This window comes from Lygodium microphyllum, chromosome 13 (assembly GCF_053477565.2).
Source record: "Lygodium microphyllum isolate KBCC chromosome 13, Lygodium_microphyllum_v1.1.10, whole genome shotgun sequence".
NCBI classification, from domain to species: Eukaryota; Viridiplantae; Streptophyta; class Polypodiopsida; order Schizaeales; family Lygodiaceae; genus Lygodium; species Lygodium microphyllum.
Genome location: NC_141147.1, coordinates 122,540,483 through 122,684,661, shown reverse-complemented (window position 1 = coordinate 122,684,661; position 144,179 = coordinate 122,540,483). Strand labels below are relative to the sequence as shown.

Sequence of the window (144,179 nt, the reverse complement as noted above, 5' to 3'; positions counted from 1 at the left end):
ATCCTTGCAGTTCTAGATGCAGTCTGAATGCAACATAGACATGTTTTTGTGGTATGGCCTTTTTGCCCTTGTTGGCTAGATTGGCCCATTGAGGTTCTAGGGTACTGTTTGTATTTGTTTCAGGTATGGGCTTTTGGTTGCTGCTTTGCAAGTGAGAATCTATGCTTGTGCAGAGCCCTTAATATACTAGGATCTAATTTGGAGGACCGTTTGTAGCCAAGTTTTGAACTATTTTCTCTAGATTTTAGCTTAGTGATAGATTTATAATGTGCTTTTGGCTCTATATGATCTCTAGGTATGTATTTTCTTGCTCTTGCTTGTTGGTCCAATTCCTAGAATCGACTCTCCAATTGTGGGTTCGACTTTCAGAGTCGAACGATCCGACTAGACTAGGTCTGATTCCAAAAAGTGGTCCAATTGGTAGTTGGGTGTCCGAGTCCTATGATTAGTTCGACTATAGAGTGGTGCAATTGTGTGTGCATTCAATTGGACAAATGGGGTGTCCGATTGGATGGTTGCGTATTCGATTGGACTTTCGTACGTTCAATTCTGGGGATCGGACGTTTGATTTTGACAAATGTTTGATTTTGGAGCACCCGGGGTTCGATTTTGAGCATTCGATTTTTAAGTGGTCCGATTTTGAAAATTGGAGTGGGTATATCCAATCGGACAAGACTACTGGTCCGATTCTGTGGTCCTAGCATCATGATTGGAAGGGTCAAGTGTCCGATCACACGAGTTGTGTGTCTGAGTATGGGTTGTCTGATTTTCAAAATTGGTCAGGGTGTCCGATCGGACCCGGTAGGTTTGTTCGAGTGGTCTGACTCTAGGAGTCAGATAGGTCGCTTAATCCAAATTTGGGAATCATACACTATGGGGGGCATCCGATTTCACCGGCATCACTTCTTTGCCCAAAAAATCTAAGATAGATGTCACTAGTGGCTACCAAAACTTCGAGGAATTAATGAGGGGTGCGGGCCAAGGGCATTCCATACCTGAATCTCTCTGAAATTCTCGATACGCTTCGATCGATCTGATGTAGGCTTGGACCTGTAAGCTCTCCTTCTCTCAAAGCTCTCCTTAACCTTTCAAATGCAAAATAAGGTCTTCCTTGCCACTCCTGGCCTCTTATTGCCTTGCCTAAGTCAGCACTTACCTTAGTTTGGTTCCTCTTACCAGCATTTAACCCAGAATTTAATTTTTTTGCCCCGTGTTTTAGCCTGTTATACAACATTAGAAACCCTATTGTCTGACCACACTGTTTTGCTCCTATCCTACCTAAATGTAAATAGAAATCATAAAGAAAACACCTACACTACTCCAACCTTCTTTTCCAAATCCAAAAACCAAAAACCTACTTGCTAAGGGGATCGAATACCTCTTCAAAGTCCCTCACTTCCTATCTATCTACCTCAAGCACGGGTTTGGGGAAAACCCTACTTCAATGCTTGATTCGAAGTGCATAAGTGCTCAAGGCTTGAGTCCATTGGTCATGGTAACACAACAAAAAATTAGAGGCGATCAACTATCGAGACCCACGGACCACTTATGGCTTCAAGCATTCCAAGTCGAGCACTAATGGCTACCTCTCACATAGCCGACATGCTATCCATCCCTACAAGTGTAGTAAGCTTACCTCCATGCATGATTGAGTTGTCTCCTCTCCTGAGCACTCCGGTAGCTCCATGATCCAAGTGCAAGCTTCAAGCAAGCTCCATCCTCAAGCTCCACGCTCCAAGATCCATCGCTGCAAGCAAGAGAAGAGAAGAAAAGAAGAGAGGAGAAGATGGAGAGCTTCTCCACCACGGTCCCTCATCCTCACACACACACTCCCTCACACTCTCACACTTCCTCTCTCAAGCACAAGCTCAAGCAAGCAAGAAGAAGAAGAAGAAGAAGAAGAAGAAGAAGAAGAAGAAGAAGAGAGGTACTTTTGGCCACACAGAAGAATGAGCTTCTCATTCACTTTTCAACTTTATATACAAAACCCTAAATCCCTTTTGGGGGGTCATCCCCTTATCCCCTTTTTTACATGGCCGGCCCTTTTTCCCATTGTCCTCCTATCTTCCTAGCTTAGGCATTTTTTCCCATTGTCCTCCTATCTTCTTAGCTTCCTTCCTATTGCCCATCCACCTTTACAATTTGCACGAGTGAGAGCCCGACACTCTTAAAATAAATCATGATGTGCCTTGTGCTCTTTTATAAAAATATTGGCTTGCGCTTTTTCTTGTGTGCCATTCTCCTTGATTTAGGACTTTTCTACACTTCTTGTGTTTCCAAATTCTTCTTAGTGCACCTTTGTCCTCCTTTTTACTTTTGCCTTGGCCTTGTCTTCTGCTTTAGATTTTTCGAATTTTCTACCTTGTTCGTTTGAGGGTTAACAATAGTACATGAGATAGATGCCAATTGGATGGCAGTCTACATAGTGTTCAATGATGGTATAGATAACATAATGTAAGAATGGGAGAGATCTTGCTTGTTTAATTGGGAACAAAGTCTTCAAATACAAAGATCACAATATATGCACAAGAATTTCCAAGACAAGCACAAGTGTTTGTGCCGCATGTAAAGATGTGGGTGCAAAGGTGATACAACTACATAATACCGATTTGTTCGGCCATGGTGGGCCTTAGGCAAGGTTGTGGACTAGAATATTCATTCAATGAACTGTTGGCTTCGTTAGTGGCATCTTAGATATTTAGGTTGGAGACAAAACTTTTCCAAAGTAAGCCTAATCTATAAGAGTAGATAGTGTGATATGTGCTCTAATTATTTTCTCACACTCCATATACATTTTTGTTGGTTTTGTGCTAGTGGTAGAGGACATTACTCATATGCCTTGCAGATTTGCTGAATGCAAGCTAGCTAGTTATTGGTGAGGGATTCGATATCAACTTATAGGATGCATGTGTTAATGAGCACAAAATGGTATGCATTCATTGGAGGAAAGTTCCATGGTGTAGAACCCAATGTAGAGAAGCTTCTAAGTCAACTATAACAAGGGATTAGTCCCACACAAATAGTGGTAGCAAGGATAGTGGAGGAGGTGATAGGTGGAACTGAAATTCATCAAAAACTTGATTTTAGTAACAAGAATGCAACTGCAGCAAGGAAATAAAAGATTGATGGAAAAATGGGATTAAAGAAAGAAATTGCTTCTCACATAGGTATGAGTATGTAACTTAAAATCAACCTAGAAGAAAGGGTACAAGACAATTAAAGTTTAAGGGTCCTTCACCATCAAACCAAGTAAGAATAGTATCTAGAATTTCTTTAGAGGAAATGCTAGTGGAGGCGGACTTGCACGACACCATTTGGGCCATAAGAAGGAAGGATTCTGGCTCATAACTATATTCAATGTTAAGGTTAGTTGGGGGCTTGACAGGGAAAATGTAGGAAACTAATCAAAAACATGATGCATGGACTATTGACACCTTCTTTTTGGGGTATCATGGAGTGGTCTCATGAGGAGAAGCTAGCAATCAACATGGAATGTGGCTCTAGTTCATGTGGTTATGTAATGATAGTGTGGACCACACATGGAACATATGTTTTTTCATTCGACACGTGCCACCTAGAGTTCCACAAGTATGGCTAGTGGCGTAAGGCACAAATTTGACCACAAAAGACATCCACATTGAAGGGAGCTCTCTAGCTCAACCCTCAAGACCTACGGACCGCTTATTGGTCAAGCATTTCAAGCCAACCGACCATGGCTACCTCTCACATAGCCGACGTGCTATCCCACCCATGGGGTGCAGTGAGCTTACCTTGATGCTTGATCGAGTATCCTCCTCTCTCTTGCACGTCGGTAGCTCCATGATCCTTGAGGCAAACTCAAGCAACCTCAATCCCTCTTCGTCAAGCTCCATCCTCCATAGCCGCGCGAGACAAGAGAAGAGAAGAGAAGAGAAGAAGATGAAGAGAGGAGATGGGGAGCTTCTTCTCCTCGATCCCTCACTCTCATACTCACTCCCTCACTCTCTTACACTCCCTCGGTCCCTCACTCAAGCACAAGCAAAAAGACAAGAGAAGAGAAGAAAAAGAAGAAGCTTTTTGCCACATGCCAAGAATAAGCTCTCATTCACTTTTTGAACTTTATATACAAAACTGTAAATTCCATTTGGGTGGTCATCCCCTTATCCCCCTTTTCTTATATGGTGGCCTAGGCCCTTTTTCCCATTGTCCTCCTCTCTTCCTAGCTTAGTCCTACCACTCGTTCATGGTTACAAATTGCACAAGAGGGAGCTTGGTGCTCTTTTACAAAGCTTTTGGCCGTGCCTTTAAATTTAAAGGTGTGTCTTCTTGCAGATTCCATGGTTGTGTCTAGTACTCTTGGTGGTTGTTCCCATGCTTTTCGATTTCTTCCGAGCCCACTCTCTTGTAGGGCATATTTTCCTTTTTTTTGCATTGCGCTTTTCCTCTTGATGCCTCATTTTCCGCTTCTTTTGCTTTGCAGTAAACATTACCCCTCTCCTAGTTGAGTGCCAGCCCCATGGCACTGCTGGGTGGTAAGTCGAACAGTGTTGTTGGAGTAGCCAGGTGGCGTTTTGAGTTTGTATACGAGCCCTCTTGAAAGGTGTGTTGGAGGGATTTATGGTTCTGAAAGGTTCTTGAGTTGGATATGAGCCCTGGCGTTGGAGGGATTTATGGTTCTAAAAGACCCTTTTTGATTTGTAAACGAGCCTTGGTGGAAGGTGTGTTGGAGACATTTATGCCTTTGAAATTGAAGATAAAGTTGGACGAAACCCTGCGTGGAGAGAGGCAGATGTGTGGATCCATATTTGAAATTGAAGATAAACTTGGACAGATTCGTCATTTGGATCTCTGTGGCTGCCTTCTCTTGCACTATTTCAAATGAGCTTCTTTATTCACTTTTTGATTAGGATTGTTGCGTCTGCCCCTTGCTTTGTTGTGCCTGCATGGTGACATGTTGCATAAGATGGGGAGTGCATTACATGGATGATGGAGCCTCGGAGCTGGTGGTCGAGGCCTTTGTTTGTACCTGGAAAGAAAAGAATATGTACTACCTGGGGGTGTTTCTACCTTACCGTGGAGAGTGCCTGGTGCCCGTGCTTGTGGAACTGGGAGATGGATCACCTTGGGCAAGCCCTTGGTGGTGTCCTAGACTTGAGGACCAAGTTTGTGCATAAGGGAGGCGCAGTGCAGGGGGCTTAGGGTGATTGGTCAAACCATAGGCAAGAATTGCCTTGCTAGGTATGTCCTGCCCTTGATGTGCCCTAAGCATGTGTCGTGGGGGATGTGGCTAGGTATGGAAACCCTAGGTGCAGTGATTGTGGCGCTCAAGGTGCTTTTGGGGGGTTCAGTGTTTTCACTTTTTTTTTTAGTAGATGATTATAGCCGGCATTTGAATGCAAGGGGTGCTCTTAGGCTCTACCCTAATCTTCCTCGAACAATTCACGAGGTGGTCTTAGGGACTTAGTAAAAAAAGGAACAGCTCTGCAAGTATTACTTAATGCTAGCCTTTGCATTAAGAGGTGTGGTTGACAAGAAAGAATGATTACATCTCGTAAAGTGGCTATTGCTCATGTCTTCAAGGATCCTCATACAAAACGAGGGAAGCAGGGTTGCCCTCATCATGATCCTAGCCATAGTGCAGCTATCTATTCCTATGTTAATGTCAAAAAACCTAATGGTCCTAAGGTAATTACAAGTAGTTATGAAGGCTAGGTTTGGGCAGGAAGAGAAATCTTCGAGGAAGTGGTTGATGGATGGGCACAAGTCCTGTGCTCTAAAGGTCATGCATTCCTCGGGAGTTGCTGCATTAACATTGTAGATCTTCAGAAAGTTGTACCTACCATGCACCCCCTATCGTAATCCACTTCATGTTTGCATGGGTAGGGCATGTAGATAGGATCATTCTGCTCTTCTTATAGCGTGCCGCAGAAGGCCATCCATGCATCAAATTGGTGTTCCAAATCCTCCTCTGCCACTTTGGCTGTGCCTCGTAACCTCGGGTGGTTTTGGAAAGCTGATAGACATTATCCTGCCAGTGTAATTACAATGCTTTGCTCCTCCACCCATCGGTTCACTAGAGTATTTCCCAAATGAATGATCCTTTCCACTACCTCTAGGGATAAGACTCGGTCCAAGGCTCATGGGTAGAGGAAGGAGAACTTGAAGGGTCAGGATTTGAGCTCCCGTTGTTGCCAGATAGTTAGCTCATGTGGCCAATTGATGGGATGGTGATCCTCACGTAGTGGCATGGGATCGTTAGGAAGCTGCTGTGGCCGTGCTCGCACTCTTTGCTGGGCTAGCCTCACAAGTTCCTCTCTTCTTCTTATAGCAATAACATGCTCGGGAACCTGAGCACCTTCTAGCTCTTCTAGGGATAGATTAGGCAAGGGCGGACTGGGCTCTCTGATTTGTGGTTTTTCTTCAAATGCTTGCTTGAAGTCCGACCATTCCTCGATGTCTCGTTCCATATAGTGGGTTGGATTGGGGGTGGATGGGGTTGCTCTTGTTCCTCAAATCCAAGTTCCCTGAGCTCATCGGTGGAGAGGCCGGCTTGTCGCAAATAGCTGCATTGCTGCTCCTTGGTTATGCTTGTGCCGGTTGGGAGTGTGCGCTCTTTCAGGCAATACCTTAAAGCTCTGGTTGGGTCACCTTCAACTTGTGTGACATGAAGCACAATGCTAAAAAAGGCTTGCCTCTGCATGTTGGAGCAAGCTTCAACGGCCTCAGCTCTGGATTCTGCGATTACCCTCTCACACTCCGCCACTGCCAGGCACTTTAACAACCCTCGCATTCTTTCAAAGTTGCACCTCTCCCACTGCTGTGCCTTCTCTTTCAGATCTTTCTTGCCCCTTTCCATCTCCTGAGACAACATCATTACCACCTACTGTTGCTGCTCATCCCACACTTTCAACATTTGGGTCTTCTCTTTATCCTGGCAATTTAGCTGCTCTTCAGCTATTCTTCTACCTTGATCAGCCAGGAAGAACCACTGGTGGGCCTTTGTGAGTCTTTTTGATAGATCTTCAGTAGTTTGCATGTGGCTTTCTTGCTCCACCAAGTGCAGTCTTCTTTTGGTCATGGCCATGGCCATTAGTCCCTCCACTTCCTACTGGGTGTTTCACAGGTTGTCCTGCAGATTCCTGGTCACTTTTTCTATGGCCTCTTCCTTCTCCTTTGACACAACTCCTCATATCTCTTTGTCTAGCCTTCCTTGTTCCTCCATTACCGACCACAACTGGATACCAAGGCATCCTCCCATTCTTGGCATCATTCTTCTGATGCATGGTCTCCTTCTTGTTGGCTCTCCCGTAGTTCTATATACATAGTTTGCACCCGTGCCATTCATTGTTGGAGCTCAGCGTATTGTTGAATGAGCAACTTGTGGCCGCTTTGCTTTGCCACTAGGTCTTGGGCTTCATCCTCTAGCCTTTGCCTTAAGTGATCTTCATTCTCTTGTGCCTCCTTTTCTTTCGCACCGAGTTGCTCTTTTAGGTTTTGAATTTCTTTCTGATACTCCGCGGCTTGCCATGTTATCTCTAGCCTTAGAGATATGGCAACTTCTCTTTTGGCCTCTAGTTCTACAGTCGCAACCTTCTTCTCTTCCTTAGCCTTCTCTAGCTGGGCTAGGAGTTCAACTACATAGACATCATAGTCCGCAGCCATGAGCATTCTTAGCGGTGCTGTGATGGTGGATGCTTCCAACCTTTGCCGCTTTGGGTCTTGCCTTGACTCGGCATTTGCTGCAGCTGGCCTTTTGGCTCCTACCCCTGGTGCTATCTCTTGTACTTTCGTGACCAGGAACTGCATCATGGACATGAGCTGAGTGGTGTCCATGGCATGTGCTGGCTCTTGTGTTGTGTGAAGGTGGTGGTTTGAGGTGTGAGAGTCAAAGGGAGGGGATGCAATGGTGCTTTGCCCCTTTCCTACAACAACCGGGGTTGCTTTAGTGCTACCGCTTGGTTCGCCTTCATGCCGTGGGCTCAAGATGGCCATTTCTCTGGGGCCGCGGGTCTCCTCTACAGACATGTGCATTGCATCTGCCATGTCTTCATCCTCCTTTCACCTTAGCTCCTCCGCCTCTTCTCCCACTCTCCTTCTCCTCTCCTCCTCAGCTCTTTGTGATTCTTCTCTCACTTTCTTCATTTCTTCCTCCTCTTTTCGCCTTCGTTCTTCTTCCGCCACTTTGGATTGTTTTTGAGCTCTTTTCAGCTCCGCCCGTTTTTCCTTCGTCATTTCCTCTCTCCTTTGTTGATGGGCTTCGTGGCCTTCTTTTTCTCTTGCATTTTGTTCTCCTTTTGGGTAGTATGCATGTCCTGCCCTCCCTGGTCATCTCCCTGATGATTCTCTCGCTGGATTGCTCTACATCAGGGCGCGACGACTGCTGGGGTGTCTCTCTTACCTCCTCTTCAAATTCTTCTACCTCCTTTATGGCCTCTTGGATGATAGCCATTGAGATTCTGTCAAATTTGATTGTGGAGGCCTTGGAGGCAGGCTTCTTATGCACTAATTTGGCCATTGAGGCTGGGGACTCCACTCTGGCCTAGTGCTACGCTTGTGGTTAGGGTGGCAGCCAAGGTCTTGATGGTTTTTAAGACACCCATTCCAATCCACCTCTTCAGGGGACCTTGCGGCTATGCTCTCCAATAGTGGCATGCCAATCTTGTTCATCAATGCATTGTACCTCTGTCCTGAGAAGAGGGCATGAGCCATCTTTGCTTGCATCCTCACTTCTAGGTTTGGGATGTTTGCTAGACTTATCCCGTCCATCGTGTGCACATCATTCTTATTCATACCTAGCATTGCATACACGTCTCTTCGATGGCATTTTTCCTTTTTGGGGGCGAAACCTAGGGCCTTCTCCACCATTACAACACTTAGAGGCACCTCCACTTGGGGTTCTTCTCCTCCTGTTGTGACTATTATTGTGCCACAGTTTCTTGCATCATTAAAGCTTCTCAAGAACTTTGCGCACATGTTGTAGTCAACTGCTTGTCCTACTTTCTCCACGTACTTCTGGAGGGCGCATTTGTCAACCAACTGCTTTATAGCTGGCTCTTCCAAGATGGCTTCATCCAAATTCAGCATGTGCTTGAAGGTGAATTGACTAAAGCCCCTTGTTTCTACGCTTAGGCTATATCTCGTTTGTTCTTCCTCCGTCTCAAATGGCTTTTTGGTGAGCAGGAAATTGATTTTTCTTCCATGAAGAAAATTAACAAGTTGAATTAAAGACACAAGATTTTTGAACAATAGCCTATTCATTCCCACTCTTTCTTGCTTTTAACTTTGATTGAGTCTTTTTGTTTCCTTTTTTCCTATGTTTACTTAATCACCTAATCACCTTATCCCCCTCGGGAAATGATGAGACTCCTTCCTAGGATTGGACATGGGAGAGGGAAGGGCATTTAAGTGTTGTATGGTGCTATCTACTTTGGCATAAGCCAATTGTAGAAATCAAGGTTGTATTCCAAGTGGGCATGACAATCGAGATTACGAGGGCTAACACATACTTAGGCAATGTAAGTTAGGACATCAATTAGAAAATCACCCAAGTTAATGTGGCTAGCCACATGTAGTTCCTCTTCTGTAAGGATGCGATCAATGTAAGGGTGGGCCAAGACCTGGTCATCTAGTTGTTTGTTTCGAGTGATGGCCAAGACCCTGAAAGAGGTTGGTGCTATGTAAGTTGGGTCATATTCGGTTGTTTTAATTGCACGTCGCTGCTCAACAGTAGTCATTGCTTGGCAACCCTGTTTCTCCCATTAGAGACGTAGGTTACACCATTTTTGAAGGAATGATGAGTCAGATTCAACGAGACAAGTGAGTTCCTCAAGCTCGGAGGGTGACACAGGCCTTTAGGGCTTGCGGTATGGTGTTATTAGCCATCTGACGAGCGCTTGTTCTTTTGAGATTTCACCATGATTGATCAACTCCTTTGCAACCTTGGGGAATTTTATAGTTATGAACTCATATTCTTCCCAAATGCACGATAAAGAACGAATATCAAAGGCAAATGGGTTTATCAAGCAAGTTGAGGTCAAGTCTTTTATAGCTCCTAACGAATGCGGTGAAAGTGTTGTCCAAGAGCTTGATGCAAGTCACCAATTCATTTCTCGTATTCTTAGCAAGGTCCTTAGTGACCGTTTTTAGGAATGAACGTTGCTCATAGGAAGGTCTAAGACCTACTGGTGGTTGTGGTGGAATTGGGCTAGATAGTGATGGTTCTAGTGGCAACAGACTTGATAGTGGTGTGTCTAAGGTAGCTCCGTAGTTTGATTCGTGTGTCCAATGCTGCTTTGGGGTACTGAGGGTGGATCCAATGGCATAGATGGTGCATTGCCCTCTTCTTGCGTAGCCACTGGGATGCCAAGCTCTTTAGACTTAGATGATCCTGGGGTATCAAGCTGTTGTTTGGGTCAATAGATTGGTTGGGGTTTTTTGACTGCAATCATCACGGGTTCTGTAGGCTTTGTAGCCTGGGTTTTCTTGTTGTTCCCTGCCTTAGTAGGAGTGTGGCTTCCTGGAGATGGGGTGGCAAACGATGATCATGATTGGGCTATGTCTCTAGGATTTCCTTTCTTGGGCACCCATATCTAGGTGTTGTCTTCATAGTATCCTTGGGCTTGCAACAAATCTTTGGGGATCCATCGCAGCTTGATTGTGCACCGATGTTGATAGCGTCGTGGTGATTTCTTAGGTCTTGAATGATAGCTGTTAGCTTTGAGGGGCTGGGTTTGCTAGAGTCACTTTTGGTGCTTTGGTGCCCATTTAAGTGTGAGATCTGTGACTTTGGGGATGGCCTTTGTTGGTGGTGGTTTTGTAGTCTAGGTGGGTTGTGATGAGTCACGACCCCCCTCCCTAGGCTTGGTCCTAGGTAGCTCTATCGGTGGCATAGCAAGCTTGAGTGGAGCCTCGCTGCCCTTGCTAAAAGATGTCTCGATTCGAATGCAGCCAATGACAAGGTGAATATGGTGCAGATCATAATCTACGTTGCAGTGTGCTTGCTTCTTGAAAGTGCATCCTAACAACGATTCTTGACCTACATCGTTCGTGTTTGGCAATACATAGAAGATGACTGATAGGCTCTCAGAGTTGATAGAGACTGTGATTTTGCACTTCCCTAGGAGTGCATATGGCTTGGGCTAAGTTTAGCATTGGTGGGCTATAACTCAGGTTGACCAATGAGGGTCCTACTCTCCTGGCACCCGCCACCACTACTACCACCATATCCACACCTAGATCTACGACCCAGGTGGATGCCAGCAACCTAATGGCCTAGGTCCAATACTTTGTGAATAAGGAAATGGGCCAAGGAGAAGGAGAAGGGACCCCTTTGGCAAGAACCAAAAGGCCGATAGTAGAGTAGATGCCAAGAGTCTAGACGATACCCAAAGAAACAAAAGGCGGTAACCTCTACAACCTCCATCCCTGCATCATAGATGCCACCTATGGAATATGATGAATATGTCAAGGAGCTTATCTCTCAGCTAGAGAATGCCAAGGAAGAGAAAAAGATAGCAATGGTAGAGCTAGAAGTAGAAAAAGAGGCCATGGTTGCAATTGAGTTGGAGAAAACCTCCCAAATAGCCATAGCCCAAAGGGAGACCAGCGAGCTCAAAGAATAACTACGGGCTAAAGAAGAAGAAGAAGCCGAATGGTAGGCAAGATTGGACGAAGAAACTGAAGTCATAGTGCACATGTGAGAATACGCAATGAAGAGATCGTAGGGATTTATGAGGACTTACAAGCGGAGATGGAGAAGATTAGTAAAGCCACAGAGGAACTAGAGGCGCTAAGGGAGGAAAGAGCATGTGGATACAAAAAAGAAGTGGAGAAATTGACACAACACGTAGCCTCGACACAAGAAAAGTAGCAGAGATTGAAAAGGGAAACGTCAGATCAAGAACAGATGCTAACAGTGCTAGCTCAGAGGTAGGGGAAAATCTTCAAGGAGATGACGAAGAGAGCAGATGAGTGGGTAGCTCATAATGAAAGAAGAGTCAAAGCCTTAGTGCGCCATTTGGCTCAAGTTGAAAAAGATAAAGTAATAGCTAAAAGTCGAGCAGAGGCCGCTCAAGTGGGCTTCGAAACCTAGCAATGTGCCTTTCTTAATACACTACTCGATGTCACCCAGATAGAGGAAAGGGAGGCCGTTGAAACCATCAAGAAAAAGTTGTAAATTGCATGCAGGGCCTTGAGAGTAGGTCTACAGATGCCACCGCAACCTATGGGAGGCAGCTAGAAGAGCAACAAATGTTTCTATTATTGGCAGGCCTGACCCCACAGGAAATAGATGCAGTAGGACTCGTGGAAGGGGTCCAACAAGAAACCCAACAAGGAGCCAAAAGATAAAAAACAAGCAGACACATGTGAAGAAAGAAGGGCCGCACTTAAGGAAAAAAGAAAACAAATGGTGGAGGAAACAAGGAGAAGATTGAATGCTAGACCTATACAAGTGCCACCCGCACCTATTCCACCGAGCCAGGATAGTTTCCTAGCGAGCTTTCACACCGATTTGGTAATCTAGGGACAATAAGAAACTTCTAGAAACCCCTTTGATTTGAATTTCCAATGCCCCGCCATTTTGCACAGGGTCCTGCCAATCAAGGTGGTCGAAGAAGTGATCAACATTGGAAGCAAGCTCGAGATAAAATGGCTGGTTGAGAGAGAACAGAACCTCACCCTCAAGGGCATAGAGGATGTAGAATTTTGGCTAAACAAGGTTTTTGAGGTCTCGAGGTCAGTGCCAAGCTATGAGTACTGACCTACATGGAGAAGGCATCTTTGTGACGTAAATATGGACACTTGGGTAGCTTTCTGCAATACTATCCCATTTGAACACAACAACCTAACATTCATGCTATACCCTCGAAGAATGGGAGTGGATTTTGACCTCAATGTCCACAGTCGGTATGACTTCCCCGTAATCTACAATGTGAATTGTATTAAGCCTGAAGAGGCCCTTATCTTCATCCCAAAAAAATTTGTGTGACTCTATAGTCTGTTTTGTACATGAATTCTCCTCGTGCCCCGACCCTGCATTCATTACTACCTATAATTACCTTAGGCTACTTAGAATACTACTTAAGAAAAATCCCACTCCACAAAAATGCAACCTTCCACCCCTCTACTTTGATTCCAACACCATAGACAGCTGTGCCATGGCTCCAACTAATGATGCACGCTGCTCTTCTCCCTTCATTTTGTTTATTCCTTCTAGAAGATATGAATGATAACTGCTTTATACGCATTGCAATCATCCATTTCTCTCTACCACAAATTTGCAAGTTTGACTAAACCTCAAAGGGAACTTGCATAGTTAGCAATTCCTAAATAAGTCTCTTAGGCCCCCTTCTCCACCCCACTCGAACGACAAAGCTTAGCTCTTGTCCTGCCTACGTAATCAAAAAGAAAAAGAAAAAAGAAAAGGCAAAGAAGAAGAAGAAGAAGAATAATAATATTATTATTAAGAGGAAAAGAAAAGAAAATGAACAAGAAAGAAAGAGAGAAAGAAAGAAGAAGAAGAAGAAGAAGAAGAAGAATAATAATATTAAGAGGAAAAGAAAAGAAACTGAACAAGAAAGAAAGAAAGAAAGAAAGAAGAAAGCAAAGAAGAAAAGAGAAGGAATCACAACGAATTGCAGTTTACCCCACATAGGCCACAATCATGTACCTAGGGGTTCCCAAGTTAGGTGCGTCTAGTGGCTTTGGTCAATCGGCTCTGTCTCTAATCCCCTAGCCTCATTTTGATTCTCCACTTCACGCTTAGGGCACATCAAGGGTAGGACATACCTAGGGAGGTAACACTCATCTATGGTTAGACTTGTCACCCTAAGCTACACGCATCACACCTCCCTTATGCATAAAATGGGTCCTCAAGTGGGGGACAACACTCAGGCTTCGACCCAACTCCCAGTTCCACTAGTATGAGCACAATGCACCACACGGCAAAGCAAACACATCACCACGTAGTGCACCTTCTTTTCTTTTCAAGTACAAACAAAGGCTCTAACCCCTCAACATCGAAGGCCCCACCATCCATGCAATGTGCTCCCGGCCTCCACCACCTTAACCGGTTGATCAATTTCTTCCCAAGACCAATTCTCCTGAGACCCCATCATCATTGACTCTCACATGACTGCCCTTTCAAATCACCGAACCTTCATAAACTTGAAACTGCAAGTATCCTAAAACTAGCACCCATCTAGGAGGGGGATCATCTTATACGACATGTCACCATGCAGACGAAACAAAGTGGAGGCAACAGACCGAGGCAACCCCAGTCAAAAAATGAATGAAGAAGCTCATTTGGAATAGCGCAAGGAGGAGAAGGCCAAAGGGCCTAGGCGGCCATGTAAAAAAGGGGATAAAGGGATGACCGCCCAAAAGAGATTTAGGGTTTTGTATATAAAGTTGAAAAGTGAATGAAGAGCTTATTCTTTGGTGTGTGGCAAAAGTGGACTCATCTTCTTCTCTCCTTCTCTTCTCTTTGCTTGTTTGTGAGTGCTTGAGGGAGGGAGTGTAAGTGAGTGAGGGAGTGAGTGTTTGAGGGTGAGGGATCTTGGAGGTGAAGCTCTCTATCATCTCCTCTCTTCTTCTTCTCTTCTCTTGTCTCGCATGTGGCTCTAGAGGATGAAGTTTGGAGGAGGATGCTTGAGCTTGCATCATGAATGGAGCTACTAGAGTGCTTAAGGCAGGAGGCAACTTGTTAAGGCATCAAGGTAAGCTCACTATACCCCGGTAGGATCGAATGCACATCATCTAGGTGAGAGATAGCCATAGGTGCTCGCTTGAAACGCTTGAAGGAATAAGCGGTCCGTGGGTCTTGGTGGTTGAGCGTGAGCTCCCATTACAATGGTAGACTACTAATAACATCGCTAGAGAGTGGCATGATTGCTATGGAGATAGTTAGAGGTAATCTCTATACTCATAATACTCTATGAAAAATAAACTTTCTGTTGGGGGTAAAGGCACCTCCGCCTAGCCGCCCGTGTATTACTACACTGACAGTCACCACCACTACACACTGCAGGTGGTGGGCGCCTGTCACCGTCACTTTATTCTTTATTATTTTAGTGACAATTTGAATAAAGGAATGCCCGGTCACACATTGTGACTCTTGGAATTCCCATTTCTTGTCTCTCTTTCTTGCTCTTGCTCTCCCACCATAGCTCTCGAGTGCAAGCTTCGATCCTTCTCACCTTTCAAATGGTATTAGAGCATGGCTTCCGGACTCTTGAGCCTGGCTCGTGGCATTCTTAGCTTCCCATCGACTCCCCACTCGTATATTGGGTCTCCTTCCCGGCAGCCATAGCTCATTCTCTTGAGCTCCCGTCACTCCCCGGCTTCCCCAGCTTCTTCCCGGCCTATTGAGACACCATCAGGGCATTGACATTGAGGTATTGCTTCATTATTTTAGAGATTTATCTCAGTTCACAGGTCTAGGTAAATAGGGTTTTCATAGGTTGTGGGCAGCCATAGCTCACACCTCTTGGAGCTTCCTTCACCTGGATCTTGCTTCTAGCCTATCAAGGCTTGCTAAGGCTTGGTGTAGGCCTTCTTTGGCCCCTATTTGTGTCCCCTTTGGGCCCCATTGTTGACACATACGACAACAGACCCCCCTCAGCCAACTTACGTTTTGTTTGCGCCTGTTTCAAAATCTGGCCCAAAAATCACTCTTTTTGTCATATCTTGGGCGTTCGGAACCCGATTCAGGCAAGGTAAGAGTCTAAGTTGGGATTTTGGCACGCTCTGGACGTAATGGTAATGTCAAATTTACCAAATTCTAAATACATAATATTTTACAACAAATCTCAGGTCTGAGACAGCATGTATTTGTATGCCTATGGCTTATGTGATGCTTCTACTGATCTCTATTGACACTGGATCACTTGTGGATGTTATGCCTCTTATGTGAGATGCATTTGGAGCTGATTTAACTCAGCCATTGACTGTTTTAAACAATCCCAGATCTGTCCAAAACAGGGCAGCCACCTGTTACTTCAATTTTATGCTTACAGGTCTTGGCATTTGATGCCTGATTATGCCCGGTTGGTGCCTATACATACGGGAATGTATGCCTATGGTTTGTCTATGGATTTGAGCTTGGATTGAGCACTGATTTGCTCAGTTTAAAGAGGTTATATGCTGCTGGAAACTTCAGGGCTGAAGCTATTTATGCTACAGTTAGGTTATGCCTAATGGTCACGGGGTGCTCCCGGCTACTCGATATGATGTCATGATGTATTTGGACTATGCCACATGTCTTATTTATGCTTTAGAATGCTTTTGAGCTGAGATTAGAGCTCGATTTGGGTTTGACTGTCACTTCTTTGCAGTTGACATTTCATCTATGATATGGTTTATGCCTAGGCTACCCAGTACAGGTTATGATCTCTTGGTGAATGCTTTATGCTTTGCCTGTGGATGGCAGTTGTTTGAGCTCATCTTGACATTCATTTGAGTATTCCCTTGAGCAGTTGGACATTGACTTGAATTTTTCCGTTACGACTTGGCTTTTTCCATTACAATCTTGGATGTTATTGAGGCATTGTCTTGGTTACCTGTCTTTGGTACTTTGACTTGGTTTGCTTGAGTTGTTGAGCTCATTTATCCGCCTTTTGAGCCAGTGGGAGCATCTTGTATGCTTGACCGACATTGAGTAGGAGGTTTATGCTATTTGAGCATTTTGCAGATACTTGAGACTTTGGGATCTCTTACACTTACATGTTGCATGGTTCATGCACTGATATCTTGGAATTGCTTTTGACTTGAGCTTGGGCTTTCACTCTAGTGAGCATAAACCTACTGGTGTTAGGTCTTGCCAGTGTTATGTATACTTTGCCCTATTGTCCAGAGGGTATGCCTACTCCACTGACGGATGCTTTGGTGACATGTTTGGGTGTTTGCTCAGGGTCTTGATGATTGTTTGGTGCTGATTTATGTCCGTTTATGGCTGGTCATGTCTTAGCTGTCATTTCTTGACTTGGTGCAATGATTTGGTTAGCAATTGCTTCTCATAGTACCCTGCTGTCATTTATTACAGCAAGCATATAACTCCGGACTAACATGGATTTTTCATGCTAAAATATTATGAAATGATGTACTTTCACTAGTACTTGGTGGGCAGCAGCTTTGGTTACACTTTACTTGTCATTTTCTCTCGATTTTGGTGATTTTTTGGTCATTTTCTGTGGTAAACAACAAGTAGTTTTGAATTATCTGCAGTCTTCTAGCCTGCATTATGGCGAGTTCGTCCACTGATCATACTATTTTCAACATCACTAAGCTTGATGGTACAAATTACTCTTATTGGAAGAGCCAAATTTGGTAGGTATTGGTGCAGAAATCGCAGATCAAACCATTGAGGTTCAGCGGCGGGCAGCCACTTGCAACTATGCCAGATGAGGAATGGTTTGAGCTTGATGAGTTATGCAAGTCCACTATTGTATTATCTCTCACAGAATAGGTTCATTACAATGTATTTGAGGAAGAACAGAGTGCATGGCAGTTGTGGGATAAAATTAAGAATCTCTATGACAAGAAAAGTCCAGCGAGTCAGATGTATTGGATGAAGCAGCTTATGGATCTACGCATGAAGGAGAATGTGCCCATTCACTTGAGCCAGTTCCATGCTATACTCAAGAACTTGACTTCACAGAGGACATCACTTTTGCAGAGGATGTCACTCCTCTTTTCTTGCTTGGTACTCTTAGTGAGTCATGGGATGTATTTCGCACTGCATTATGTGCCTCTGCTGCTACCTTGAAATTATCTGATGTTGAGAGTGCTCTTTTGCAGGAAGAGGCTAACCGTAAGAATTTGGATGCCTCTCGTGTGTTGGATGCTATGACAGTTAAAGGCAGGAATGATGGATATGGAAAGCATGGCAGTGGCAGTGGCAGTGGCCGTGGACGGGATTCTTAGAAATCTCGATCCAAGTCTCGTGGGGAGTCACGTAGCAAATCCTGTGGCAGGAATGCAGATGTTACTTGTCACCATTATGGGAAAAAGGGCCATATTAGGCCACAATGCCATGAACTACGCAATGAAAGGCGCAAAGATAAGGGAAAAGACAAAGTGCATGATAAGTCTTTTGATTGTAGCATAGTGCCTGCAAAGTTCAGTGTTAAAATTGAAGAGATCAATGTTATGTAGCTTGAGGATGTTGATGATGATTATATCCTTGCAACTTTTTCTAGTGCTTCACAGATGACAGAGATACACTCTATGTATGCACAGTGTTGGCTCTTGGACTCAGGTGCGTCCTTTCATGTGATACCTTGCCGAGAGTGGTTTCATTCATACCGTATTGTTTTGGGTTCTGTGCGCTTGGGTGATGACAGCTCTGTTGATATTGTGGGCATTGGTGATGTTAGGCTGCAGTTTCCTTCTGGCAACAGTTTTGTTATGCAGGATGTGCGTCATGTACCTGCTTTGACACGCAGTCTCATATTAGCTGGACAACTTGATGATACAGATTATCATGTATCTTTTGGAGACTGTGCATGGAAGATCACTCGTGGCAGACTTGTGATTGCGAGAGGTGCCAAGGCTGGCAGCCTCTATCCCTTGATTGTATCCACTTCTTCCCTTGATCATGTTTTGTTTGTGGGTTCTATCTCACATGTATCTCTTTGGCATGCCCGTTTGGGCCATATGTCTTTGAAGGGAATGAAAATGCTTTCTAGTTTGCAGTACTTACCGCCCCTTGGTTATGCATGTTCTGATTCATGTGAGCATTGTCTTTATGGCAGGCAGGCTAGGTCTACGCATAAGAAGTCTGGTAGGCCACGCATGAGTGAGCCCTTGGCATTGGTACATTCAGATGTCTGTGGACTCATGCCTTGTCAGTCTATGGGTGGTGCCAAGTATTTTATTACTTTCATAGATGATTTTTCACGAAAAGTTTGGGCTTATCCCATTAAGCTGAAATCCGATGTCTTGGCTGTGTTTCAGAGATGGCTTCCATTGGTTGAGAACCAGTCTGGGTATAGGCTAAAATGCCTAAGGATAGATAATGGGGGTGAGTATGTCTCACGTGCTTTTGAGCAGTTATGTGATGAGAGGGGTATTCAGTGTCAATTGACTGCCCCCTACACCCCCCCCAGAATGGTTTGGCTAAGCGGATGAATAGAACCATCCAAAAGCGTGTATGCAGTATGCTTAGCCATGCAAGCCTACCACAGAGCTTTTGGGTTGAGGCAGTTAGTACAGTTGTGCATGTCATAAACAGATCACCCTCTAGTGGTTTGGATTTCCAGGTTGCAGAGGAGGTATGGACTGGAAAACCTCAGTCTTATGCGCATCTCCCTGTCTTTGGATGTGAGGCATTATGCCATGTGCCCAAGGACAAGAGACGTAAGTTGGATCCTAAGAGTGTCAAATGCATTTTCCTTGGTTATGGGGATGCAGGTAAGATGGGTTATCGTCTCTGGCATCTGCAGGCACGGAAAGTCATCCGCAGTCATGATGTAGTTTTCCATGAAGACAAGATGCATCGACAGCCTGAGAGAGTTGTTGAGATCTGTAGAGTCATATTTCAGGAGGACCCGAGAGCTCCCACACAGCCAGTTGGACAGCCTATAGCTGCAGGAGATGCTCATGGTCAGGGTGTTGGACAGGCAGCTGGGCAGGCAGTAGAGCCTGTCGTGAGACGGTCTACTAGAGACAGACGTCCACCTGATAGATTTCAATCCTCGATGCATTATGTCTTGGTTACAGATGCAGGAGAGCCTTTCACTTATGATGAGGCTATGCGCAGAGGTGACAATCACTCCTAGGAGAGGGCTATGCAATCTGAGATAGACTCCTTGCATAAGAATGAGACTTGGGATTTGGTTTCCTTGCCTAAGGGCAAGAAGGCTTTGCCATGTAAGTGGGTGTACAAGCATAAAAGTACCCTTGGACACCCCAAGTCGGCATACAAGGCTAGATTGGTAGCAAAGGGTTTTAAGCAGGAGCATGGTGTGGACTTTGATGAGGTCTTTTCTCCTATGGTTAAGATGACCACCCTGCGCTTAGTCTTGGCTTTGGTTGCTCAGCTTGACTTGGATTTATACCAGATGGATGTCAAGACAGCTTTCTTACATGGGGACTTGCATGATGAGATTTATATGGAGCAGCCTAAGGGCTTTACAAAACCTGGCAGGGAGCACCTAGTGTGCAGATTGAAGAAAAGTCTTTATGGCTTGAAATAGGCACCTAGGGAGTGGTATCATAAGTTTGATGCCTTTACGCAGTCACAGAGCTACAGCAAGAGTGCTATGGATCCGTGTCTTTACATGAAGAAAACCTGTGATGGTTCTTTATTGATTTTGGTACTCTATGTGGATGATATATTGATAGTAGGGAAAGCTCATGATGAGCTAGATGCTCTTAAGGCTCAGCTCAAAAAGAGCTTTCAGATGAAAGATCTGGGACAGGCCTCTCACATACTTGGTATGTGCATTAGACGCGACATGCATCAGGGACTCCTCTACTTATCATAGAGGGAGTACATTCATAAAGTCCTTGAGCGCTTCCGCATGCAGGACGTAAAGCCTATTGGCTATCCATTGCCTTCTTATGTGAAGGTATCACAGGCTGATTGTCCGCAGACAGATAAGTAGAGGGCCGAGATGGCCAAGATTCCCTATGCATCCATAATGGGCAGTCTTATGTATGCCATGATCGCTACTCGTCCAGATATTGCCTTTACAGTTGGTGTTGTGGCACGCTATATGGCTACACTTGGCAAGAAGCATTAGGATGCCATGAAGGGTATCATGAGGTACTTGAAGGGCACTGCAGATATGTGCATATGCTATGGCAGCGAGGATACATGAGTCATGGGGTACACTAACTCTGATTATGCAGGACGACATGCAGATAGTAGGAAGTCCACTTTCGGCTATGTATTCACCTATGCAAGAGGTGCTGTTTCTTGGATGTCCAGGGTGTAGAAATGCACGACACTTTCTACTATAGAGGCCGAGTATGTTGCAGCCACTGAGGCTTGCAAGGAGGCCATTTGGTTGGGTCATTTGGTTGCTGACCTTGGTATTGATGCTATCCCTACACTGCATTCGGATTCTATGAGTGCTATTCGGTGAGCCAAGAATCCCCGATCTTCCATGCGAAGACGAAACACATTGAGGTGAGGTATCACTTCATACGTGGGGTCGTTGAGGACAAGTCTATTGACCTTGTCAAGATCTCGACTGATTGGAATCCTGTAGATCTCGACTGATCGGAATCCTATAGATTTGCTCACGAAAAGCCTCTCAACAGAGCGCTTTGCCTTCCTCAGGAGGTTGATGGGCGTGGGATGAGATGATGTCTTTCCTCATCCTATTGTACATGTGTACATGTTGTACTGTCTTTTTTCTTTTTCTTTTCACTCCTCACTCGGGCAGATTTACCTTTAAGTGGGAGGTTGTTGGGGTAAAGGCGCCTCTGCCTAGCCGCCCGTGTATTACTACACCGACAGTCACCTCCACTGCACACTGCAGGTGGTGGGCGCCCGTCACCGTCACTTTATTCTTTATTCTTTTAGTGACAATTTGAATAAAGGAAGGCCCGGTCACACATTGTGACTGTTGGAGTTCCCATTTCTTGTCTCTCTCTTTCTTGCTCTTGCTCTCCTGCCATAGCTCTCGAGTGCAAGCTTCGATCCTTCTCACCTTTCACTTTCGCTCAAGCCACTTTGAATAATACTTTCACTCAAAGTCTCATATGTTATAAATCTAGACATGGTCCTCTTAAAGGGTGAACCCTACATATATGCCAATGATAATAGAGATGGCATAAAGCTAGACCCTTGGATGCTGTTTGTCTCAAAGGGTGAACCCTACATATATGCCGACGATGATAGAGATGGTGCATATCTTTGTCTTGAAAATTCAAAATGAACACATGCTCAACTTGTGTGATGATATTGTCATCCAAGGTTCATCTAGGGAATGCTTTTTAGTAGTTTATGGAGACTTTCTAGTTGCAAGCTAAAGTGTATAATGTATTTATTCATGTCAAGGCTATTCTTGATATTGCCTAAGTGCGCATGTGGCTTGGGCTACAATCCTACAATAGGAAGTAATGGAGAAAGTACAGCACCTCACCTTGGATATGGATTAAGCTTAGAGTTCTTCTACTTGCCTTTGTCATTTTTTCTACTCTTTCCTCCTAGAGAATTTGTTAGTGTAACTGCCACTCAACGTTATCAACTTCACCTATTGTCATTGTTAGGATACCATATGCTTTGTGCCCTGTCACAAATACTTTGCCATTTATTCCTTACTTGGCAGGAGCTTTAGTTCCTCTTTGTGCTTCCCATGTATTTGTTACTACAATGATGGCAAAAATGGTGGAAAATCATGCAACTACTCCTATGGGTGGGATATCTCCATTGCCTACTTCTCTTGCAACTTGTTTTCTTATTCTTATATTTGCACCTCCATCTACTACTTTGTTGGTGGAAACCTTTATTCAAGTGTTGAATGATTTGGGTCTTTCTCTTTCATTTATTTTTGATGGATCCTAAAGGGAAGCACCACTCAAGTTACAAAATATAAAAATCATTATTATCTTCAATGTCCTCTTTGCTATCTACTCCTTAAGAGATTATACAGTGCATTGAGTAAAATCTAAGAAAAAATAAAGTGCATAACTAAACGAGAGAAGAAATACTATTTATTTATTGACAAATAGAGTGATATAATGATGGCTCTTTCTGCCCATGGGGTTCCACATTGAGGCTTAGTTATAGTGATCTAAATAGATTCTATGTGAAGAGCTTAAAGTTTGTTGGATGAAATTTGAGTAGGTGAATGGATAATCATGGATTTGAGAGGATCTCTCTTTTTATAGCTTACGGAGTTGGTAGGTTGGAGTGATTGACATGCCATATTATTAATCTCCTTCATTACTTGGTCAAGAATATTCTCTTTGCAGTCAACACAAAGTGCTGCTCCCTGAATCTCTATGAGGGAGATCAATGGCCTCTAGACCCCCCAACCAAGGGTCATATCTATAACCCCTAGGATCCAAAATAGTGTTCTCTTATAACTCCTACAATCTACAACTCAATACAATGTACCTTGAATTGGTACCAACTTAATTACTCCATCTAACCCATAGGCTAGAACCACATATGTCAACTTGTTACCATCTAATCACATAGACCTTACCTAACAAGCTAAGATCTAACCAATGTCAAGGATCACATATGCTTCTCCTCATGACAAGGGCCTTCTGATTTTGTACACCATGGATCATTGATGGGACATTATATCTAGAACCCCCTCCACGCCCCCCCTCTCCCTTCCCCCCAGATGTCCAACCACATGTGAACTATACCCTTGGCCAAATGCTTCAATTTAAAATGTAAACTATAGTATTAATAATCTCAACCCAAATCTACTTAGGTAATTCCTTGCCCTTAAGCATGCATCTCTCCATTTCCACATAGTTTGATTTTGACAATCAACAACACCATTCTATTGAGGTTTGTGAAACATTATTTGACTCTTGATCCCTTTGATATTGCAAAATTCTTCAATCTCTACCTTGAACTCAACACCAACATTTATTTTAAATTTCTTCACACTTTACCCTAATAAGTTGTAGCCATTCTTTTCCCTGTTCATTCTCAACATGTTGTAGCCATCCGTTAAACTTGCCAAAAGCCTATGGCTTGTCACTAATGTTTCCCTTTTAAGGAAAAGTTTCACTTTTTAGGCTAAAAATAAGTTTCATCCAAAAAATTTGGCTACAAATAATCTCTTTTTTGAGCCCCAAGATCATAATGATCACTAATCTTTCAAAACATTGGTAAAAGTTTTGGATTTCGTGGCCTAAAACTACTCTTTCATTGAAAAGAAAGTATGCTTCTAGGTTTAACCCACAACTCCTCAAGTAGTATTGCATGAAATTCCTCAAACATCAATGCTCGAGGTCTCACATTAGTTTTAAGAGCTATTATAAATCCATCAAACTTTGATGATAAAATTTTAAAGGCATTATCAAGGTAGCTCCTTGTTAGTCTTTTGTATCCCATTTTCAACCATTTAGCCATGTAGATCTTGATTTGGAATATGAATGCTTCTTCTTTCTCTCCACAATAAAATTCTTTTCTACTACATGTTTCTCCAATTTAGGGATCCTTGTTGGGTTTTCCATTTTGTATGGATTCAGTACATTCCAAGCCTTTGATCCCTTAGCTGTATTTGGTCAAAACATTGTTAAAAGTGCTTATATCATGTAGAGAAACCATTATGGTTGAATTTGGAAAGGCTAAGGATAGGCTATGGTTATAGATCAATCCCTAGTATCATCTCTAGAATCTCATAAGAATTAAGAACAACTATAATTTTGAACTTTGATAGAGTGTGGTTTACAACATTTAACTTGCCTTTACTACAATCCCTAATATAATCTTCAAAATCTCATAAGAATAAATAATAGTTGTCATTTTGAATTTCTATAGAGTGTCATTTGCACCATTTAACTTGCCTTTAGTGGAATCCATAAAATCATATCTAGAATTTCACTAGAATTAAGAATAGTAGTATTTGAACTTTCATGAAGTGTAGTTTGAACCATTTAACTTGCCTTTATTGAAGGTTGGTGGACAAATCCTCAATGTTGGATTCATTGATACACTAGTTCATGTTGCATCAAACCACTTCCAAATATAAAAATGTGTCTTTTTTGCTATTGAAGCCTGTTGGGCTTTAATACCATGTAAATTTGCATAATAAAAATCAATGAAGAATTGATCTTTCTCTATTTTGTAAAGATTCCAAAGTGAAGCTTAGATGGTGCTCTAGAAAGATTGTATGTGAAGAGCGTAAAGCTTGTTGGATGAAATCTAACTGGATAAATGGATGATACAAAAGTTCCTTGTGAATAAAACCAACTTATGTTGTGTAGTATACTGCAAAGGAGACTATAAGAGCTCTCACATGCAGAATTAACAGATGTGAAAATTTCTACAAAAAATAGCCAATTGCACAATATTGGTAGTAGTACAAACAAGGTCAAAATGAGCCCAAATAAAAAAACCTAATGATGGCACTAAGACTCGTCCATAGTATATGTCAACCTATAAACGCTCATCAAATCTCATCCCAATATGAGGAAATCAAGCAAAGGGTGTTGGCAACTCTACCCAAGAGGTTGAAGACTACCATACCAACTATTGGATTTAGGATTACGAGAATGCAAGTATACAACTTGAACAAGAAAAAGCTTGGGAGCATACAACATGAAGTGTGTTGTGAGAGATCTCAATAGGGAATATTTACAAGACTAAGTATACCCCAAAGTGAATAGGCATGTATACAAGGCCAAAGGAAGAAAGCCTCTTAAAGAGAGAAAGTGCCTCAATAGTCCTAACTATGTTTAAACACATCACTACCAAAATATAGTTATAATTACTAATCTAAGCTTTCTATCCATGATCTAAGCATCCTTCTTAATAATGGATATCTAAACTATAAGCTTAGCTTATTACTGCTCAAGATCAAATTGTTGAGCTTAGGTAGCTTAGGTGTGCAAAAGTACAAAATTCACATGCTTGCATCCCGGTAAGGAATTTTGGAGACTCAAGAGAATCAACACATTTTTTTCATGATATCATAGATTAGGTGGCTTGGGTTGACATTTGTGATAAGTTGATCCATGCAATTATAACTTGTGTTTTAGGTAGGGTCCATCTCAACATGTAGTAACTTGATGGTTTGGTGAAAACCTTAAGTACACAAGTAGTAGTCTAGCAAAATCAACCGATGAAGTGGAACGCCATGTTGGAATCTATGTGCCTTAAATTATGATCCTTTCCTTTTGATAAGGATTAAATGGTAGAACAAGTAATGTCTTACCTTCTCTTTTTCCTCTTCCAATAAGGTTTCCTACTCCATGTCCTTTTTCTAGTATAGGTCTAGATTGCCATAGTCATTGGATGGCTCTTATGAGATATAATGTGCCTCCCTAAACAAATATTGATAGCATGTATTTTAGTAGCCTATCGATAAGTAATCAAGATTACTACCATGTGAAACTCCTTATGATAACTGAACATTTGTAACCTTGAACTACTTGAGTCTACCTCACAAGGAAAGCTCCACCTCAGCCCCACAAGGACGACCTCAAAATGAAGAACCTCTAATGTTCGAGTTTTTATTAAAGCCTCTTGGGAAACTAAGACCACCCTCTCGTTGGAAAGACCCATCTAGCCACTCGTTTTCCTGAAAGAGTTTATTTAGTTCTCTAATTAACCTAATACAACTTTGTTAGACAGAAATCAGATTCATTAATTAATCCTTTTAAGTAACATTATTTCATATAAATTAGACAGAAATATGAATGCCATTTCAAAAAGTCTCTTGAAAATAGTTGCAAATAGAGTATCAACATTTTGTCCCTTACATCGAGACCTATATTCAAAAGTGCTTGGATACCCGTGTCCAATTGCCATGGGTACAATAATCCACCAATTTGCCCTTAGCTAGCATTGAGGTCTCATGTGAGAACTTATCCTAGGCTTGTAGGGTTTCTACTTCATCCCAATCCGCTCTCAAGCACACGATGGGAATTACAATCAGAACCCCACTGGTTTCCACATGCCTCAAGAGTATAGTCGACCTCAAGTCCTCTCATCATTAATGTTGGTCCTAGCATTGAAGATGGAACTGATTTCTAGTGAGGGAATCCTAGCAAGAGACTCAGTGTTCAACACTTAAGAAGTTTTTCAAGATTCAATAAAAAAACAAAGCAAACAACCTATCTCATCTAGAAAATCATCCTTTTCCAAATCGAGCAACATAACTTCTTAGTGCCTTAAACAAGTCTCTTTATGCATTAACATTCTCTTTTTCCTAATAAGTATGAATATCTTGAGCCTTTCCTATATCATAAGGCTTTGGTGCAATACTTTATCATGCATAAGCACTCCTTTATTATATTTAAAAGTACTTTTGAATACAAAGGGAGCACTTAGGCTTGAGTTGGAGCAACAAGGATATTGTCTGTGTACACTTCTCATCCAGCTTCAATATTCTTTCACTTAGAGACCATCCTTCTCTTGCAAATTCTCCTAAGGTGCTCTTTGTTATTCCTTCTTTCTTGGGTCCTTGGCAATCACTAAGCATATGTTTGGCCTTGAAGTTGTGACTTAGTAAGGTAGAGGAACTAAAGATATTTGATGGGTGGTAAAGGTAGGCTAGAGAGAGGGGTGATACAAGATTAGAATGGAGAGTAGGATAGTGACGAATAAGGAGAATAAGGTGGTGATGAAGATAGAGAATGCAATATTAGGAGCATATGCAGATTGGATTCTTGAAATCTTGTCCCTTTCTTCTCACCCTCTCGCTATCTATCTCTTACTCTCTCTCCTTTATATTTTCGTACTCTTTCTCACTATCCCACCATCTCTCTCTAACTACCTCTATGCTCACTATCTCCATCTCTATCTCCTTTCTCACTAGCTCTCCCTCTCTTCTTATTATTTTTTCTCTCTCTATATCTCTCCCTCTAACTCCCTTTCGTCTTACCATCGCTCTCACTCAATTTCTTTCTCTCTATCTCCCCTACTTCTTACTCTCTATATTTCTCACTATATCTGTCTCTATCTCCCTCATCGTCTCCTTCTCTCACTCACTCACTCACTCACTCACACACTCTCTCTTTCTCTCTCGCTGCGTTCTTAATGTAACCATGTCTGTATGTTTTAAGCTTTGGAGACTATGGCTTATATAGCCTTTGCCTCTTCTCCCCCCCCCCTCTCGTTCAGCGGCCTTTGCTCCCTCCGAGTCCACGTCCATGGTTTGGTTCGTCGGATCGATTGGGGATTGGCATCCCGCCTTTGTGGGCTGATCGACGTACCTTCCGTTGCCTGCAAGCTTTGCTGAATTTGTCTGTAGAGCCGCGTTGGACTTGTGGTGATCAACGTTCGCAACGCAGCCAGTCGTGGTGACGTTTGATGACGCGGAGCGAGATCGCAACAAAGATGACGTAACTGACGATTTGATTTTTGGTGAGCTTTTAAAAACAACTCATTTCTAAGGCATGTTACTCTCACTCCAACCAATCACGAGTTAACTCGCATTTTATTTTTGGAGGAGAAAATTGCTGACCTCTTGGATGTGCTCCCTATTGCAAGAACCATTGTTGGTTTTTTTTGTAATAGAAGTTGCAATGATGAGGAAAAATGACAAGGAAACATGTAATTGGTGCTTTTGGTCAAAAATGTGTTCTCATTCTTTGTCGCTTTTCTATCCATTGTGATCTTTCTAGTGGGAAGTGGATGATAGCTACCTCAACCTTCATTCTTCATAAGCACACAATTTTATCACATGATGAGCTCCAATAGCACTATGGGTAGGTTGTTGCTACTATACCAAATTTTTAGCTTTGCCATCATGGAAACCTCATAAAATTTTGGTTCTGCACTTGGAGCAATAAATCCAACAAGCACCTTCTCAATGCCTAGCCATCACTCCTCTTTCTCTAAATTGTACATTAGACAATTCTATGCAATGAAAAGCCTTCTCTCAATTTTGAGCTAATTGTATCCACTATATATTGGCCAAACACACACTTGCTCATATATCTTTGGATTTGGAAGACCACTAATGGGGGGGTACAACATTCATTGGCATGTTGTGTGGCGCTTCGTTCTCTTATCTAACATGTCATATTATCTCAATGTATCTTGATATTTAGAGGCTTGATGTCCAATACTTATGTTTAATACTCTGATGTATTATCTAATGAATTCTTTGATGTATAGTCTGACATTATTTCGTATGGTATTTTCTAACTATTTGATCTCTTTCCCTATTTTGTGTGTTCAATGAGAATCTATTTTGGTTTTCTCTATGTTCCTACTAGTGGCAAGTAGTTTAGTCTGAACTTCATTGTGATACATTGAACTCCTAGAACTTAAAAGCAAGAGTGCATCTCCAAAGAAATGCACTAGGACTCTCAAGTTCAAGAAGTTGAAAACATGAAAGCCTTTAAGTTGGTCAACTAGCACTAACATAATGTAAACAAGGGGTTTCAAAATGTTAGTCTTTGACTTGGAGGCCCAAGTAGGCATCCAATGGCTTTAGGTATTCTAGCCCTTCCCATTAATGCCTTGAGTTCCAAAGCCAAGGAAGAACTAGATATCCCTTCAACTAAGGTTCAAGGTGCTCCTCAAACTATGTAAAGGGTGTATATGTTGCAACTGAGGTGTTTCCCTTTGGATTGTGTCATCTAGACAATTACTTGCACATTTATGTGCTAGCTCAAGGTATTCATGAGGAATACCTTGAGCCAACAAAACGTGCAAGTGGGAAATTCTCTCTTCAACTCGAAATTCTAAGCCTCCAAACTAAACAACATGATATGATGTCCACAAGATGTGAAAATGAAAATGCCTCCAACTTTTGATGATCAAGCAAGGACTTTGAATATCTATGTCTATTCCAAATATTCACCTCACAATACCTTAAGCTACCAAAGGTTGAGCTCTCAAACCAATGGTCAACTTCAATCAAGTCCTTTGGTAAAGGTTCCCTAATTTAGACAAGGTGTAGTTACAAGTTTTAAGTAGTATGCAAGTTTTCAAGCAAAGATATAAAGTTGACACAAGAAAACTTGAGATATTTGATGCCAAAATACCTCAAGTCAATGCTTTTTTTCCCTTTCTGGAGATCCCCTATCAAAACAAGCAAGGCACAAAGCCATTGAGTTGTCAATGACTAGTCAAGGTATTGTAGGAGTTAATTATAGTGACTAAGTGCTCTTTGGATGGATTCGACATGTCAAATTTTGATCAACTTGAGGTATTCAAGTTTAGTTGATTGAACACATTTTGGACCTTTTGCAAGTTGAGGAGATGCATGCACAAATGCCCTTAAAATAGTCTATTGTGTGACTAAGAGGAACCATATCCTGTGCCTAGAATGCTCCAAACAAATGAGAAATATGTAAAAAACACAAAATCAAGGTATTCATGACAAAATAAATTAAGAATGGTTGCCTTTGAGCTTTTGAAGGTCTTTTTTGATAAAAATTAATGGATAGCAAGGTTCTTATGCCTAAGAAAGATTATTTGCCATGTTGAATGCCAAGTTGTATAGTGGAGATCTCTAAGAGGAAGACAAGTATCATCAAGAAGAGGAGGGTTGTGGCCTAAAGCAAGTTCAACAATGAGCATCTTAAGCTTTTGATCAATCAATTTGGAGCTCTAGATTATGTAAAAGACAAGAGCAATAATTACAAAACGCCCTAAAAAACAATGAACAAGAGATAAGGTATTAAATGGACAACTTGGGTCTAGTTTGGAGACTCATATGATGAGAAGCATATCAAATGAATATTCAAGAAAAAGCCTTACATGCCCAAGGTGAGAGATGCTCTTAATGATACTACTTTATTTTGGTAGTTTGCTGAGTATTTATGTAGCTGCCCTTTTTTTTTATAAGTGTTTAGCTACTCCAAATGTTACAATACACAAAATCCTTAGACAAGCACTTAGAAATGCATGCATAAATGACTCGATGTTTCTAGATTTTGTGCATGATCCCTAATGTAAGGCAGATCATCTTGACAAAATGTACTCTATATATTTTTAAAGGTTGGCTTATGGAATGATTGAACTTTAGAAGATTTTGTGTGAAAGACCCAATTTGTTTTAAGTAAAAGGATGGAGGGTAAAGCAAGGGTCTCCTTGTGTATGTTGAAAGAAAGGTATGTGACTTCTCACCTATTTTTGCCTTTTTTTTACTACCAATTGTGTGGCAAAATGTGGAGAGCTGCTCCTGTTAGCCCTCTAGACATGCTATCATGTGCTTGGTGGCAATACGGTTCGTCGCATTGCTTCTCGGATCAAATTACATGTTCGCTTCTTGCAACTTGGCTGGTTAAATCTCACGACTATGAGCATGGGTGCGGGTATTCGATCCCAGCTTCCGTGAAAAATCCGGCTCTCCGCATTCTCAGTACATTCGCAAAAAACGCAAGAGGTTGCAGAGAGTTACCTCGCCTTATTGTTAACAACCAGGCTGAGATTGAGTACCAATTTCTTTGGAATGCAACCCGTAAAACATGCAAACTGGCAATCTCATGTTACATGTTCTCCTTTATGGGAGACACCAATTATGACAAGACCTCCTTCATAGTGATCTGTGCCATGAAATGTGCCTCCATCCTGCCCAGAGCCACCGACAGAATCTATGCATTTGGCCCACTCCTCTTCATTACAGTGCTCTACATGCACATGCATTCCTAGCTCATCCAGCTCTTTCAGAAATAATTTCAGCAGTCGGACCTCCCTTACAGGCACAGCAAACAACCCCCGTCCTTGTGATCTCAAAAGGCGCCGATGTATCACCTCCTACGCACAAAACATGGTGCTTTCCCTGTCACAATCATATCCATAGCATCATTCATAAAGCTAACCGTCCATGTCAACATGGCATTCAAAAGACTTACTGCCAAAGCTCGAAGACTAGTCTGGTTGTAAATAAGATCACTTCCAATAATCCAATCAAATTTCTCATCATTCTCCAGCTTAGGAAGGTACCTGGACTCCTGTTAACCACCAAAAACAAGCTTAAAAATAAAGAAATCTGATACATGTGCAGCAACACCAACCAAAACATGAAACTATCCACCTTAGAAAACTGGCAACAACTCACGACATCAACAAACCACATCATTGGACAGCTGAAGTAAAATTTGGCAAATGCTGTGTAGTATCAATGGCCACCAACCTCCTCAATTTTGTGCAGTTCATTGCTTGAAGATCCAGACATATCTTCAAGCCAATCTAGAAACCGTACACGAACAAGGCAACGCTGTACATTGAATATGTCTTCTGATACATTTTTTCCATAGTTGTATTCAAAGCAGTAGTTGCATGCTACTTGAGCTGCATGCATTGGATTGTCTTGTGATGCTTTTGCAGCAGGAGTGGAGAAGTTTGAAAGGTCACTATTTGCACACAGAAGAAGAGCATTGTCACAAAGGTTTGCTAAGATATCTGGCACATGATCTGACAAAACAACCTCTGCAGCACCAAGCTTAACCATGAGAAGACCACAAAGACCACAACCACTGCCAAGTTCTAGCACACGTTTTCCTGTAAAATCTTTCTGCATTTCCACGAGTCTCCAGGAAAGTAGCAAAGCAGTGCCCCATACCTTCCAGCCAAGTCCTCCTTTAGTATAGTCCATCTCCTTGACCTAACAGACAGCCACTTTCAGTATTAATATAACAAGTCCAATAAAACAAAAATTGCAGTACAGTTTAATACTAACAACATACTTACACGAATCAAGTAGCTGTTGTGAAATTTTCAGTCAACGGCATCATGTGACCCTGTCAGTGCACTTGACAGGAAGAAAACACCCATCTTTATTCTGATCATGAGGGTTTTGAGAGCCATCTATGAAAGGAAAGATGAATGGCAACAAGTGGAATGCAAAATCACATGAATAGCAATGTTGGCATGATGCGTAGGGCACAAAGTGGCATGTGTGGTAATGTGTTTGCTAACCTCGGTGTGTTTGGGACACATCGTATGAATGCTGGTTATACAAATGCTTTATATAGTGTTGATCATGAGGGAAATGAAGTCAATGTACCATTTTTGGCAACAGTCGCCTAGAACCTAGTTGAGGTTCTGTGCGGTTCAGAGGGACAAACGCCTAGAACCTTGTTGAGGTTTCGGGTCAAGTGAAGTTAGAGATAAAGTATGTGCTACTTGGTAAAATTTCCGAATTGTTCCACCTATGAATAGATGCAAACGGATGGAGAAGGATGACCTCGCAAACCATCCTCAATGATGCACTTCACCTTCAGGTATATCAGATAGAGCTGGCTTTGGATCAGGTTCATTCAAGCTCAGCAAAGAATAGAGGGTCCAAAGTATTCCCTGATGCTCAAGGGGAAGGTTGCATCTCCACTCCCCTGGTTATGGATAGCTCAATTATAGGGTGGATCTCGAATGTACTTGGTTTGCATCAAGGGTACAATATGTTGGCAATATTTCTACCATTAGGATCACTATCCAATGTACTAACCACAAGTTCGTATGCAAGTATGTATGGTTTACACCTAGGCTTTGAAATTATACATTTGTAAGGCTACTAATATGTATGAAATGCATGGAATGTACATTTGGATATCATATACATTTGCAAGGTATATACGGGATGGATGCTATGCAATGTATAGTTGCAAGTGATACAAGAGAAGTACATTTCCATAAGTTACATGTGGTTTGCAATTGATATTTGCTTGACATGAGTATCATGTGCTACATCATTGCCATGATGCATTGTTTATGCATTATTTTGCTGTGGGGTAAGAATAATGCCGGGTTTTGGCATGTGGATGCATCCTTTATTTTTCAAACAGTGGTTACGATTCATGTTTGTGGATCAGAGCTGATTTAGGAGGCTGGAATTTCAGGCATGCACAAGACATGAGTGCCGATAGGTGCACATGTTTGACTATGATACCAGCATGCATTTCTAGTGGCCGCCGATGCCTTTGTGCCACTATAGTGCAACTAGGACGATTGCAAGGATTTCAAAGGGGAGGTCCATCATGGGGGCATGTATTTCTAATGCTTAGCTTTGGTACCATTAAGTGATGCACATGTAAGGTACACATGTGAAGTGCAATTTAGTCAAGTCACAATGATAATTTAAAATCTTTGGCATGGATAACAATGGTAAGAGTTGTTATAAGTCATGTTGGACAGTTACATGTGAGTCGCTAGTGTTAATTTGAGCCTATGATATGAAATGGACCTTTAAAATATCCTATGATGACATTAGGATTGGGCATTTATTAATTAGTTAATGCTAATCTAAGGTCACTTAATATTTGGAACAACTTGAGATTCCTAAGGGTTAGAGTATTAAATGTGCCCATAGTAGCAAGGAGTTTCGGAAACAAAAAGGTAGGAAATGAGTTTCAAACAAGTTTCCTATAGAATTAATTTTTAGGAAACGTTTGAAAAACGTTTCTTATCTATACAGTAAAAAATATGGGTTATAGAATCTATATACATGAAATACTCAAAGATATAATCCTACCTATCCATTATCTACATGACCAATGATCAAATTATACACTGAGCATGAAAACAATGTCAAATCTTTAAAAAAATAGGCGTTATTGACCATTTTTAAATTGCATTTCAATTTTGTTATCAACATGATATTTGAAAGGAAACATTAAATGCCATTTTAAAGCAAGAATAAAAGTAGCAAACATGAATAGAATCATAGAAGTAACCAAATATCAAAGAAGTCCCTAGCCTCATGAACCTTGTCAAATATTCAATACATAAATGGATTATGGAAACTACTAAAAGTCAATCATCCTAAGTCATATAGAATGTATCATGAGTCATGAATGATGTTGAAAGTCCTCCTCCTGATCACTCTCGTTCCTAGAGTTGGAGCTCTCGAGTAGATCCTCATCAATAGCTATAGTGGTACTTGTGCTAGCCGCATTACAAGTATGAGTTGGTATATCTTGTAATTGGAAGAGGCATTTGAAGCATCTCCTTAGTTCATAGAGTGCAAACAATCACATTTGAAGTATGAGTTGGTGTATCTTGTAATTGGAAGAGGCATTTGAAGCATCTCCTTAGTTCATAGAGTGCAAACAATCACAAATTGACTGGAAGGGCAAGATTCATGAATCCCAAGGTTTCAAGTAGAAGGCATGTTTGCAAGAGCAAAAACACGACTTTTAGGCTCTTTCACAAGGGGAAACTGTGCTTTCATGATAGGTTATACTTATTTTAGCCAAAACATCACTTTCGAACCACTGACCTTTTTTTGATGCATAAGAAATGCCTCAAAAAGGTAAGAAACGTTTCTTGCCCGTTTCTGTATGCAACTATGGCACCAGCCAATTAACTCTTAAAACTTTGATCTGAAAATTGATTAATTAATGCTGGAACTTGCTTTCAGAAGGCGCCACTTGGCAAACTTAACCATCTAAGCTGAGAGAAGGTTGTTTCGAGCTAGCTGAGGGCCATTCCAACCATTTGGAGCATTGTGGAGGTTGAGAGAGACTAGAGAGAGATCGTAAACAACAGAGACCAGCTGAGATGAGCCATTTTGAGACACCGGGAGGTCCATTAGCAGCTGGTGACTGCGTCAGTGAAGGGGAGTGAGAGTGCCCAGGTGGTGTGTGCAAAGGAAATGAGGTGTCTTCAGCAGTAGAGAGTGCAGAGAGAGTGGAGACTCGAGTTGGGTGTGTACCAGTGTGGTGCACACAAAGAATAAAAGAATATATTTATACATAGGATATAGTACACTCACACCCACAAGGGTGCAATCACATGTATAAGTAAATTTATGCATGGGAGTAGCAAAGGGCCTTTACACCACAAAGGGGCTTTACACCCAACAAACTCCCACTTAAAGGTCACTTGCGAACCTTTAACCAAATCCCACTAGCCGTATACAATGCTCATGTGGAGTCTTTGCAAGGCTTTTAGTAAGAACATCTGCAAGGTTATCTTGTGTTTTGATCTTAGTCAATGTGACTAGACCATCATCCAGAACCTGTCTCATAAAGTGATACCACACATCAATATGTTTGGTACGTGCATGAAACATGGCATTCTTAGCCAAGCATACAACCCCAAAACCTTGACCAAACGACCAAGCCAAACAGCTTCTTTCGAAGCTTCAGTGGTGGCTAAAATATATTCAGCCTCAGTGGTAGAAAGTAATACTATCTTTTGTAACCTAGAGCACCAAAAAATGGCCCTACCAATCAAGGTAAATATGTGTTACAACTCTATAGAAACAAAATTTGTATCCTTTTTCATTAATTTGTCTATATAATGATTTATTAAATTTGTTTCCTTTGCACTAATTATATATAAAGAAAAGTGCATTGGAGCTGGCCACTGATGAGTGGTCACAGGTTATGGTGGACCCACGCGGTGGGTTAGAGAAAAGATAGTTCACACTTTCACTTATATGGCCCGATTGGGCGCCTATGACTAGAACTCACGCATATCAAGGTTAGACTCGCACACAGAAAAGATTGATGCCTTGAAGTGTGGGCTAGATCTGCCAGAACAGACAATTACAACTTACAATCAACAAGATGGCATGATCATGAAATGCTTGTACAATGTGCATGTGTGGGTTGAAAGCTTGAAATGCATATTTCTTTGCATAGGAAAGTCACATGAAGATTCTGATACTGATTTTGCGATGTATACGGAAAAAGCTTTCATATGACATCCATATTAGGGGGGTCCCTAAATTTTAGGAGGTCCCTAAATTTTAAAAGCCTCGAATTAGCCTAAAAATGCTAGTCCTAAAAAATAGGGATGACATTCTAAAAATAGTAAATTCTGTACCCTGATTGTGCTTACTAAATTTGGTTGTTTCTATTCTTGACAGTATTCAGCCCAAAAAGAAAGGCCATAGAGAAGAGACAAATATCAAGACACTTGTCACACAAGTTTCCAAGTGTCCCACCACTTATCACATCTCATGACATGTGGCTGGACACTTGTCTTGTGCTACTCCACTTTCCCCTTTTGTACTAGCTCTTCCCTCTCCTATAAATAAGAGCTCGTTTTTCTTCATTCAGCATCATTTTTCTTTATACTTGTCACGACTATACAAAATTTGAAATTGACGAATAAACTTTAGAAGAAGATCAGGATTTCAGGAACCATCATACATACTGAACTTGATCTTCTTTTCAAGTTGAGATAGTGACTTAGTCTTCTTCTTCTTCTTATGCCTTTGTCCATGCCCGGATCTTGAGGTTGAAGATGATGAAGTGCTTGATGGGGATGAAGATGGAGACAAGGGTGAAGAATGTCGATGCCTTTGACGATGATGAGGTCTTCCACGAGAAGGGTGTGACTCTTCGTCACTAGAAGAGGGTCCATCAGAGTAGGCGCCAGATGACTTTGAAGAAGAGGATGAGCTTCGGCGCGATCTCTTTCTTTGTCTTGAAGTAGAATGAGACTGCCTCTTAGAAGTAGTTGGACTTCTTGATCAGCTCCTTTCATTGGTATGGCTTTATCTCCTTGAAGCAGATGGGCTTCTTTCCTTGAATTCTTTGGGATTCTCAACTTTTTCTAGTTTGAGAAGTTGCTCACGAATTTGCTAATTCTCCTCTCTAAGACTTTGAATGGCTTGAAGGATAGCACTTGACTAATCCATTGAGATTCTAAGAAAAATATGCTCAAGCACTCAATGCAAGGGCTGAAAACAAACAAACTTATAATTGTAAGCAGTACCAGTGTTGGGGTGAGGACCGAGCCAAAGCTCTGATACCACTGTAAACGCCCCGAACAACGTAGTATGCTTAACAATTATGATATTTGCTTGTTTTCGAGATTTAATATAAAAGAGAATGAACACTTAAAGCTGAAAATGAAAATTACTCACAAAATTACAGCCATGAAAAAGTAATGGAGACAAGATTGAGGGTTGAAAAAGGGCAACCCCCCAAAAACCCCCCTTTCCCCCCCCCCCCCGGCCGAAGAAATGTATTTCTCCTCAACCCAAGTCCCTAGGGAAAGAGCTCAGTTACAATCAACCTGAGAGTGAGGAGAATTTGTATCCCTGAGAGGGAAGAGCTCAGTTACAATCAACCCAAGTCCCTTAGGGAAGAGCTCAGTTACAATCCCTATTTTTTAGGACTAGCATTTTTAGGCTAACTGTTACAATTCTATAGAAATACAATTTGTATCCTTTTTCATTAATTTGTCTATATAATGATTTATTAAATTTGTTTCCTTTGCACTAATTATATATAAAGAAAAGTGCATTGGAGCTGGCCACTGATGAGTGGTCACAGGTTATGGTAGACCCACGCGGTGGGTTAGAGAAAAGATAGTTCACACTTCCACCTATATGGCCCGATTGGGCGCCTATGACCAGAACTCACGCATATCAGGGTTAGACTCGCACACAGAAAGGATTGATGCCTTGAAGTGTGGGCTAGATCCGCCAGAACAGACAGTTACAACTTACAATTAACAAGATAGCATGATCATGAAATGCTTGTACAATGTGCATGTGTGGGCTGAAAGCTTGAAATGCATATTTCTTTGCATAGGAAAGTCACATGAAGATTCTAATACCGTTTGCGATGTACACGGAAAAAGCTTTCATATGACACCTATATTGGAGAGGTCCCTAAATTTTAGGAGCCTCGAATTAGCCTAAAAATGCTAGTCCTAAAAAATAGGGATGACATTCTAAAAATAGTAAATTCTGTACCCTGACTGTGCTTACTAAATTTGGTTGTTTCTATTCTTGACAGTATTCAGCCCAAAAAGAAAGGCCATAGAGAAGAGACAAGTGTCAAGACACTTGTCACACAAGTTTCCAAGTGTCCCACCACTTGTCACATCTCATGACATGTGGCTGGACACTTGTCTTGTGCTACTCCACTTTCCCCTTTTGTACTAGCTCTTCCCTCTCCTATAAATAAGAGCTCGTTTTTCTTCATTCAGCATCATTTTTCTTTGCTGTAAACTGATGTACAGCACCCACAGATAGCCAAAAGCTGGCCCATCCATCCCCATCGTCATCCCCCACTTCTCCATTATCAAATTCCTCCATATTCCCTCTTCTATCACTGTTGTTTTACAGGACAGCAAGCTTGTAAATTCATTACAACACCTCCTTCTCGAGCTCTTTCTTCCATTTTAGCAACAAGAAGCAAGCCCTATCCATATACTGCTGATCAACTATGAAGAAAGGCTGATTTTCCCTCTTTCTTCTCTCATACTGTAAAGAAATCAGTTCTTATCATTGCATAATAGATAGTGCATGTGTGTTTGTACATCTTTGCATGATCTTGTGAGAGTGAGAATTACTTCTCCTCACTCTCAGGTTGATTGTAACTGAGCTCTTCCCTAGCGAACTTGGGTTGAGCAAAAATACATTCCTTCACGGGGGGGGGGGGGGGTGGTTTGCCCATCTTCAATCCTCAATCTTGTCTCCATTACTTTTTCATGGCTGTAATTTTGTGAGTAATTTTCATTTTCAGCTTTAAGTGTTCATTCTCTTTTATATTAAATCTAAAAAACAAGCGAATATCATAATTGTTAAGCATACTACGTTGTTCGAGGGCGTTTACAATATGTACCCGCTAGTAGTCTTGCAAGTATCCAAGTCACCTGCCATATCTGCATCACAATATCCCAACAGATCTAACGTACCCTTTCCATAGTAAATACATTTTCTTTGTGTGCATTTAGGGTATCGGAAGATGCATTTCATTGCCTCCCAATGTGCTTTGCCAAGATTTGACATAAACGTGCTCACAACTCTCAGTGCATGAGTAATATCAGGTCTAGTGGCAACCATAGCATACATGAGTGACCTACAAGCTGAAGCATAAGGAACACCCTTAATAGACCTAGTTGCCTTATCATCTTTTATGCAATTAGCTTTGCTAAGCTTAAGGTATGGTGGTAAAGGAATACCAAGTGGCTTACCATCTGCCATAGAAAAACAATCAAGTACTTTGTTGATGTACTTTTCTTGTGAGAGAAATAAGAGTTGCTACTCTCTATCTCTCATCACACGCATGCCCAAAATGTGTTCAGTTACACCCAAGTCCTTCATGATAAATATTGAATTTAGTTGTCTTTTTAGTGCATTAACCTAGCTTTTATGCTTAACGGCAATAAGCATATCATCCACATAAAGCATAAGGATTATAAGGCTTCCATCATCAGCCTTCTTTATATATTAGCAGTGATTGGCATTGCTTCTTTTAAACCCATGTGAAAGCATGAAGGCATCATATTTTTTATACCACTATCTAGGAGCCTCTTTTAAACCATATAAGCTTCTCTTAAGCCTACACACCAAATGCTCCTTCTCGGGCATAACAAAGCCCTCTAGCTCTCTCATGTATGGCTCTTCTTCTAAATCACTATGCAAGAATGCAATTCTAACATCCATTTAATTAAGCTCAAGATCCATAGATGCTACAATAGCAAACAATACCCGAAGAGTGGTCATTTTGACAACAGGTGAAAAGACTTATTGAAATTCAATCCCCTCTTTCTGTGTATAACCCTTAGCCACAAGCCTAGCTTTGTATTTGGGTTTGCTATCCACACATTTAATCTTATAGACCCATTTGTTAGAAATAGCTTTCCTATCTTTAGGCAATGGAACCAAATCTCAAGTATCAGTCTAATACAAAGATTTCATTTCTTCCTGTATAGCTAGCTCCTACTTTTTCTTTAACTCACATGATAATGCCTCTTTATATGTGAGAGGTTCACTCTCATCTATGATTAAAATTCAGTCCAAAGAGGGATCAAACCTCTGTATAGGTCTCCTAACACATGTGGACCTTCTCACCCAATGATCTGTGTTATCAAACAATGGATCCACATCCAAAGAAATGTCAATGACCTCATTATTTGGCTGTTCAACTGCATTTTCAAGCTGCTATTCATTTTCAACATACAAACTTTGTTGCCCAAGCTGATTTTCAGCATCCCTTTGCTGCCCATTTTCATATGACTCAATAATGATACGCCGATTATCAAAAGAAGTATCAAGTGGACCTGTATTTTCATTGGCTCATGGTAGTTGAAGTGGCTAATCATGCTGAAATTTCACTTTCTTTTTGTCTAAATCACTAGATGTGGCATTTTTCAACAGCTTTGACTCATTCATAGTTGCCTCTGTACGACATACAACACCATCCATACGGTACGATCTATATGGTACGAATTCGTACGTTAAAACGAGCCTATTTGGGCCACTTGGCCTACGCGTCCTCAATCCTATATTTTGTGTTTCCTGCGCTCCCGTTCCTCGTGTATCCTACACAATTGCACTTTTTGGGGAGGTGGGAAGCCTTGGATACCCCATCCCACCCTCTTTTCCAGCCATGCACTTCCCCCCCCCCCCCCCCTGGCAACCCTCTTTGGATTCCTTCCCACTTGCAGCCCTCTCTTTGACCGTTGACCCCTCTCTCTTTGATTGTTTGAACTATAACCCTTCTCTCATCTACAAAAGGTACTCCTCTCCTCCATGTTTCCACACCAATTCAGCAAGCACTTACTATTCTCTAATTCTCGACTTCCTCTCTTGGATCTTGATTCTTGAATGGACTTGTGATTTGTCATTCTTGAATCTCACCTCCCATCCCCTCTTTTCCGCACCCTATCAAAGCATTTGCTATTCTCAAATCTCATCTCCCATCCCCCCCATCCCGCACCCTATCAAAGCATGTCATTCCTATCTCCCATCCCCTCTCTCTCTCTGTTGCTCTTTCAACTTTGCCCCAATCATCGGGCCTCTTGAGTCTCCCTCCCTTTCAACTTTCAAGACTCAAGTTTCAAGAGTTGAAACTCAAGCGTCTCTCTCTCTCTCTCTCTCTGTTGCTCTTTCAACTTTGCCCCAATCATCGGGCCTCTTGAGTCTCCCTCCCTTTCAACTTTCAAGACTCAAGTTTCAAGAGTTGAAACTCAAGCGTCTCTCTCTCTCTCTCTCTCTCTCTCTCTCTCTCTCTCTCTGTGTGTGGCCTCTTTATCCGTCATCGGCACCATGACTCGTGAGAAGCACGAGGGACACAAAGAAGTCCAACTCCCACCATTGGACATGCAAGTATTGCGGGAAGCGCTATACAAGTGGTGCAACTCGGCTTCTCCAACATCTTTCCAAGACAAGGGGGCAAGTTGCTCCATGCAAGGAAATCCCTCAAAACATCACGGAGGAGATTCTCGCAAAGATGAGAGGGAGATCCACAAAAGGAGGAGGAAGTGGCTTATCGGCACCAACTCCTATGCCTACTAACGAGGAAGCATCAAACGTGGGTGTATCTTCAACCAATGCAGAAGAGGCCTCTACCATTGGTGGTGGGGGTTCAACGTCCGCATCCGGCTCCGATAAAAAACAAAAAGTGGAGGCTCATGCAGTGCCGATAAAAACAATCCTCTCTCTCTCAAGCTCCCGATCATGTGTGTGGATCGGTTGCTTTTCTTAGAGAAAGGCAACGACTTGCAGACATTAAAATTGCATGCACGATGATTGAGTGCAATTTTGCATTCAATGTCCTAAAGCAAGAGCAATGGAGAAAGAAGATGGTAAAAGCCATTGCCAATGTGGATCCATGTGAAGGATGGACCGGTGTTACATACAATGATATGAGGACGAAAAAGATTGATGAAGAGAAGGAGAGGATTGATAGAGCCCTCGATCCTATTCCGGCCGCATGGATAAAATATGGTTGCTCCATTCTGACCGATGGATGGAGTGATCATAAGAAACGGGGCATCATCAACATACTCGTCTCATGTCCACTCGACACTTACTTTTTGCGGACCATAGACACCAGCAAGAGGGGGAGGAAATCGATGGGGGCGCATTCATCTACCGCCACATTCGACAAGCTATCATTGAGGTATACATTGCAATTTGCCTTGTAAATTTATTTCACTTCCTTTCATTATGATAATATCATGATTGAATGTTGATTTATGCATAACTATCTATCTCCCTATTCTAATAATTAATTTCTCTCTAGTATCTATGATCTATCTCAATTCTCTCTTTCCACCCAGGCCGCAAGGTCCCCGACCCTCGAGTCCCATCTCTCTTCATTTTTGAATCTTAAAAGTTGAAAGTTAAAACTTGAAACTTAAAAGGCTCAAGTTTCAACTCTCTCTAGACTCAAGTTTAAACATTTAAAATGTTATGGTTAAGTGTTTAAACACTTAACCATAACATTTAAAATTTATTGTTTTAACTTTTAGACTTTGAAATTTGAAGTTTATACTTTACAATTTAGACTTTAGCATTTACAATGATCAATCTTATGTGCATCACTGCATTGTGTAGGTGAATGTTGATACATTCAAGTTAAAGAGCGACACTCTTCCAAGTATACATAAGGAGGTGGACGAGAAGGAGATGATTTTTGCAAAGCTCTATAAAGAGCTTATAGCAACAGATACTCATTTAAAATGTTATGGTTAAGTGTTTAAACACTTAACCATAACATTTAAAATTTATTGTTTTAACTTTTAGACTTTGAAATTTGAAGTTTATACTTTACAATTTAGACTTTAGCATTTACAATGATCAATCTTATGTGCATCACTGCATTGTGTAGGTGAATGTTGATACATTCAAGTTAAAGAGCGACACTCTTCCAAGTATACATAAGGAGGTGGATGAGAAGGAGATGATTTTTGCAAAGCTCTATAAAGAGCTTATAGCAACAAATACTCGTGACACTTATACTCAATGTGCTCGTGGGCAAGGAGTTCAAGTACGTGGTAGCGGGGGTATGGTCATTCAATGCCCTCCATCATCGAGGAGAGGTGGTTCAAGTGGCTTACAGACATATGTAAGGCGGGCTCTAGTACCTCATATCCTGTGCCTCGTGATGACATCCCACCCTTCCCTACATAGCCGCTATCTAGGGAGCCATCATTTGATGATGATGGTAATCTCATCAGTGAGTATAAGTATGAGTGTGTCTCATCATCGAATGCCGAGGAGTCATCTTCAAACTCTCTTGATGAGCACTCAGATGGTTCTGATGATGATGATGATGATAGTGATGCCTCATCATAGATTCATAAGTTTCTTTTTTTTTGTATTAGTTATATCATATACTAGACCGTAGTTGTAACGCGTGTTTTGCGTAGCCCATGTGACCGCGATGGTCACCTTCATATTCATCTTATTCTGTAATGAAATGGCCATTTCTACTTTAAATATATATTCTATGATCTATAATTTAATGATTTATGGTTTTTGTTATTTAAAAAATCATCTTAATTTTTTTTCGTACTAAAATCATACCATACCTTATAAAATCATAAGATACCATTTAGTACAGTATTTGATCGTACCGTACCGTATCGTACCTTTTATACCTGATAACTATGGACTCATTAAATACCACATCTCGGTTGCCTACTACCTTTTTCATGCTTGGAACCCAAACTCTACAATCCATTTCAACTTCATCTCCATAACCCATGAAGATGTCTCTGTGGGATTTCATGTCAAGTTTGGTTCTCTTATCAACAAGTACATGTATATAGCATTCGCTGCCAAAGGCCCTTAAGAGATCATATGAAGCAAGTTTGGCAACACAATCCTCTTCAAGGATGCCACTCTTGAGTGCAAGATGTGGAGATCGATTACAAATATACACTGCAGTTTTAGGTACCTCTCAATAGTTGCGAAAGATTAGCTATGGACAACATCCACCAAATCTTCTCATATAAAGTGTGATTAATTGGCTCAGCCACACCATTAGATGATGGATTATAAGGGGATGTAAACTCCCGTTTAATCCCATTTACATCACAAAACTTATTGAATTGTTTAGATACATACTCCTCCGCATTGTCTATTATTATGCATTTTAAATTTAAACCCTTTTGAGTACTAACAAATGCATAAAACCTTTTAAAGGTGTCCAATACCTCGCTTTTCTGCTTAAGCAAGTAAACCCATAGCTTTCTAGAACGGTCATCAATAAAAGACACAAAATAACAGAAACCACTATGAGTTTTTATCGACATGGTATATACATCAAAATAAACTAAATCCAAAGTACATGCCTTCGTAGAGGTTCCATGAGAATATGAACTCTTTACATGTTTTCCCAATACACATTCATCACAAAAATCAAGCTTTGAGTTTTTTACATCAACTCTTCCAAGTGACAAAAGTGCATATAAACCCTTTTGGCTCATGTGTCTAAGACACTTGTGCCATAACTCCATGTGTGAGTGCACTTCTGCAACTACAACAAACTTTTCAGAAAGTGCCTTGCAGTGAAGATAATAAAGAGTTCTCTTTTTACTGCCTCTAGTGACTAGCATGGATCCTTTCTGTATCTTTCACATTCCACCACCAAAGGTAGTGATGTAACCCCCGTTGTCTAACTACCCAACAAAAAGCAAGCTCTTCTTAATGCCAAGTACATACCTAAGATCATGAAGAATCAATTATTGACCATTTTCAAAAGCCAAGTGTATGGTGCCTACTCCTTCAATATCACATGCATGGTTATTCCCTAGATAAACTTTTCCAAAGTTACCTATTGCGTAAGAAGAAAAACACTCCAAAGATGGAGTTACATGAAATGAAGTACCACTGTCAACAATTCACAATTATAACAAGCCATCATGAGTAGACAACAAGGCATCTATCACATCCCTTTTAGTGATATACATGTCTTCCATTGACATAGCATATGGACTTGAAGATACAGCCAAAAAATTAACATCTTTATTTTCTTCTATCTCCTCAATAGCAACATTAGATACCCACATTTACAATCCTTCTAATTCTTTTTGCCTTTTGCAATAGCCTACTTCTTGCGTTCTTGCTCCTTTTTATAATACCTGCAATAACGCTTTTTATGTCCTTTGCGACCACGCTTATAGCAAGTGACATCTTGTCATTTTTCCTTGCTTTTGCTGCGATTTTTGTTCTTTTCTGCAGCATTTGACCTCTTTTTAGTTCGTCCTCTTACATTGTAGGCTGATCCACTGTTTTCCCTACTTGCCTTGCATCTAATCTCCTCATTGAGAATAGAACCACGCACACCATCAATGTCAAGTCGAGGTTGTTGCTCAATGACACAACCAATGCTTCCCATGAATCTAGTAAAGTCATGAGCAAGAAGATACCTTCAGCATAAGATCAAAAGCCAATAAGTCTGCATCCTATAACTGACTCAAAAGACCGACAAATGCATTTAAGTGCTCTGGGGCCGGCTTAGACTTATCAAGCTTCAAGTTGACCAACTTTCGCATGGGATGGACCTATTTGACATGAGTTGTATTCTCATACATAGCCTTGAGTTTCTCCCAAACTGCATATGCAGTGGTGAGTCCCTTGATATCAACCAAGATATCATCTGCGAGACTGCCATTTTAACGTAACTGATAGCTTTTTTATTCATTTTAGCCCAATTCTCATGTGACAAAGCAACAGATTTATGTTCTGCCAAAGCATCATCACAATCCTTCAAAAAAAATATACCCTACATACAATCTTTCCAAAGATCAAAGCCATTGCCATCAAATTTGTGAATCTCAAAAAGATTCTTTGTGTCAGATGTAAATGCATTGCCAACCACTTACAACAATAAAATACTGAATAGTTTCAACCAATAGCAAGGTTGCTGAATATAACAGCAAGTATTCAAACTTGTACTTCCAAAACTGCCCGAGAAGCAGATATTATGCTGCAATCTCAGTCCCAAGGGCTGATTACAGCATATACATAAACCAAACCTCATAGGTATGCATAAAAGACAGCTCCCACTTCAATAATACATCACCATAATGCCCAAATGCAATAACCAAAGTGTTGTATGTACCACTGTTTCACTGCACAATGAGCATTTAGCAATACATGTACCAACAGAAGCTGCCCTTTTACAACATTTAATACATCGGAAGTCCAAATTTCTCCCACTCAGTAATGAATCTGCTGTAATTTCATTGTCAAAGCACAAATCAACACCAAATGCATCACCGATGCGAAAAGCCCCAAAATTTTTGCAATAAATCTACCCCAATTGCATTAATACATCATCATGAGTATCAAAATACGGGCAAATGTTACACAAATTTCACAATTTTTGCAAAACCCCCAAATTACAAGGTCCAAATGTGCACAAACTTCAATGAAATTGGACAGCTGAGCAAAAGCCCCAAAATTTCCAAGGCAAATACGCATGTTTGCAATTTATGGAGCAAATGTCTCTGTTTTGCATGAACAGCATCAAATTTGGGAAAAGCCCTAAATTTCGGGGCACAAATCTTCACAAAATCTGAGCACTGTGCTTACGCATGCAACTTACGCGTGCGAACCCCTGTCAGTAAGCAAGGTATCTCCTTCTCAGAAAAGTTTAAAAAAAACCGACGAGAAATGCATGAAATGTGTCGAAAATGCGATATCGTCTGCACACAAAAGTGACAACCTGCCTGTCTCTTCGCACGCGCAAAGATTGACCCGTACAGTCCTCGGGAAGCACGCACACTCTTGCTGCAACTCTGATACCAATTTGAACTAACTAACGATTCTGACTGGTCACACGGACTGTCACTTGCCTTTCGCCAACTAAAAACACTGTCTTTTGCACACAAAAGTGCCAACCTGCCGGTCTCTTCACATGCACAAAGATTGACCTATACAATCCTCCGGAAGCACGCACACTCTTGCCGCAACTTTGATACCACTTTGAAGGGGAGCAAGAGTGCCCAAGTGGTGTGGGCAAAGGAAATGAGGTGTGCTCATCAGTAGTAGAGAGTGCCGAGGGAGTGGAGACTCAAGTTGGGTGTATATCAATGTGATGCACACAAAGAATAAAAGAATGTATTTATACTTAGGGTACGGTACACTCACACCCACAAGGGTGCGGTCACATATACAAGTAAATTTATACACAAGAGTAGCAAAGGGCCTTTACACCACAATCAGAAGGCCATCCAGCTATAGGCGATTGTTGGCCTAGCCTTTGGAGTTACTCACAATAAGTTCCTAGAGGTGTGAAACAGCTAGCGACAGCATTTTCACTCTCAAAGATTATTCTATAGCTGATTCTGGCACTTTCCTATGACAGAAATTTGACATTTCTCTCTTCTCGGCTTTCTCTCTCTCCTCTACAAGAAATTCCTAAGAAAATTTCAACCATTTTCAAGGCTTGGTGGAGAGTAGCTATGTTTTTTACACTTTATATCCTAATTTACAGAAAAAACTAGGGCTCATCAACCACCTTGGGTCCTATGCCCACCATCTCATTACACAAATCAGCTGCCATCTTCATCAATCTTCCTCTCTTTAACTCAACTTTCAAGCCACTATCTTCTTCAATCACCCTACATTCTCTCTCCCTCTCCCTCTCTCTTTCCCTCGCCTTCTCTTCCTCCTATCCCTATTCGTCTCCCTCTCCCTATCCCTTTCTCACCTTCTCTTCCTCTCGTCTTCCTATCCCTCTCCCTCTTCCCCTCTCTCCCTTTCCCTCCCTCTCTCTCACTTTCAAGTTTCATTCATACATATTACATGCTCTCCCTCTCCCTCTCCCTTTGCCAAATCCCTCTTCCTCTCCCTCTCATCCTTTCTTCTCATTCTCCTCCACGATGCCTAGGTCTCTTCATGATCTATCTTTAAGTTGCACATTTTATATGTATGTAGGCTGACTTTATATATAATTTATATGTATTTTTTAAATGAACATACAAAAAAAACATTCTATTCTTAAGATTTTTGTATATGTTCCATATCCTACATATTCGCATAATGAACATATCATACTAAATGTATGAAACCACCATGTGAGTAATCTCAATGTACTTCATTCAATTGCAATAGAACTTAAAGAAATACTACAAGGGATACCAGTTTTGGGGGCCCGTCAAGCTTTCCTTATCCAAGATTCAATCAATAGCAATCTTGTACTTCTTATAATTAGTGATTAATCATATCATTTACCACCCTATCCAAGAAGGACGGCTGGTTAAACCCTAAGCTTGTCATTAGAGCATGCCGTGTTCTACCTCTAGTTACAAATAACCCCTCTACTTTGTTGTATCTCCCCTCTAGAAATTTTTGCATGGGATTAGACACTACCTATTGTGAGGTAAGACCTTCCCATTTCGTTTTTTTATGCTTTGTGTTACAAGTTCTATCATCCATTAGTTATGTGAAACTTTCATGTATGACCTCTATACGTAATGACACTCTAGTGAGTATTTAGGAGTGAACACATTCTACACTACTAAGCATTTAATAACTGTCAAAAGTTTTGGTGAATACCTAGGCCTACATATCGAGGCCCTAGTCCTTAAACCTTCATATCACCTATCACATCACTTTAGCACTTCAATTTACTTTCTACTTGCAAGAGCTCTCTCTCTCTCTCTCCTATTGTATGTAGATAACATTGTATTGATAGCTGACTCTCCAGAGGGTTTACAGAGACACTTGGACGCATTACACTCCTATACTTTGGACAGTGGGCTTTCAGTGAACCTTGGTAAAACCAAGGTGATGGTATTTAATACTACACCACAATGGGTCATGAGATCGGCGCCTAAATTCACATATGGATCTGAGGAACTGGACTATGTGGATTCTTATGCATACCTGGGAGTCTTATTCACAGGGCCCACCTTTTCAATGCGAGAGGCAACAGACACTAGACTGACTCGCGGATACATAGCACTTGGTGGTTTGAAGAGGATGTGCTCACAGGTGCAATTCCAATAACCCCGCACCAAGCTATAGTTCTTTGATACACTGGCCACATCCACACTACTTTATGGAGTACGGATATGGAGGCCCAATCTTGACCACCGTACAGATGGGGGCGCACTTATGACCGATGGAGGTCGATGGAGAAACCCCTAGTGTCCATGATATCCACGATGATCAAATGTAAGGCCTCAGTGCCACATGAAATCATCAGAGCCAAGCTAGCAGCTACACCGATTGTGGTAGAAGCCCTCACCCGATCGATCGCATACATACATAGCCTATGGGACTTACCCAGACATAGATATGCATGGTTGGCCCTTGGGTCCTCCAGGCAACTTGCCAGAGAGGGTGATACTTCATGTTGGTATGCATAGATGTCGGCCTGTCTGGTTTGAGCTGCATGGACAAGTTACCCCTATCCGGTACTCCCTTGGTGCACTATCTCTTGATCTGAGCAGGTTAGAGATTCGCAAGATCATGAGGATGGATCTTACCCACTTGGATATCAAGCGCACATGGTTGATGCCAGCGCAAGAGCTAGGGACAAAGATGGCTTTCTACCGCGAGCATTTCCTTCACACTACTGACGATGGATTTATTGTTCGCCCGAGATACATGGACACCCATCTTTCCCATGGGATCAGATGTACTATTGGCCAGTTGCGCACCTCCTCACATCAGCTAGAGATTGAGACTGGCAGATATAGATCTATCCCACCAAAGGAGCACATATGCCAGATATGCCAATTAGAGCCAGAGACAGAGGAGCATTATATATGCCGATGCCCACCGTATTAGGAGGTCCGTGATCGTTTCCACTGTCTCTTTAGAGACGGATTTGGACCACTATCCAGAGTCGTGGATTTTACCGATCAGCGATGCCTTGGCCTCTTTCTTCTTGAGATACGACGGCTTCATGACATGCGCCTCAGAAGTACAGCTGCTCCAGGACATCGAAGCCCTTCGCAGAGGCAACTCACGGACTTTTTTGCAAAGGAGACTCAGAAGACTTCAATACAATTACAGCCATAGTCCACACGAGAGCCTCTCCCACCACCATAGTCCACACACAGACAAGGAGTATTGATTGATCGAGCCATTCAGCTTAACCGATCCAGATGTCCTAGGCCTCAACACAGACACCGACAACACCTTCATAGGCGGATACAGGGGATTATTGCTCGGGCTAGAGCTAGGCCCTCCATACCCACATGAGATTGTACCATTTGGAGCTCATTGTTACTAGATAGAGCTCTATGTTTACACATAGCCATAGTTAGTTTCCTTTCTTATTTTGCTTTCTACTACATATTTTGCCCAAACAGTTATCCCATCATACATATGATTGTAACTCATGGTCTCATAGGTCATTTTGGCCTTTTGTAGACGTTAATATATCATTTCATCTCTCTCTCTCTCTCTCTCTCTCTCTCTCTCTCTCTCTCTCTCTCTCTCTCTTTTCGTGAAGATAATTGAATTAAGTAGTAAATATTTACATCAGACCATCAGGTGAGCATTCTCTCTGTGTATCTCTTACTTTCTGTTACATCAGATCACCGGGTCATCCGAGAAACTCTCTCTCTCTCTCTCTCTCTCTCTCTCTCTCTCTCTCTCTCTCTCTCTCTCTCTCTCTCTCTCTCTCTCTCTCTCTCTCTCTTTTTCGTAAAAGGTAATTGTATTAATTACGAAAAAAATACAAGATTACTTGATTACAAGATACATGATGACACAAAGCCATCATGTGAAGAGGTTCTCTCTTTCTTTCTCTCTCTCTTTTTTCTGATTACAAGAGACACGAGGGCCCTAGGCCAACGCGTGGGGAATCCCCGTAGTAATGTACTAAAAAGGTTACACCAATCATGGCAACGACCCAGAGGCAATTGCCATATGCCACGGATGCAAATCCTCCCGAGGGAGCAAGTCGGAGTGTCGGATGAGATCTAGCTGCCAATGCAAGAGCCCTTTAAGCCTGGCAATATGTCGCGGTACATTAGAGGCCGAATCAAAGAGAAAAGCATTGCGCGTGGTCCAAATGTGCCAGCATCCCCAATATTTGAAAAAGTGAAATAAGATCTTCACATGCAACTGTGGCGGTGTGGGATACTTCGGGCGCACAAAAACCCAGTCGAAAGGAGTTAGCGAGGACCCCACCACCGCGCGCCAAATGTGCGACAAGAGTGACTAGATATTCTTGGCGAGCGGGCAAGAGAGAAAACGATGTCGGGCCGATTCCGCCGGTGTGGTACAGAAGAAACAATTGCCATTCGAGATGCGACGCTTGGCAAGGGCCGAGGCCAGAGGAAGACCACCAATCATCACCCGCCAAAGAAAGACCTTGCATTTGAAAGGTGTCTTATTTAGACAGCCCTCCATCAGCATTTTCTGCCACCATGACAGCGATTTCCGCAGTCCCCAAACAGTATTAGCTTTCTCACCCAGCCATTGGTGATCTTGAATGAGAAGATGATACACCTGATTAGTAGAGACCTTTTCCAGACTTAGCCGGCCTGCAAGGTCCCAGTCCTGCCAAAAGGCGATCCATAGCCAGGGCAGGAAAGGGTTGCCTACCCTGAAGCTCTGACGAAAGCTGTTCCCATAAATCACGGTATCCACGCGGGATCTTGAAGAGTCGCCTAGCAGTCCGAAACGATACGAGGACATTGCGAGTGGCAAGGGTAGCATCCGCAACCGACGTCACACCTAAACGGACCATGCGATTAAATCTTGGTCTGAGCTGATGTTTATCTTCCCATGAAAGGAGTCTCGATATTGCCAACAATTCCAGCTGAAAGGAGTTAGTCTGCAAGCGGTCCCCTACTGGGTGCCAACGGGCCTTTGGGAGCACCACTTTCCAAGAGCCGACCAAGTGCAGTAACAAAGAGGAAGAGGGACTGGAAAAACGAGAGTCAGCATTAAGGACATGCCACCAGGAGGCCCGAAGCCGTGTGTTACCATGGCGGAGCCCGCTGTCCTCAAGAAAATAACGGGCTATGATGGTCCACGGGTGATGATCCACACACATGGCACGAAAAAGGGACCAACGGAGAGCTAACATATGAGTGTGTGCATCCAAAATAGCTCCACCACCCATGCGCTTGAGGGTACATGCATGTGACCATGAAATCCACGAAATGCCTGCCTGCAGTGAATCCTTCTTCCATAGCATGAAATGGATGGGATGAGTGAGAGCCTTCAAAGTACTAGGCGTCCATGGCAACAAAGGCAGGAAATACGTTAGCATTGGTAGCATGATTGTCTGGGCCACTTTGAGGCGGACATGGAATGGCCACGCTTGCGACTTCCAATACATAAACTTCGCCGCCAGTTTTTGTGAAATCCACTCCAGCAGGTCTTTTGGCCGTACATCCACCCCCAATGGGTATCCAAGCTGCCTGACAATGGAACCACGGGAAACCACCTGGCCTTGCCAGCCTAAGGACTGTAAATCAAGCTCCGTACAACTGAGAATGGCTGACTTAAAGGCATTGATGCGAAGCCCAGAGGCCTGACCAAAGAGTGTCCAAACATCTAATGCCCTTCGAATGTTGTCCCTGTCCGCCTGCAAAATCATAAAGGTGTCATCAGCCAAAGATTGGCTAACGAAGTGCTGACCCAACGGAAGAGACAGCCCGGTCAGCTGAGCAGAGGCTGCCATGGAGGATAACATTGAAAGGACCGGGTGAGTCGCCAGGGCAAAGAAGAGAGGGCTCAAAGGACAACCCTGTCTGAACGAGTGTGCAAGGACAAATGGCTCTGTAACCCCACCATTAAGCATAACTCTGGAGGAAGCCGCAGCACTAATGGTGTAGATCAATCGGGACATCCGGGTACCAAAGCCCATAGCAGACATGAGATCTGCAATGAAAGACCAGTCCACATAATCAAACGCATTTTCCAAGTCCAATTGAATCAATACCACTTCCTGACCGGAGTGCCACGCATAGTCAATAGCCATTTGCACATTTAAGATATTATGCAGAATGTTGCGGCCCTTAATGAAACCATATTGGAGAGGATGCACAATAGCTGGAAGGTGCTTGTGAAGCCGATTCGCCAGCACTTTGGAGTAGATTTTATACATGGAGCCCATCAAAGAGATTGGTCGCCAGTGTTGCAGCTTTGACGGCGAAGGGACCTTTGGAATTAGTTTGATAAGGCCTTCTTTCCATGAGGAGGACATGACCCCTGTTTCCCAAACCTGCTGAAACATGACCACCAATGGCTTCACCAAGTGCGTGGCCGAGGTCTGAAAGAATTCATTAGTGAGACCATCCCAGCCAGGACTTTTATCCTTCGGCAGGTGCAACAAAACATCCATAACCTCTTCCTCGCAAATATCCGCCTCCAAAGTGGCTTGCATATCAACTGGAACCTGCTGGCGGACCAGATGATAGAAGACCGAGCGGGCATGCGTAACCTGGCTAGAAGGCGAGGAAGAAGAACCAAGAAGTTCCATAAAATAGTTTCTGCACATAGTGACAATGGTCTGCGGATCAGTGACCATGCGACCTTCCGAATCCTGGAGTCTGGTCATATTTTCGCGAGCCGGAGATGCATGCAAGGCGCGAAAGAACTTATGAGACTGGCAGGCACTATCTTGCAATGTGTCAGTCAAGTTGTGCAGCTTGGCCTGTTGATAAGATTTCAACTGAAACACTTGAATAAGATGGGCCAAGCGCCTCTCCAGTGACAGCAGAAAATCATCATCTGGGGAATCCAGAAGCAAGGAACGGACCAAAGCCAGTAAGTCTTCTGCTGCATGTCGACGTCGGCGGCAAAGCGAGGCATGATGGATCCCATACTGTCGAGCAACCCGCTGCACATTAGAGAGCAGCCGTGCAAATGAAGGCAAGCCCTCAGAGGCGAAGTCCAATAAGAACCTCTCAATCAACTGCTACATATAGCCCTGGAAAATTGAATGCTTTAAATAAGAGGAGTTGAAACGTAAAGGGAGCCTATCCAGCAATTGCACAAAAGGTGCAATAGATTGTGCCCGCATCTCAAGCTGGAGGGGGAAATGGTCCGACAACGCATATTGCTACAAGACCTTCATTTCCAGCATCTCGGGAAGAAAATCATCCCCCTGCATGATATACATTCTGTCCAGTCGCGACCAGGTAGTTGCATATTGTGCGGAATGAAAAGTAAACCCTGAAAAAGAAGGGTGAAGCCACGACCAAAGATCTTGCTTGAGTACGTGCAAAGCAAAGGAACTCCACACCCGGCTTTCCGGCGTATCCATTACCGAATGCCCTGAAGTGGACTGAGAAGAGTCAACACACATATTGAAATCTCCCATCAAAAACCCCCTTCGGCCGAGTGACATGGAGCCCTGCAAAGTGGACCAAAGATCCCGTCGGGATGCGGGATCATTCGGAGCATAGAGGCCCAACAGCCATAAAATCTCTCCTTTAAATAAGACTTCGATCACCAGAAAGCGGCCCTGCACATCATTTTGAACAAGGACAGGCTGATATTTCTCATGGACAATCATCAGCACACCCGAATAGTGCGTAGCAAGGGTCCCTGCATAAAACAGACAGAATCCATGACAATCCATCACTTTTCCTGCTTCACCGTGACTTTTGTGCTCAACTGCACACAATGCGTCTCACTGGTTCTCATGCAAGACGGTCCACATGGCATGTTGCTTATGGCGAGAGCAAATGCCTCGCATATTCCACGTGGCTATCTTCATGTATCCTCAAAGAAGGAAGTCAGGAACGAGGCGCCTGCTGCCTCGATTTCACCTTTTCCGCGAGAGCATCCAGGACACCCTCATCCAGAAAATCAGCCAATACTGCAAAAGAATTCTGGCGACCTGCTTTAGAGGTAGAAGGGAAATCCACTGCCTTGGGAGAGGAGCGGAGATAACGCCGATCCCAAGGTGTAATAACATTACCTTTGGCATCAAACGCCAGCTTGGCAGGTGGGCCTTTGGGGCCGTCAGTATAGGCTCTCCTTGGAGACTGATTACGGGGGGCAGACGGGGCCGTAGGACGCACAGCCTGCTGTGAAGTGGATATTTCTTTCCGGCGCGTATACGTGCGCACGGAATCCTGGGAAGCAGTAGGCCCAGGATCCGCCAGGCGTGCATCCAACTTTTTACCTTTTTTGGGACGTGCCTCAATCCAGTCAGTGCGACGGGAATCCACACTCAGGACCTGTTGTTTGCCTTTATCCATGACATGAGGAGACTGAAGGGCTTCCTGGGGCGTGGCATCAAGCACCATATCATCCTTGGGCAGCACAACCTGCGCATCCTCCGAAGACGATTGCCTTTCAGGGCATTCGGCCATGAAATGCCCCAATTTACCACATGAAAAGCAGTGTCCCGCAAAGTTGCCCCATTTTAAGCAAAAATACAAAGGATGCATGGCCGAACAATTGAGGCGAAGCCACGCGGGCCTTTTCCTGGCAATGTCCCATAGCATGCATAAGCGGTTGCGGTTCATCGCCCTGAGGCTTGGGGGAACCAGCACTGTTCCCACAACCGCCATCGCATCCTTCAACATGGGCCAATAGACCGCCGGACAATTTTCCACCTCCACCCACACCGGGCATTCGCGTTGAAGCACACGTTGGAAGTCGGCCATGGGGCGCCATGGCACAACATGGACCAAGCGGCGATCAAAGAATAGTGGCAACTTGGACAGGAGCTCAGCTCCATGCGTTTCCGATTTCAGCAGCACCTCATAAAAGCCGCGAGGTCCAAGGAAGATCTCCTCAACAGACTCCCCTTGCAATAGATGGTGCAACCACTGGCGAATATGCGAAAGCACTGGGATCCTGCCAGTGAAGAAAAGTATAACTGCACGGTCATAAAACACCGAGAAGGATCGCAAGACTGATTTGGGGTCCACCGTGGCTTCCAGCACATCATCCGTTCCCGCAACAGAAAAAGATTCAGTATTATGCTGGACATAATCGCCGAGCAGAGTATTGGCGAAGTCCAACAAATGCTCCCAGTCAATTTCCTGCGAATCCACAGGATCAGAGGCCACTTGCGCATAGGAGCGTTCCGGAGGACTCATTAGCTCATCAGAAGTATGCTTGGAGCGTTTGCCGGCAGGCGGCAGTTCAGAACTCGGCGGCAACTCCTCCGGTGGCACCATATCTTCCCGCTCCTCTGCATCGGAATCAGGGCCAAGGGCTGCCACCGTCCGGTCAAGAAAATCCATATCCAGGCCAGTCATACTGCTGTCTTCACACTCGTCCTGGCAGAGGGCGAGCTAGGTTAGGTGAGGTTGATCCTGCGCAGGGTCGGATTGCAGGTCCCCAGCTTCACGCAGGATCCAGTCAAGCCTGCGCTGCCCTGGGGGAAGGGGCCAGGCGGCACGCAGGGCAGGACGGCGAAGAAATCACAGGGCAGGGCGGCGCAGCACGCAGGCAGGTCAAAGACGTCACGCAGGGGGTGAGGAAGGGCGACAGGGCAGGGAGCGACGAAGGGCGCGCAGGGGGTAGCGACAGGCGACAGGTCAGGGCGGCGCGCAAGGCGGCGCCAAGGGCGACCAACGCAGGCACACGTGCGCTCGCTCTCGCACTCTCTCAGGTGACTCTCTCTCTCTCTCTCCCTCCCTCCCTCCCTCCCTCCCTCCCTCCCTCCCTCTCCCTCTCCCTCCCTCCCTCCCTCCCTCCCTCCCTCCCTCCCTCTCTCTCTCTCTCTGTGTGTGTGTGTGTGTGTGTGTGTGTGTGTGTGTTTACATTCTGTTACATTAGACCATCAAGTCCTCAAAGAAAGTAACAAAAGACGATTAGGACTATGACACAAAGAGGAAATCACATTGCTGGTGCAAAGTGAATAATGGCCAGCCAATGGGCAGAAATGTCAGGAAGAACCACGTCAGGTGATATCATAGAAGAAATCTGCCATAGCACTAAACCTCGAATACAAGCCACATGACCATGGATGCCCAAGACCGAATAAAAAGGAAAAGCATTCCAAGTACGCCAAATATGCCACAAGGCAGTCCATCTAAGGAACTGAAACAGGCAGGAATAATCAGAATGCAAAGAAGGCACGGAGGGCAGCTTTCCCATAATCCATGACCGGGCTATTATCCGGAGCTGAGTTGCCCAAAGCCAGACACGAGAAATAAAACACCAGATCTGTCACGCTTCTAGACAATCTCCAGTTGGAAGACCACCAATCAGCAATCTCCACAAGAAGACTTTTCCCTGATAGGGAACCTTAGACTTCCAAAGCTGAAGGAATCTTTCCTGCCACTTCTTTTTTCTGTCCCTAATATGCCATAATCTATTCACCTTTGTAGTGACCCATCTCTTGGCCTCCACCATCTGATGGTATATCTGGTTAGCAGACCTCTTCTCAAAATTATCTAGAATCACAAACTTCCAGTCACGCCATGGATACAATGGCTGTAACACTGGTAAAGGAGAGAACCTCTGAAGTGTGACCTCTATGGATGACCAGATATCACAATATCCACAGGGTACCCGAAAGTGTTGACGAATATGCCGAAAAGAGTAAAGACGGGACTGCCCAGGAATACCACCATCAAAAATTGTCTGCAACCCAAAACGAGCCATCCGATTAAACTTGAGTCTATGCATATCTTTGTCCAGCCAATCCAACAACCTAGAGGAGGCCAAGACCTCTCCTTACAGTGAATTCGCCTCCTTGCAAATCTCAAGACGGTGCCAAACTGAAAAACGTAAGATCTCCTGCCAGGATGCAATCAAATGAGAAAGGAGAAAAGACTGGGTGGTCTTAATTGGTCTCGAGGAGTTAAGCACATGCCATCAGAAGGCACAAATAACCGTATTACCATAAGAGATACCAATCTTTTCAATGAAAAATTTTGCAATGTCCAACCAAGGATGACTCTGTACACATAATGCCTGCAAAAGGGCCAACCTCAAGGCTTTCATATGCAAATTAACATCCAACACGGCTGCTCCCCCCATTTGTTTAGGCGTAGTCACATGCTGCCATGAAATCCAAACCTGACCCAACCGATTCCCCTTCTTTTTCCACAACATAAACCTGATAGACTGAACAAGTTCCAAAAGGGACTTCTTAGTCGAGGGAAGGAGTGGCAAAAAGAATGATATCATACTGATCATAATACTTTGAGCAACTTTCAGTCTGACATATAAAGGCCAGCCTTGAGATTTCCAGTACATGAACCTGTCATGAATTCGAGAGGCCATCCAATCTAGTAAGGCTCGGGGTGCTACCTCCACCCCAATAGGATATCCCAAGTGTCTAGTTATATTTCCCTTTGGGATCACAATTCCATGCCAACCCAAGGCCTACAGATCAGTCTCCGTACAGGAGAGAAGTGTAGATTTTTGCGTATTAATATGAAGACCAGATGCCAAAGAAAAAAGATTCCATGCCACCATTGCCCAATTAACATTAGTGTAATCAGCCTTAAGGAACATAAAAGAATCATCTGCCAAAGATTGACCCACAAGTTGAGTACCACTGGGAAGAGTCAAGCCAACTATCTCGCCTTGATCAGCCAACTTGTCCAACAATGAGAGCATTGGGTGAGTGACCAAAGCAAACAGCAAAGGGTTGAGAGGGCAGCCTTGCCTAAGAGATCAAGATAAGGCAATTTCTTCCCTGATCCCTCCATTAAGAGCAATACGAGCTACAGCTCCCTGAACAATAGTGTCAACAAGAGAAACCATGCGAGGGCCAAATCCCATTGTAGACAATAATTGCCGCAAAAAGGGCCAACTAACATGATCAAATGCCTTCTCAATATCGAGCTGAAGCATTGCTACTTTCTATCCTGAAGCTTTAGCATAGTCAATTCCCAGTCGTACATTCAAGATGTTATGCATGATATTCCAACCTTTAATGAAACCATATTAATGTGGATGAAGCAGGTGCGGCAAAACTTTCTGCAATCTGTTCGCAATGATTTTGGAGAATATTTTATATAATGAACCCATAACGGAAATAGGTCTCCATTGTTTCAAAGAGGTAGGGGAGGGAACCTTGGGCAACAACCGAATGACAGCAATCTTCCAATCGAAAGGCATGGTACCAAAGTTCCACACTTGCTGGCACAGGTGAGTCAATGGGTCTTTAAGCTACTGCACATTAGCTGAAAACAACTCATTAGAAAGCCCATCCTAGCCAAGGCTTTTCCTTCAGGGTAGATGGGATAGCACTTCTTCCACTTCATCTTGTGAAATATCTGCCTCCATTAAGTCCACCCATTCTAGTTTGACCTAGTTGCTTACCAACTCGCAAATATAGCAACGAGCAAAGAGGACCCCATGAGAAGAATTCTCTTGCGGACCCAACAAGGACTGATAAAAGTCAACACACATACGAATGATGGAGGCTAGATCCGTCACCATAACACCCTGTTCATCCATTAGGCGCACAATATTCTCCCTAGCATATTTCTGGTGCAGGCGTGAACCCTGCCTTTCAACCATTCAATGCATGTAATCAATTCATCATTAGAATCCCCTGATTGACTTAAAGACAAGGAGTGTGCCAATAAAGATTGGGCATTCTGCAATTCAGCTCGTAAAGAGGAAGCCTACTGAATACCATACTGACAGGATAATTGTCGCGCATTGTCCCTAAAAATAGCCCATGCATCCCTCTCTCCAAATAGGACCTTCAAGCTAAAGGAAGCAATCAATTGCTGAACATATTCTAAAAACTGATTCTGCTTACAGAAAAGATTGATTAAAACGAAGTGGCAACCGAGTAAGAAGAGCCTTGAATACATGAACAAGTCTATGGGTCATTTCCAAGACCAAAGGGTAGTGATCTGATAAGACATGCCGTCGTTCCACCCACATGTCAATAACTGCATGAAGAAAGGAATCACTATGACAAATATATATCCTATCCAGTCTGGCCCAAGTGTTAGGATGTTGCAAAGATCGATAGGCATAACCAGATTGTGATGGATACATCCAGGACCACATGTCCTGCTTTAAAGATCCAGCTGCAAGGGCATCCCAAGCCTGTCGCTCTTCAGGACCATCCATAACTGAGTGCAAAGAAGTAGCCTGATCCCTAGATAGGCATACATTAAAGTCTCCCATGACAGAACCTTGGCGAGCCATGGAAAGGCAGTGCACATCATCCCAAAGTTGACGACGCTCCCTTACCGTGGAAGGAGCATACACACCTACCAACCACAAAACCTCTCCCTCATAAAGTATCTTCAAAATTACAAATCGATCTCGAGGGTCTTGAGAAACCAACGATGGCTGCAGGCAGGATTTGACTGCCAACATAACTCCAAATTTATATGGAGCTCGACTGCTGCAAAAAACAACATAATCCTTATAAACATAAGAGGATCAAGCCAAAGCATGTTGTTTATGCTCCACCGCACAAAATACATCCCATTTTCCAGCAAACACAACTTTCCACAACCGATACTGCTTACCACGCGAAGAGATACCTTTCACATTCCACAAAGCAATTCTCATAATCAATCGGAAACGAGAAAACTATTGAACCTTTACATCTATAGCTTTGGCTGCCTGGAATCTTTCCATCTTGCTTCGGATTACATCTACGAGGTCCGCCCTTTGCAAACCAGCAATCGAAGCACAAGAAGAAAAATGTTATTGCTATGAACGAAAAACATCCCTAGGAGGCACAAGCCTCCCTTGCATATCAAAGCGCAAAGCAGAATTGGCATTCCTTTTATCATCCCTAGTCGAAGCATATAAAGATTCAGGGTTCATATAAAACTCTCTCTCTCTCTCTCTCTCTCTCTCTCTCTCTCTCTCTCTCTCTCTCTCCAAAATGGAGTTCCACAAGATCGCAAAAAAGTACAAGTTATTGCAAGATGCAAGATGGCTGTAGTCCATCGTGAACAAAAGATAAAAAGTCATGTCAAAGAAACAAAGAAGATTGACGTATGCCAAGGGACTGAATCTTCTCTAACCAAGATATCAACATGTTGTCGAAGGTCAAGCTGCTACTAGAGAAGACCCTTAACTTTCGCAACATGACGTTGAATGTTGAAGGCGGCATAAAAAATGAACACATTGTTAGGTGGCATTAAAAATGAACCCAGTCAAGCAGACGCATCCTAGTGTCCACCATCGCATGCCAAATGTTATAAAGAATGGCACAAATCTTCCAAGCAAAAGGGCAAGAACAAAAGAAACAATTCTCATTAGATATGCCTCTGCAGTGAAGGTCCGACACAAGAGGAAGGCCCACCAACATTCTCCAAATGAATACCTTGCATTTGAATGGCATCTTATTGATCCATCCCTCCATTTTTATCAATTTTCACAAAGCTTTAGATTTGCGCAATCCCCAAAGAGAATTGGCTTTGGTGGTGAGCCATGCGTTGTCTCTGATCATGAGATGATAGATCCAATTCACCAAAGAGGACTGAAGGGTCAAACACCCTGCAAGTTCCGAGTCCTGCCAAGGGTAATCAAAATCCAGAATAAGAAAGGACTGTCGATCCTACAAGAGATTAGACACTCTACCCCAGAGATCACTTTAGCCACACTGTACCCAAAAGACTCTTTTAATGGTACGAAAGGACATTGGGGTGCCTCGAGAGCAAGAGAGTGGCATCAGCCACCACAAAGGTCAAAATCCAAGGCCTACCATGCAATTAAATTCAGGTCTCCCCTTTGTTTGGCCTTCCCACGAAAGAATCGAAGAGACCGCCAAAATTTCCATCAACAATGAATTAACTGTCTATCTGTCCTCTGTTGGATACCCATAATATCCAAAATGTACCTACTTGTAGTAAATCCTTTCGAGCATAAAACAAAAATGGCGAGCGAAATCCTTCAAGGCAACATTGCTCTAAGGTAGCAATGGCAAGAAATAGATGAGCATACGAAGCATATGTTAGAATATCAAGCTCCCGTTACTCTTCAATCAGTCTATCTTTATGTGTGTGACCGACATTAGCTGGATACAATTGTACACGTGTGTGACATTCAATAAGTCGGTGTAGTCAGTGACTTAACCACAGTTAGTCTTGGTTAGTCATACCTATGTGTGTAAGTATCTTTCAATGAGTATGATGGAAGAATAATAAAAGAAAAACAACAATGAACTGAGGCTCATCTTCTGCTCCACTCTGTCTCTTTCTCTCTCTTCCAACAACATAATAGTCTTGGCTACTTTGAGACACACATGGAATGGCCAAGCTTGAGATTCAAATTAGAAACATCAGCTTTTAGAATCATGAAAGTATCATCAGCCTGTATCTAGCCAACAAACTATCGCTGCAAAGGTAGAGAGAGACTAGCTAACTTCCCTATATCCACAAGACGCAATAGCATAAAAATAATAGGATGAGTAGCAAGTCCAAAGAAAAGTGAGATGAGAGAACAACCTTGTTTGATCAATCGCACAAGGGAAAAAGACTCAGTGACTCCACCATTTAGCATGACACGAGATGTGGCATCCATACTTATGGTGTAGATCAACCTTGACATGTGAGGTCCAAAACCCATAACTTCCATGAGATCTACAACAAAATACCATTCCAAGGAGTCAAAGGCCTTTTCCAAGTCCACTGCACCAAAACAACCTGCTCTTGCATGTATTGTACATATTGTATGGCTATCTATACATTGAGGATATTATGAAGAATACTTTTTCTCTTAATAAATCCATATTGGTGAGGATGAACAAGATCAAACAAGTGTTTATGGAGATGATTTGCCAACACCTTCGAAGATCTTATACATAGAACCCACCAATGAAATGGGTAAGTTTGGGTAGGGAGGAGACTTTGGGAATCAGCTTGATCAGCACTTCTTTCCACAATAAAGGCATGTTGCCCAATGCCCAAATTTGTTGGCACATGGTAGCCAAAGGTTTTGCCCAAAGGAATGTGTAGGTGCAAAAGAATTCATTGTTAATGTCATCCTAGTTGGGGCTTTTATCATTTGGAAGGTGAAGTAAGACATCCATAACTTAGGCCTCATGGATATCAACTTCCAAGAAATCTTGCACGTCATGGGGAACCTGATTTCTGACCAAAACATAAAAGACTGCTGCTGTCCAAATATGCAATCTAAATAGGAGCAAATTGTCACAGTCTTAGCATGTCTAGCCTAAATACTGTTGAGAAACCCTTCACCCACAATTTCATGTTCTGCATTTTGCATTTTGCATTTAGGGTTTCACAATGGACAACCCCAAAAAGGGGCTAGACGCCCACAGTGCGGCACCACCCTAGACAACTAATGCCCTCCCTCCGGGCTCCACCCTAGACAATCTCTTCTCTATTTATAGGCTATCTCTATCACTCATTCTACACGGTTGATTCATTCACTCCGTCACCTCTTCTCTCCATCCTCTCCACTACCCTCACACCCCTTTAGGAGGACATTGCAGTTCGTGGTTCGTGGCTGTCTTCATCATCTTCCTTGTGCTACGGCACCCTTGTTTCCTTGGATCACATTCACTCCATGATTTGGATCTTCATCATTCCATTCATCAAAGTTTCTTCTCTCTTCTCTTCTCTTCTCAGTATTTACCAAGTTCACTCCGTGTTCCTCCTTGCAAACCCTACTGTCTCACTGGTACGTCATCTTTTGTTTGTGGGGAGGAACACCGAGTGAACTCGGTAAACACTGAGAAGAGAGCAGAAGAGAGAAGAAACTCTGATGAATGGAATAATGAATATCCGAATCATGGAGTGAATGTGATACAAGGGAACAAGGGTGTCGTAGCACAAGGAAGATGATAAAGACAACCACGAACCACGAACCGCAATGTTCTTCTGAAGGGGTGTGAGGGTAGTGGAGAGGTTGGAGAGAAGAGGTGACGCACTAAATGAATCAACGTTGAAAAATGAGTGACAGAGGCAGCCTATAAATAGGCAAGAGACTATCTAGGGTGGCGCCCAAAGGAAGAATGCTGGCTGTCTAGGTGGCACCCCACTGTGGGCGCTCAACCCCTTTTTGGGGCTGTCCACTGTGAAACCCTAAACGCAAAACTACAGGTGAAGGGGTTCTCAACACCCCCTCTCACGCCCAAAAAGGTGAAGAAGAGAAGAGTGAGGTGGAGATGCAATGCTACATGCTGAAGAATGCGCATGCAACAGGTGCCACTTGGACAATGTCCCACCTGGGAAAATTGTTCACTTGCCCAAGCACCCTAGTATAAAGATGATGAAAACATACAATGCATAGGAGGAATGTCGGACTTTGTGTGGTGCCAAGAACCATAAGAATATGCCCATACTCGATCTCAAGAGTTGGCTCCATGCTGACCAAGTGACCAAGGCCAAAAGAAGAGAAGAAAGAAGATGTAGAGTAGAATAAGGGTAAGAATGGCATGGAATATGTTGTCGGAGGCCTACGTCCCCAACTGCGGGATGAGACGGCCGCACAAGGTTTTCACTATGATCCACATATGGCTTGGGATATGGTACCCTTGTTCCCTTGTATCACATTCACTCCATGATTCAGATCTTCATCATTCCATTCATCAAAGTTTCTTCTCTTTTCTCTTCTCTTCTCTTCTCAGTGTTTTCCAAGTTTACTTCGTGTTTCTCCCCGCAAATCCCATTTTGAGAGAGAAAGGGAATCCAACCACTCATGGCTCACAGACTGCGAGGCATTTAATGACAAAGGAAGTGCCGCTGGTCGTACTGAAGAAGGTATCTGGGGCTCGCGAGAAGAAGCCAAAAAGCACCCAAAAGTGGCCTCTCGAACTTGGTGGAAAAGGGTGGGAAAGAAGGAGGTTCAAGATGAGCCAAGGGTGGGGAATAGTCATGGGCTCTTAGGAGAGTGGACTGTGGAGGAGATGTGGGCCGTGAGAGCCACTACACCCAAAAATAGGTGGCAGAAGATTGTTGTTGGCATTGCAACGATCTCCAAGAGGTCATAGCGTCAATCGACCCTCCATGTGCTCGAAAGGACTTAGTGTGCATCGGATGCATCTTATTGCCTTGAGCACAGTACTCTGATAGCCGATGCAAAATGATCTCTGTGGCCCAAAAAGGGGAGGTTGCAAAGCAAATGTATCGACAAGCAAAGTGAACAGCATGAGAAAGAATCTCTTCTGGACCCAACAAAGATTTATAAAAGTCAACGCACATTTGAATTATGGAAGCAAGATCAGTCACCATAACACCTTGCTCATCCAACAAACACAATATATTTTCCTGAGCATATTTCTAGCATAAACAAGCAAAAATTTAATGAGATTAACAGTTATTATCATGTAAAGCTTCCACTCTGGCCAGCAATTTGTATTTAGCATATTCCTCTTCTTGAAGAGGTTGAACTCTACATTTCAACCATTCAATGCCTGTGAGCAAGTCATCAGTGGTATCCCCTCACTAATACAAAGACAAAAAGAGAGCCAACAAAGATTGCGCATGCTGCAATTCAGCTCATAAAGAGGAAGCATACTGAATATCATACTGTAGGGACAATGCTCGTGCATTATCCGTAAAACAGCCCATGCTTCCATCCCTCCAGATACGATCCTCGAGCTAAAAGAAGCAATCAATTACTGAATACATTCCAAAAACTGATTTTGTAGCGGAAAAGATTGGTTGAAATGAAAAGGCAAACAATCAAGGAGAGCCTTAAAGACATGAGGTCTATGGGTCAAATCCAAAACCAAAGGATAGTGATCTGACAAAACATGTTGTCATTCCACCCACATATCAATGACTACGAGAAGAAAAGAATCACTCTGACAAATGTAGATCCTATCAAGTCTGGCCCAGGTGTTTGGATGCTGAAGAGAATGATAAGTATATCCAAACTGTGAAGGATGCATCCACGACCACATGTTTTGTTTCAAAGACATAGCTACCAAAGCATCCCAAGACTATCGCTCAAGACCAACAATGGTTGAGTGTGGTGAAGTCACTTGATCCGCAGATCCAGATGCATTAAAATCATCCATAATAAAGCCTTGACGAGCCATGGCAAGGCAGTGTAAGTCATCCCAAAGCTAACGACATTCCCGAGCAATATATCCAAACTGTGAAGGATGCATCCACGACCACATGTTTTGTTTCAAAGACATAGCTACCAGAGCATCCCAAGCCTATTGCTCAAGACTAACAATGGTTGAGTGTGGTGAAGTCACTTGATCCGCAGATCCAGATGCATTAAAATCATCCATAATAAAGCCTTAACGAGCCATGGCAAGGCAGTGTAAGTCATCCCAAAGCTAACGACGTTCCCGAGCAGTAGAAGAAGCATACACACCCACCAGCCACAAAACCTCTCCCTTATATAGGATTTTCAGCATCAGAAATCTGTCGCAAGGGTCCTAAGAAACCAAGGACGGTTGCAAGGAAGATCTAACGACCAACATAGCTCCAAATTTATGTGGAACCCGATCACTAAAAAATTTTGTATAATCCTTATATACATAAGAAGATCTTGCCAAAGCATGTTGTTTGTGCTCCACAGCACAAAAAACACAACTTTCCAGCTAACACAACTTTCCACAACTGATACTGCTTACTACCCGAAGAAATACCTTTCACATTCCACAAAGCAAGTCTCATGATAAATCACAAAAAAGAAAACTATCGAATCACCACTTTCCCTTTTCCTTTAACATCAATAGCTTTAGCTGCCTAGAATCTCCCCATCTCACTACGGATCACATCTACAAGATCTCCCTCTACAAACTAGCAATAGAAGCACGAGAAAAAACTATTGTGGCTGAGAATGGAAAACATCTCGAGGAGGCACAAGCCTCCCATGCACATCAAAGCACAAAGCAGAATCAGAAGCTCTTTTATCATCCGCACCAACCGCAAAAACACGTGAAGATTGAGGTTTCATATAAAACCCCTTACCTCTGCGTTGAAAAGACTGAGTAATAGGGTGTGGAGGTGGGTGAGCAGGAGTCAAACAAGATTCCTGTCTAGCAATGCGTCTAACCACAGTGACCCAAGAATCATCCTGAGGAGGCAAATTCCGACCAACCAAACGCGATGCATGCTCAATACCAGCTTAGGAAACATCCTTCTTTCCATCATCATGTCCATGCAGGACAAGAGGCACAAGATCAACTTCTGGCTACGGAACCATCTATTGGGGATGATGCTCTTACGTACCCACGTTAGGATTCAAATAACCCTACAATACCTTGGGGCTTCTATCACATTCTGAAATAAAAAGGCCCAATTGGCCACATCTAAAATAGTGTCCACCCAATGTGCCCCATTCCTCACCAAGGGTTCTCAAAACCAAAGGAAGAAGTTGCCAAAGATGTGCAGGAAAATCAACCACCTCCACCCAAATTGGGCATGCCTGCATAAGTACCTCCTGAAACTTAGCCATAGGCCTCCATGGGACCATATATACTAGCTGACCATCCATGAACAAAGGAATACATTGCATAATGTAAGCACGCACTTCCATGGAACGAAAAAGAATCTCAAAAAACCCCCTCAATCCATCATAAATCTCTTCAACGAGAGAGGCATGCACTTGCCCTGAAGCATCATCTTGGCATGCCTCAACACTGACAAGCATGGACTGCAACCAAGCACGAATCCTACTAATCAAAGGATATCGACCGACATCTTACAACATTTACCCATCTCATCCCCATCCACCAATTCCCCAAAATCCTCAGCCAACGAGTCACTATCCGATTCCACCAAATCTTTATCATCCCCCTTCCCTATATGCTAGTCAAGAAAGGCCACATCAATACCATTTGACACCTGCAGATTCGCCATAACAGAAATCTCTCTCTCTCTCTCTCTCTCTCTCTCTCTCTCTCTCTCTCTCTCTCTCTCTCTCTCTCTCTCTCTCTCTTTTTTTTCGTAAAAGGTAATTGTATTAATTACGAAAAAAATACAAGATTACTTGATTACAAGATACATGACGACAATGCAAGTCATCATGGGAAGAGGTGCTAAGTACTACAAGTTACAATTTCATGGCAAGGATGCGGAGGAAATTGCCATATGCCAAGGACGGAAATCCTCCGTAGAGAGCAAATCAGAACGATGGAGAAGAGCTAACTGCCAATACAAGAGGCCCTTAAGCCTCACAATATGCCGCTGAACATTATGGGCGGAGTCAAACAGAAAAGCATTCCGAATGGTCCAGTTATGCCAACAGCCCCAGTATCGAAGAAAGTGATACATGAGCTTCATATGTGGCTGTGCGGGAGTAGGGTATTTGGGCTGGCCCAAAACCCAATCAAAGGGGCGCAGTGTGATACCAACCACCCCTCACCAAACGGCCGACAAAAATAACCAGACTTTCTTAGCGACGGGGCAGGAAATAAATCGGTGGCGGGCGGATTCCATAGTAGTGGTGCAAAAGAAACAGGTGCCATTGGAGATTCGTCGCTTGGAAAGAGCCGAAGCAAGCGGAAGACCCCCAATTATCACTCTCCAAAGAAAGACTTTGTATTTAAAGGGTGTCTTGTTGACCCAGCCCTCCATCACAGTGACCCTCCACCACGAGCGGGATTTACGCAATCCCTATAAAGCATTCGCTTTAGTAACTAGCCATTGATTATCTTTAATCAGAAGATGATACACTTGATTAGCAGAAGCTTTGCTCAAAGGCAGCCGGCCTTGTAGGTCCCAATCCTGCCAGGAATGATCCAAAGCAAGAGCAAGAAAGGGTTGTCTGCTCTGGAGCACCGTCATGAGTTGTTCCCATAAAGGCCTATATCCACGAGGGATCCGGAAAATCCTCCTAGCAGTACGAAACGAGATAAGCACATTGCGACTGGCAAGGGTGGCATCCGCAACTGAAGACAGGCCCAAACGTGTCATCCGGTTGAATTGTGGTCTAAGCTCATGTTTACCTTCCCACGAAAGTAAACGCGAGACTGCCAGTAATTCCAATTGAAAAGAGTTAGTAGCCAGGCGATCCTCCGTTGGGTGCCACTGAGCCTTTCGAAGGACGTGTTTCCAGGAACACACCAAATGAGTAAGCAGCGATGAAGAAGAACTGGAAAACCGCGAATCCGCATTAAGAACGTGCCACCAAGAACTCCGGAGTCGGGTATTGCCATGCCGAAGCCCATGACCCTCAAGGAAAGAACGGGCGATAGCGACCCACGGATGATGATCATCCGAGCACATGGCGCGGAAAAGGGACCAACGGAGTGCCTGCATGTGAGTTTGGGCATCTAAAATAGCTCCGCCACCCATGCTTTTGGGGGTGCACGCATGCGACCATGAGATCCAGGAAATACCTGCATGCAATGAGTCCTTCTTCCAGAGCATGAAGCGAATAGACTGAGTGAGAGCATTCAGAGTCGTAGGAGTCCAAGGCAACAATGGCAAGAAATATGTGATCATTGGCAACATAATTATATAGGCTACTTTGAGGCGAACATGAAAAGGCCGGGCCTGAGACTTCCAGTACATAAACTTGGCCACCATCTTCTGAGAAATCCACTGCAGAAGCTGCTTTGAGGGAACATCAACACCCAATGGGTATCCAAGATGCCTGACAATGGAACCTCGAGGAACAACCAGACCCTGCCAGTCCAAGGACTGCAAATCCGACTCCGTGCAGCTTAGAATGGCTAATTTGAGCGGATTGATACGAAGGCCTGACGCCTGGCCAAAGAGACCCCAAACATCCAATGCTTTTCGAAGGTTATCCTTGTCCGCACGCAAAATCATAAAAGTATCATCCGCCAGGGATTGGCTAATGAAATGCTGTCCTGTAGGAAGCGACAGTCCGGCCAACTGGGAAGAGGCGGCCATATGTGATAACATGGAAAGAACTGGATGTGTCGCAAGGGCAAAGAATAAAGGGCTCAAAGGGCACCCCTGTCTGACAGAACGGACAAGGACAAATGGCTCAGTAACACCTCCGTTCAGCATGACTCGCGAAGAGGCCGCAGCACTAATGGTGTAGATCAGACGAGACATCCGAGCACCAAAGCCCATAGCAGACATAAGGTCAGCAACAAAAGACCAGTCCAGATAGTCAAAAGCCTTTTCCAGGTCCAGTTGAATCAACACCACCTCCTGATTAGAATGCCGGGCATAATCAATGGCCAATTGGACATTCAAAACATTGTGTAGAATATTTCGGCCCTTAATGAAACCGTACTGGAGAGGGTGCACAAGGGCAGGGAGATGCTTATGGAGCCGATTCGCCATTACTTTGGAAAAGATTTTGTACATGGAACCCATCAAAGAAATGGGGCGCCAGTGTGTCAACTTAGATGGCGAAGGAACTTTTGGAAGCAGTTTAATAAGTCCTTGTTTCCATGAGGGAGGCATGATCCCCGTTTCCCACACCTGCTGAAACAGAGCCTGCAATGGTTTCGCCAGTTGGGTAGCGAAAGCTTCAAAGAACTCATTGGTGAGACCATCCCAACCCGGACTTTTATCTTTGGGCAAGTGTAACAAGACATCCATAACCTCTGCTTCACCAATATCTGACTCCAGAATAGCTTGCATGTCCTGCGGTAGCTGATTGCGGACCAGGTCATAAAAGACCGAACGGGCCTGAGTAATTTGGGCTGAAGGAGGAGAAGCGGAACCGAGAAGGTCACGAAAATAATTCCTGCACATATGCACAATAGTCTGTGGATCCAGGATAAGGTGGCCTTGTGCATCCTCGAGTCTGGTCATATTCTCTCGAGCAGGAGAGGCATGGAGAGCTCAAAAGAACTTATGGGTCTGACATGCACTATCTTGCAAAGTCTCTGTTAGATGTTGCAATTTGGCCTGCTGATACGATTTTAACTGGAATTCTTTAACAAGATCGGCCACCCGCAGGGCCAGTGCAAGCAGAAATGCATCATCAGGAGTGTCCATCAGCAGGAAGCGAACCAAAAGCAGCAGGTCCTCCGCTGCCTGTCGACGGCGCCGACAAAGAGAGGCATGATAGATCCCATATTGCCGAGCAACCCGCTGCACATTAGAGAGCAATCGGTCAAATGACGCAGTGCCCTGAGAGGAAAAGTCCAAGGAGAATCTGTCAAGCAATTGCTGCATATCGCCGTGAAAAATTGTATGCTTTAAGTAGGAGGAGTTGAAACGCAAAGAGAGTCTCTCCAGAAATTGCTTGAAGGGGGCAATGGGTTGCGCAAGCAACTCGAACTGCAGAGGGAAATGGTCCGACAAGACATATTGCTGCAACACTTTTATTTCGAGCATCTCAGGCACAAAATCATCATTCTGCATGATATATATGCGGTCCAACCGCAACCATGTTGTGGCATACTGGGCCGAATGGAAAGTAAAGCCTGGAGAAGACGGGTGTAGCCAGGACCAAAGATCTTGCTTAAGAACAGCAAGAGCCAAGTCTTGCCACATACGACTTTCCGGCGCATCCATGACCGAGTGCTCCGATGTAGACTGGGAAGAATCAACACACACATTGAAATCCCCCATGAAGAAGCCCCGTCTGCCAAGTGACAAGGAAGTCTGCAAAGTCTGCCAAAGCTCCCGGCGAGATAACGAATCATTCGGAGCATAGAGGCCAAGTAACCATAGGATTTCCCCTTCGAATAAGATTTCAACCACCAAAAAGCGGCCATGAACATCATTTTTAATAAGTACAGGCTGATATTTGGCATGTACAATCATGAGCACACCCAAATAATGCATGGCCTGTGTTCCTGCATAGAACAAACGAAAGCCATGGCAATCCACAACTTTACCGGCGTCACTGTGACTCTTGTGCTCAACAGCACACAGGACATCCCACTGATTCTCATACAATGCAGTCCACATGGCATGTTGCTTGTGACGAGAACAAATTCCTCGCACATTCCACGTGGCTATTTTCATGTGTATACAAAACACAATCAGATACGAGGCACAGCTTGCCTCGATTTGACTTTGTCGGCGAGAATGTCCAGGACTCCCTCATCCAAGAAATCTGCCAACACCGCAAAAGAGTTCTGAGGACCAGATTTGGAAGTTGACGGCATATCGGCTTGCTTGGGGTTGGAACGTGGGTAACGACCGTCCCACGGAGTAATGACGTTGCCTCTGGTATCAAAAGCCAGCTGTGCAGGTGGACAATTGAGACGATCCGAATACATTTTCCTGGCGGGCTGATGACGGGGAGCTGAAGAAACCATAGCAGGAGCAGAGCGCTCGGACGACATCATTTCCTTCCTGCGCATATATGTTCGCATGGAATCGTGTGAGGTAGTAGGCCCAGTACTCTCCATGCCAGCACCAATCCTGTTGCCTTTTGTGGCACGTACTTCAACCCAATCAGTGGCACGGGAAACCAAACCCGAAACCTGTTGTTTATCTTTGGCCAGAACTTGGGGCGGGTGGATAGGATCCAGCGATAGAGCATCACACACCATATCTTCCATGGGCGGAGCAACATGAGCTGCATCTGAAACGTGTTGTTGCTCGGGGCATTCAGCCATAAAGTGCCCCAACTGTCCACAAGAAAAGCAATGGCCAACAAAATTGCCCCATTTCAAACGAAAGTGTAACGGATGCATGCCAGAGCAATTGAGGCGTAACCAGGCAGGCCGTTTCCGTGCAGTATCCCATAACATGCACAAGCGGTTGCGATTCACAGCCCTGAGACTGGGAGGGACCAGAACCGTGCCCACAGCGGCCATAGCATCCTTTAATAGCGGCCAATAAACAGCCGGACAATTTTCCACTTCTACCCACACAGGGCATTCACATTGCAGGAGGCGCTGGAAATCTGCCATCGGGCGCCATGGAACCACATAAACCAACCGATGATCAAAAAACAAAGGCAGTTTAGACAGGAGAGCAGCACGGTGCATCTCTGTTTTCAAGAGGATCTCAAAAAAACCCCGGGATCCAACAAAAATCTCTTCAACACATTCCCCTTGTAGCAGACTCTGCAGCCATTGGCGAATACGGGAAAGCAGCGGGATTCGACCAGTGAAGAAGAGTATCACCGCACGATATAAAATACCGAAAAGGAGCGTAGGACAGTTTTTGGCTCGACGGTAGCTTCCAGAACATCGTCTGGAGCAGAGGCAGAGAAGGCTTCCTGGTTATGTTGAACATATTCACCAAGCAGAGTGTTGGCAAATTCCAACAGATGCTCCCAGTCCACCTCCTGAGAGTCCACCGGATCCGAAGCAACCTGTGCATAGGAACGATCCGGAATAACGCCTATCTCTTCCGGGGTGTGCTTGGTACGTTTGCCCGCAGGCTGGATGTCAAGACCCGAGGGCAATTCTTCAGTGCATGGAACCATATCCTCGGGTTCCTCAACATCAGAGTCCGGGCCAAGTGCTGCCACCGTTTGGTCTAGGAAATCCAGGTCCAAACCAGCCATCGTGTATGACGAACTGATCTCGAAGAAGGACTGACCGACTCTCTCTCTCTCTCTCTCTCTCTCTCTCTCTCTCTCTCTCTCTCTCTCTCTCTCTCTCTCTCTCTCTCTCTCTCTCTCTCTCTCTCTCTCTCTCTCTCTCTCTCTCTGTGTGTGTGTGTACAGAGCAGAGGGCACGCGATCCCGCACGCTGCCTCTTTGACGAAGGTCACGTTTAGGGTTTCACAGGAGCTGGGCGCCTCTGCACGAAAGGAGGAGCACACGCAGGCGGCGCCTCGAACCGCGGCAGAGGTGAAGTTGACGGGGCGGCTGCAGACGATTCAGCGAGACAGGCAGGAGACACGGCGGATCCGCTGACTCTCGGCGTCAGGGGTAGGCTACCGTGGATAGGGCGGCAGAAACAGGGCATCTGGACAGCTCCGGGAGCAGGCGCGACGGTCAGAAACAGGCGTCGATGCAGCCCTCGACGATGGTGAACAAACGCGACCTACCGACGAACAGAGGCGACGACTGGGCTGGCGCGAACGGGGGGTGACGACTGGCAGGGCGTCAGGCGGCGACGACACAGATGAGGACAACAGCAGGGCGCGCCATATCATGCGATGGCAGGGCGGCACGACGCAGGAGCTCCATCGCGACCTCACCTCTCGCCTGCTCTCTCTCTCTCTCTCTCTCTCTCTCTCTCTCTCTCTCTCTCTCTCTCTCTCTCTCTCTCTCTCTCTCTCTCTCTCTCTCTCTCTCTCTCTCTCTTTTTTGTGCTGGTTAAAAGCTCTGTTCTCAAACTTGACTGGCTGTCTCAAATCTGAACAGAATCTGTCTCTGTCTTCAGGCCTTGCATGTATACTGCACTTGTTATGCAGTTAGGCTGTGCTGGATTGCACTTGTGCAACAAACCTCATGATGTGCCTTCAAACCCTTTGCGCAGGTTGTGAGTCTACAATTTGTCAGTTCATCACTCAAGCACGCTGTCCCAGATGCAAGTCGTCAGTCTACTGGTCCTCTCTCTCTCTCTCTCTCTCTCTCTCTCTCTCTCTCTCTCTCTCTCGTGCGTGCGCACAAAATATTTATCAAGTAGGAGTACAAGTAAGTGTGATTGTATAGTTGGAAAGCAACAAATGGACTCAAAGAGAGAAGGTGAACACTGATGATGATGATGGAAATAAAACTCAAATCTAAATAAATGCAAAAGAAAATTGATACAAGAGCCCCTACACGTGTAGTCTCGCCATGTTGGTGAGGGCATGAGACTAAAAGCAAGTAAGAGAAAGATCTCACTAAAGAGAGATTCAAGACAAGAGGAAAGATGACAATAATGGCTAGAGAGAGATGATTGTGCGACAACATAGAAGAAGAGGAAGCTAAATGTTATACTAGACAAAACTAAGACTAAGGTTAAGAATAGCCCGAAGAACACCCAACTAGCTAAAGCCTAATAGGCAAAGAAAAAGTGAACCAACTTACTAAGGAAGTTCGACTAAAACCATCCTTCCTCCTTAGAGAGGGTGGTAATAACCTGATTTAACAATAATTACAGCAAGGAAATAAATCACTAAACTGAAGTACACACTTTACCACTTTAATCTTGGACAATGGACAGCCAGCCTATTGGTCTCAAAACCAGTTTCCCTTACGGTATATCTTGATCTCCAATTACAAATGGATGTAGTATAATTGAGATTCACTAATCTCCTCCACTAATCCAAGTGCCTCTTGCTATCAAAACTCACCAACAATCCTTCAAACCAATTTGCCCCTTAGCTTCCTTGGGGATTGTCCTTTACCTTGCTCCTTGAAAGATAATTAAGCCTATGTGTTGGGTATTTCACTCACGCCTTACTTACACCTACGCTCACATAGGAGTGTCGGTGATCAGTAGGACACTAGGGCACTTTTTACTCTCGGTAGGAGAGGTTTTTTCCCCTAGACTTGTGGTATTATTTCGTATGTGCTTATGACACACACTTACGGGCACTTACCGTGTTCGGGTGTAAACACCCCCCTACAACCCTAAGGTTTAAGGGTTGTACCTTGTACTTTCAATTTACACTCTTTCAGCCAATTGCATTGGGTGTCGTGTTTCACTCTCTACTGACTACTGGTTTTCAGTGCTAAGCTTCGATCCTATCCTCTCTCACATTTGGTATCAGAGCAGCATTGGCTCTGCTCAACTCAGCTCAGGTTCTGCCTAGCTCTGCTTAGCCTCCAGGAGCTTCTTGCTCAGTCCAACTCTGCCTTGGCTCTGCCCGTCTCCTGCAGCTCCTCGCCTTGATAGTGCCCTGCCACCAGTCTTGTTGTGACACCCCCACTCCTATCTACGCCCTCACGCCAGCTCTTGCACACCCCGCCAGACATCGTCCGTGTCACATGCCAGTCACTGCGCCCGTCAAGTCGCCAATCGCTGCGCACATCAAGTCACCAGTCGTCACGCTCGCCTGCAGCCATCTGTGCCCTCCCGCAGTCTCTGACCTGCAGCTCGCCACTCGCCTGATCTGCCGACTGCGCCGTGAGGAACGCGACAACCTGTCTGAAGCGCCGCCAGCTCCAGCCTCCGATGTCAACTCGCTCGATGGTCCCCACGTCACCTGCCTGACACGGCCGTCTGAAGCGCAAGTCAGCCTGCCTGACATCTGCCACCCGACAACATGTGATTTCTATGGTATATGTTTTTTTTAAATTAATTTATTGCAATTCCTAGAAGCAAGGGTTCCCACGCCACAGACACAGAAGTCAGGAAGCGTGTCTGGGACTTATTAAATGCAATTTGTGGACACATTCATCAAAAATTTTTGGGGCTTTTATATTTTCTAGGAACATTGGCATACGCACTGCAATTACAGTTACTAACAGATTGTTTTGACAAACCCGAGGCAAGAAATTTTGGGGATTTTGCTAGTACAGTGTTGTTAAACACTGATTGCACGTTGGATTGCGTGCATAATAGACAATTTGACAGAGTGCACCTTTGTATACTAATTGTAGAAAGTTATTTCCTGCAATTTCTGGAAATTCTCAGATTTCTAGTGTACTCCTGCTTAGACATTGCTCTTTTGCATTTTTTGGTAATTGAAAATCATGGCCAATCAAGGACGAGATGTTTTCACCTATGTATCCAAGGAGGACAGATTGGATGAAAATAACTATTCACTTTGGTCCTTCATGATGAAGAATGTACTTGTGGCTAAAAATCTTTGGGATTGTCAATGGAGAAGAAGCTCGACCTAGAGTTGTGGCTCCAGCTACTCCTCCTCCAGCAGGATGTGCACCACGGGCACCTCAGTCTGCTCCAGTTCAACCACTTCCCCAAAGAACAGCAGCTCAAACAGCATGGGATACACGGGATGCACAGGCTTTGTCGTTGATTGCATTGGCAGTTCAACAATCAATCATTCCCCACATTCGTTCAACAACTTCTTCACCAGAAGCTTGGCTAACTTTGGAGCAGATGTTTGCAGGCAAGAATGAGACACATCTCTTTCTTAAAGAAAGAGCTAGAGACATTGAAAATGGATGAAGGTGATTCTATTCAAGATCACTTAAACAAATTTAGGACTTGCGAGAGCAAGTCATGAATGTTGATGAGTATTATTCAGATACACATACGATATCTACCACTTTGAACTCATTACCTCCTTCATACTTGGCTTTTTATACAGCCTTAAACCTCACCATGAGGATTACCGCGCATCCAAGCACTTTTCTTCAATTAGTCAGTTTGCTTCTAGAGGAGGGGCAAACACAGAGCAATAGTGGTATGGATGCTATAGTCTCTGAGCAAGCAGAGAGACCTCCTGAGCACTTGTGCAAAGGATGTATTTTGGGAAAAATGCATCGTTTTTTGTTTCCCCATAATGATGCTTTTTGAGCAACAGCCAAATTGCAATTCGTGCATTCAGATGTATATGGGCCTATACACACAAATTCATTGAGAGAATGTTACTATTTTGTGACTTTTATTGATGACTTCACTCGATTTTGTTGGGACTACTCTTTGGTCAAAAAGTCAAAAGTGTATGATGCATTCTTAGCTTTTATTGCACTTGTTGAAAACCAATCTGGTTGTAAAATTAAGACTCTCCATTCAGACCGAGGGGGGAAATACATGTCCTCTATGCTGAATTCCTTTTTAAAGCAGAAGGGCATTGTCCATCAGTACACTACTACTTATACTCTACAGCAAAATGGAGTTGCAGAGAGAAAGAACCGGTCACTCATGGAGATGCCAAATATATGCTGAACGCAAAGAGCTTGTCTCATAGTTTCTAGATGGAAGCCGTCATGTGTGCTTGCCATGTTTTGAACAAATGCCCCACCAAAGCTTTGAAGAAAATTACACCTTTTGAGGCTTGGAACAGCTGGAAACCTTCTATTGGACACTTTCGTACCTTTGGGTGCCTTGCATATGCACATATTCCAAAGGTACTCAGGAAAAAGTTGGAAAACAAGGCTGTTAAATGCATTTTTATGGAATATAGGAGTGAGAGCAAAGGCTATAGACTCTATGATCCTATTTCTAAAAAGGTGCTTGTCAATAGGGATGTACTATTTGATGAAAAATCAGAATTGTCCCTGGCTGGTTTAGACACATATCAGGCTGCCCATGATGTATTTGAAGGGCTGCTGCCCATTACATTTGGTGATTCAGCTGCAGTTTCAACAAGTGAACTCAATGTTCAGCCAGCTACTCCTTTGGAAAATGCAGAAAATCAGCCATTGGCTGCTCTAAATACTGAGCAAAGTGCTGAAACTGAAATTCAGCAAGAGCTTATGCACAGTCAGGAGGCAAGACAAACGCCTAGATGGTATTTACAGACTATGAAAGATAGTCATCTGGATGCACCCATGGCTGGTCGTACTAGAAGGCAAGCTCGTATGCATGATACTGAACATACCATGGAGTTTGTTATGGCAGCAAGCACCCTTGATGAAGAGGAGCCTGAATGTTTTGAGGATGCACAACAGAGTGTGCATTGGATGGCATCAATGAAAGCTGAATTGGATTCTATCACTAAGAATCAAACATGGGATTTGGTGTCTTTGCCATTTGGGAACAAACCATTGAAACAAAATGGGTCTACAAGCTGAAACGGAATGCAAATGGATCCATTGACAAATACAAGGCAAGGCTTGTAGCTAAAGGCTATGCACATAAAAAAGGCATTGACTATGAGGAGACATTTGCTCCTACTTCCCGTATGACGACCATCAGGTCTATGGTTGCTTTAGCTGCTCATTATGGATGGACTGTGCATGAGTTGGATATTAAAACTGCATTTTTACATGGGGAACTTCATGAGGAAATATATGTATAGCATCCCATTGGTTTTGCAGTTGAGGGCTTGGAACACTTGGTCTGCAAGTAGAAAAAAGCTTTGTATGGTTTCAAACAAGATCCTAGAGCTTGGTATGCAAAGATAGATGCTTTTTTGCTTAGCCAAGGATTCATAAACAACTCATTTGAGTCTACCCTTTACATATGTAAAGAGGGGGAATCCATGCTGATCATTTGTCTTTATGTTGATGATCTCTTGCTTACAGGGACACATGTTGATCAGATTTCAGCATTTAAACAAAATTTGTAGCAAACTTTTGACATGTCAAACTTGGGGTCTTTGCATTATTACTTGGGCATTCAATTCATACATGATGCTAGAGGTATTGGGTTATCATAGCCAAGATACATTGGTAAACTTCTTGAGAAGTTTGGCTTACAGGATTGCAAGCCAGTTTGTACATCAATGGAGCCTCGACTTAAACTGTCATTACATGATGTCAATGATTTGTTTGATATACACACATTGCTCCAACAGTTGGATGTCTTATTTACTTATGCAGCACTAGGCCAGACATACAGTTTGCAATTTCAGCCCTAAGCAGATATATGCATCAGCCAGGCATGTCACATTGGCAAACTGTTAAGCGTGTCGTCCGTTACTTGCAAGGTACTAGATCTTTTGGATTGCTTTATGCCAAGGGGGAACCACTACAGTTACATGCTTACAGTGATTCTGATTGGGCTGGTGATTATGATTCACGTCACTCCACTAGTGGCAATTGTTTCTTTCTTGGCTCGTCTTGCATATCTTGGCTTAGCAAGAAACGATCCACTGTTGCCACATCATCATGTGAAGCTGAATACAAGGCAGCTTTCACTACCACAGCTGAATGCGTATGGATTAAACGCTTGCTGATCTGGATGTATCTGTTACGGAGCCTACTCCTTTGTTCACTAACAGTCAGAGTGCCATTGTTGCAGCACAGAACCCAGTGTGTCATGCAGGCACAAAACACATTGAGATACATTATCACTTTGTCAGAGAGAGACTACATGCAGGTGATATCAACCTTGTCTATTGTCCTATCACCAGTAATGTGGCAGACATCTTCACCAAAGCTCTTCCTCGTGAAAATTTAGAAACATTTCGCCATGCTTTAAATTTGATCTCCTTTGGTAGCGGATGATCCTTATACTCTTGATCACTCTTCACTCCAGGGGGGTTTGTTGGATATTTCACTCACGCCTCACTTACGCCTATGCTCACATAGGAGTGTCGATGATCAGTAGGACACTGAGGCACTTTTTACTCTCGGTAGGAAAGGTTTTTTTTCCCAGACTTATGATATTATTTCGTATGTGCTTATGACACACACTTACGGGCACTTACCATATTCATGTGAAAACACCCCCCTACAACCCTAAGGTTTAAGGGTTGTACCTTGTACTTTCAATTTACACTCTTTCAATCGATTGCATTGGGTGTCGTGTTTCACTCTCTACTGACTACTGGTTTTCTGCGCTGAGCTTCGATCCTGTCCTCTCTCACACTATGGGCTACCTTGCCTCTTGAATCCCAAGGTGAGTGTCAAAATCCTAGCTTCTGCTATAAAGTAGGATTTACAATAGAGATTTTCTAATATCTCCACCTCTAATGACTCAAATGGCTGGATTTTGCTGAGATAACTTAAGAGATGGCTATAGGAAGAGAGAGAATCGTTTAGAGAGAGAGATTTCAAAGTTTCGTTATCAAAAAGGCTGAAAATTTGTTGTTGTCCTACTCAAACAACCTTGGAAGCTATCATCTACAGCTTAGGACCACCAAAAAGGATGCTACCATTTCTTGTATGCTATCACTATACCAAAACGACCTTGGACTGCTATCACCTATACCTAGATGGCTCCAAACTATTATTCCTTGCTATAGGACTCATCCCTGGCAGCTACAAATCACATCAACAACATCTCCTTGCTCTCTAACACCCTTCTTCTCTTTCACTATGGCTAAAATAAACTTCCACCAAACCCCAAAAACATTTTTCCTAGTTCCATGGGCAAGTTTTGCCAAGTGGCAACCTTTAAATCCCATTTTTCAGCATTATTCAGCTTATTAGAACAATTTTAAAAATATATTAATTTTAAATTAATTTAATAATTATTCTAATACCTAGAAATTGACACATGTTGATACACAAATTGCATGCTATGGGAGTACTAAAAGAGCTCAATTGGGGTATTCCGTCGCTATATGAGAGGGTTATGAGCAGACTTCAAATACCTGAGGGCCTTTCAGCACCTATTCACTCCACCATTGGGATGAAGCAAGGATGTCCCCTATCTCCAACAATATTTGGCTTGACATTCATCGGATTGCTCACATAGAGGAGATAGAGGAGCTCCAGTAGCCGGCACTTGGATACCTCTCGTACTATATGCATATGACATTATATTAATAGCTAACTCTCCAAAGAGACTACTAAGACACTTGGGTGCATTACACTCCTATACATTGGATAGTGGGCTTTTCGTGAACCTTGGTAAAACCAAGGTGATTGAAACCAGCCTTCCTTCTCGGATAGGGTGGTTTAACCTGATTAAGCACTTAATTACAGCAATTAGCAAATGAACATAAACTGAAATACTCACTTAACCTTCATAAACTTGGAGAGAAGACACCCTATTGGCCCCAAAACTAGCGCCCCTTTCGGTATTTCCTTAATTTCAATTGCTGATGGATAAATTACAAGCCGAGATTTCACGATCTCCTTGGCTGATTCAAAAGCCCCTTGCTGTTCCAATATACAGCAAAGCATTCGGGCAAATTGCCCCTTGATTTTCACCAAGGACTTACTCTAATGGAACCCCAACTGGTCAAATGCTGCCCAAAACTCACAATAGATGGGCTAGCATCTGAAATCCTTACAATTCCACAAATTTCCGGTGCTGATTTCAGTGTACAATGCCTTTTACTAATGGTACGGGTCCCAAGGTGGCTGCTCAACCCTAATTACTGCTGTAATTTAGGGTTTACAGCAGTAAACTCTCTATTGTCCACCAAATTTGGCTCTACTCTGCTACCAATGGCTGAGAATTACTGAGAATGCTTGAGCATAGACTGGAGGAGATCAGAGAATGTTGTAAAGAGAGAGAAAATCAGCTGAAATGTATCTTTTGATTCGTAGCTCTGATGACAAATCTGATGGCACCAACAGCTTCGAAAGGGGGGCAAAACACCAGCTCAGCTGGCGAGCCCTCCTCTTCTACCACCGCCTGGAAGAAAAAACCTGCTGCCCCCTGTCCTGTCGCGGCGCGCAATCAGTCATCGTCGCCTCTCAGAGCCAAATCTGATCACCTCCTCTCTCTCTACCAAGCTCAGAATGGCTGCAATTCAGCTTCCACCACCCTCCAACAGCCTTCTCCCTAGTTGCATGGGAAAGTTTTGCTAAGTGGCAGCCTTCCTAATGCATTTTCAGCCATTAAATTAATTTTTCAGAATTATTTAATTCTGAAAATTAATTTCAGCCCTTTTGACCCTACTCAAAATTAAACATGCCCATCTGTAATATCGATTCATCCCACCAAAGAAGCGCATATGCCAAAAATGCCAATTAGAACCAAAGACAGAAAAGTACTATATTGGCCACTGTCCAGCTTATTATAAGGTCCATGGCCATTTCCACTATTTATTTAGAGACGCATTTGAACCACTATTCACAGTCATGGATTTTACCAACCAGCAATACCTTGGCCTCTTTCTCCTAGAGATACAATGGCTTCGTGATATACTCCTCACAATGATAGCTACTCTAGGATGTCGAGGCCCTTCACGGAGGCAACTCACAGAGCTCTTTGCAAGGGAGACCCAAGAGATCTCAATACAATTACAACCCTAGTCCACACAAGAGACTCTCTCATAGCCATACACAAACAAGGAATATTGATTGACCAAGCTATTTAGCTAAGCCTATCCAAATGGCCTAAGCCTCGACACAAATGACGACGACACCTTCAGTAGGCGAATTAAAAAGATTATCACACAAGCTAGAGCTAGGCTCTATATCCACATGAGATTATACCACCATGAGCTTAAACACTTATACCACCATACCATACAGATGTTTGTAACTTATGGTCTCATAGGTCATTTTGGCCTTTTACATACGTTAATATATCACATCTCTCTCTCTCTCTCTCTCTCTCTCTCTCTCTCTCTCTCTCTCTCTACGCACGTGTGCGTCCGTGCATGCATCACACGTCATCACCAGTTAGTATGTGTGTCTTCCCTCGTCTTCAACAAGGCGTACGCTATAGGCTGCCATTTCGGATCTGGTTGCCAATAGGTGCCAAGTTCCACTCAATGGTGGCATTTTAAGAACAATTCAGTCGCAAGACGCTCGATGCAAACGTGGCTTCCAAGCGCACCTCCGATATTCTCAGCTTGGTCCGCCAACTGAAGGAAAGTTTTATTATAGAACGTGGTAGAGAAAGTGGAGCAAAAATCATATGTCAAAACTATCTAACTTCTTGAAACACATGCCCAAACTACATAAACAGCATCCAATCTGAAATTTACAGTAATTCAGTAATGTGCAACTGCATATGCCTCGGCATGCATACCCAACATTAAATGCAGCAACTTAGTACTGAAAATCCCCAATTTTTCACTCTCATGTCCAAATTTACAGAAATTTCTCTACCCAATGTCACATAAACAGCAATATAATGTTGTTGCAATACTTGTCTAGTGCTTTGGGATATGTCACACAAAAGCCCCAAATCTTGGTGAACAAATTCTGAGAAATTTCAGAGATTTATACTTACAGCCTGAATATCTAATGGAATGTCACCTCACAATATGTATCCACAACAACCAGCAACTTCAGCAAACCTTGGTGTGGATGCCAAATGCGAGAATCACAAAAGCCCCAAATTTCGTGCACAAATCTCAAAGAAATTGCACAATGTCGACACTTTGGGTGACAAAACACGCATAAGACTCCAACTAGCAAGCCCAAAATTTGTAACACCTCAAGATGCACGTAGAAAGGCCAATATGTCAAGCAAACTATTGATGGTTGTGGCAACACTCAACAAAGCATCGAGTAGCAGGCACTGCTAGCGGAGCTGCTCACAGTAGCACTATGGTGGTAGCACTACAGATAGGGCCGCAGACTTGCTCAACTAAAAACAATAGAATGAAAGTACAACCTTAGGTCTAAGGTAGACCAAACCACTAACTCAACTGAAGTTAGCTAACTATAGAACTAACTCTAAATTGGTCTACTCTTTGCTAATTGATTCTCCAAATGATCCAATCCTGCTACCATTGGCCACAAGGTTGACAAATCTCATTCAACAATTTCACTTGAGATCATACCAACAACCCAAGTTGCAAAGCCTAACTGAGAATTTGCAAGATGCTTCATGTCAATTGCATAAATTTTTTCAAGGGTTGTACACCTCTCTTACTCCATAGAATAATGGTGCATCTCCAACATGCACACATCTTGATGGTCTTACAAATCCGCAATCCATTGTGTATATGTATAGAGAATATTTCCTTGACCTTCTTGATTCTTCATCTCCTTGTAGTTAGCAGACCACCCAAGCTTGCTCGGCTTTTTAAGCCCTAGTCAAGGGTCATGTATCATTAGATATGCATGATGTTGGACAGAGATATCTTTGAGGGAGAGTGCTGAGAAACCCACTTCTTCAGTTCACATACTTCATTTAGGGTTTCACACTGATAGCCCCAAAAAGGGCTAGTGTCCGCATTTTGGCCATTTTTTCAGCGAGCACCCACACAGTGATGTGCCACCCTAGATAACTTACGCCTATAAATAGGCAGTCACTTCATTCATTCTTTACCTCTCTCTTCAATCATTCTTCACCACCTTTTTCAGTCACCACCACCACTTCCCTTCTCTCACCAACTCCTCCCATTGCCCTTACACCCCTTAAAGAGAACATTACAGTTCATGGCTTGTGGCCACCTTCACCTTTCCTCTTTTGCTTTTCAAGAACCCTATTTCATCATCATACCTTGCATTTGGAGCATCTTCCACGTGGCATCACCATCATTTGCTTGGTCTCAACACCCTTCTCTTTCAAGCTCCACCTTCACCTGTGTTTTTCACTCTCAAGGCCTTCTCCTTGCTTGGCATCATCATCTCCAAGTTGGCGTCAACATCCTAGCCTCTAGCGACAATCTACATCACCAAGAGTCAATGATTTCATCACTCGTCTATCACAGGGGCTGCTATGACTTGTGTTTTTGCAGCCTGGCTTCTCCTCCATCATCTAACATCACTCATCTGTCTCACAAAGACTATTGGGACCTACATTTTTGCAGCCCAGTTCATCCTCCATCAACTAACGTCATCATTATCCACCTAGCATCAGCATCTGGGCTGCTCTCCTGCGTTTGACAATCCGACACTCCCTCGACAACTGGTGATCATCTTTCACATCTCCGACAACATCAAAGGATTGAAGTTCGCTCCCTCAACAGTTGTGTTTCATCTTCCAGTGATTACATCAATAGCCCAATGCCCGGAGGCTTGCATTTCACTCCCTTCACTATGTAGATTCCCACATGTGTTGTCTGCTTGATTCAAACAAGACGAAGCAATTATCTTTTGAGCTTCAACTCCACTTTATCAACTTTTCTCCTCATAGCATGATTCAATGTATAATCACCATATTCTTCTTGTATTTCTGAGTTTCTCTTCTCTCTCAGTGTTTGCCATACACACTCTGTGTTACTCCCTACAAACCCTACTATCTCTTTGAACTATCGCTTAATTTGACATGGTATTAAAGTATACCTATTATTTTGACAGAGAGGTCACGGATGTTTTATAGCATCTATCCAAGGAGAAAAGTCCAAGATGGATAGCAGAAGCCTCTGCTACCAGTTTGGTGAAACCCTTGATAGCCATATGCAAACAAGTTTGAAAGACTAAAATTATGCCCACCTCATGGAAGGTGGGAGTCATTAAGTTGATTTTGAAAGTGTCGTTGCCCTCAATGCTAAAATATTAGCGGCCAATTTCTATGATGGAATTTATGTATAAAATTTTCTCTAAAGTCATGGCTAATCATCTCCACAAGTGTCCACTTGGCCTTGTGCACCCTGATCAGTATAGATTTATCAAGGGCTGGAATATCTTGCACATATACTAAACGTTCAACTAGGCCATAAACAGAAATCAGCACAGAGATCATGTTGATTCAATTGGATCGTCTCATCTCATACACAAATCAGCACAGATGTCTCTTGTAAAGAAATACCCTAACACAAAAACATAAACAGAAACCGGATGACAAAGCACAGACTAATTAAATAACACAGTTAGGGTTAGGGTAACTCAAAGACAATGAACACAGTGACTGAATGAAGTGATATGACTACTGAATATACCATGCTCATGCAGCAAACACACTATGCAGTGAATGAATACTATACCTCGAACTCCTGTATCTCAAGGATCAAGGCAGGGGTAATGAGCTAGAGGGTGTGTCGTACTCTAAACGGATCCCAAATCACAGCAAGGCGGCCTCTAGATGTCAAACACCAGCAAACGCAACAATGAGAAGCTCGATCTGATGCAGACAACAATGAGGAGAGAGAAAGACTAAAAACGCATACAAGACTGTGATGACATGGCAAGCTGTACGGCAACAGGTCTGCAAAAGAACAGCGGTCACCAAGCTGGAATCAACTCCAAACTGTGTGAAGAGGGTTAGAAATTAGGCACCAACCGATGAAGACAACAATGGACAACTTCGGCTGAGATATCCTCCGCGAACGAGGTGTGGGCAACAAGCTTAAACGCCCGAAATCTTCAAAAACGAGATTAAGGGCTGAATGGAGGATAGCATACGTATTTATAGAAAGTTTGGGCCCTTCCAAGTGGATTTGTGCTTATGGAACACAGAAACTCTCTACGATTGCATTTCTTTTAAATAAACAAGGTTTCTTCATTAATTAAGCATGTTTTGGGACTGTGAAAGTAAAGCTAATGCATTTTTAGCTCAACAACGGCGCCACAAGAATAGAGGCCAACCAAACTCTTTCTCGGTTTATCTTTTACCCCAGGGCGTCCCACCCCAAAGCACCTAGAGCATTGGACAATAGGTGCGCATCGGCTGCCCAGTGGCCTACTAAGACTATAGAGGCGATAGTTATCTTACCAAGGGAGCCCAAGTAATCACCCCAGAGAGGACAAGGCATTGGACAAAGGGTGCACGTCAGTTGCCCCATGGTCTACCAAGCCCTACAAAGGTGGATGGAATCAGCTATGGACTTTTTTTTTTAAGGGCTTTTTAGGTTTGATAGATTAAGCATTAAGTGAGGGTTTCAAATCAATTTTCGTACTATTGAGTATCCATGTCCCAAACGGAAGAGTGATAAGGGATGGTCAAATCCAAGACCTTTACAAAACAAGAATATTATCCCTATCATTACTAGGTATCGGTGACGAAGAAATTGAAGAAGATGTGTGTATAGCAAATATTTCGAGCAAGCAAGACAAGCAAAGCAAGCTAGCAAGCTAGGAAAGATTGCCTTGGAGACTACCATGTGCAATGCCATAAATATGCTGGATTCTAGAGTCCACCACTCCAAACAACCGAAAAGGGATAAATGCGCACAGATACATGTTTACATGAGCAGAATGCCAATGCATAGGGTAATGCAAAGGAAGATGCAAGATATCATGCTCATGCAATATGCTATGCAACAGTGCCACTGGGACAACGCCCTCGCATGGCAATTATTCACTTGTCCAAGTGCCCTTTTACAATCATGTCATCCTGATAGTACAACTGTCCATAATACAATACAAAAGAATTAATGAATGTAATGTCTAAAAAAAACCGAAAGCGTCATCACTGCCACTATTAAGAGTACAAGCCGTCCCATCTCAAACTGAAAGGGAAAGGAAGAGGGAAGCACCCTCTCCCCATCAAGCTGAAGAAGTAGGAGAGGGTGTACCCAAGCCAATCCTGGGTAGCAGGTGTTGTGCTAAGAAATGCACTTAGCCACTTAAACAGCCCCAAAACATGCTTATTTTAGGCTTATTTTAGCCAAAACCCTAAAACGGAGAGCAGATCGAGAAAGTTAAGTGGGAGAGGATCTAGAATCCTAATTTTCTATAAATTGGCAACTAGCCCTCCACTCTTTTACAATCTCGTTTTTGCAGGTTTCAGGTGTTACCAGCTTGCTGCCCACACCCCGATCACGGAGGACATCTCAACCCTTGTTGTTCATTACTGTTCCCTACAATCCGACACCTATTTCCAGCCCTCCACACGCTGATTGCTATTGTTTCTGCCTGGTGACTGACTGTTGTTCATCTACACTGTTGTCGTACAACCTGCCACGCCAATAAACTGCTGCGTTTGCAGGCTCCAGCTGCCGTCCTGATAGTTTTTTCTCTCCTGTCTATACAGTCGTTGCAGTCTTTCTCTCTCTTGCAGGCTGTCCTGCCTGCTTTTTTAGTTTTTCTCTTGCAGGCACCGTTTTTAGTATTTCTCTCTCCTCACTGCTGTCTACATCAAATCCAGCTTCTCACTGATGCATTTGCTGGTGTTCAACATCCAGAGGCTACCTTGCTACGATTCAGGATCCGTCTGAAGTACGACACACTCTCCAGCTCATTACTCCCACCCTGATCCTAGAGATACAGGAGTTCAAGGTTCAGTATTCATTCACTGCATAGTGTGTTTGCTGCATGAGCATCGTATTATTAGTAGTCATATCATTTCATTTATTCACTGTGTTCATTGTCTCTAACTTACTCTAACCCTAACCCTAACTGTGTTCTTTTTATCAGTCTGTGCTTTGTCGTACGGTTTCTGTTTATGTTTCCGTATTAGGTATTTTTCTTTACATGGTATCAGAGCTTGGTACTCTCCGAGAAACCAAGGCCTTTGATCTGAAAGCTCTTCGCAAGAAGCAAGAACAACAGTAGGTTCAAATGACTTCGAACACATCAACACCAATTAAGTCTCCAAATCAGCCTATGCCGAGAACCGAGCGAGAGTGGGCCGATCAGCTTGCTCCACAAAGTTTAGACATGGTCGGAGAAACAACTGAGTACATGAAAGAAAAGATAGGCAAGCTGACCTCTGAGAAATATAAATTGATCATAGCCTATCGACAAAAGAAGATTGAGGAGCTCGACCGAAGGATTGCCCTTCAAGAAAAGCTTCTAAATGAAGGTATGTATGGATTTCACTATTCAAACGTTGCGCATAAGTCTGATGATGTTGCAGGGCTGTCGAGACCTCCATCAAAGATGGGCCTCTCTCTTTGAGAGCAAGATCCGAAGTATGTTTCATTTTTTCAGACTCTTCCGTCCTCTCTGGTGCAAGGTACTTTTGATTCATCTTTTCTACCTTCTTCTTTTACCTCTTCTGTTTTGCGATATAATGATAGAGATCATGTGGAAGAAAGAGTTCACTCTCTTGACTATGGAAAAGGTCCTCTAGAGGACCAATTCTTGTATGTTAACACACGTCGCGGGGATTATAACAAAAAGCCAACTAACTCTTCTGCTGTCCTTCCTTCTTTTCTGTCTACTTCACATAATCAGAATGAATTTGGTGTTCCTTTCACTTCATTACATGGTGCATCATCATCTTCAAAGTTTCATTTTCAATCTTTAAATGATAAAAATGAACAAAAAGAACCACCCATCCCACCACATTCTTCCGCTGCTTCACCACTTCCATTTACACCATTTATATTTCCATTTCAAACACCTCATGTCGCACCGCACATCACTCTGGGAGGTTATGGAAACATGGGAACATCCTTTAGGACCTCATCCTTCCCTTAGCCGGGTGGTGTTCCACCTACCTCACACACTTTCGGAATCATTGCAACCTGGGTATCCCACTCAATCTCTCCCGAGTGTGGATCAATTGCCTTCACAGTTTGCCACCATCGCATTGCCTAGTGGACCTTCTAGTCATAATGTTGTCTCCCAGTCTTACTTAGGACAAGGCTACTGTGTCCCAGAGCCTCCGCCTACACCGGCACCTTATGGAAACATTCATGTTGCAGTGCCTCCACCTACACCAACACCTTATGGAAACATTCATGTTCCAGTGCCCCCGCATCAATTGGCACTCATTGGACACTCACAGCCTACTTTTGCACACCCACCTCTTCCCCCTCCTTCTTACTCTTATCAGACACTCTCATCTCCACCATCTTTCCCACCATCATCTTACTCCATCCACCCAATACCTCATGGCTCTAGCTCATCTTCTGCCAAGAATGCATTTAATGACAAGACTGGTTTTAACGGGTCAAACTTTACTACTTGGTCGAATTTGATGAGACATGTCCTTGATTCACGAAACCTATGGAATCTAGTGCAAGGGTTGAAACCCCAACCTGATCCCACATTTGTTCCATACGAGATCGTCTGCTCATGGAAGGCTAGCAATGCCTCCGCTATTGTCGAGCTGATGCAGGGCTTATTGCCAGAGTTTCATTCTCAGCTTCAGCATTTTGACTTAGCGTCAGAACAATGGGCACACTTGATTGATTGCCGTGCGGCTCGAGATAGAACCCGTCGTATTAATCTTGACCATGAGCTTCAGCTTTTCAAAATTACTGACCGGGATGACTTAAAAGTCAAGTTGGCTGAGTATCGGCATCTCCTCGCTGAATTCTCCACTACGGGGACTCCCAAGTCTTCTGATGATCAAGTCACATTGTTCCTAAAAAAACTCCTCAAGAAATACTTCAATTTTGTTTTTGTGGAAGCAATAGTTTCAAAGTCTACCATGCCCACATTCTATGAATTTGAGTGTCGGCTGTTGTGTTACGCACGGTTGTTCGATCAGTTTCATATGTATTCCTTTTCAAAGGGGGCTCTTCTTGCTCATTCTCAGAAAGGGCAACAAGGGAAGGGCAAACCAAACCAAACCTCCACTCCAAATCAAAATCAAACTCAAAAGCTAAATCAATATTGGGATTCTCAAGGAAACTCCCAGTCACAACTCAAACCTGGGTGGCAAAAAGTACCTAAAAAGAATAGGTATTGTCAACATTGTCAAAAGGCTGGCCATTTTGATAACCAGTGTCAATCAAAGGCACGAGGCACAACACCAAAACCTAAGTCTCAGACCCCCGCCCCTCAATCGGGCAACCCCCAGCAAGGAAGGCAGGGTGATAGCAAGGGGCAGTTTAAAGGTCAGACTCACACTACCACCACACAGTCATCTCAGTCAACAACGTTCTCAACTCCAGAGGGCTTGTCTGACTCGTCTGCAAAGGCCCACATCGTCTTCAAAGAGACATCAAATGTGAGTCTTGTCCACATCTGTGAGTTGCCTCCCGACGAGGTTACTGCAGAGGCCCATACGTCACAACCCAGCACTTCAGCTCTAGTTTATATTGTGAACAGTGGAGCTATACATCACATGACTTCTATAGAGGACATTATCCGTACCCGAGCCCCTGCAGCCGAGCGGGTCCGTGTAGGAAACAACTCCTCAGTCAAGATTCAGGCTCAAGGTTGCCCCAGTTTTGCCACTGACAAGGGTCCGGATCTAGCTTCCCTAAACAATGTATATCATGTCCCTCGACTTGGGGTGAACTTGTTATCTGTTCAGCAGCTTTGCCGGTTGGGGCGAGTAGTTTTCTTTACAGAAACCACAATCAAGGTCCTTGACTCTCTGATTGGTTTAGTGATTGCTCATGATGAGGCACAACCTAATGGCCTATACCACATCACACACTTTCTGACCGAGCCAACCGCCGAAGGCTCTGTGTTCCATAGCTTCCAAGCTTTAGCCACATCTCGGGAGCCTACGCACAATGAGCGTCTTTGGCATTTTCACTTAGGACATCTTGGTTATGACTCACTTTATGAGTTGTCACGCCGTGAGCTGGTTGAGGGCCTTCCACACCTGAAGCTAGCTCGAGATGTCTATAAAGCCTGTCAGCTTGAGAAGCAGCACCATACCCCATTTCCTCAACAGTCTACACATAGAGCTAAGGAGCCTCTTAGATTAATTCACGTTGATCTTTGTGGGACTGCTACTTTAAACGGCGCGCTGTACTTCTTTTTTATTAGTGGATGATCATTCTCGATACATGTGGATGTATTTCCTCAAGCATAAGTCAGATGCTTTTACATATTTTTCTGCTTGGGTAGTGTTGGTTCATAACCAGACTGGTCGTCGTGTTGGGTGCATGAGGAGTGATAGCGGTAGTGAGTTTAACTCCCATGAGTTTTCCGAGTTTCTACAGAAGCATAGCATTTCTCGTCAACTCACCTCTACCAACTCCCCCTCTCAGAATGGAGTCGTAGAGCGTAGGAACCACACAGTCATGGAAATGGGACGCTCTATGCTGTTCGCAGCAGAGCTTCCTGAGTGCCTTTGGGTCAAGGTGGTTAACACTTCAGTGTACACCCTCAACCCGTGCCCGACTGCGGCTCTTCCTCAGAAAACCTCGTATGAGGCATTTTTTGGCTCTCGGCCTATTATTTCCCATTTCAGAGTCTTCAGGTGTCGTGCGTACACACACACACACCTGATGACAAGATAGGAAAGCTTACTCCCCGAGCTGAACTCCTTATTTTTGTGGGATATTCATTTGAAGCGAAAGCCTATTGTTTGTTCGATCCTCGGACAAACAAGGTGTTGTTAGACGAGATGTCGTCTTTGACGAGAGAGATATTATGCAGTCTTCTGCACTGGATTCCGATCCGCTTCCTTCTTCCACATCATCAGAGCTCGTGCCTCTTCAACCTGGTCTACTTCTTGCTCCTGACATTCCCACAGTTTCTTCACCTCCCAGGCCCCCTTCGCAAGACCCGTTACCTCACTGGTACCAACAGACCATGCGGGATTCACGGATCCTACCACTGGATTCCACTCCGGAGGGACCTAGAAGATCTGCTCGGCTTGCTCCTCAGGCATCATTTGCATCGTTGTTTACAGCTGATTACATAGCACATTCTGAGCCGAATACCTGGCAAGAGACTCTTCAAGACTCTCAATGGTGAGAGGCCATGAAAAGGGCGCTAGAGAGTATTGACCGAAATGAGACTTGGACATTGATGGATCATCCAAGCCACAAGAAAGTCATCGGGACAAAGTGGATTTTTCGGACAAAGCTAAAAGCTGATGGGACTTACGACAAGTAAAAGGCTCGCCTTGTAGTGCAAGGGTTTCGACAGAAGCACGACATTGACTATGAAGAGACCTTTACCCCTACTGCACGGTTGACTTCCTTTCGATTGCTACTCGCGCTCGCTGCTCACCATGGCTGACCGATACATCAAATGGATGTCAAGAGTGCCTTCCTGAACAGATACTTGGAGGAGGAAGTCTATGTGGAGCAGCCATCGGGCTTTCCCTCAAGGAACCCTAGGGATACGGTATTCCGCTTGCAAAAAGCTCTTTATGGACTGAAGCAAGTACCGCAGTCTTGGTTTCATAGAATGGATGAGTTCTTACAAACTCATGGATACCACTCTACCCCTTATGACCCGAAGTTATATGTTCGATTCACTCCAAAGGGGGTTAGCTATATCCTGCTATATGTTGATAACTTACTCATCACAAGTTCAGATTCTGCTGCCATAGCGGAAATTAATGCTAAGCTTAAAGCTACATTTGAAATGACAGACCTTGATTTGTTGTCTTATTTTTTTGGGATGGAGGTACTTCGTTCTGGAGGATGTATTTTTGTGTCATAGCAGAAGTACGCACTTCAGCTTGTGGAACAGTACACTTCAGATCAGACACAACTAGTGGCCACACCTATTGATCCTACTGTCCACTTGTCGAAGGATACCCTAGGATAGCCCTTCGATGCACACACCTATCATTCTGTTGTAGGAAAACTTCTTTGGTTAATTCACACTAGGCCAGATTTAGCTTACTCAGTTAACATACTCGGTCAGTATTTCACAGCACCTAGGATGTCACATTGGATTGCATGTCTTCATGTGTTGCGTTATTTGCGGTGTACTTCTTCTTATGGCTTGATATATGGTTCTGGTTTATGTTTGCAAGGGTACACTGATTTTAATTATGCAAGAGATCCTGACACCCGACATTCCCATGACGGCTACCTCTTTACCTTGGCCACAACTTCCATTTCTTGGTCCAGCCGTAAGCAAGAGACAGTGGCAGCTTCCACGGCCAAGGCTGAGTACTAGGTTATCTTCGATGGCACCACCGAGGCCATCTATCTGAGGAGTTTACTGGCGGCGCTTCATTTTCCATGTGACTCCCACAGTTGTCTACTACGACAACCAAAGTGTCATTGCCCTTGCAGGCAATCCGATCATCACACCACGGACACGGCATGTGGAAGTCCACTTCCACTTTTCCAAAGAACAGGTTGAGCTAGGCACTATTCGCCTAGAGTTTGTGCCTTCATCAGATAATTTTGCAGATATCTTAACCAAAGAGATCAACCGGCCGGTTCTTCAATACCTGCTACCCAGGATAAGCTTGGATACACCCTCCCCTACTTCAGCTTGATGGAAAGAGGGTGCTTCCCTCTTGCTTTCCCTTCCAGTTTGAGAGGGGGCGGCTCCTACTCTTAATCGTGACAGTGATGATGCTTACAGTTTTTTAGACATTACATTCACTTATTCTTTTATATTGTATTATAGGCATTTATAACTTCATCCGCACTCTCAGGATGACCTGATTGTAAAAGGGCACTTGGACAAGTGAACACTTCCCCTGCGAGGGCACTGTCCCAGTGGCACCATTGCATAGCATATTGCATGAGCATGACATCTTGCATCTCCCTTTGCATTACCCTACGCATAGGCATTCTGTTCATGTCAACATACATCTGTGCGCATTTATCCCTTTTCCGTCTTTTGGAGTGGTCGACTCTAGGATCCACCATATTCGTAGCATAACACATGGCAGTTCTCCTAAAGGCAATTTCCCTACCCTTGCTTGCTTGCTTGTCTTTCTAAGCCCACCCTTTTTTTTTGCCTCTCACATATGCAACACATGATTGACACATACACTCACTTTTATCATCCTTAGGCACTTATCCTCGTCAGTGCGAGGGATTGGCTTGCTAGTTTTGTGAATAACTTGGGTTTAAAACTCTCTTTATCTTTTCCTATCTGTCACTTAATCAACCATTGCCCCAATATTACTTATGTATTTTCAAAACACTTTTTCAAAAAAAAAACAAAACAAAACAAACAAGTCCATTGTCGATTCCATCCGCCTTTGTAGGCCTTGGTAGGCCCTTGGGCAGCCGACGAGCACCCTTGGTCCAATACCCTGACCTCTCTGGGGTGATCACTTAGGCTCCCTTCGTAAGATATTCATCGCCTCTGTAGTCTTAGTAGACCATTGGGCAACCGACGTGCACCTTTCGTGCGATGCCCTGGCTGCTTTGGGGTGGGACGCCTTGAGGTAAATCAAAATTTAGGCTGGCCTACTTTTCTCGCCCTATTTTGGGCCTGAGAGAGGGTGTTGTGCTAAGAAATGCACTTAGCCACTTAAACAGCCTCAAAACATGCTTATTTTAGGCTTATTTTAGCCAAAACCCTAAAACGGGAAGCAAATCGAGAAAATTAAGTGGGAGAGGATCTAGAACCCTAATATAAATTGGCAGCCAGCTCTCCACTCTTTTACAATCTCGTTTTTGCAGGTTTCAGGTGTTACCAGCTTGCTGCCCACACCCCGGTCACGGAGGATATCTCAGCCCTTGCTGTCCATCACTATTCCCTACAATCTGACACATGTTTCCAGCCCTCCACACGCTGATTGCTGCTGTTTCTGCCTGGCGACTGACTGTTGTTCATTTGCACTACTGTCGTGCAGCCTGCCACGCCAGCAAACTGCTGCATTTGCAAGCTCCAACTACCGCCTTGACAGTTTTTTCTCTCCTATCTGCAGTCACTGCAGTCTTTCTCTCTCCTGCAGGCTGTCCTGCCTACGTTTTCAGTCTTTCTCTCCTGTAAGCTGTCTGGCCGTTTTTAGTCTTTCTCTCTCCTATAGACTGTCCTACCTTTCTCTCTCCTACAAGCTCCGGTTTTAGTCTTTCTCTCTCTTGCAAGCTATCCTGCATGCGTTTTTAGTTTTTCTCTCTTGCAGACTCCATTTTTAGTCTTTCTCTCTCCTCACTACTGCCTGCATCAAATCCAGCTTCTCACTGCTGCGTTTGCTGGTGTTCGACATCCGGAGGCTACCTTGCTGCGATTCGAGATCCGTTCAAAGTACGACACACTCTCCAACTCATTACCCTGCCCTGATCCTAGAGATACAGGAGTTCGAGGTTCAGTATTCATTCACTGCATAGTGTGTTTGTTGCATGAGCATCATATTATTAGTAGTCGTATCATTTCATTTATTCACTGTGTTCATTGTCTCTGAGTTACTCTAACCCTAACCCTAACTGTGTTGCTTTTATCACTCTGTGCTTTGTCGTACGGTTTCTATTTATGTTTCTATGTTAGGGTATTTTTCTTTACAACAGGTACTGAAGAACTAGCCAATTGACCACTTTGGTCAAGATATCTACGCAATTATCCGATGATGGCAAAAACTCTAGGCGAAGAGTGCCTAGCTCAACCCACACTCTTGAAAAGTGGAAGTGGACTCCCACATGCCATGTCCGTGGTGTGATGATCGGATTGCCCGCAAGGGCAGTTGCACTCTGGTTGTCGCTCTAGACAATTGTGGAAGAGTCACATGTAAAGTGAACCACCACCATTAAACTCCTCAGATAGATGGCCTCGGTGGTGCCATCGAAGAGAGCTCGATACTCAATCTCGGTCGTGGAAGCCGCCACCATCCCATGCTTACGGCTGGACCAAGAAATGGGAGCCATATCCAAGGTAAAGAGGTAGCCTCCATGGGAACATCGAGTGTCAGGATCTCCTGCCCAATCAGAATCAATGTACCCCTATAAACATAAACCAAAACCATATGTTAGGCCATAAGAATAAGTACACCACAAATAACGCAACACACGAAGACATGCAATCCAATGTGGCATCCTAAGTACTGTGAAATACTGACCAAGTATGCTAACTGAGTAAGCTAAATCTGGCCTAGTGTGAATTAACAAAATAAGTTTTCGTTCAATAGAACGATAGGTATGTTCATCGAAGGGCTGTCTTACGGTATCCTTCGAGAAGTGAACAGTAGGATCTAGAGGCATAGCCACTAGCTGTCTCTGATCCAAAGTGTACTATTCTACGAGTTGAAGTGTATATTTCTGCTGTGACACAAAAATACAGCCCCCAAAACAAAGTATCTCCATCCTCAAGAAAAAGAACAACAAACCAAGATCTGTCAACTCAAATGTAGCTTTAAGCTTAGCCTTGATTTCCACTATGGCAGCAGAATTTGAGCATGTGATGAGTAAGTCATCAACGTATAGCAGGATAAAACTAACCCCCTCTAGTAGATCGAACATATAAGTCCGATTCATAAGGGATAGAATGGTATCCGTGAGTCTGCAAGAACTCATCCATCTTATGGAACCAAGACCACGGCGCTTGCTTCAGCCCATAAAGAGCTCTATGCAAGCGGAATATCTTATCCCTAGGATTCCCTGAAGGAAAGCCCGGTGGCTACTCCACATAGACTTCCTCCTCTAAGAAATCGTTTAAGAAGGCACTCTTGACATCCATCTGATGTATCGGCCAACCGTGGTGAGCGGCTAGCCCGAGTAGCAACCGAAAAGAAATCAACCGTGTAGTAGGGGCAAAAGGTCTTTTCATAATCAATGCCATGCTTTTGTCAAAACCCTTGCACGATAAGGCGAGCGTTGTACTTGTCTAAAGTCCCATTAGCTTTTAGCTTGGTCCTAAAAATCCACTTTGTTCCAATGACTTTCTTGTGGCTAGGACGATCCACCAATATCCAAGTCTCATTTCGGTCAATACTCTCTAACTCCTCCATGGTCTCTCGCCATTGAGGGTACTGAAGAGCCTCCTGCCATGTATTCGGCTCAAAATGCGCTATATAATCAGCTGTAAACAACGACGCAAATGATGCCTAAGAAGCAAGCGAGGCAAATCTTCTAGGTCCCTCTGGAGTGGAATCATGTGGTAAGATCCCCGAAACCTGCACGGTCTGTTGGTACCAACGAGATAACGGGTCTTAAGAACGAGAAGGGGACCTAGGAGCAGAAGAATCTGCGAAAATGTCAAAAGCGGAAAGTAGACCAAGCTCAATAGGCATGATCTCTGATGATGTGGAAGAACAAATCGGATCGGAGTCCTGTGCAGAGGACAGCACGATATCCCTCTCGTCAAAGACGACATCCCACCTAACGATCACCTTGTTTGTCTGAGAATCAAACAAACAATAGGCTTTCGCTTCAGAGGAATATCCCACAATAATAAGAAGATCAGCTCGAGGAGTGAGCTTGTCTATCTTATCATCAGGCATGTGTGTGTAGTACATACCACACCCGAAGACATCGAAGTGGGAAATGACAGGCTAAGAGCCAAAAAATGCCTCATACGAGGTCTTCGTAAGAGCCGCAATTGGACACCGGTTGAGGATCTACACCTAAGTGTTAACAACCTCGACCCAAAGGCGCTCAGGAGCTCTGTTGCGAATAACATAGAGCGTGTCATTTCCATGACTATCCGGTTCCTACACTCTACAACTCCATTCTGAGAAGGGGAGTTGGTAGAGCTGAGCTGGCGAGAGATGCATGCTTTTGTAGAAACTTGAAAAACTCGTGGAAGATAAACTCACCACCGCTATCACTCATCATGCAACCGACAAGATGACCAGTCTGATTATGAACCAGCAACACCCAAGCAAAAAAATATGTAAGAGCATCTGACTTATGCTTAAGAAAGTACACTCACATGTATCTAGAATGAACCAGCAACACCCAAGCAAAAAAATATATGAAAGCATCTGACTTATCAAAAAGATCATCCACTATTAAAAAGAAGTACAGTGCGCCATTCAAGGTGGCAATGGATGTCGACCCACAAAGATCAACATGAATCAATCTAAGAGGTCCCTCTGCATGATATGAGATTTACTTAGAAAATGGGATACGGTGCTGCTTCCGAGCTGACATGCTTTACAAACATCTCGAGCTAGCTTCAGGAGTGGAAGGGCTTTAACCAACTCACGACATGACAACTCATAAAGAGAGTCATAACCAAGATGCCCTAAGCAAAAATGCCAAAGGCACTCATTGTTCGTAGGCTTCCGAGATGTAGCTAAGGCTTGGAAGCTATGGAACACGGAGCCCACAGCTATCAGCTCGATCAGAAAATGTGTCATGTAATATAGACCATTAGGCTATGCCTCACCACGAGCAATCACTAAACCAGTCTGAGAGTCGAGGACCTCGACTGTGGTCGCTGTAAAGAAGATTGCTTGCCCCAACCGGCAAAGCTGCTAAACAGATAACAAGTTCACTCCAAGGTAAGGGACATGATATACATTGTCCAGTAAAGCCAAATCTAGACCCTTGTCAGTGGCAAAACTAACGCAACCTTGAGGCTAAATCTTAACCAAGGAGTTGTTTCCTACATGGGCCTATTCGGCTGAAGGGGCTCGGAAATTGAAAATATACACTATAGGAGTCATATGATGTGTAGCTCGACTATCCACAATCCAAACAGGAGCTGAAGTGCTCGGTTGTGACGAGTGGGACTCTACCGTAACCTCGTCAGGATGCAACTGACAGATGTGGACGAGACTCGCATTAGATGTCTTCATGGAGACGATGTGGGCCTCTGCAGACCAATCAGACAAGCCCTCTAGAGTTCAAAACATTGTCGACTGAGATGGCTGAGCGATGGCAGTAGAAATCTGACCTTTAAACTGCCCCTTACCATCACCTTGTCTCCCTTGCTAGGGGTTGCCTGACTGAGGAGCGAGGCTCTATGACTTAGATTTTGGTGCTGTGCCTCTTGCCTGTGATCAACACTTATTGTCAAAATGGCCAACCTTTTGACAATGTTGATAATACCTATTCTTTTTAGGGACATTCTGCCGCCCAGGTTTGAGAAATTGGGATGTTTCTTGTGATTCCTCGGATTGATTTTGATTTTGAGTGGAGATTTAGTTTTGTTTTCCCTTCCCTTGTTGCCCTTTCTAAGAATGAGCAACAAAAACCCCCTCTGAAGAGGAATTCATATGAAACTAATCGAACAATTATGCGTAACACAAGAGCTGACACTCAAATTCGTAGAATGTAGACATGGTAGGCTTTGAAACTATACCTTCCACAAAATTGAAATGTTTCCTGGTGAGTTTATTTAGGAACAATATGACCTGATCATCAAAGGACTTGGGAGTCCCCGTAGTGGTGAATTCAACGAGAAGACACCGATACTCAGCTAACTTGACTTTCAAGTCATCCTGGTTAATGATTTTAAAAGGCTAGAGCTCATGGTCAAGATTAATACAACGGGTCCTGTCCCGAGCCATATAGCAATCAAGTGTGCCCATCGCTCAGACGCTAAGTCAAAATGCTGAAGCTGAGAATGAAACTCAAGTAATAAGCCCTGCATCAGCTCAACAATAGCGAAGGCATTCCTAACCTTCCATGAATGGACAACCTCCTGTGGGACAAGTGCGGAATCAGGTTGGGGTTCCAACCCTGCACAAAATCCCATAGGTTCAGGGAGTCAAGGACATGTCTCATCAAGTTCAACCAAGTAGTAAAGTTTAACCTATTAAAACAAGTCTTATCGTTAAATGTATGCTTGGCAGAAGATGAGCTAGAACCATGAGGTGTCGCGTCGGTGGGGTAAGATGGATATGGGGCATAAGATGGTGAAGGTGGATATGTCTAATAGGTGGAAGAAGGAAGTAGAGGTGGATAGGCAGAAGTACATTGTGAGTGTCCAATGAGTGCCGATTGAGACAGAGGCACTGGAACATGAATGTTTCCATAAGGTGCCGATGTAGGTGGAGGCACTGGGACACGGAAGCCCTGTCCAAAGTGAGGCTGGGGCACAGCAGTATGACCAAAAGGTCCACTAGGTGAATCCATGGAGGCAAACTGTGAAATCAACTGATCCACACTCAAGAGAAACTAGGGGAGGGATACCCAAGCTACAATGATCCCAAAAATGTGTGTGAAGTAGATGGAATACAACCCACCTGAGGTAAGGATGAGATCCTAAAGGATGTGCCTATGTTTCCATAACCCCCCGGTGTGATGTGCGGTGCGACATGAGGTGTCTAAAATGGAAACGTAAATGGTATGAGTGCAAGTGGAGAAGCAGCAAAAAAATATGGTGAGATGGGTGGGTTTTGAAAATGTGGTGTGTAAGGTGCAGATGTATTTTATTCATTTTTTACATTTAATGATTGGAAATGAAAGTGTGAAGATGATGATGCACCATGTAATGAAGAAAAAGGAACACCAAATTCATTCTAATTGTGTAAAGTAGACTGAAAAAAAAGAAGGTTAGAAGAAGAGGTACCTAGTTTTTCTTATAATCCCTACGACGTATGTTAACATACAAGCATTGGTCCTCATCAAGAGAACCTTTTCCATAGTCAACAAACTAGACTCTTTCTTCCACATGATCTCTACCACAATATTGCAAAGCAGAAAAGGTAAAAGAAGAAGGAACAACAGATGAATCTAAAGTACCTTGCACCGAAGTGGACAGAAGAGGATGAAAGAAAGGAACATACTCCGGGTCTTGTTCTCCAAGAGGGAGGCCCGTCCTTGATGGAGGTCTCGACGGCCCTGCAACATCATCAGATTTACGTGCAACATCTAAAGAGAGAAATTCATGGATATCTTCATTTAGAAGCTTTTCTTGAAGAACAATCCTTCAATCGAGCTCCTCAATCTTCTTTCGTCTATAAGCTATAAACAGTTTGTATTCTTCAGTGGTCAATTTGCCTAGCTTTTCTTCCATGTAATCAAAAGTATCTTCCATCATGTCGAAACTTTGTGGAGCAAGCTGATCGGCCCACTCTCGCTCGAATCTCAGCATAGTTGGTTTTGGAGACTGAATCAGTGTTGTTATATTCGAAGTCATTTGAACCTACTGTTGTTCTTGCTTCTTGTGTAGAGCTTTCAGATCAAAGGCCTAGGTTTCTTAGAGAATATTAGGCTCTGATACCATGTAAAGGAATACCCTAATACAAAAACGTAAATAGAAACTGTACGACAAAGCACAGACTGATAAAATAAAGCAGTTAGGGTTAGGGTAACTCAAAGACAATGAACACAATGAATGAATGAAGTGATATGACTACTGAATATATGATGCTCATGCAGCAAACACACTGTGCAATGAATGAATACCATTCCTTGAACTCATGTATCTCAAGGATCAAGGCAGAGGTAATGAGCTGGAGAGTGTATTATACTTTGAACGGATCTTGAATCGTAGCAAGGCAACCTCTGAATGTCGAACACTAGCAAACGCAACAGTGAGAAGATGGATCTAATGCAGACAGCAGTGAGGAAAGGGAAAGACTTAAAACGTAGGCAACAGGTGAGAGAAAGACTAAAAACGCAGGCAGGATAGCTGAGGCAACAAATGAGAGACTAAAAACACAGGCAACAGGTGAGAGACTAAAAACGCAAACAGGACAGCCTACAAGAGAGAGAAAGACTAAAAACGCAAACTGCAAGACTGTGATGACGTGGCAGACTGTATGGCAGTAGGTCTACACAGGAACAGCAATCGCTAGGCTGGAATTAGCTCCAAATTGCGTGAAGAGGGCTAAAAATTAGGCGCCAACTTATGTAGATAACAATGGACAGCTTTGGCTCAAATGTCCTCCGTGAACGAGGTGTGGGCAACAAGCTAAAACACCTGAAATCTGTGAAAACAAGATTAAGGGCTGAATGGAGAACAACATACGTATTTATAGAAAGTTTGGGCCCTCCCAAGTGGGTTTGTGCTTATGGGACACAAAAACTCTCTAGGATCTCGTTTCTTTTAAATAAAAAAGGTTTCTTCATTAATTAAGCATGTTTTGGGGTTGTTTAAGTAAATCTAATGCATTTTTAGCTCAACACCTCTTCGCGCAAGTCATGCTGAATGATGGGGTAATTAAGCCATTCACACTTGTGTGCTCGATCAGACATGGTTGCCCTTTGATCCCTTGTACTTTGCCCTAGCAACCCATCCGATCCTCTCTATGCTCTCTCATTTGGTGGACACAAGACAGCTAACTAGCCTCTCTCTTCCTTTAGGCAAACATTTTGTGGGCCAATTGTTAGTAGAGAACGCGTTCATGCTGCCAAAGCAGAACAAGAGAACCTCCACAAGGCATTGGATGTGTGGAAGCTTTTTGGATGGACCTTTGGTCTTTGTATTGATGTAGCCAAATCCTCCCTCAACACATGTACCAGTAACTGAACCAAATTTGCAGTCTTTACAATGGCAAGGTATGGTGATCCCCATGGGAATGTTACACAGCATCTAGGTTACCCCCTAGGTGTTGATGTTTAGCCCAAGCAATTGTTGCAATGGATTTCTAAGAAATTGGAGGCCAAGTTTCTTTACTGGAAGTCACACACTTGGTCTTTTTGTGTCCACCTTAAAGTGGCATTGTCCATCGTGCTCCCCATGCTCCAGAGCACGATGCTCACTTATTTTTTGTCACTCTTGCCTTGGACTAACTCCAACTTATGGAAAAAGGACACTTTGCATGCACGTACCTCGTGGATCTCTTGGAGCCATGCTTGCACTCTCAAAAGTATGGGTGGTGGGACTATTCTAGATTCACATACTTACATGGTTGCTCTTCAAAGACGACCTTAATGATAACCATTGAAGAGCTATGGTTGGCATGGTCTTTGCTCAGCCTAGATACCCTACTCTAGCACAACCACATATGAAGATTTTGTTTCCATTCCTCCGTTTTTGGGGCTATTGGTACGATTGGACAACTTGGAATGCTTTTGTTTTTGATTCGTGCAAACACACCTTGCTAATGTTGAAAGATCTCCTATATTGGAGGCTACACCTTATTCAACACGCCAGTCTCCTTTCCAAGGAGGACTTGATCTCTTGGCATATGGCAATCTTTATTGCTTCTTTGTTGTGACTTTTGTCCTCTTTTAGTCATCTGACCTTCCCTAAAAGAGAGAGGAGTTTTGTGCACGATGGCCTAGAGGCACCTTGCATCTTGTAATCTTGTACTTTTTTCATAATTAATGCAATTATCTATTGTGAGAGAGAGAGAGAGAGAGCGCGAAGAATGCTGAAGACTGCAAAGAATGAATGCTAAATACTAAAGGTAGATATATATAACCGCTCTATGAGTACATATGTGGTCCTTCATGGTAGGGGACTCTGCCTCCAAATCTTGACAGTGACGTAGTTGCATTTGATATGCACAACAATAGAGTCACTGCATTTCAAGAAAAGGCATAAGAATTAAGCCTCTCCCACAGGACTTCCAAACCTGCAAAAGCGCCTGAACAGGGATTCACTGTAGGATGGGAATGAGGGATTGTAACAAAATCCCATAGGTCTAAGGTGTCCAAGATGTCATTGATCATGAATGACCAAATGGCATAATTGGTTCAATCCATCTTTTAGTCAAGGGAAAGATTGGGAAGGACAAGAACATTATTAGCAAGGTACATATCGTGGGAATTTAGTGTACTATTCATGTGCATTAGTGGGCACCACATTTAGACCATGGTCAACTTTTTCACTCCACAAACTAATATTGTCAAGCCTCACTCCACTGATCCTCTTGGGCCTCGCTCCACTACTGCCTATTTATAGGCACTCCTCTACTACCTATTTATGGGCACTCGTCTACTCTCATGCATCGCACATCTGAAGTGAGAGACAAACAGACAAATCGGAGGCACTGCTAGTCACACTACATGCTAGTACTCTCGTAGTATTATATTGTTCTTCTCATGCTTTCATTTATGGATTCCATTGCCCATTCATGATTCGCTGTTGAGTTCTCATGTTCTCATAATCCTCTCTCACTTTTCATTGTGTGAGTGTTGTGCTTTGTGTTTTCCCGCTTCTGCTACATTTGCACGTCCTCATATATGATATCAAAAGACCAACTTGTTGGCTCCTAGTGCTCCATTCAGCTGTGAATGACCGTCTGCAGGTTAAAACTGCTGTGTTTTCCACAAGTGTGGAGCTGTTGAACCCTGCATTTAATCTCCCAGGCCTTCATCTTCATCAGGGTGGCCTGTCAACTGCTTGGGCGGCCTGTTTTGCAGCTCATGACGGCTTGTATGACTGTCTGCAGGTCTAAAACTGCTCTGTTTAGCCTAATGTGGAGCTGTTGATCCCTGTGTTTGATCTCCCAGCCCTTCATCTTCATCAGGGTGGCCTGTCAACTGCCTGGGTGGCCAGTTTTGCAGCTCACCAACAGCTCTACCACTTGTCTGCCTGCTCGGAACTGCTGCCTAGTGCTGGGAAACCTTGGGTTTTCACATCCCTGCCTCTTCCCTGCCATGGGCAGCCTCTTCCTTAACTGAGTGACGTAGTTCTTGGGCTGGTCGACCTGTCTTCCTGCCCGTAACTGCTGTACTACCTGTGTTTTGGTTGCTGCTATTTCGCATGGGCTGAACCTGTTGGCAGCTGCTGCTCCTACGCTCATAACAACCTGTGTTTTGGGCTCAACTGCTCGACACACTTGTGTTTCTATACAGCTTAACAGAGGGTACACAAGTGTTGGTCTTTGTCACATCACTATTGTTCCATTCACTGCCTTCCTTGTCTGACACTCTCTCAAACTCCTCAAGTAGGGTCATGGCAGTTCGATGATACATACAGAGAATGGGATTCCTCACTGTGTATCTCCCATCTAGCTGATTCAGGATCAACTGGGAATCCCCTTTTACTAACAACCGATGAATACAACCTTGTTTGGCAATATGCAGTCCCATAATCAAGGCTTTATACTCCGCCATATTGTTAGTGAATCCTACCCCGAGATAAGCAACTAACTTCATCGTAACTCTACGTCGGGGGTCTCGGATTACTACTCCAACACTCCCTTTTTTATTAGGGCCCCTGGACGCTGCGTCAAAATATAATATATACGTCCACAATGGGTTTACACAGCCTCCCATCACAAACTCCTCTATTCGTAATTGTGATAGTCAAAATTTAGCATGTTTAGAGGGTGAACTGACGGCTCCATCCCACCTTCTTCATTGAACTCAACAGGGATACTCGTCAACAGTCGTAAGCAGTGATGGCAGAAGACTTTGATCTCCCACACAAAGGTTTTGTCTTCTTGCTCAATCACTTTGTATCCTTTGCTTCACCAGATGAGTTTCCCCTGATGGTATCTCTGTTAGCAGATATTAGTGAGCTCATGGTGTGAGTCTGTGTGCAGAGGCTGGGCATTTTATGTAGCATTTTATGCAGTATTTTATGGCACATTTTTGTGGCCATTTATGATGTATTTTTAGCATTTGTTGCTGGCCGACCTGCATTTTATGCTCCCCACTTTTGTGGCTATTTATAGGGCTTCTCCTCCACAGTCTTCGGTGCTTCAGCCATCAGTGGAGATCCTTCTGGGAGAGAGGAGCCGGTGCTAAGGAGCCCACGCAGCCGGTGACTCACCGTTGTATGCTGCTGTCTCGTGTTCGATATGGATTCCATTTCCCGAGCATACATCTGAGTTCTCATCTGTCTACTATGTTCATTCTTTCTTCTGTCTTGTGTTTTAGCATTTATTTCAGCATATTCTTTACGCTTCCATTGCTGCACCACTTCTGACATGGTATCAGAGCTCAGGCTGCAACCTATTTGTGCTGTGTTTTCTTGCTGTTTTCAGGACTTACACCCTTCTTGCTGATCAGGCGGCTGTCCTTCCTACTGGCGACTGCTGATTTGCTGTTGGCGACAGTGTTTCAGCATTTGCGTTTTGCGTTTTTCTGGACAGATTTGCGTTTACTGCTATTCCACTCTTTGCTGCCCGTGTTTCCTTCATCAAACTGCTGGCAACAGTCTTTAGCCCCTGTTTATTCAGTTTGCAGCCTGTGTTTTGCTGTTTACAGCATTATTTTTGCCTATTTTTCTGATTATTCAAGCCGTTTTTGCTGTTTTTGGCAGTTTTTGACTGATTTTTTCACTTTGTGCAGCAGCTTTTGGCTTATTTTGGTCAGCCTTTGGGTTATATTGCATGTGAACTCACTATTTTTGGTGTTTTTGGTTTCGTTTTGGCTGTGCTCACTCTCCAAACGACCTTCTTTTCTTCTACTTCTCTTTTCTACCTCCTCCAGATGGCCCCTCCATGCACCTCAAGAGAAGATAAGTTACATGGACCTGATTATCTCACATGGAGTGCTGTCATGAAAGCTTGGTTTGTGCAGAAACGGCTATGGTACATCGTCTGTGGAGCTCTTGCTCGCCCTCTCTGTCCTTTTCCTCTTCCTGAAGACTTTGATGAGGACAACCATGAGGAAGCGGTACTCACATGGGACTCGGACGATACCCGTGCTTACTCGGCGTTGCTTCGGTGTATTTCTAAAGCGGTCTTACCGGCGGTTACCTCCTGTAGGACATCTCCTGAAGTATGGCAGAAGTTGCAGCAGATGTACAAGGCACCTTCCACCATGCGGGCCGTCACACTTTATGGCCAGCTGCAGCAGATGAAGTTTGAGCCGAAAGATACTATTCAGTCTTTTCTTCTTCGTGTTACGCAGGTACAGGACCAGCTTCGGCACATGCAATCTGCTCTTCCCGAGGTGCATCTTGTCGGGACGGTCCTCTACAAGCTCCCCCCGGAGTTTGATGGAGTGGCCAATGCTTTGCGGGCGCAGACATCCTCGACTCCTGTCAGTTTTACACATATGACCTCGATGCTTCTTGAGCATGAGGCATCCTTGAGATTACAGGGGCGGCTTCCGGCACATTATGGAGGTGAGGCTTATGTAGCTTTAGAGAGGGGTGACGGGAAGAAGAAGTCGAAGGCCCAGTGTTACCACTGTGGCAAGAAGGGACATTTGCGGAAGGACTGCAAGAAGTTAGCGGCTTCCAGGAAGAAGGAGCAGAAGACGAAGCGGGATGCTGACTCTACCGATGAGTCCTCTCCTTCATCAGACTCCGACTCCGATCCTCCGACCAAGGAGAAGTCCAAGGCGCGGAAGGAATCCTCTTCTTCGGATCGCGGGAAGGGCTTGGTGGCCCCTTCCTCGGCTACTTTCTAGTGGTGGTGATGCGGTCATCCCTCACGACTCTCTTGTGCCAGAGAGGGAGTATGAGCGGGCGTTGGTGGGGCTGAAGTGCCTCATCTATATTTTGATACAGGTGCACAGGTTCCAGAGAGGGACGTCCCTGACGCATCGACGGTATCTGGCAGTGAAATCCTAGAGACTGGTGTTGATTTCTGGGTTCATGATGAGCTGTTCTTCTTGACAGAGAGCGAGAGGCTTTCGTCTGGAGCTCACATGAGGGGACACTTTGGTGGTTTGGCCAAAGGCGGGAACTCCATGGTCACATGTTCAGAGACATGTTTGGCAGATTGGCTTTGTATGTCCTGAGTGACATAGGTGACATTACACAGAGAGCTGCTATGAATCTTCTCTATTTTCAGGTGTTGTTGGTACGATCGACGTCAACATCAGATACTCTCCGAGGCATCTTGGTGGTGGGCTGGCCACTCACCGCTTGGACATCCATGGTCCTTCTGGTGTTTCTTTGTTGTGTAGTTTATGATTCTCCATCATTGTACTATTTCATTGTATCCGATCACACATGATCTGAGAGAGGGTGTTAGCAGATATTAGTCAGCTCATGGTGTGAGTCTGTGTGCAGAGGCTGGGCATTTTATGTAGCATTTTATGCAGTATTTTATGGCACATTTTTGTGGCCATTTATGATGTATTTTTAGCATTTGTTGCTAGCCGACCAGCATTAAATGCTGGCCGACCTGCATTTTATGCTCCCCACTTTTGTGGCTATTTATAGGGCTCCTCCTCCACAGTCTTCGGTGCTTCAGCCATCAGTGGAGATCCTTCTGGGAGAGAGGAGCCGGTGCTGAGGAGCCCACGCAGCCAGTGACTCACCGTTGTATGCTGCTGTCTCGTGTTCGATATGGATTCCATTTCCCGAGCATACATCTGAGTTCTCATCTGTCTACTGTGTTCATTCTTTCTTCTGTCTTGTGTTTCAGCATTTATTTCAGCATATTCTTTACGCTTCCATTGCTGCACCACTTCTGACAATCTCTGCTCCAAATATGGGTGCTCCAAATAAGGAATTAACCGCCCCATCAAGTGTTTGAACTGTGTGTGAACTATTAAACTCTTGTCTTGTTTAGGCTATCTGATCGCAAGTGCCCAGCCTCCAAGTGTCTCTATCTCTCTCTTTCACCATTATCTTCTTACATTCATTGTTTCCATTGCTGCACCACTTCTGACAATCTCTGCTCCAAATATGGGTGCTCCAAATAAGGAATTAACCGCCCCATCAAGTGTTTGAACTGTGTGTGAACTATTAAACTCTTGTCTTGTTTAGGCTATCTGATCGCAAGTGCCCAGCCTCCAAGTGTCTCTATCTCTCTCTTTCACCATTATCTTCTTACATTCATTGTTTCTATTGAGACTTCTCGATCTGATGAGCTTGTAATTCTCTCACCATGGCTTAACCTTGTTTCTGTAAGGCTCTCTTTTCAAACTGAGAATATGCTTGGGCTATGGTGCTCCTCAGTTGCAAGTTCTTTGCCTTATGCTTGGACCACGTTCCCCACTTCACAAACTCGGTCCATGTCTCAGATGCATCTGGAGGCTTCCCCAACGGATGGTGGTTTCCGATGTCCCCAGTCATTGAGGTTCCTTGGTGATTAGTCTCTAATGGCGTTGAAGGTGATCACCCTATGCTCCATAGATGAAATGGTGTCATGTTTTCCAAGTGGCGGTCATGCAGATGGACCAACATTGGTAATCTATGCAAAGAGGGTAACCAAGTTCTTTAGTGGCATGGCTTGTTCTGTTCAGATGGTGCACAGATGGTTGCTACATTGAGCTTTGACTACTCAGTCTAACTTGGATGTGGATTCCTCATCGATGTTTTGTCATGGAGATTCCCATTGCAGAGATCGATGCTTACATCTTCAATGGCATGACTAGGCAAGTCTAGCTCCTGAAGGTTTAGATGCTACTGCAAGTGGTGGACTTCCCCAACCTCCTCTACATCGACTTTGGTTCTCCTGTGATGCATGCTTTGGCACGGAGTAGGGATGCCCTTGTCCTATAGTAGCGGACTAGCAATCCCCACGTGTCTGTACACCTAAGAGGGACCGTGAGCAAGTGGACGTTCGGCATGCTTATGCCTAACATACATTTATATATCTATATAATACGGTGGACCCTGAGTGTGGCATCCTACTAGCATCACTTTTTTGGCCGCTGACAAAACCTAAAGCTGGTGTGCCTTCAGGTCGATGATGGGAGAGACGACAACAAGTTTGTAGACAAACTTATCAGTTCAGAAAAAGTATAGTGTGTAAAGAAGTTGGGAAACGAAGAAGTTGCTGCTAAATTGCTCCCTACCGACCCATGTGCCCAAGCAGTCTCTCGCATCTGCTCAACGGTAAGCTCGCCCGTTGAATTTCTGTAATCATTTGACTAGTATCAATATTAGCAAGGGGAGGAGGAAAATTAGGCGGAAAATTTTGTCTTCAATTCCTATGCTACCATCTAAAACTATAAAAGGGAAGAAAACAGAAGCAAATAAATGATCACGCTTCCTGCACAGAGCAATGTGTATATGTGCACTGAAAAGGGGAGTTGGAGGGGGACTTACTTGGACTGTGAGCGATGGCGAGAAAGTGGCAGTGAGGATCGAGGGTGGAGCTGAGCAGGAACCACAGCACTGAGCAATGGAGCGAGCGAGGGTATCGGCGACTTCGTCTGGGAGAAGAGGATGCTGCCGCATGAAGCGCAGAAGAACGGCAGAAGCGGCTGCGGGTCCCAATGCCTGCACCATGGCCTGCAGCTTGCACACCGCCATTGTCCATGACGAAGAAGAAGGGCAGGGATGAAGACGGAGCAGATCGTCGCAGCAGCTCAGGGTCTTGGACTGGATAATGTGCTCCCCTTCGCTGTCTTCTTCTTCCTCCATCGGGCAAGGATTGTGAACCGTTGACTAGCGATCCCTTTCATGGAGAATCGTTTATTCTGATCCCGCTCATACTTTTTTTAAAATATAAGGGTGGTTACACACCGGGCTGCGGCCGCCCAAGCATCTGTAATCCGGCCAATAAAAAGGCCGGATCTTCAAAAGTGGGCGCCCCCCTCTTACACACTGGGGGCGCCCGGCATCTCGCCCTTTTGGGCGTCTTCAATGCTCCCCCCGCCCCCTTTCTGCGTTTCGCAGGGCAGGGGAGCTCCCCCGTCCTGTTCCGTCCTGCGACCATCTCCGCGATCTAATTGGCTCCTCCTCTGTTGGCCTATGGGCTCCAGGACAGAGAGAGGGCTTCCTGTTGCCCGTTCCCATTGCCCAGGTTCCTGTTGCTGCAGCCTGTTCCCGTTGCCCGTTTCCGTTATTCCAGCCCATTTGGCTCCACCTCCTATGATGATCTCTCTGGCCACCATGCTCATCAGAGCTCTATTTTCTGCCCACATGAGTAGGCTCCAGGTAGGTGCACCCTGTGGCCGTTGACACACAGGGAGCCGTTGATACACAGGAGCTTCCCTGTGTTGCCCGTTTCACCACATGCATAAATGTACACATCGTGAAGGTTCATCTCTCTGTGTTTTTCTGGATTCATCATCCCTCTCTTCACATGAAAATGTACACATCGTGAAGGTGGGAAGGCATCTTTGATGATCATGTATCCAACCAGGTCTCTCTCTGTTGCAGAAACTAGTTCAGGGTTTAATCATGGCCAATTGCTTGCATGTAATTTGTAGGCTTCACAGGTGATTCGCAAGCTTCAACGGAGGGTTTTATCAAAGCTCTGGCTCGGAGGCAGAGGTCTTTATCATAGCAGAACTTCGCAGCCTTCACAGGTATGCTCTCTCTCTCTCTCTCTCTCTCTCTCTCTCTCTCTCTCTCTCTCTCTCTCTCTCTCTCTCTCTCTCTCTCTCTCTTTTTGATTGACCTGGTAATGTTTTCACAGATGATTCTATTGACCTTGACTGACCAGTTTGCAACTAACCCATGATTTGTCTTATAAGCAAGTGTTAATCAGTCAGAAACATTAATTGGGCTGTGTTTTCATATCGTGTCTTGCCTGTTGTGCATGCAACATTTCAAGCCTGTGTTTCAAGCTGCAACATTTCAGCATGCCTATGTTTCTACCTCCATGTGTTGCTGCCCCACTGTCTTTGGCTTCTCCCAATTTCTGATACATATGAGATTGCTATTCATCTCTGATAACAATTTCTGATAACTATTCATCTCTGATAGCAATCATTGCAGGAATCATCAATCAAGCTTCAATTGAGAATAATGTTATGGAGAATTGTATGAACATAAATGAATATCATTTATGTACTCTCTGAAGTAGAACACTTGTTGACTGCATGTTTTATTATTAGTTGAAATTTAGAATTCCTTGCTGATTGCCTGTTTTATTTATGTTCATACTTTCTGCACCAACGCCTTTGGAACACCACAATATCTTGAAACTTTTTGAGTGGACTCTCATTACAACTGTTGTTCTACCAATTAATTTATTTAATTGTATTTGTAGGAATGTATTATTGTAAATTTTGAGTATCCTAAACTCTTGCTAGGTGCTCTAGTTTCAATTTGACTTAGGTTTTATTGGAGGGTTTTTGTTTGTTTAGCAGTATTTCATCGTTGCAATGAATCCTTTCTTAGTTCCGCTATATATGTTTGGCATCTATTACAGGTTGACAATGGCTAAAACTTCTTGTCTATACATACATCCCATCATTTTGTTTGAATCAATGTATCTGTATAACATTTCCTTTTCTTTATTGTTCTTTAACCATATTGTTTGATATATGTTCATCGTTGCAATGAATCCTTTCTTAGTTCCGCTATATATGTCCGGCATCTATTACACACTTCTTATCTATACATACATCCCATCATTTTGTTTGAATCAATATATATGTATAACATTTCCTTTTCTTTATTGTTCTTTAACCATATTGTTTTCTAATTGTTCATCGTTGCAATGAATCCTTTCTTAGTTCCGTTATATATGTTTGGCATCTATTACAGGTTGACAATGGCTAAAACTTCTTGTCTATACATACATCCCATCATTTTGTTTGAATCAATGTGTCTGTATAACATTTCCTTTTCTTTATTGTTCTTTAACCATATTGTTTTCTAATTGTAAGATAAATTGCAATGTAATTGGAGTTATCCTATAGTTGTCACCTTACAATCAATTATTGATATGTAAATAAAAAAAATGGAGTTCATTATGTAAAGAACAATAAACTTGTTTGTCCATTCACATATTGTAAATGATGGATCAATTTTCATGCGTAAGGTGGATGAATGGAATGGATTCTCAAGAGAGCACTCCCATGGAGGAGTTTCACTAGTTCTTGTCTCAAATGAGCCAAGATGCAATATGCAATAATGACTTCATGTACTTTTCGAGCCAAAGTGTGGGTGTTCCAAACCACATGCCAAGCCGCACAGCCGTTGGCAATATCCCTGTAAATGTGTTTCCAAACCGCCTTCCTTTAATCAATCCCCGTCCTCCTCAATTCGTATTGTTCCAACGACCAAGACAATTAGGTATAGAGAGACCCACAATAGTACACAATAATGTAATTCTTCGTCCAATTGCACATAGTCCTCAACATGGTCCCTCGTCACCACGACAGCAAGAACCACAAGCAATAAGTTATTGTGATGCCAACCAGGACTCATGTGAAGAGGTTGACTTGGTTCAGGCTCAAGAACCAGTGGTGCCATCTTCCGAGAATGCCACCAAACAACATCCACGACGAACATCATCGGAGTCTGATGCTCCTAAACCTCCTAAACCAAAGAGGGCGCGGAAAGGAAAGAATCAGAATGACGGTCCTGAGACACAAGATCATACAATAGCCACAAAAAAACCGTTTGCACAATGGAAGGATGCATGGACAGTACAACTCATTCACATCCGAGGATCCATGAGTGTGGAGTTCTCAAAGCCATCGAAGCAAGGAGTGGATATATGGTCCAAGGTTGCCACCCAGCTAGCATCGCTATTTCCAGAGTTTGACAAAGATGGTGAGGCATGCAGAAAACGTTGGGGACGCGTTTATGAGTCATATAGAAAGGATAAGGCCCACAATGCCATATCAAGCAATGATCGCAGAATCATTTGTCAGTGGTATGATATTGTGGATGAATATATGTGGAATCGTACCAATGTTGTTAGTGATGCACATGCCTCGTCTGTTGGTGGGTTGTCTTCGTCAAAAGACAACAATACATCAGTCTCCAATGATCAGGGTGGCCACACCCAAGAAGACATTGGCTCAATGAGCCTTCGAAGATTGTGCATGATCAAACAACCAACCAAGGAGCATGCAATAAAAAGGGTAGAAAGATAGAGGAGTCTCTCAGTGGCATGGCTAGCACCGCCTGATCAATGTTAGCCAACCAAAAATCAAACCTAGAGGAAAAAAAAACATTTGAAGAGCTCAAGCTCGTTATCATGGATACACTTGCCTCCTCGGTATCTGGTCTATTAGATGTAATCAAAAGTCTTAAAAAGGAATGATGAATTCAACTGTAGATGAATTTGAAACTTAAAAAAAAAACAAGTTTTTTATTCTACCTTTACATCTCTCTTTAAGTGTCTCATAAAGTTTCGTCAAATCTTTTGACAGGTGAAGGGACAACGAAAGTCTTTTGATAATGTGTGTCATCGGTGTTGTAGTCGCTGTCATAGCAATGTTTCAACTATTATTGAGTGATTTGGATGACGGGGATGATGACAGCATGCTATTGCATACTTTGATGGAGTGCATGGCTCGAGGTTACGTTGCACGTCGAGCCAGGATAGGTCAGCGAAGGCATGATCGACGGTCATGTTGGGCCTATCCAAGACCACAAACTTTTATGGAGCAGGGGCTTCTAGGGAGTTATACAAACCGAATGTTTAAAAGCAGGTTATGAGTTAGCAAGAGTACATTTGAATATCTCGTCGCAAAATTAGCACCACAAATGCGACGCAAGAATACAAACTATAGAAGGGCAGTACCTGCGGAGAAGCGGGTCTGTGTGGCTCTGCATTGCTTGGCGAGCGGCTCAAGTTTGGAACTAATAGCCGATTTGTACGGAGTCTCAACTTTGTTTACACAGCTGGCTGTTTTGGACTTTTGCGATGCACTGGGTGCTTTTGGATTGCATAGTATGTATGTAAAGTGGCCTTCCCCACAACAAATGCAAAAATATGCTGGTGCATTTCAAGCCCTTCGAGGCATACCGTATGTTATTGGTGCAGTAGATGGTAGTCATATACCTATCATTGCCCCAAGGGAGAACCACGAAGATTATTTTAATAGGAAGGGCTTCCACTCTATTATTCTACAGATAAGCGTGGCAGCCAATTGTGTTGTTTGGGACTATGATGTTGGCTGGGCAGGTTCTATGCACGATTGGAATGTTTTTCAACGTTCAGACCTAGGAAAACGATGCACAAACAAAGCTCTGGGACAATACTGTCTACTAGGCGATCCATGAGTGTGGAGTTCTCAAAGCCACCGAAGCAAGGAGTGGATATATGATCCAAGGTTGCCACCTAGCTAGCATCTCTATTTCCAGAGTTTGACAAAGATGGTGAGGCATGCAGAAAACGTTGGGGACGCGTTTATGAGTCATATAGAAAGGATAAGGCCCACAATGCCATATCAGGCAATGATCACAGAATCATTTGTCAGTGGTATGATATTGTGGATGAATATATGTGGAATCGTGCCAATGTTGTTAGCGATGCACATGCCTCGTCTGTTGGTGGGTTGTCTTCGTCAAAAGACAACAATACATCAGTCTCCAATGATCAGGGTGGCCACACCCAAGAAGACATTGGCTCCAATCAGCCTTCGAAGATCATGCATGATCAAACAACCAACCAAGGAGCACACAATAAAAAGGGTAGAAAGATAGAGGAGTCTCTCAGTGGCATGGCTAGCACCGCCCGATCAATGTTAGCCAACCGAAAATCAAACCTAAAGGAAAAAAAAACATTTGAAGAGCGCAAGCTCGTTATCATGGATACACTTGCCTCCTCGGTATCTGGTCTATTAGATGTAATCAAAAGTCTTAAAAAGGAATTATGAATTCAACTGTAGATGAATTTGAAACTTAAAAAAAAAACAAGTTTTTTATTCTACCTTTACATCTCTCTTCAAGTGTCTCATAAAGTTTTGTCAAATCTTTTGACAGGTGAATGGACAACGAAAGTCTTTTGATAATGTGTGTCATCGGTGTTGTAGTCGCTGTCATAGCAATGTTTCAACTATTATTGAGTGATTTGGATGACGGGGATGATGACAGCATGCTATTGCATACTTTGATGGAGTGCATGGCTCGAGGTTACGTTGCACGTCGAGCCAGGATAGGTCAACGAAGGCATGATCGACGGTCATGTTGGGCCTATCCAAGACCACAAACTTTTATGGAGCAGGGGCTTCTAGGGAGTTATACAAACCGAATGTTTAAAAGCAGGTTACGAGTTAGCAGGAGTACATTTGAATATCTCGTCGTGAAATTAGCACCACAAATGCGACGCAAGAATACGAACTATAGAAGGGCAGTACCTGCGGAGAAGCGGGTCTGTGTGGCTCTGCATCGCTTGGTGAGCGGCTCAAGTTTGGAACTAATAGTCTGTGTGTAATTGTGGATGGAAGATGGACGGACACTTATTGATAACGAAAAGTGTCCACTGCCCAGTGTGTAAGCAGGTGGTGGACAAGTGACCGCCCAAGTCAACTTTTCATGTGCCCACAAACTGGGCACAGATTGGGTGGGCAATGGCGGTGTGTAACCACCCTAAGAGCCGTGTCACACTCAAGTCATTAGACTTGTGCCCAAGGGGTTGTAGCTCAAGTGGTTTGAGTGAATGGGTATGTATACGAGCGTGTGAGTTGAAACCTTGGGTGCATCTCCGAGGCATCTTACAAATTTCAAGCCTTTGTTAATGATAGCAAGGTGTCGAAAGGTAAATCGAGGAGTAAGAAGCTAGATCAAGGAGAGAGAAGCAACAGTGTGCACTCAAAATGAAGAGAGAAGACATTGGTCGCCTAATGATAAGTCACCACGTTACATGGACTCTCACTAGTCCACGGAGTACCTCCAAAAATGGAGGTACTCCATCAGTTTCGCACAATACTGCCGAATGCATTGGCAATGGACCTCTAAGGTCTTGTAAGTCTTTGATATTGCACACACTCACACTAATTTGCCTACTAAGGACTTTCTCACGTCAATAAACTTAGGCATGTCTTGGCTCTAATGTGACTCAGAGCCACTCTTCATGAAGAGACAAAAACCTTAAAGTCAAAATTTTGAAGGGATTTTTTAGGCCACTTATACAAACCTGGAGGATGGACAGTTTGCAAAAAAATAGTGTCCACTGAGCAATGTGTCACACCATCATTCATTCCAATTTTCATGACCCACAAACACTTTTCCCCCACCCAAAAATCGGGGTGTGCCCAACTCACATAAGACAATACCTTCATTAAGAAAAATAGAATCTTCACCTAATAAGAATCAAACCCCCACCAATGAGGAAGAAGAGCTTGAGAACTAGTGGGCCAAGCCACTTTTGTTATCAAATTAGGCGCTCTTGAGTGTGCAAACATCATGTTGGATAGATTGCGCATAGCCCCAACCAACAAGGCTATGTGTAACCACCTGAATCAAAGTTTATGTATTTGTTGGTTTATACTAAGAATTTTGTAAACTTCAAGGTTTTAAGGTATTTTTGAAAATTTTGCAAGTAAGTTTACATCAAACCTTTGTTTTCGCGAATAATACCTAGAGCTCATAGGCTCAAAGGTCAACACCTTTATGAAGGTAAACCTCACCCTTATGTGAAAATTTTCCCCACAGCCCCCCAATCTAGGCTCGAATCCACAACCTCACATAACACATAGAATGCCCTTACCAACTAGGCTACTACTTATGGAGTATCCCATTCATCCTAGGCACAAAGGCTTTACACACCAAAATGGCACATTTTGCAAAAATTAAAAATAAATATGTTTATTATTTTTTGATTGGCTGTAAAAGTTGTAGCCTTGTCCATCACTTTACAAACTAGGTAGGGGAGACTTCCCATCCAAAAGTAAGCAGGATTCACCTATTTAGCAAATCATGTCTTCTCCAGTGTGTAACAAATTGCAAATGCCTAACCCTTGAAAAGTACTTTGATAGGTTAGCACTTGCAAAGTGGGCATCCACCATTTGATGTGTAACCAACATTATTTGCATAATTATGCACATCTTCATCCATATTTTTATTTGTTATTTAGTCAATGTATGTTTGAACCATTATTTGGCTTGCCTCTCAAGGTAAAACCTGTCATGAGGCACAAAAGGCACAGCGGAATGGCACACAAGATATATCAATAAGGAATCTTTGTATTCATTATATAAAAAAGGGACTACATTGAGGCACATCTCAGGACTTACACCCTCGTAAAGCCGCACATGTGAGGGTTCACCATTGAGCATAGGGAATCACACGTAGAGTGGAAACCAAGCTGAGCTTAGAGCCACAACTACTCCCTATATAGGTGCTTTCGGTGATAACACCATGGTATAGCTACAAAGCCCATACCCTTACACCCACCCCCGCTTAATGAATTACTGTCCTCAGCAATTAAGGGTGGTTTTTTGACTCATTCCAGGGTCTTAACATAGCTTATACTATTAAGCTAGTCAATGTCTGCCGATCTAGGACTGAGGTCTAGGACTGACTCCTTAGAGGGGTCTTAACGCAGCCTTTTCTATCAAGTTGGTCAGTGTTTGCCGCACTACAACTTGGGGGTCTTAACACAACTTATGCTATCCCATCTAGACTTATTTCCTTTATTGGTTTTTCATTCCAGTCCACCCTCAACTCAATTACATTTGAGGAGTGGAGGCTTCATAGTCATAACTTAAGGTGGCTTGGCACTGCTGGCTTTGCATGCCAAGCTTTGTAGGTGCGGTCCCATGTTGTCACGCTGTTGGGGTCAAGGCGTGGTGATGCAGCTATTGCCATGTTGTGCCATGCCTTAAGGGAGGCAGTCCATTGAGTAGCTCCTTGTGCCGAGCCTCCCTTTCTTCTTGCCGTTGCCTTGGGCCTTAGAGACTTGGGTCTCTTGGTTCATTTGCCAAGACACTTTGCCCTCATCGCCAAGTCAAGTACTTGGGTTGTTTTCTTTGGTCTCTTTGCCAAATCTTTCTTGCTTGCTTTGTATTTAGACAAGTTGGTTGGTTCAGCTTGCCTTATTGCACGGAAGGTGCAGTCTTGGTGCATGGCACCTCTTTGGCTCTTCTTAGCCCCATTTGGAGTTGATGTTCTTGGTGGGGAATGGACTGAGTCGTCACACTTAGACAAAATTGGGTTGCCGAAGTAGACGTATTCTTGAAGTTCTTGGGGTGACGCCCATCTAAGAGGTGCTTGGTGTGTCATGGATCCATAAGATCAGGATGACAACTCCTTGCACTGCTTGCGGCTCGAGTGCCGAGATCTCAATCTTTGTTAGCATCGAGTATGGTCCGAGCAGGTTCCATAGTCCAAAGAACTTCACCTTAAGAGTGAGTTGGAGAGTTCTCCAAGGCTCAACTAGCAAGGTTTCCTTCCATAGCACTAAGTCACCTTGATCAGACCATATTGCAAGCACTCCCTTCTTTGAGGCTTTGTCCTCTGACTCCTTCTTTGCAAGCTCATAAGGGTTTGCCTCTCCAGGCTCAAAGGCGTAGCCAATGACTCCATTACTAAGGTGCAATTGGTTCTTACTTTGATCCGCGTTGGTTGGGATGGGGTGTGGCTTTGGAGTAAAAGCTGGGGTTGCTTCTTCCTTAGCGACGATTTGGGTTGGGGGGGGAGGCATCTTCATTCTCATCTCTCATCCTGGCTCTGTTGGCCTGCCTCCGTTTCTTGGCGTTTGGTTTCACCTTCTTCTTCGTCTCATTCTCTTTCTCCTCTATCTTTTATTCCTTTTCTTCCTTGCCTTCTTTTCTTCTTTGGCCTTCCTGCCTTGATCTATCTTTTCTTGCTCCTCTTGTTTTAGACTATCTTCTTCTTTTGGCTTCCTAGCTCTCCATGCTTATTCCTTTTCTTTGTTCTCTTCATCTTTTTCTTCTTGGTCCATCTTTTTCCTAACTTTCTTCCTCTTTTTTTCTTCTACTTGTTTTCGCCTATCATGGTCTAGCTTTTCTTTTTCTTCTTGTTTCCTCCTAGCTAACTCTACTTGTTCTTTTATCACTTTTCTTCTATTTTCTTGCCTCATCTTTTTTTTAATCTTCTCTATGGCTCCATCTAACAACTCTTTTTCTTCTTCTTTCCTATCATCTTCTTCCATCTCATCCCATATTCTCATGATTCTCTCCTTAAATTATTTTCCTAACCAATCATCATTGAACTGTGAGGGTTTGGTTGTTTCTTGTTGTTGGGGTTGTTGAGGTAGAGGTGTTCCAAGATTTGGGCTGAGCTCATCCTCCCCCTCTTCTTCTTTCTTCTCTTCTAACTCCCTTCTCTTTTCTTCTTTTTCTTTGCCTATATCATTATCTAAAGTGGAAGTGTTGGTTCCATGTATAGCGGACGCCCTACCCCAAGTGCTATCGCCCTTCCATTCTCATCCTCTAATTCTATCTCTTCATCTTCTTCTTTATCGAAGGCATCCCGTGCCTCAAAAGAGGGCGCCACCCTGGCCTCACACTCAATCTCATTGGGTAGAGGTGTTCCAAGATCAGTATCGAGCTCATCCTCCCCCTTCTTCTCTTCTAACACTGGTTCTTCAACCAACTGAGCTTCCTATGGGTGTAGTGGATCATCCCTCTAACATGTCCACCTTGCTTCCTCTTCCTTTTTGTATCCTAACTCCATCATGATATTTTCTAATTTTGAACTCACATCCATTTTCCATCCTTCTCGCTTCACATAATATTCCATCATTTCTTCTTCTTTTGGGACTTCTTTCATTTGGCATTCTTCGGGATAGGGATAGTCGGTGTTCAGGTATTCTCCTTTGGGGTGGTAGTCGATGGGAACATCTTTAGGGTAGTAGTATCCATCTCCTTCGGGAGGGTATTCATTGTCGAGGTAATGATCTTTAGGGTAGCCTTCAGGGTAGTAGTCGGGGTAGTAGCCATCGGCTTCTTCTTGGGGGCGAGGTGTTCCATGATCAGTGTGGAGCTCATCCTTCCCCTTGTCTTCTTCTTCATCTTCATCCGACCATATTTCTTCTTCTTCTTTCACTTGTCCTTGCTTCTATTGGCTCTTTACTTTTTCTTTGGTTGGCTTTGCTCCATTCTTCAACTCTTGGACTCTTTCAACCCGCATCTGCTTCAAGTATGGTTCGGCCCGTTATTTGGCTTCTTAAGATCCAAAGGTGGTCTCCTTGTCCCACCTCAGTATGACCTTCTCTTGTAGCTATGTGTCAAGGTATTGGGCCATCTTCACTTGCCACAGTCTTGCTCTCTCTCACACCATGATCAACTGGTAGTCAACCTCTTGCAGGTCTTCATCCAGCTCTTCAGCCTTCTCTTCTAGGTCGTCCAGCATGTCGGTTCCTTGATGGGTCTTCTTCAGCATGTCGATGGTTCTCCTTGTTTGCTTGATCATTTTGAACTGTAGCTCTCTCTTCTTGTATGTGATTTCGAGCTAGTGACATAGCTCATCTTCCTCTTCAAAGAAAGTATCTTCCCACAGTCTCAGCTCTTTCCAATACATTTTTGAATGGTATGCTGCGCGCTCCTATCACGCCTCGACTCCCTCTCAACTTTGTTGGCACATCAGGTTCTCTTTCCACTTTCAGCAGAAAACTCGTGCGTGAGGGCATCGCGACATGGCGCATCACATCATGTCATTTCGCATCATGTCAGGGTCGTGTCGGGGTCGTTGCGTCGCATTGCACAACGTGTTATGGTAGGATCTCCTCTGCATCCATGAGCCTGCTCCCCTTTCGAGCTAGTATGCTCCGCACTAGAGTTGCTCTGATACCAAGTGTTACGGACCTTCACGAAACTTCATGGTAAAACCTATCACGAGGCACAAAATGCATAGCAGAATGGCACACAAGATATATCAATAAGGAATCTTTGTATTCATGATATAAAAAAGGGACTACATTGAGGCACATCTTAGGACTATACCCTTGTGACCCCATACATGTGAGGGTTCACTACTGAGCATAGGGAATTACACGTAGAGTGGAAACCAAGCTGAGCTTAGAGTCACAACTACTCCCTATATAGGTGCTTTCAGTGATAACTCCATGGTATAGCTACAAAGCCCATACCCTTACAGGGGGGTTTGGCAATGAGGGGGGCATGTTTGTCGTATTGTTGGGTGTTGTAGGGCTATTGGATTTGACCTTAGGTTGGATTCAACATAAGGCTTATTTTATAAAAGAGGTGGGGGAAACTTCAGACTTATAAAGAGAATGGGCCTCGATTGTTAGGCACCTCCCCAAACCAATCATCACTTATCTCCTCACTCCTAGCTATCGCATCTGCCTTGTATCATTATGGTGGAGCTCGTCATCTTCTTTTTTTTTCTCTTATTAAGACAAGTCCACTATCGTCTTTACTTTTCTTGATCATTTAGATTCTCGCTCCAAGTGGCAATAATACGTATGTTGCTATATGTAGCAAGTTTATGTGATGGCCTCCCAAACCTCCATTTTCATGGCATGGATACACACTATGTTATCACACATGCCAAGAGGTTCCACTAGTCCTCCCTAACATGTAGATGGCCTTAATCTTAGATTGATATGACCTCTTGATTTGTTTTATTAGTTTGTGTCATGATTTGTTGTTGGTGCTTTATGCTTCGGGTTTCTCAGTTTATTACATTAATCACATTGCTTGCACTGCATTTGAAGACTCCTACATAATGTAGAGTCTATTGCAGGTTGTAGTTGTTTTGCCGCATGCTCAAATATAACATTGTATTTTGTTTTTTTTTTTGCATTGATTCATAATGTGCCTTTGTTTTTGCTTAGGGAAATGCCTCTAAAGGAAGGAGTTACTTTAATCATGTCCTGGGGGTTTCACTCACTTTCATCTTTTATTTTTTATTGCATGCACTCCCTACTCACACTAAAATGGAATCCTTTTGTGTGTGTGTGTGTGTGTGTGTGTGTGTGTGTGTGTGTCCCTCCTCAAGACCTTAAGAGTCTTCTCTCTAGAAGTCACTCGAAATCTTGTGGTTTCACAAGTAACACTATCCAATCCCCCTCTTGGGAATGATGGACTTAGTTAAAAGTGGTAGTTTCCATCCTAGCTAATAAGAAGCAATGGACAATCACCCTAATAGTAATCTAATGCTCATTAAGAAAGATTGGTAGAATGGGGTAATCATCTAAACTTACACAACCTTAAGGACTAGTACTCTACTCCATTCCCCTAAAACAATGTTAGATTCGGCTCTAACCATCTAGAGCTTATCACAAATGCTTAGAAAGCCAATGCACCAGTACTATCGTGCTTCATTTCCCTAAAACAATGTTACCTTGGGTTTCTATCAACCTGAGGGGATCATGATCGACTGGCTCAGATTCTAGCAATGATGTAGAAAGCCACCCAAGTAATCAAGTCCACCCATTGATAGGACGAGATCATTGATGCCTCCATTATCTTGCTTTCCACTCACTTAAGTAACATTACTACCACACCACATTTAACACAAGTGTTCCTTCATTACCCTTAAGGATATACAAATGCACAAACAAACACATTTCTCAACAAAATAAATAAACTCAAAAGCAAATCTCAAAGCATAAATGCAACATAAAAGCGTAAATGAAATTCTTAGCACTTAAAGCATACATTTAATACTTCTAATTGGGTTGTGTTTTCATGGTCTAAGGTAGCTAGCTTTTCCAACATAGCATCAACAAGGTGCTTGAATTTTTTTAGTCTACAATGATGAGGGTTTTTGGTTTATCCCCACCACTATTATGGTTCCCAACTAGTTCAAACACACTGGTTGGGAATCTGTTTAGACTTGATTGCACTTGCAATATATTTTTTGGTATATAAAATACAATTTTCATAACATTGAAATGTGTGTTGCTAAAGAGAAGAACAAGCGAGAAATCCAAAAAAAGTTTACATGTGTGAACTAGTTGTGATCCTTTTTGGACTGTGCCTCCATCCATGGCATGAAAATGTTTGGCAGTTTGGAAACAATTGCAAATTCAAACACCATGGAAGCTTGCAAATCAAGCTATGGTTCTCATCATGGTTTTGTGAACTAGGTCGTGGATAGAATTGGTCCTTTTCTACTGAGCATGGTGACATCCCAATTACCAAGTTGACAATCGCTTTGACGATTGTATCAACATCTTTATCAAGGGGGATAGAGAGGTCAACACAATGGCCTTTATTGCAACTTAGATGGTATTGATGCTAATAATGGTATCATAGTTAGTGGCATGATGATGGCAATATGATAGAAAGAGAATAGAAAAGATGTCGTGGGTGTTAGCAATTTGTTTCATGCTTCTTCAAATCCTTATATATTTTTAACAAATCTTATTAACTAAGGTTTTGTAACCTTTAGTAATTAGGAAGTCCATTCTTAGTAAGGTGACTGTCACATGCAAGAAAATAAAACTTGGTATCTTGATGCTAAAACTATACATTACTCTATGCGTAGGGAAGGTGTGTGTGTGTGTGTGTGTGTGTGTGTGTGTGTGTGTGTGTGTGTGTGTGTGTGTGTGTGTGTGTGTGTGTGTGTGTGTGTGTGTGTGTGTGTGTGTGTGTGTGTGTGTGTGTGTGTGTGTGTGTGTGTGTGTGTGTGTGTGTGTGTGTGTGTGTGTGTGTGTGTGTGTGTGTGTGTGTGTGTGTGTGTGTGTGTGTGTGTGTGTGTGTGTGTGTGTGTGTGTGTGTGTGTGTGTGTGTGTGTGTGTGTGTGTGTGTGAGTGATAAAGGATAGCCAAGAGCTTTAAAAACCTACTTAAAAAGGTGTTAGTGCTAGAAGTTAACGAGTTTTAATCTTAATTTGATCTCTATATGCTTTGTGGAGGGAGAGAGGTGCACTTTAGGATTATTTGATTGGACCTAAGGGAGGCTTACTCTATAAAAGGGATGTGGAGGCTTCAGGGTTATAGAGGGAAGGGGCATTAGTTGTGATGCACCCCCTCCTCCAACCTAAGTTGCTTATCTCCTCTTTGCTCCTAATCATCACGTTTGCCTTGCTTCGTCATGATGGAGCTCATCATCTTCATTCATTTCGCTTCTTGATGATGAAAGACCGCTACCATCTTCGCATTGATTGATCCTTGAGCTTCTTGCTCTAAGATGCAATCATATATTTACTACTACATGTCAAGGCTATGGGCCAAGATGATAGCTTGCCAAGCCTCCCCCTTTATCATAGTATATATACACCATGCAAATACAAAGAAAGACAATGTCAAAGAAGATCAAGGACAAGGTATTGAATTTATCTTTGGAAATGAGATTATCATATTACTTAAGGCATTTGTCGAAGCTTCATTATAGTACTTTCATTATTTATAATGAGAATAAAATATTATTTTGTAATATTTAGTAAGAATTGAGCTCACTCTTATGCAAATTGTAATATTTTCCAAAGTTAGAAGACCCATAATGGATGTTAGGGTTGTAAGCATGCAAGTTCTACTCACTTTTATCTACATTAGATCCAATTAACCTATTTGATATGCTTATATTATTAGAAGAATTTATTATAAGCCATAAAAGTGGGTAGAGTACCCAACTTTTGGTGGAAACCCTAACCCTAATATATAAAATCTCATGTATTAAGTCGAAAAGCTTTCCTTAATAAACATCATTTTAGAAGAACCATCAAGAAGGAAGATGCTAGCATCCTTGGTGACAATGTCTAGCCACTCCAAACTCGACCTAGTCAAGGAAGAAGCAATAAAGGATGTTGATTACTAACCTCCTAGGCAAGCCATTTCCCAAAAAGATAAGAGTCCTTGTTTCCAAATGGAAAACTCCTATACTTCAGGGATAAGCTATGCATCCTAATAGCCAAGAGCTAAAGAAAAATGTACTATGGGAAGCCCATTACTCCCCTTTGTCTACACATCCTAGAAATGCCAAGACAATGCTTTAAGAAAGGGCCATTGTTGGACACAGTTAAAAAGGGATGTACTCAATTATGTCATCCAACATCTAAATTGTCAAGGGGTCAAGGCTAAAAGGGTAAAACTACTGAGAAAACTAAAGCTCCTTGTCATTCTAGAGATGAAAAAGAATTTCATTTCCATGGACTTCATACTAGGATTATTCACTCTATGAGTAGGATACAAGTCCATCATGGCTGTTGTTAACATGCTTACTACGGTTGCTCATCTTATCCCAGTAAAAATCATTTTCAAGGCTTTAGATATTGCCCAACTATTTACAAGCAAGATCTTTAGACTCCATGAATTGCCAAGGAGAATGGTTAGTGGTAGAATTTCCTAAAGCAAGCCTCCATGGGTGGGAACAAGTGGGGAAGAAACAAAAGCAAGATTTATACCTCGGGAAGAAGAGGTTTGAGTTGCCATGGAACCTTCAAGGTGAAGTTGTCACATGCTAAATTGAATGATGAAGAAGGTTCTCAAATGGTTGGTTTTGATACCAATTGAAGCTCGAAGCTCATGTGGAAGCACGAGCAAGCAAAAATAATAAAGATACAAGCTATGGAGGTTGGAGAGAGAGAGAGAGAGAGAGAGAGAGAGAGAGAGAGAGAGAGAGAGAGAGAGAGAGAGAGAGAGAGAGAGAGAGAGAGAGAGAGAGAGAGAGAGAGAGAGAGAGACAATATGTGAAAACTCCAAAAGTGATAGTGTGTGATTGGCCTTCCCTTGTTCAATAGTCACTGAAAGAACAAAGAATAAAGTGATAGTGATAGGCACATGCGACTTGCAATGTATATGTGTGTGCTCATGATGCATGAAGTAAATATAGGGTGGCATAAACATAGGTGCCTTTACCCCCAACACGTGGCAAGGCTCATATTAGAACAACTATTGTAAGGATATCCAAAACTACTTGCCCAACATAGGATTCTTGATATTTTTGTAGAACCTCTAGCTTATAGAATGATAGATATTAGCAACTTTCGTGGCTAAATTGATAGCCCATTGAATGTAATGATCATGGAAAGAAGTTTATTGATGTACTCAAGTTACTTTTCTATAATAAATTAAATATTTTTAAAGTAAGGAAAAATGAATTGTTCCTTGAATAGTGGATCCAATTTTGATTTTGATCTATAACTAAACCAAATTGCTAATGTCTAGGAGGATATGTTGTCCAATCTTGATGCTAGCGAACTTTTGGAGAAGAAGTTACTTCTCCAACAAGTAAAACCATCCAAATTTGATAGGTAGGGGAAGGGCATAGAGATTGATGTTGAAGTATGGATTGAAACTATGGAAGATTATTTCCTAGCTAGTATAGGCATCAGTGCTCCAAATCAAATTATCATTGCTAGACTCTAGTTGACTGGAAAAGCTACATAATGGTCGAAACAATGGTGCAAGGATAGTGGAATCTCTAAGATAGTTGTTACTTGGAGCCAAATCAAGGATGTTCTCCATGGGATATACCTTCCTCGATCTTATAAGACCTTAAAGATGAATGAATTATTTAGCCTACACCAAATGAATCTTAGCCTTGAATCTTACTGTTCTTGCTTCTTAATGCTCGAGAAATATACTACCCCACAAATGGATGCTTCACAGTTAGTAGTCTGCTTTTGTCAAGAGTCAAGGTTAGTCTAATCAACAAATAGAGCCAAGGAAGAAGGGTAAAGTCGACTTTGTTAATATTAAGGCAATGAAGCCAAATGATGCTTCAATTACAACAAGCATGGCCATCTTAGAAGGAAATGTCTAAAGCTAAATAGGATTAGGAAGCCAAGGCAAGTTAACAACTCAAACTTGAACAAGATCTCTATAAGGGTAAGAAGGTGAGGAGTTCTAGCTACCCTCAATGAAGAAGAAGAAGAGGAAGAAGCATCTTCCATGAAAGATGAGATTGAGAAGGGAACAATCCATGCTACCTAAATAAGAATGGAGCCAATCAATGACTTTTTGTAATTCAAGCTCCTACCAATCACTAAGGTAACTTCTTTAAAGGTCTTAGTGATTGTGGAACACACACTTGTTGATCTCACCAAAATGTTCCAGGAAATTGAGCTTAGAAATTATGCTAGTTAGGAAAATTTTGTCTGAATTTCGACATACCAAGCTAAGGGAATTGAAATTAAACTGGTTAATAAGTCAAGTCACACAAGATTATAGGTCATGAACTTGGGACCCCACAAATGCTTTCTACGAATGGACTAGCTTATTTCTAAGGATGCACACATTCATTATAGCAAGGGACAAGTGTCATTTCAAAACTTCAAGGGCAATCTTGTAACGATACAAGGAGAAGTATGCAAGCCAAATATTCAACTTGTGGAGGTTTCTCAATTTGTCCAAGGGGTAAGAAAGGGACTATTGATCTATCTTATCAAACTTAACAAGGTAGATCAACCTCAAAGCAAAGAGGAAGAGCCATCGTGGATGAATGAGTATATAGACATATTCTCAAAAGAGTTGACTGAGCTTCCACCGAAAAGGGAAGCAGATAATGAGATAAAGCTTGTGCTAGCTACTCACCAAGTAACCTTATAGAAAGTCTATTCGAGAGGCCATTGAGCTAAAGGGCAAACCAATTAACTACTTGACTAGGAATTTATTCACCCAAGTAATTCTCCTTGGGGTGCTCCAATCCTATTCCAAAAGAAGAAGGATGAAACTCTCCAATCAATTATAAAGTATTGAATCAAGTCACAATTGAAAATAAATGTCCAATCCTCACGATTGATGAGCTCTTAGATCAGTTGCAAGATACACAAATCTTTCAAAGATCGATCTAAGGTGAGGGTATTATCAAATTTGCATAGGAGAAAAAGGCATTCCCAATATCACCTTTAACACAAGTGAACATTATATGAGTTCATTGTCATGTCTTTTAGATTGAGCAATGCTTTGGCTTCCTTCAACTAGCTGGGTGCAATATATATTCTACCCATACTTGCATGAATTAGTTTTAACATTTTTTGATGATGTATTTGCCTACTCCAAGGAAGAAAAAGACCATATGCCTCACTTATGGATTGTCTTTGAGACCCTAAGGGCCAACAAACTCTATGCCAAGAAAAGCAAGTGTGTATTTAAATTCAAAATGGTGCATTTTTACTGCTCAATCATGTTTGTGTCATGTAATAATAAAGTATTTAGCTTCTATTTCAATGCATCAAATCTAAATTTAATAGAGGAAAATATCTTTAGGCATGCTCATCAACACTTAAATTTTCCTATCAAAACTTTTCATGGCCTTTTATATTCTAACATGGTCTAGCTCATTTAGCTTCAACGATGCCAATGTGTATATTCTCTCCTCGTTTAGAATGCCTCCAGTCTTCAACCCCACTCTCCAAGCATGAGATTGTTTTGCATCGGAAAAAGAACACTATCATTTTGGATAATGCGCTTGTAATATATACAACTAACAACTATTGAGAGGTAAAAACTTATCGATACCACTTTTCTCTAAGGATTGGGTGTGTAACTCTTAGCAAACATCATGTTCTCTTTACTAGCTTCTCATTAATATTATAGCATTCCCACTTGGATTTAAATTCAAAGTTAGAGAATTGTGTCTATTTTTGTCCGATTGGCTGCACAACCAAATCACACTCATCTTGCACATAGTAATTTATAGTTATGCTAATGTTTTTGCATTATGGTTTAGCACCCTACAAAAAATAGATTATACACTAAGCTCAAAAGAGCTATCTTTCACATGACATGGACGAGAGCAATCAACGGTGCTTTGTACCATGCAAGAATGGGTAATGACTTCCTATGTGCTTGCACCCATGCCTTCACATCCTCATTTATGTTGGGAGTAAAGGTACTTGTGCATACACCACCATGTATTTACTTCACACATAGTGACCACATACTTGTACATTGTAGGTGGCATGTGTCCATCATTATCACTTTATCCTTTATTCTTTCAGTTCGAATAAGGGAAGAATAGTCACACACCTTGACTGTTGGAGTTTCCACATATAGTGTATCTCTCTTTCCCTCTTGCTCTATGCACCATAGCTCTTGCTTTGCTCTTGCTTCCGCTTGTGTGCTTTCACTCGGGCTCTATTTGTATTAGAGCCAACCATTCAAGGAGCTCCTTCATCTTTTGCTTCAATCTGGATTCAAAGCTTCAACTCAAGGTTTTATAGCAGCCATTGTTTCTTCCTCTCAAGGTACATATTGAGTCTTTCCTTCTTCTGGCTTATTCGTACTGACTCCTAGCTTGTCAAGGAGCTTGTTAGGGCTTAATTAAGCCTGGTTAAGTGCTTATTGAGTTGAGAAGTTGCCATTCTATCCATTTTGAGTGGATACAAACACTACAAGGATACGGAGGCATAGCAACGCCACTTTTCGACGCAAAATAGTGGCGTCGCTATGCAAATAGCGATGGTGCTCTAACGAAAAAACACGAGCCGAAACCCGAGTGCATTATTTTGCGCGAACGAACGAAAGAGAGAGCGAAAGGGAGAGCGAAATCCATCTTGCATTTGAGAGGGACAGGGAGAGAAAGAGGGAGAAGGAAAGCTTCTCGCCACCACCACCGCCGTTTGCGAAGAAAAGGAGAAAGTGTACGAAGGGCGACGAGGAGCCGTCATCGCAAAGAGGAGCCGCCGAATCCATCCTCGGGCCTTTGCGGTGAGTGCATTGTTCCTTCTTACTTTGTATTTGTTTTTCTCCTTTTCTTTTACTTGTTTTTGTTAAAAATCATGTGTATCGAGAGAGGAAGAGGAAATGAGAGAGGGAGAGGAAGAGAGAAAAGGAAAGAAGGAAGGAGAGAGAGAGAGAGGGGGAGAAAACATTAAACATAATAGGGAAAGAGAGAAAGAGAGGGATAGGGAGGGAGAGGTTGTTGTTATTGTTGTTGTTGTTTTATTTCTTTTTTTCTTGTTTGTTGTGGTAGCAGTGGTAGTGGTAGTGGTAGTGGTAGAGAGAGAGAGAGATGTTTTGTTAAAGAAAATTGGTAGTAGAGAGAGAGTGATGTTTTGTTAAAGGAAATGAGAGAGGGAGAGGAAGAGAAAAATGAAGAAGGAACGAGAGAGAGGGAATAAACATACAACATAATGAAGAAAGAGAAAAAGAGAGAGATGGAAGGAGAGAAGAGAATGAATGGATAAAAAACAAAGAGAGAGTGGTGGCAAGGTCCGGTGCAATACCACGAGATGGGAAATACTCCGACATACGCTAATTTGTGGGTGAGTTGAGACTTTATATACGTTAATTTTGCTGAGTTACAAGAGAAGAAATCCCTTCTCAAACAATTTAAGAAATAAAAAAAGAATGATAACAAAAACAAATTATTTGTTGTAACGTAGACAAAATGGAAAACGATGAAGGTCCTGATGTTCAAGATCGCGAGGCGTATCTTAATCAGCATGTCCCATGTCCTTGCTCTCAATGTAAGCTGGCAATTAGACGAAAACGTTGATTGTCTATAGAACACGTATGGCACTTCGACGAGTTTCAATCTGAGATCATTGATCAAGTGATCTCAGATTTTGAGCAAACAATAAGAAAAGTGTATATTAATCATGCATTGTATTCACAAGCTAATTGAATACCATATATAAAAACATTGGGTGTGGCTGGCAAATTTTCTATCCAGGGAGGTGACGTCTCATCCCAAGGAGGAGTGTACCCTTTGTAGCCAGTTAGAAGAGTTTGTGGGCATGCGATGGATGGAGTGCCTGAGCCAATCAACCACTTGGAAGATACTACCCAATCTATACTGTCAATACCAGAGGAGACAGGCAGCTTTCCAGACTTACCTACAATCTTGGAGCCTGAGATGGAGGCAATGATCGATGTATTGATCCGCTTAGAGAGGAAGCATCCATACCATTATATGATGTGTGACAAGTATCTCGCTTGAAGACACTGCTTGCACTCCTAAGTGTGCAAGCAAAATATGGGTGGAGCGATGCGAGTGTGACCGAGTTGTTCAGGTATCTTGTACGTACGCTTCGTTGATTTCTTTTCGGTACTATCATTAAAAATATTTGTGCTTTTTCAAGGTGTTTTATGATATTTTTTCAGGTTACTAAAGTATCATATATTATCACTTACAAATACCATGCCTGAGTCTCATGATGATGCACGACATATTTTATAAAAGCATGGCATGGACTACAACAGCATCCATGCATGTATCAACGATTGCATATTGTTTCAAGGAGAATATGAGACTATAGAGACATGCCCAAAGTGTGGTGCTCACAGGTATCGACAAGACTTGCAAAGGGCAAACCATCCCTCAAAAAGTTCTTAGACACTTTCTGCTTATCCCTCGCATAAGCCACATGTTTCGTACGTCCGGCATGGCAAGCTTGACAACGTGGCATGCATAGAATAGGTCCACAAATGGAGTTCAACGAATATCAGCGGATTCACGCGCATAGAGCCACATTGACTCTACATTCCCAGGCTTTGCCCGAGAGCCAAGGAATCTTCGGCTCGATCTTGCTATGGATGGCGTAAACCCATTCAGTCTGTGCTCAATTTCTTATAGTGTGTGGCCTATAGTCCTTATCAACTACAATATCCCTCCATGGCTTTCTACGAAGAAATGACATCTCATCCTTAGTTTACTCGTTCCCGACTGCTATAAAGTCAAAAATATGGACATGTATCTTCGTCCATTAGTTGATGAGCTTAAGATTTTGTGGGAGGAGGGGGTCACCGTGCAAGATATGAGTAAGCGCGATGGTCGACGGTCTGCCAATATTCGAGCCTTTCTCATGTGGACCATGCATGACTTTCTGGGATTCGGAGAGTGCTTAGGTAAGTAGGCTTCTGTTCTCATTGGTAATATCTATCGTAGCTCGTTCAAGTTTGTATTCACTGGATAGAGGTATTGGGACAGGTCTGGTTATCTCAAATTATCATGCATGTCCATTGTGTGGGCCACAGTTAGACTCCCAAAGGTCACAAACCATGAAGAAGATGGTATATTAAGGACACGCCACTTTCTTGCCAGAGGTTCATGAACTCAAGGAAGGTTTTCTTGGATAATCTCCAGCACGTATGAATCCCCAAAGTTGGTACGAGCTAAAAATGGTCCATACGGAGTCACATCCAAAAGGAATGCGACGGTTCTTAGTTTTCTACGAGTTGCCATATTGGACCCACTTATTACAGATCAACCACTTATTGGATCCCATACATATTTTCAAGAACGTGGGCAACTTGCTATGGGATCACATCAAAGGAAAGAGAGACACTGTAGGGGCACAAATGGATTTGAAGGAGGTAGGCAAGATGGAGGCGCTTTGGCCCCAATCGAGTGCTAATGGTCGCTTGCAGCTACCTCGTGTTCCTTGAGTTTTGTCCACTAAAGAAGAGCACATTGTGAAGCAAATAGTCAAGTCTATCCGCACTCCGATGGGTATGATGCGTTCTCTCATGTCTGGATTTTCTAAAGACGACCAATTATCAGAGCTAAGATCCCATGATTGGCATAAGATATGCCAGGTTTGTACTACGAATGGATTGTAAGTGGCCTGCATATTTTGCTATTTGGAATGTAGTCGTTGTTCATAATGCTTTCTCGTTTGTGGCAGTTTGTACTACCGATCGCGATCGCAGGATGCTTTACTCCAGAAATACATGGGGCGATTTACAGGTTGTCGACTTTAGTGAAATGGATCTCACAGAAGGAGATTAAGACGTCCTCTATTGAATCCACAAGGCGGGGAGCAGTGGAGACGGTTTGTCTCTTTGAGAAATACATGCATACCAGTATGCTCACGATACAAATCCACCTTCTTGTGTATCTTATAGATGAAGTGGAGATTGCTAGACCTGTTCATATGCGATGGATGTTCTTCTTGGAGCACTTCATGAAAACCCTAAAAGGCATTGTGTGACAACAAGCTCGGCCAGAAGGTAGCATGGCTGAAGGTTGGTTGGTGTCTGAGGCGCTAGTGCATATTTCACAGTCGCTACCAATGGTGGATTCAAACAACAGTATGCTATGGTCGTTGCTGAAGGACGATGATAGACTGACTGGAGATGTGGTGGTTGGAAATGGGGTAGAAAAAAGAATGGATGCTGCAATGGAGGAGAAAGTGAATCGATTTTGTATATTGCACCATGTCTCTATGGAGATGTGGCTCACTAGGTACCAGCAAGCTAGGAAAGATCGAGAGGAAGCGTGATCTGAATTTTGACGTAGTACATGCCATTGACCGATTTGATATCCCAGGGCATGGAGGAGATGTCACGGTTTATGTCAACGTGATGGTTGCATGGAGCTTTGACCACAGCGTCTCGCAAAGGGGCGGAGGTCTCAACCGAGGAGTGGGAATTCTTGAGGGGATGTAGTCCAAAGGTGATAACGTGTATAGGGTTTATCGTTTCTATATTTTATATATGACAAATAATTGAGTATTTCGATGTACAATACAAAATATATAGTGTAGCATGGTCGTGTGGATGGCATTTCCGCGTGGAGCGTATTGACAAAATGCGCTCCACAACAGATTGTGGTATCATGGCAAGGTTCCAGCAAGAGAGCCGACAACAAGCAACGGATCCAAACATGCTTATAGATGAGATGGAGTATTTTGGAAACTTACAAAGTATTGTCACGATGGATTACCGCAGCTTCTCAATGATCCTATTCGTCGATGTGCAGTGGTTCAAAGTGATACTTGAAAGAGTTGGAGCAACTGTTCGACGAGGTCCATTTGGATTTCTTGAAATAAATTTTAAAAAAAATGGACGGATTTGTGCTACACGTTTGTGTTGCTAGCCCATTGTGACCAGGTGCATAAACTCATATGTTTTTTAATTGTATTACGACATGGTACATGTCACAATAGTTAAATCTCTCTTGTACGTGATTGTGAATATGTAATTTTCTATTCAAACCCTTGACAACCTCGATGGTGGTATGTTATACCTTCAGCTCCCTGAAGTGCGAGAGTATATGATCAAAGCGATGTTCCGAGCATAGATGAGGACAATATGTAAATAGAGGGGTCGATATTGCAAGGGGCAGAGGCCACCGAAAGCTTGGAGCATGTAGAGGAATCAGCATCGGGCAACAATGATGGAAATATAGGAGTCTAAGAATTCTTTGAGAACGAGGTGGACTCATCCTTTTGTGGTGACATGTCTATCGACCTTCCAGTGTATGCGGAGTTATGTTAGGAGATTGACATGGGACCATAGGTACTTCATACTTGGAGCATCCACCTACTCAATTCGTTGACAAATCGCTTATAAGGATACATAAGATATGCACTTTAAGTAAGATTATTTTTTAAAGATTTATATTACCTTGCTTTATATGATTTATATTGATTATGCTAACATCATTTTTTATCTGTGCAGGCAACCTTTGTGGATATTTAGATCATCAGTATGAGTCGAGGGATGAATGACGAGGAGCTACAGGAGATCTTTACGCATATGTATCCATATCATATGGCAAGATTCAGAGATATGACAGACCAAGAGCAGTCTCGGACACCATCAAGTCACTCTATTAGATCTACTTCAGGGCACTCTGATGCTTCAGTTTTTAGCAGACGAGGTCGACGCTCCAGACTTGGGCCAGACGGAGGGAGTGATTCAGGGGGATACTATAGAGATTTGGATGCAGTGAGCCTGCGGTTGGCTCGGGATACAGGTGCTACTCCTCGCTCTCATGGCAGTTTAAGAGAGTGTGGCTCAAGTGGTTGCTATGGAGGTACAGATGCAGTGTCTTCGTCTCATCGTTCTGCTAGAGTTGTGTCACCTTTGGGATTTGTTACACTTGTGGGGATATCTACTCCACTCACTCTAGCTTTTGCCCATCCATCCGCAGGTGGCACCCCTATGGGTGCTACTCCAATAGATACTACCCCGGTAGGTACACTAGATGTACAGGGGTCTCCTGGATATGCCCAGGAGCGTGATCGCAGGTGGGAGAGGACCCATCTTAGGCATACCCTAGAGGGGTATGCCTACCTTGTAGACGATAGGTTAGGAACCATCATCATGAATGATGAGGGGAGGAGAGTGATGGCTCGCATGAGAGAGTTGTGCTAACAAGTTTTTCGGCACAACGTCTTAGATGATTGGAAGAACATACCGGAGGGGAGCAAGGACTACATAATAGCATCCTTGCATGAGGAGTTTTCGATACCAACCATAGCAGATAGGTTTTCTACGGGCTGATGATTGATGGAGTGCATGCGTGCATATATGTCACACAGACGATTAGATGCACGTAAGGCACTCAAGAGTGGGGCTTCAAAGCCCGAGTGGCTAGACGTGGACGACTGGCGCCGACTCAGGGAGGAGGCTACTTATTCTCTAGGACATTATAGACAGCAATGCGAGGCGGCGAGGGCACGACTAGAGGCTGGAGTGGTCCATCATCTTGGGAGTGGCGGCCATAGGACATATCTGGAGGACTTTGTAAGTTTTTCTTTTGTTTTGCTTGCTTATTTTTTTTTACAATATCCTTTGTACTGACAATCGTGTTTCTAACAGTTGTATTTTGTTTTCTTTGTAGCACTCCATTACAAATCGCGATCTCACTAGCCTTGAGACTCGATATACAGAGAGGCACGGTCTCACTACATTGATCGATCGATTGTATGGACACGGTGGCCCTATAAGTCACTCATCTTTCTTGTCTATAGTTACTATGTTTAATTAGAATGCATTATTGTATGGTGGACTGATGTATAGTTTCTTTTTTTGGAGAATCCGTTCGATGCTCCTTTGCAGCGGGATGAGGTTTCGGATGGTGAGGATCTATAGCTCGCCCTTGGCTCCCTAGAGCTCACATACCCTTCTTTTTTTGTCACGTGATCTGTATAGACATTTTCTATATAGTAGTAGTATCTTGCCATGATTGTACTGGTCGTTTTCATTATGCGATCATGTATTTATTTCATGTATCAATGTTATGATTTAAGTACACTTTGCCTTTATTTACACGAGCATTGTACACATTACTGAAACTATTTTGTATGGCCCAAATAAAGCACATAGTGCTATATGTGCTGCCCTGCCATAATTTTTTTTCCCTGTTACCGTCGCTATTAGCGTCACAAATTTACTGCATGTGTTGCTATTAGCATCGCAAAATGCATTGCAAAGCTTCGTTATCAGCGTCGCATTTTTTGCGACACTTATACCGATGCAAATAATGACACTGATAATGACGCTTATATCGACTGTTCTATGGCGTCGCCAATAACGACGCTTTTTGTGACGACGGGGGCAAATTTCTTTATGAACATTTTCGTCGTGTTTAACGTCGGTATGAGGCCTATATCTTGTAATGAAAGCATGCTATAGAAGCCTTTTGGTCATAACTTTTGCATATGATATCAAATTCTGGCATTCTATAGCTACAAATGAAGAGTGCAATGAGAGATACAAATTTGAGCACTCATAGGGTTGTTTCTCTACTGTTTTTTTTCTCTGTTTCGCATAAAATAGAATAATTTTAGTTTCGATAGTAAACAATAAATTTTGTAATATATGTTTGATGCTTCGAGGATGTTATTTTGATGCCCGAATGGTATGATTATGCCTTTGGGATGCTATTTTGATCATTTAGAGCTTGATTGGCTCAATTTTGCATAGATTTATTACTATCATAACAATTTAGATAGCAAGTATAGAATAATGAGCTTCATGCTTTGAATGCCTATTGTGCCTACTTGGTATTTCAAGAATGCTATATGTCTACAATGATGTCTAACACTGATATATGAGTCCAGATATACTTATGATATACTTTGGCACTTATATTTGAGTTAAAATTTATGTACTTGAGCTTTGGTAAGTTTCTTTGAGCTTTTATGCTTATCTATGGTTATTGAAGCTTGATTTGACACTTATGCTCCTAGATGTATTTGTGATGTGATTGGGCTTCTTGGATGCTTTGATGTACATGTCTTGAGCTTTGCTTGATCACTTTGCATTCTGGATTTGCTTTCAGTAGGAGACACTTGTACTTACCTGTCATAGCTTAGTTCTTTGAGACAATGGTTACGTATGCTTTGGATATCAGTACTTCCATTCAGTACTAGTTTGTCAGTGATGTATATGCTGATGGGATGTATGGCTTACTGACGATTTGAGTTTGTGGCAATATTTTGTACTAGTGGTCTATGCTTAGTCACTACTAGTTGCATTCTTTATATCCTAGTCACCACTTGAATATCCCTAGCCGTGGGAGCTTGCTTTCTTGGCTATTTGCCCATAGTCGGATTGACATATACTATTCTTTATTTTGTCATGCTATAATTATAGTTATTGGCATTGTCTTATAGAGCAAACATCATACTTTGGTAATCTATTACTTATAGTTGGTGGACAACTCTATACTTTAGTCTTCCCTCTTGTTTTGGCTAAGTTTTGGGAGCTAATTTGCAATCATTTATATCAACTTATTCTCTTGGATTTTACATTGGCATACTACCATTATGGTTAGTTCTTCAAATGATAGTGCTATTTTCAATATTGAGAAGCTTGAGGCACAAACTTCATCAATTAGAAGACGTAGATATGGTAGGTTTTGGTTCAAAAGAAGTAGGCTAGTGAAAACCAAGAGTGTAGAGCTCAAAGGCATTGATTAGGATACCTGAGATGAGTTGGATGAGCTATATAAATCCACTACTATATTGTTGTTGTCAAAATAGGTTTATTTCAATGTTATATTGTACTTGAGGATAATGCTTGGCAGTTATGGGAGAAGATATGTAATATTTATGATAATCAAAGTCCTACTTCACATATGTATTGGTTGAAATAGCTCATGGACCTTTGCGTGAAGAAAGGGACTAGTGCGTCTGTATGTGTTCCCAAGGGATGTGAGGTGTTTTGCCATGTTTGCAACAACAAACATAATAAGCTAGATCATAATTCAATGAAATGCATCTTTCTTGGTTGTGGGGATGCAGCTAAGATGGGCTATTGCCTATGGGATTTGCAGGCTAGAAAGGTCATACGTGGCCCCATTATGTTTTTTTTGTGAGGAGAAGATACATACACAGCGTGAGCATATAGTTGAGGTACATAGGGTGATATCATAGGAGAAGCCTTATATTACCATATAGCCAACTAGGTAGCCTAACTGATATTTCAATGGCCCATGATCATGATGGTGAACAAGATATATAGGTCCCACAACCTATTTTACAATGATCTACTAGAGACATGTCACTCTTGGGAGAGGATCATATAATGAGAGCATGACTCATTGCAAAAAAATCATATGTGGGATTTGGTTCCTTTGCCTAGTGGAAAGCATACTTTGCCATGCAAGTGGGTATACAAGTTGAAGAGTATCCCTGGATACCTGAAGCTAGCATATAAGACCAGATTGGTTACAAAGGGTTTTAATAAGCAAGAGCATGGTATTGACTTTGATGAGTTCTTCTCTCGTGTGGTCAAAATGACTATCCTACAGTTAGTACTGGCTTTGGTTGCATAATTAGATCTGTGGATGTTTATGAGATGGATGTAAATGTGACTTTATTGCATGGAAACCTTTGTGATGAGATTTATATGCAATAGCCTAAGGGCTTTGAGGAAAAAGGCAGGGAACACCTAGTGTATAAGTTAAGAAAGAGCTTTTGACAAAGAAGGCTCATGATGGTAGCCTTATTATGTTGGTACTTATGTGGATGATATATTGTTGCTGGAAGAACTCATGATGAGTTGGATGCCTTGAAAAGTCAGCTCAATAAGAGCTTTGAGAGGAATGATATGGGATAGGCCTCACATATTCTTTTTAATTTTATGTAGTCCATACAAACTCTGATCTTCCTGTTCTTCTTAGGTACTATTATTACTGGGCATAGCCAAGTCTTTAAAACTAAATCCTTGATATTTAGTAATATTAATTTATCTAATTTAATATTTTTAGTAATTAATTTATCTAATTTAATATTTTTGTAAAAATAATACTTAAATATTATATTTAAGATTAACTTTCATTAAAATAAGCTTTCGTTATGGAATTCTTTGCTATTTTGTTTATGTGATATGTTTTTAGAAAGCTTTCTTTATAAAAGTAATAGGATCGAACATCAAACAAGATAAGAGAGTAAAATGTAGTTTCGTTGTTTCTCTCTCACCTAGAGTCACAATATGGAGTTTTTAGAGTCATTTGGGAGTTTTGGCACATTTTGGATACCATGGTGATATCAAAACGTAATGATTTGGCACATAGAACTCTTTGTAGCAACTACAACAAACTATAGGGAACCTCTTGATAGCATTTTGTATTTTCATTCATATTTATATTTTCTTTGAAATTAGATAGATGATTCAAATATAAATAGCTACGTAAATCAATCTTTCATAATGGAGGATGACAAACCATAGCTTTTGTGATGGGGGAGGTTGAACCCTAATGTGTGTTTCCTCTTGTTCTCTCTAAATTTGTTAATTTATTCAAATTCTTTTATGCTTAATGAAGTTGTGTGTACCTAAGATTTGAGAAGCCATTGCTATACTTGAATGTACTATTTTAATTTGATATATTCAAAAGGTACTTAGAAGTGGTATTGAAGAATGCCATTATATTCATTTTTTACAACTCAACCATCAATTATTTATCATCATTTATTGCTGCCTTGCATAATAATCCATATGCCAATAGTTTATTATCTTTTTTCTTCCAATTTGTGTCAAAACAAAATTATCATAACTAACCCTATTTTAAATTTTAACTTAAGTTACAATGTGGATATGCTAATTTATGATCCCTTCAAGTATTTCCCTATCCATTGCTAACCCCAATGTAGGTTCGTGGCATGATGCAACAACAATAACTAGTGATGTAAACTTGTTGCATGAGGCAACATCTGGCTTACAATGTAGATTTATTGTGCGAGATAGCATTGATAAATTCCTCTATGCAAATCCGACACATGAGGTAATACAAAATGATGTGTGGTGCAAATTCATCACATGAGGCGACGTCAATATATGTCTAATCGCCCATACATGTGGATATTTCCTTGTCCATTAGTAACTCTAGTGTAGATTCATCGCATGAGATAGTGCTATTAACTAATGATGTAGATTTTCCATGTGAGACAACATCCATGTCTCAATGTCAAAGGCCAATCGCATCAAGCCACAAATCCATGCAGGATAAGAAGTGAAGCAAGACGAAAGAAGAAAGATATATGAAGATGAGTAAGGAGTTAGGTATTTGTCATGAGAAGAGTCTATCTTTGGTGTTAATTCAAGAGCTCAATGAGTTCACACTCAGCTCAATGAGCTAATGCTCAAAGGTTGAGCTTTAATTTTCATAGGATTACTAAAGAATTCCCTTTACTTGGTATGAACAATAGCTTTAGTTAAGAGGCTTTTACAAATACAAACAGAGTTGTCTTGATAACTCATACATGAATAGTTATGAGAGTGGAAATAAGCTTGTTAGGATGCTTGACAAAGTTGGAGTGGAAGTAGAGGAGTCAATTTGAATCAGTCTACTTTTTACACAATATTTTATGAGTGAATGTCAATGTTTTTAAGAGCCTAAACTCCCCTCTCAATTTCTAAGTGAACACATAAGGTAAGGATTTGGCTTTTGGCAAATGTGTCCACTTGTACATAAGTATCATTGGCTTTAGGTCATTCAAGTACCCAACCATAAGCTTGCTAAAGTCTTGTTACAATTTGAGCAAAGTCTTCATCATCTCAAGCAAAAATCATAGTCACTTCTTCAAAGAGAACACAAAGGTTAAAAGCATGATCATAATGGGAATCTCTACCAACAATCTGATATATAGCTTGACATGGAATTACACTTCTTTACACTCTCTTAGATCAACTCTCTATCTTGTAGGCTGAAAGGGCTCTTCAGCTTATATTTTTGACTATCTCTGATTAGTATTATTGCTTCCAATAGCACACAATGTTCCTCCCTGGCTTGCAGACAACCAATCTCCAATCACTAGTATTGTTGGTGCTTTCCACAAAGAGATGATAACTACACTCTTCAGCTTTCTATCTCGCAATCCTAGCCACATATGTGTAGTGCTACCTTCCTAGTTGGCTTAGACCCTACATATCAGGATGTCTTTCTTTTCACTCTCCCAAGTAGCAACCAAACTCCTCTTGTGAGTGTTATCTAGCATGCTAATCCAATATTTGTAGCATTATGAAGACTAGGCCTTTATATCCAACTTACAACACTTGCATTCATGCAAATTCTGATGTAGTCAATGATTGATAAACTTCTCTTCCTTGTGTCAATATAGGCCACCTTCATAAACACAACCACTCTAGCTTCCTGCTATTTCCCAACACTGCATATACACATTCCATAATCAGCATTGGCCACTTAAGGCCTCTCAAACTATAGGTCATCGATAAAATTGCTCCGTTTGATGAAGCCTATATCACCACAAAGTTTGAATTTCAATCCCCTCTTTGTGCACCTGGTTAAGGGCCTTCTTTTCCTTAGATTCAACTTTCAATGTCAGCATGCCAATTGTCAATCATGATGGCTATGGCAGTGGCAACTGTAAGCATCTTAGGTATGATAATCTTCAACAAACATGAACCTTCATAGCTTCCTCCTTCCTCACGGTTGCAAATTTGGCTTGTTGTTTGATAATGATTCACCCTCTAAATAGACTTCATCATACCACAACTAGTAGCGACTTGCTCTTCTCCAAAACTTCTCCTCCCATCCACTATGGCTTTTTTTTCCCTTCTCATTGTCCCACCCTCCCCCCCTGTTCAATGTCATCATCCTATGCTACCAAAGCTGGCCAAAAAGTACGATTGAATGCACTAAAAACATGCTTTTCCTCCACCCCTCTCTTGTATCATGAAGCATAAGGTTGATGGGTATATGGTTGAGCTACCCTATCAATTAAATGTTGAAGTGTCCCCCTTACCCATGTAGAAGATCATGCCCATTAATGCAATCATGGGCAACCTTAACCACACCTCAATTATTACAAACATGAATTTAGTCACATGCCTTCTAAACCCCCTCCCAACTTTGTTCACAAACTCACTCTTGACTCTAATGAAAGTCCTCCAAATAAGTGAGAGGCACCTTTCAGATTCCTTGCCTTGACATAATAATAAGCCAAGATTGGATCCTCATTCTCTGAATTTGACAAAAAAAAAGGAAAACAAACATCAAATAAGCATATAGTGATGTTGACTTTATTCCAACTAATCAATCGACAAAACATCCTTCTTTCGAGGTTTTTCGGGAGTGTATGCACAACATCATGACATCCACCCCCTTTAAACCTGCTCATCTTCTGGATGGGCCACATCTATGCATCCTTATCTCCTCCGAGCTATACAATCACCTTGATGTCTTCCTCATCCTCTAAATCCAAAGTATCAGCAACCTCCTCTACATCAATTGCCTCTTCTTCAATTGTGCTATTTGTATGGTCATCCTCTCCTAAACTTTCCACCGCATATGTGTCATCATCTCTCCTCTTGAAGATTTTAATCCTTTTGTCCACAATAGGTACCCTCAAGATCGTCCATCAAGCTCAATGAGTTCATAAGTAGCATTGTCATATGCATGTTTCACCATGTCAAGCCCAAACCATCTTTTCACTATCTTTCAAATAGTGCTATGCTAATTGTCTAGGCTACTATTGTAAACCAATACCCAATCTCCCCCTTCCACTACTCTAGGTTGTAGCCTATGCCTATTATCAAACCTGTCCTTACTTGATATCCTAGCTTCCTTGAGTTTTTGCACCACACATTGTACATCCTCTAACCTTCGCTCAAGCTAGCACATGCAAAGAGCTAAGAGCTCCTCCCTTAGACATATCATCCTACCAAGGTAAAACACTCCATGTAAGTGCATAGGCCTCTACTAGCATAACTGGCTTTTGCCCATACATCAACTCTGTAGGCATATATCCAATGGTAACACTATGTGTAGTATAGTCCACCCAAAGAGGGTAGGGCAACATCCTCTGCCAACCCCTAACGTTCCCACCACGAGCTTCAGCTAAAGCCTTCAATATAGGTGGATGACCTCTCTCACTCTTCCCTCTTTCTTCCAAATCATAGGTTGAAGTCAATGCCAATTTAGTGCCATGTCTAAAGAAAAATCCTCTAACCTCATCTGCATCCAACTCTCCTTGATCTGTAATAAAATTTTCCACACATCCATACTTGTAAAAGATCTCCTCAAGTAGAAAATTGCATATGACACTAGTAGACTTTGTCCTTAATGCTCTTCCATCAACCTGATTGGTAAGATCTTCCCTTGCAAGGACTATATACCTCATCTGGCAAATCACAA

General features: G+C 42.9%; 1 protein-coding gene and 1 pseudogene across 2 annotated transcripts; one reads left to right on the top strand and one right to left on the bottom strand.

Moving 5' to 3' along the window:
* Window positions 1-30,358: 30,358 nt before the first annotated feature.
* LOC148027156 (protein-lysine N-methyltransferase rrg1-like) lies at window positions 30,359-110,809 on the bottom strand. Of its 2 annotated transcripts, none has more exons than XM_087691699.1 (4): window positions 110,439-110,808; window positions 31,716-32,186; window positions 31,435-31,533; window positions 30,359-31,336 (listed from the first exon to the last, which is right to left on the bottom strand). In XM_087691699.1, exons 1-4 carry the CDS (start codon window positions 110,754-110,756, stop codon window positions 31,064-31,066), a joined length of 1,161 nt encoding a protein of 386 aa, XP_087547825.1. In that variant the 5' UTR covers window positions 110,757-110,808; the 3' UTR covers window positions 30,359-31,063. The 2 variants fall into 2 exon arrangements, with proteins under 2 accessions (XP_087547825.1, XP_087547826.1); XM_087691700.1 differs by having other exon boundaries at window positions 31,084-31,361; window positions 110,439-110,809.
* LOC148027157 (uncharacterized) lies at window positions 49,704-50,441 on the top strand (annotated as a pseudogene).
* Window positions 110,810-144,179: the final 33,370 nt, after the last annotated feature.

What these genes read in the sequence shown, in the direction of transcription:
- LOC148027156 (XM_087691699.1), bottom strand. Translation starts at nt 110,756, where the DNA reads ATGGAGGAAGAAGAAGACAGCGAAGGGGAGCACATTATCCAGTCCAAG. An exon ending in CGCCATCGCTCACAGTCCAA is followed by an intron (nt 32,187 to 110,438) that starts GTAAGTCCCCCT and finishes GCTGTCTGTTAG; the next exon opens with GTCAAGGAGATGGACTATAC. An exon ending in CTAGTCTTCGAGCTTTGGCA is followed by an intron (nt 31,337 to 31,434) that starts GTAAGTCTTTTG and finishes TTTTGTGCGTAG; the next exon opens with GAGGTGATACATCGGCGCCT.